Genomic DNA, 141,732 nt, shown 5'->3' with positions numbered 1-141,732 from the left:
GCCTGCCCAGAACAGAGGACCCTGACCTGAGAGGGGCCAGGGGTGTTGATGGCAACAGCACCCAGAACACACCAGCGGCGTGGCTTTGCTAATCTGGGCTGCTTCCTGCCAAAAAGCAACAGCTACAAAAGCACTGTGTTCATCATCACCACAGTGAAAATCTTCCTTTTAACTGCTCAGGCTGAGATGTCCTTGGGGGGGATGCAGGGCTGCTGGGCCATGCTCTGCTCAGACTCTGCAGGGACAGACCTGCAGCTGCTGCACTCGGCTTCAGCGTGTGTTCCCTTCAGATGATGGTGTCTTTGGGCTCTGCTATCATTCTGGAAATTTTAATGTCATGTTTCCTTCCAGTAAAACTCAGCTGGAGTGCAAGAACTCACTTCTGTTTCTCTCTTAGGAAAGGAAGGCTGCGGTGTCTGCACATCACCTAAGGGGAAGGATCTGAGGAAAAAGAGCTCAGACCCTTCAGAAATCTTTCAAAGAGAAGACCCAGCTCTCCTTTATCTCTTTTAAAATTAACACATCATACTTTGCACATGTTGAGCAACAAAGTTCCTGATATAGCTTCCAAAAACTCCCAGGCCCAGTGGGGTAGTGCCATTATTTTATAAAGAGGGTGAGAGCAGGACACTCACTCCCCTGGCCAGTGACAGCCAGCACCTCAGGGACACCCTGAATTAGAGGTTTCCACAGAGATTATGGGGTCTAACAACGACCAAAGCATGTGTCACCCGTGAATTTGTATAATTCTTCCTTAAACACAGTTACACTTTTGGCTCTGTGATGCCTCGTCCACCAGTTGCTGTTGTTTAATCAACAGCTACTACAAACATCCTACCTCACCCTTTCATTTACAGGAACCTTTGCTCTTGTAAGAATGAAGGAAACTCACAGATCTGAGCAGGACAGATTCTGATGTTTCAGTATGCAAAGACAACAGGGTAACACAGAGGCTGGTGAAATCCCAGGGGGGATTTTCAGAACTCCTACTCTCACTGCAATCCAGCACCAGCAGTCTTGAAAAATCACATCTTTATTTGTTATTTATTATATGTTTCCTATGAATAAATTTCTGTCTCAAATTACGTTTATAATAAAACACTAAAAATTCTGCGTTTGGAAAAAAAAAAAAAATCCAGATCTGTTCTTCCTTCCTGAAGATTCACTGCTTGTTCTGCAACAGGAGATGTGAATTATAGAAGTATTAATAACAGCAGTATCAGGAAATGATCATTCAGGCACCAGAAACCCATATGAGACATTATGGCTTTAAATAAATTGTTCATTGCTATGTTAATCTAATCTTGTAAATACGTGCACACTTAACTATATTGAAAATGTAAATGCTCCCAGACCTGGACTTCACATGATGAATAAACAGCTCTCCTTTTTTGCCTTGTCAGCTCTGTTGGTCTCAGAAAAACAAGATTTGATGGTCATTGAAAAAGTTGATGCCTGCACGGATTTAGCCAAAAGATTGTCACAATCACCTCAGAATCCATGTGGCTCACAGGACTGAACTTGAAGAAACCTCTTTTAACATCTGCTCATGACAGAGCAATTCCAGCTCCAGGAGTGCCTCCAGCCAGTGACTTCCCTTCCGTGGCCCTGAATTTGCATTCATTAAACCCAGAGTTTTAATGATTTATGGAGATTTATAAAAAATGGCAGTGCAGAGCTGCTGACACTCCCAAAGCTTCTGACAGGAGTATAACACATCATAAATCCATCCTGGTGTGAAATATTGAATGAAAACTGGTGCAGGCATATCTGCAAGTGTTAACATGACCCATAAAATCAGGGATTCAGACTAACTAAAATCATCAGCATGCCCCAAACCCAAGGAGATAACAAAGATAATAACAACAGTATAATAATTACAATGTTAGTAATAACACTACTAATAGAGTTACCGGTCTCCTTGTAGTTGTTTATTATTGTCACTGCCCTGATAATTCTCAGCTCCAAGGATGGAGAGAGGCAGATAGGCCCCATGCTTTGAGAAACAACCTCTGTGCTTTGGGAAACAAATTCCAGCTTCCCCTATCCCTCAGAAGAGCTACCAAGATCTTTGGGATAAGCCTTTGGGAAGGCTCTGGAGGAGCTTTTTGCCACTCACACAGCAAGGTGTGCATTGGCTCCTGCTGAGCCCCAGGGTTTGGGAAACTGCAGTTTAAACAAACATGCCCCTGGGACAGAATCTTTTTTATTTACAAGTGAATCAACAGAGATGGCAAGGCTGATTTGCAGTGCCTGACTAGCATCTCTTGAAGATTTTAGTACTAGACCTCTGTCCTGCCTTGCCACACCTCCCCCCTTGGTTACCTTATCACAGTTGTTATTAGCTCATGCAAATCCACAGCACAAGTTCCTTATCTTTACATCTTCCTCACACAAGAGCTAACCTACTTCAAGATGCTGAACAAAAAAAAAAAAAAATTGCTAAAAACTAAGTAAAAATATTACTTTGCACCTCTGAGGACAACTTCAGCCAAGGCAGAATAGATCAAAATACATGTGGAGAAGTGAGCTGAGCTGAGCTGAGCTGAGCTGAGCTGAGCTGAGCTGAGGAGCAGGATGCATCCCCCTGCAGCCAGAGCCAATGATTCACTCAGCTCTGCACCCTGGAACAGGAAATGTGGGGCCATTCCCCAGCTCGAATGGCCAGGATGCACTGCTTCACCGTTGCACTTTTTGTCCTTTGACGCTGTTTATTTAGAATAAAAACGGTTTGAAACAGGGCCTTATTCATCAGTGATGCACAGCACCAGCTAGAACAATACCCCAGCTTTGTTGTGCAGGAAATATTTGTATATAATAAAGCAATATCAGTTTGTCTACATGGAGCAAAGGTTTCCTAGTTTTCCTGGCCACAGCCTGTTGTAACAACTGGCTCTCCCACACTTAATTTTACTTTAAAGGCAGATTCAGCAGCTCCCAATTCAACCAAACCCCACAAGGACCTCATCTACCTCCAGCTCCAAGGGAAGCAAGAACAGCACAAAGAGGCAGCATCTTCCAGCTCCATCTTGGAGCCACAGAGGATGAGGAGGAGGCAGTGATATGAACAGCACATCATAACAGAGTAAGATGGGCTTTGATGAGCTGCTGGGTCTGCTTCTGCCTCAGCCTCTGCCCCAGCTCTTGGCTCCTTGCTGTCCTTGGGCACTGCTGCTCCTGCACTGCACACAGGGGATGGCAGGGCTGGGCATGGCAGCTGGATGGCAGATACCTGCCCACGGCTTTGCCCTCCTCTCTGCCTCATGCAGTGTTAGCTGGGCTTTTCCATTACCCATGTTCTCCTGTGCACTCCGGGAAATGGAGTGCTGATTGCACTTCAGGAGCTAAGCAAGCAGGGCCTGAATTATTTATCTGTGAGCCTGCAGAACCAAGCCAAATCCCCAAGTGATGTGGAACAGCTCTTGGAAGAAATGCAAAAAGGGATGAAAAGGCTGCATGGGTGGGCATGTGGAGCTGCATGGTCAGAGCCTCACACGTGCACGTCACATCTGCTGGGACTCTTCCTGCCCAGGTGGTTTATGTACTGGAGGGTGTGGAGTGCTCAGGCGTGAGTTCTGATCAAGAGACTCTTCTGTGAAAATGCTCAAGAGCCACCTCTGTGCCTCAAACCAACCACGGTGATGACGAGTCCCCAAAAAAGCAAAGAAAAGCTCCCAAACACAAATGCTAATGCAAATACAGGGGATTTAGGGTGTCCTACAGCTTTCCTGCTCAGCTCCCTCAATTCCAGAGGAGCTGTGAGTCCTCTGCAATCATTAGCTCAGTCGTATCCAGCCTACCAGGAGGTTATTGTGCCACGCAGATAGTGCCGCGATAGCCGTGTTTGTGTCCCGGCTTCAGTAATGCCCCTGCACCTGCTCCTCCACTTCCCCTTCCACACCAGCTCAGCTCCAGCAACAGCTGGAGCAAAGAGCAAACTCCTGTCGTTGCTCTCTGCCACCACAGATGCAGATGCAGCTCCTCCAGCACGGTTTCCCCCTCGGTTCGGGGCAGGGATGCATCCCAGAATTTCTCCAAGAGCCTGCCAGGGGTGCAGGGAGGCTGGGATAGCCCCGGGCGAGGGTGGGCAGCCTGAGCCTGGGGGCTGCGAGGCTGCAGGTGCGCGGGGGGCCGGGAATAGGCAGGGCTTGATGCGATGCCGAATCCCTGCTCTCTCCTCACCCCCTTCTTGTCGCTCCCCCATCCCTCTCCTCCTTCTCTTGCCCCAGACACAGAACCCTCTCCTCGCCCTTCCTCCTCTGCTGCCATCCCCATCCCTCTGCCCGCATCCCTCCCGTCCCTCCCTTCGCCCGCATCCTCTGCCTTTCCCCGCTTTCACTTCGGCCTCAGTTTCCCCGCGATTGGCCCGGCGGGCGGCGGCGGCCCCGACGATTGGAGGAGGTGTCCGTCCGTCAGGGGCCGCCCGCCCGGCCCCGGGCCCGGCCCCGGGCCCGGCCCCGGCCCCGCACCGGCCCCGGCCCCGCGCCGAGCCCGGAGCGCAGGCGGCGGAGCGCGGGCGGCGGCGGCGGCGGCAGGTACCGGGCACCGGGCACCGCAGCGGGCATCGAGCGGCTGCGGGGAGGGATGCGGCACCGGGGGATGCCCGGGAGAGCCTCGGCAGGCTCAGCAGGACCGGCCGGGCGGTGCCCGCGCGGCTGCGGGGGAGCCCGGGGGCGCGGGGATGGGCGCGGGGGATGCGGGGCTCCCGGGGGGATCGCCCGGGGCTCAGCCCCGCGCTGGGGGCTTCTGGTGGCCACGGCGAGGGGTCCGTGGTGGGAACAGCCCGGTGGATGTCACCGAAATAGCACCAGTGATTGAGGTTTTCGGCTTTGCGATGGTCTGCGAGGATGCTGCAAGGTTGGGTTGCCGCCTGGAACTGTGTTCGGACTGAATCGCTGCGGTTTGGGGTTTTCTTTGTAGCGTGACGTGTCTTGCTATAGAAAATTTAAAAGATGCTGATTTCCTTTAAAAGTAAGGAAGGGTAGTAAAGTGGCATGGCAGGATGCTTACAACAGGAAAAAAAAGAAGTTACGTTAATGATAAATTAATCCGTTTCACAGGAGCAGAACTGAAGTTAGTAGTGGGCAGGATGCTGGGTGGAATCGGAGCACTTCAGTAACTTGCCCTATATTACTTTTATAACCCATTTGTTCAGATGATACAAATCAAAAGCTGCTGTAATAAAACCATGTTTTTCAGCTCTGAGAGCCTAAAAAGCACAAATGGACCTTAATCACATGAGTTTGTTGCATTAACATTTTATTACCGTTTTATAGGCTGCTTGATTTTACCAGGCAACACACTGCAAACCTGAAGTTATCCCTGCCTGGCACCTCTTTATACATATATTTATATATATTTCTGGGCTTCTACTTCCTGTAGTGCCACTTGGTTGTAAAAACACACATTAAAATATCATTTGAGGCAGAAATGAACACAAAGGAGATCTTCAGAAAAGTGTATCAGAGTTCTTGTAAACGTGAGAAAGGATGAAGCTCTGGGGGGAGCGGGTTAGTCAAATAATGAAAAGGAAAAAAAAAATGTAGCTATTTATATGCAAAGAGGTCTGATTTGCAAACTGCCTGAAGTGGTCGGAAACTGAAGCACTCTCGGTGCACGGGGCGGGCTGGGGGGACAGATCAGAGCCACCTGCCCTGCCAGGACTCCATCGGAGCCCTGCGGTGAGTGATGAGCGTGCTCAGGTGTCACAAGTGCCACCTGAAACCCTGGGAAGTGGCAACTCCACTGATGTTCCCTGAAGTTCTCCTGCCCATGGGGCAAAGCTGCTCGGTGACAGTAGCAGAAACACGAAGTGTGACCCTGGGATGAGAGATGAGACTGGGAAGCAGTGAGTCCTGCCATATTGGGTTGGATATTCTTGGCCGGTGAAACCAGGAACTACCTGAGCAAGCACTCGCTGGAAGCCTTTACAGAGATTAGAGATTTGCAGGCAAGGGGGAAGATGGGATCAGCCACTAACAAAAGAAATACCCACCGGCTTAGGGAGATCAGCATCCAGCTGCTCGGTGCCTCATGACTGCAAACTCCTCCAGGCAATTTTAATCTTTTTTCCTGCGTGTGTCTTTGCAGCATGGAACGTGCTGGGGAGGATCCTGCCCTCTCCTATGTTGGGCTTTACACCCTGCAGTAGCAGGCAATCATGGCTCTGTTTTATGCTGCTCATTTTGCTCAGTCCACTCCAAAAAGCATCACTGAGCACTTATTTTTCTTTTCTTTATTTTAATTGGGTGTGCCAAGCCCAGAATCCTGACTTTGCACGGATGAAGGTGCTCATATGCAGGATGCCATACATTCCGCTTTACCACTTGGGCTTTTTGTCTTCCTCATGTGTTCCTTGAGGTGTTGCCTGGAAGTTGATTATTCAGAGCCTGGGACATTTGTATCTTGCATAATCACAGTGAATGGTGGAAAAGTTTTGCAAGACTGCACCCACACGACAGAGTTGGCAGCTTTTTGCTGGTGGGTTAGTGAGATGCTGGGTATGATTCCAGTGGAAAGGTTCCCCTTTGGATTTTGTGCTTAATGAATTGATGTCACTGTGTTAAGGCAACATGTAAGAGTTATCAACCACACACAGGCTGTTACAGGTGAAATGAACTGCATTGGCCTGGGTTTCTCTGGCACCCTTCAAGGGTGCTGTGCTTCCCCAGCACAGTTAAAAACTGCATTGTTTTGGCCTGGTGAGGGGCTTATCCTTGTGCAGAGAAGCAGAATTTGGGAACTGGAGCAGCCCAGAGCACGCCCCAGGCAGGATCAGGGGCTTTGTCTGCAGGGTTGGTGGCAGCGTGGCTGTCCCTGCACCTATGCCCAGCTATTCCAGCCCTCTCGGTCTGTGAGATTTCTTCTTCTGAAGCCACTCTCTTTTCCCTTTTCAAAACTGATTAATTCCTAGACCTCCCACCACAGAATTAGTTTTGTTCCATCTTGGCCCTGAGTGACCTGGTGGCGTGCGAGCGCGGACGCTGAACGGCGGGACTGGAGAACAAAGAGTTCCTGCACGCACGTTCCGGGGAAAATGCTCCCAGAGAGGTCAGAGACTTCATCTGCTTCTTGAATCCCAGACAAAAGCATCCATCCTACTTCAGTAGATGGGATAAGTGGTTGTAGACAAGTGCTCAGAGAGGGCCACTAACTTCAGTGGATTTTATGTCAGAGCTCTCTCTAGTACAGAGGAGAGCATGTGATGAGGCAGTGAAGTGTTTATTATTAGCAGAGCAGTGTTGTTCTAACCTTAAATCTCTCTTCAGGCAGAAGTACCCCTGAACCTGTTCTGCAATGTTGCTGCTGCCAAAAAGAGTGTCATTCCACCTCTCGACTGTAATTGAGCTTGAGCAGTGGACATATGTTAGCACTGGGAAATATTCTGTTTATTCTGGTTCAGCTCATTCAGCAAAGTTCTGAGCCTTTCCGGCAGCTCTTGAAATTCATAGAGCAATGAAGTCCCCTTTATTCACTTGTGCTACTCTGCTGACATATGTAGAGTTACAATAAAACTGAATTTAACTGCTATTGTTAATGGCATATTGCTGTATGGCATCAATAATCTTCAGTCACTGGAACTCCCAGAGCTTGGCTTGGTTGCTTCAAGAAAAAAATGAAATGCTAACAAACTTTGTTTAAGTGTAGCTGATGGTTTCAAGGAGTTAGGGAGTCATTTTCATGTTGAGAAAGCAAGATTAAACACTTTTTTCCCTAAAAATTATTTTGATTTTGTAATCTGGCTGAAAAAAAAAAAAATCCAAGAAAAAGTATTCCCCCTTGGCCCTGAGTTCCTGCCCTTCACCTCATAGTTGCTCTAATTTCTGGTTGTGGGATTTTGAGTCAGAGATTGAAGAGAAGTCATCCCTTTGAAAGTGTTCATAATTTCCTTTTGATGACACAAATAGGGATCTGCCCTCTTCAGAGAAATCCCCCAGTATACCACAGTCTGTCAAAATCTAGGGTATTGCATGAGGAAATGCAAATTATCTGCAAGCTGATATTCTGTTTATCTAAAATAAAATGAAATTAAATGAAGTGTGATTCCTGTTTAGGTCATCTTTAGGGGGTGGATGGGGAGTACTTGGTATCAGGAAACTTAGAGGCTGCAGATGCCATGTCAGAAGTCTTACAGCCATGTGAGCCTTTGCCAGTGCTGGACCAGATTCCCTGTGCCACATCAGATTTGTGTTGAATGGGTTAATTTTGCACCATATGGCTTTGTGCTAGATCAAATATTGTTTCTGTTGTGGTAGCCAACATGAGGCCAGAATAAGCTGGGAGTAATATCCTCGGCTAATCCAACAGAAATATGATTATGTACCTGTTCCTTCTCCAGATCATATCTGCAATAATGGGTGATTTAGCAACACAAAATAATCCTTGTGGAGACAGGGGAGAGGACTGAGGGTGGGGCATTTCTGCTGGGAATAGTCTCTGACAGCTGGGGTTGTTCAGCCTAGAGAAGCTATGGCTCTGGGGAGATTTTAAAGCCCCTTCCAGAGCCTAAGGGAAGCTGGAGAAGGAATTTTTACAGGAGCATGGAGTGATTGGACAAGTGGGAATAGCTTCAAACTGAAAGAAAGTAGTTTTAGGTTAGCTATTAGGAAGGAATTCTTCCCTGTGAGGGTGGTGAGATCCTGGCACAGGTTGCTCAGAGAAGCTGTGGCTGGCCCATCCCTGGAAGTGTCCAGAGCCAGGTTGGATGGGGTTTGGAGCAGCCTGGGATAGTGGAAGGTGTCCGTGCCCATGGCAGGAACTGGATGGTCTCTGAGCTCCCTTCCAACCCAACCCATTCTAAAATTCTGCGACTTGAGGGCCGTGGGTAACCTCAACGTGATGATCTCCTTGCAGTTGGCCACAGAGACACAATAGGAATGTCTAACTCAGATTAGGTACTTAGCTTTAAGCAAGTCATTATGAGACAAAAATTGCACTCCTAGTGCAGAATGGCTTCCTAGGGAGTCACCTGAGACTCAGAAATGGAGGTGATTTAACTTTGCATTTTGCACGCCGCAGTGACCTCCAAGTCGCTAATCTGAGGTTAACCAAAGCAGAACAGCTGGCGTTCTACTGCATTTTGAAGTATTGCACATTTCAAGCAGTGAGTTCATTTAAGTGCTGTCTGGGAGGCTCTGCTGTTCCCCTGCTTGGCAGGAATCTCAAGACTAATACCTAAGAGGATTAGGGAGCATCATTGGATGTTAAACAAGATCCAGGCTAAGCGGTGTGCACCGGTGAGCTCGCGCTCCCAGGGCTGTTTGGGGAAGCTGTAACTTGCTGATCTAGAAAAAACAAAGGGGTTTGTGGGGAAATACCCTTCCCTCAGCTGAATCCTTGGTGTGTGTGTCTCTCCTGTTCCCACCTGGCTCCGAGTTTCCACCTGCCCATCTCATGGTGTCCTGTGCTCACTGCAGTGGTGGGTGTTGCAGGAGTTGCTGATGAACAGCAAGTTTCTTTTTCTGTGACGATTTTAGCTCTTCTATTGTGCTCCACTGAGCTTTGTGTTGTCTGGTTGGACTTGAATGAGTGGGCATCCATCCACCAACACAGGGCTGAGCTGGAGAACTTGTCATAGGAAGCTCAAGCTGAAGTCTGTCCTTGGCTGGTAGAGCAGAATGACCTTGTGGTACGTGATTTTCTCCAGAAAGTCCCCACAGTGCAGAGAAAGAGGAGCTGGAAGACAATTGTGTCTCAGAAAAAAGTGAAATTCTAGGTAGTTTCATGGTAACATTCCATCTGGTTTTCTTTTTTGTTTCTACCTTTATATTTATGAAACCATAAACATAAAAAGTGTAAGTGCCTGTAAATCACGGTGTCAACATGAAATGCATCTATTCTGAAATACATCTATTCTCAACATCCTTGAGTTGTGTAACAGAGGATGTTGCATTTTTTGCATTTTAGTGCTTCTATCTTTAGAAGCACCAGAGAATCACATGTCTCATGTTCTTTATTTGGGTTTTGCTCATTTTGTTTAATTTCTTACATCATAAAGGATTTGCCTAACTGCATCTTCTGCTTGGAAACAAAGAAAAGACAGCTGTAGGAACTAACTGGTAATTCTTGGGAAGAGCTGACCAGCAGCTCATGCAGAAAGAGTGTGCTGAATATAGAGCATTCTTTAATGGGTTGTAAGAATCCAAATGATGGCAAATAACACCATGCAGGGCTAGGGGTTGGGAAAATGTATCTGGAAACACCCAGCTCCGTGGGCAGTGACAGTGATGGAAAGCACAGTGCTGTGCCAGCACGGAAACCTTCCCAGCATTGGCCAAATATATGGGTAGGAAAAAGACATTAAAGCAAGAGTGACATTAGGGAGGGGGAGTTAGGAATTAGAATAAAAGACCCTTTTGTCTGGTTAATCTGTGCCATGGCAAAAAGCACTGTCCGGGTTAAATCTGCTCCGTACATTGGCACTGCAAGTTTTTGAAGATGGTCTGAGGCAGCTGCAGCCAGTTGTATTTGCACAGATAAGCTGGGACTAGTGAATAGACACAGAAAATCTGGCTAGATTTATCTTTAAAGCATTTTCAAGCAGCTAATTGAAAATTATCCAAGCCACCTTCCTGATTTCTTGCGTATATTGCAATAATTTCCCAGTGAATAGAAAGCACTTGGAAAACATACAAAGGGTTTGTGAGTGCTGAGCTCTACTATTTGGAATTTATGTAATTATAAATATGTCTTTGCTCATGTGATAACTTGAAGTCACCTTCTGCTGCTCTCTTCCATGTTTCAGACTCCAGTAGGGTTAATCATGTAAAAGCAGGTCTCTGACATGAGGAGTGGGTCAGGATATTCCTATTGCCCTCCATTCCTAGGAAGTTCCTCCCTCATCCTCTGTCTGTCCCTGCAGCACTGGTGGTGAGCACAGCATGGTCAGCTGGCTGCTCTCTGGGTGTGATTCTCATTCCTGAAACTTTTCCTTGTGTGCAGGACCATGCTGTTCCCACAGGAATTGCTTACCAAAGGCTCCAGTCTGGTCCTCGTGCCAGTCCCACAATAGCAGCATCCTCTGTATTGCTGATCCAAAGGGATGCTTTTAAAAAGTGGGCTAAAAATATAAGGTTTACACTTGGTGTGAGCTGGGTTTACACTTGGTTTGCACTTACAATATAAGCTTTACACTTGGTGTGAGCTGGGTGAAGTTCCCCAGCTGCCAGGAAATCAGTTCAGCGTTACTCAGAACAACTCACTCATCCCATTCTTGCTTTTATCTCCCTTGCACTGAACCAGTGCCCTAAGGACAAGCCCTGTTCACAGGACTGGATTTATCTCACTTTTGGGAGGCTTCCCCACTCCTAAAGCAGCCAGTGGATTGCACTTGATCCATATGGTGTTTATCAGCCATGACAGGAGTGCTGCTAATCCTCTGAAGCCAAACTCTCTGAGGAAAATTCAGTGTGTGTTACCAAGAGAAGCTAAATGGACAAACCCAGATGAATTTATCCCTTGCTGCAGTAATATGAGCTTGGCACTTGGATGTGGACTTTCCCAGCTTCTAAGTACTTGATCAGTAAGTCCAGGCTCACTCACACATCGAGGAAAATAAAAATTGAGGAGACCCAGAGGAAAATAAAAGAGACCCATCACAGCCACCAAGCATTGCCTGGGGCTGCTTCTTTCCTGTTTGCAGTACACATCCTGATCATTTTTTTTCCCCTTACCCCTGTTCATTAGGAAATATCTCCATGTATGCAATAGAATTGAAAAAAATGCTAAGTCTACTCATAAACTGTGCTCAGCTGTGGAAAGCTGAAGTTATGTATAGATGTTATTTGCCACAATAATACCATATAAAAGTCAAAAAAGCATAATGTGAAAGGGAAGATTAACTATTATTGGGCATGTTTCAGCAAATGAGATTATTTTATATGTCAGTTATGAGTTAATTTGCAACATTAATCTCATCGCAGTCCTTGGCAGAAATACAAAATGTTTTTAATTGGTCCTGTGACTTTTTAAATGATCACCTGATGAAAAGCTTGTAAGTTTTACTGTTGATTTAATACTAAATATTATGGTGGGGGGGGGAAAGTCTTTACAGATTTCATCAGGAAATACAAATCATATGCTTTCATTGCCTTGCTCCTTCTGCTGTGTTGACTCGATAATGTTGGCACTTTGGAACCAGCTGTACAGTGGGAAAAAAAAGTAGAAATCTTGCAGCAAAATGAAGAAATCTATGGCAGAGAGATAATAGCATTGGGACTGATTCAGTGTAAGCAAGAAATCACCCGCTGAGTCATTAAAAACAGAGATGAATGGGAGGCAGTAAATGGATGGCTCAGAAGAATATGAATGATTAGGAAGTGCATGAAGTTGCTTGGATTTTTTTCCCCCTGAAGATTATATTTTGTCCTCTGAAGTGGCATATGGCTCCTGTGAAAGCTGATACCCACAGTGAACGTGTCATAGGCAGTTTATAAATACTTCAAGAGATGCCAAGCAGCTCGGGAGGCAGCACAGAGCAGGAGTGGGCTCCCTGCCCACAGCACCTGGGCACGAGTCATTAGCCCAGGCCCACTGGGACGTGTACAGGAGGGAGGTGTTGGGGCTGAGAAGGCTTCTGGGTGTGGGGAAACATCTGCTTCTTGGAGGAAAGGTTGGATGCTTTCTTGGAAATATTTCCCCCTGTTTGCTGTTAACTCGCACTAACAGTGGCAGGAGTTGAAGAGGGGATGATTGTGGTGACCTGGGTCTGATGGCCCAGGCTGCTGCCACCAAGGAAATAAAACCTTTGATGAAGAGCTGTAATCTCTTTTCTGACTCATGAAATACTAAAATATCGATATAAATTCATGAGGTATCAAAGGAGAGATCCCAGTGTTTAAAGGAGTGTTTCCTCCAGGGTGAAGCTGGGCCAGTTGGGGAGCTCAGGGATCCTGCTTGCATATCAGGTAATAGCAGAGATGTGCTTTTTCTGTCTGCTGAAATCAGTGAGAGCAAAATCAATCCCCAGCCAAGAAACCTTCTTTACAAGTGCAGTCATGTGTAACATCAGACATGAGGCTGATACAAGTCTGATAGGAGGAGGGTGCAGCTGCAGCCCTGGCTGCTGTGCAAGGAGGCGTTTGATTTACATGAGTACGAACCATTCCGCCCCTTAGAGCCTGATTCAGCGCCTCATAATCACTCCTGACTTTAACAGAGTGCTAAAGCAGGCTGATTTATTGCTTCCAATACTGCATCCAAAGATGAGACACAGATTTAGATCTGTAAGAGTCATAAGAACACTGGAGAGGCAAAAAAAGTGGAAAAAATAGAGCCTTGCACCAAGGCATCATTTTTTTTGTGCCAACACATTACAACAGTCTGTCTCTGCAGCAAAATTTCAACCCCTGCAGTCAGTTTTTGCATTTACACTTTTCAGATCACAGTTACCTGCTGTACTCAGCCAGCTAAGGTAGAAGTTACCTGGAGGAGTCCAGTGTGGAGCTGCAAAGCAGTCCCCTCCTGCCCACCAGGCTCAACCTGCCCTGCCCTTTCATCAAATCTGTGCTGGAATCTGGACCTTGAAATAGGAAATAGTCCATGAACAGTACTCCCCAGACAGGGCAATTAAGATAAAGTTATTTGCAAGTGAAAGCTGGACCTCATTTGTTTAACCTACTTTAAGGACCAGACGTGCTGTAGCTGTTGTAGTGCTCCTGACATGAATGTTAAAATTTGGTAGCACATGTGGGCTGTCCCCTGCCCTTCTGGGGTAGGAGCAGCACCTTGGTGGTGCTCTGAGCATCACTTTCTGCCAAGTCCTGCCCCAGTGCCTGCGAGACCTGCTGGTGCAGAGAAGCACATCTATTTAGCAAATGTCAATAATTTTTTTACAGCGACACAAAGGTAAGCATTAAAGTCTCCACCAAAGGCTGCAATATTCCCAGGTTACAGTCATCTGAACACAGTTCATTTTATCAGGGAAAAAAATGCCCTTTTTCCCTCTTCTATGCTGATGAGTGTCATCTCAGGGGGAGCATTTTTGTGGGAACCTCTTGAACAGATATTGGCAAAATTATTGACAAATACAGGATGCTTTGAGGATGCTCTCTAATTAAAAAGTTCTTGCTTAGCTTTTTTTTTTTTTTCATATTTAAGACCAGTATTCAAGGGAGAACCTTATTTTCATCATTTATCATTGAGCCAAGGCATTTAAGGAAAAATACTCTTGGTTGCTGGCAGGGTCAGCTGGTGCAATGCACAGGAACAGGGTGAAAGAAGGCAGTCTGCATTGGTAATCAGGTTAGAGTCAGCTGCCTCTGCCCTCCAGCCTGCTCTGAAATGGCATGTAGTCTAATTAGTTATAGAAAGGATTTTACTGAATAGTTGTAAACAGATCTGAGGGCTTGGAATAAAATCAATCTGACTGTGGAAACTTTTCAGGATAATTATAAACTGTTATTGGCAGAGTGTGAAAGAGAGACCAAAGGACTTGTAGCAGTGGGAATCTTGTAGCTGTGTGGGCTGTTCTCTGCAGGGGGAAAAAGGGGGATGGAGGCTGTGGGGGTTTCACCAGGTCTTTATCAGGGGAGGGATAAGGGGCTTCAGTCAATGGAAACACTGCCTTAGAGTTGCTTTTCTTTAAGGCTCTTGAATGTTTTGTTCTTTTCTGTAATGTTGGTGATGCCCTGACACCTGAGGTACCAACACATCCCATGGTGGAAGGCACGTGACCAGGTGAACTGCACAGAGAAATGCTTATACTAACTAAAAAATAAAAAAAAAAGGGGAAAAATAATATTTGCGGGGTTTGAGCATGGTTTCATATAAAGGCGTGTAAAAATTCTCTTTGCACAGATCAGAATGGTCTTGGCTCAGACTTTCACCATCTCCCTACTGAAGTAAGTGCTGAAAGTTGCATCTTCTGGACAGGCTGGTCCTCGCTGCCCCACAAAGCCACCCTGGCCACCAGCCCACCTCAATCTGCCGCTGGACTCCGCATTCCCGTTCATGGCAATGCCCCAGAACTCCACCAGAGAAAATGGCTTTTGTTTCACTCAGCCCCTCGACTTCTCCTGCCCGTGCCCTCGTCCCGGCGAGGCCGGCCGGGATGCAGCGAGCAGGGTGGATGGCTGCAGCACCCCCCTGAGCAATGGCACCGCATCCTCGGGGGCTCCCAGCCCCTCGGGCTCCTGCGCCCAGCCCCTCTGCACGGCCCAGGAGGAGACGCCGCTCGAGGAGGGGATCAAATACGTGTCTGCTGATGGAGAGGAACTGGCCTGCGGCTGGGGGGGCTTCACCCCCGGCTGCTTGCAGCTCTGCAACACATCCAAAGGGGTCTTGTTCTTCCTCTGCGTGGCCTCCTTCCTGCAGGGCATGACCGTCAACGGCTTCATCAACACCGTCATCACCTCCATCGAGCGCCGCTTCGACCTGCGCAGTTACCAGAGCGGGCTGATCGCCAGCTCCTACGACATCGCGGCCTGCGTCTGCCTGACCTTCGTCAGCTACTTCGGGGGCAATGGCCACAAGCCCCGCTGGCTGGGCTGGGGCGTGCTGCTCATGGGCTTGGGCTCCCTGCTCTTCGCCCTGCCCCACTTCACCACGGGGCGCTACGAGGCGCGCTCGGCCGCCCAGGTGGGCGTCTGCGGGGGGAACCAGAGCCTGGCCTGCTCCCAGGCTGCCTCCAGCCTCTCTGGCTACAGGTTTGTCTTCATGCTGGGGCAGTTCCTGCACGGGATGGGAGCCACGCCGCTCTACACGCTCGGCGTCACCTACTTAGATGAAAACGTCAAGACCAACTACTCCCCCGTGTACATTGGTGAGTGGGGCTGGGGACAGCTCCAGCCCTTATCTGCAGGGTGATGGGAGGGAGAGGTCGTGGTCCCCAGCCCAAACTGGGAGCACCTCGCCCGACACTGCTCAGCCTCTTGTTCCTGTTGAGGGGCGAGGTGGAACTCAGAGGGATGTGGCAGCTGTTGGGGAGGTTTTGGTTATTTACCAGGAGGAAAAGTGTGAGCTCGGCTGGGTGTTTTTCCTCCCGGAGTGCCTCCTGCTCCTGGTGTGGGGCCAGCCCATGTGGCATTAGCATCACTGGCAGACAGCCGTGAGGCCATAGCCCCATCTGTGCAAGGGGGCATAGAATCACAGCATGATTTGGGCAAAAGGACCTTTAAAGGTCACCTAGTCCAATGAGAAGGGACACCCTCAACTTGATCAGGGATCTCAGAGACCCATCCAGGCTGACCTTGAATGTGCCAAGGGATGGAACATCCGCCACTGGTTTGGGCAGCCTGTGCCAGTGTTTTATCACCATAATTTATATCTAATCTAAATCTTTAGATCATCATCCCTTCAGGCCTCAGCACAGCAGGGATGGTCATTGGGCTGCTCAGCTACTGCTGGTGCACAGCACAGCCAAGAGAACAGGCTCAGCTCACTCCCCTGTATCACTGGCCACTCAGCAGCTGCCAAACACTTACAGTCCTGTTGGTGAAAGTGCCAAAAGGGTGATCCTTTAGCAATTTCAAAATGTGTCAGTCTGCCCACACTTAGCAGAAGGCTGTGTAGTGTGGGAAGGAGATCACAAGGAGATCATCAGCAAGTTCATCCTTCCATGTTCCATGGTTTAAACAGCAAACTGAAATAAGTGCCACTGGTGCTGTATTTAGTGTAGATATTTTATGTTGTCAGTGGGGAGAGAATCCTGCTGCTCATTGCTGTGGCAATAATGTGGCAGTGGGATCAGCTGCATCCCTGCTGAATATGGTTTAATTCTGAACCAATTTTGCCTGCCCCACACTATAAAACTTCCCAGGTTGGGTGAAAAAACTTCCCTGGAATAGAAGCATGAGAGGAAAACTTGTTGGAACAATCTGGGTTTGTGTCTTGGTGGTTTAGGGGGAGGGACACAAGGCAGCCAGAGACTGAGCATCCTGCATCCAGGAGGGAATTGGGCTGGGGATCCCTGGCTGACGTTGTCTAACATGACTTGTTTTCCCTTTCAGCTGTTTTCTACACTGCTGCAATCCTTGGGCCTGCAGCGGGTTATCTGGTAGGAGGAATGTTTCTAAATATTTATACTGAAATTGGCAGAGAGTAAGTCGTCAAAAAAAAAAAATCTTGTTCCTTTCCCTTTCTGCTCTGTGTTTCCTTTGGGGTAGAAAAAAATAATGCCAATGATCTGGAGCAATGAGGTGGTGGCTGGGTGGAAGTGTGCCTGGGGTGTTGGGTGGTGTGTCTGCAGGCAGGGAGGCTGGAAGGGTGGTTTGGATTAGCGCTGCTGCTGAAGGGAAATTGCTGACAAACCTGTCAGCTTAAATCCTTCCTCACGCTGCACTGCCTGTGCTAATGAGGCTGCGAGCAGCAGGTGAATTTTTTGAATGAGTTCCCTGATGAGGTAGTGCTCCCAGCAGTGCTGCTCGCCCTCCCGGTCATCCCACCAGGATGCTCAGTCCCTCTTTGCTTTGTAATATTTGTGATTTGTTTGTTCTTTACAGGCTCTTTGGTAGATCACAGAATCACAGAATGCTTTGGGTTGGAAGGGACTTTAATGACCATCTGGTTCCAACCCCTCTGCCTTAGGCAGGGACACCATTTACTAGACCAGATAAATGGATTAAAAAGGGGGAATGGGTTTGCAGGGGAAGAAATGAGTTATTTCCACCAGTTTTCTTGCAAATGGTGTTTTTGGGGTGGAGCAACCTCTTTGGCAACCCTCAAAGCAGAGCTGGAAAGCAGCAGTGAGGTGAATGTGCAAACCTGAGATGAAATGAGACTGAAATGGTGTGGTTTCCTGGGCTCGTGTTGTGCTCTGGTGAGGCAGTGCTGTGAGGGATGGTGGGCATGGCATCTCCACCAGATCACTCAGTGTCCTTTGCTGTCACCCTATGACCCCCCAGCCCTGCCAGCCTCAGGGAGAGGCCCACGGAGCTGCCCCACTCTGTCTCCAACCATCTCCTCTCTCCCTTGTGTCCCTTTGCTTCGCTCCCCACAGGACCGACATGGCCCCCGAGAACACGCTGTGGGTGGGGGCATGGTGGATCGGCTTCCTGGGCGCCGGGGCTGCCTCCCTCCTCATCTCCATCCCCATCCTGGGCTACCCCCAGCGCCTCCCAGGTACGGGGCTCCTCCTGGGCTCAGGCTTTGGGGCTGGGACTGACGGGGATCCCACAGGCCTTGGGTGTCGGAATCCGTGGTATTGATGATCCCAAGATTGTAGAAAGTCTCTGTCTTTCTGCCCTGTTGCCAAAGAAGAAGTCATAATTGGTCTGTGCTGGTTCCAAGGTTGTTTATTCTGTTTATCTCTCACATGTTCTGCTGCCCTGCCCAGCTCTGTCCTGCAGGGCAGCGTGTGGGGCTCTGCCCTCAGTGGGATGTGACAAACATTCAATACCAGAAACTCCCTGGGCTGCATTTACAATAACGTGCCAATATCTGTCACCTACGTTGGACAGTGTGTCCCCAGCCTGAACCAACAGAAAAATGCCAACACCACAGTGAGACATGGAGGGCATGAAGAAGGAGAAAAAGGACAAGGCACACCCAATTTCCTCCATCTTGTCCCCTTTGGACCCCTAATCTAGAATCCTAAAATTTTACTTTTGCACCCGTGCCACACATAATTATTACTTCTATCAAACACTCAGAGCTGGTAATTCATCCTGTAAGACTGAACTCTTTTCCATGGACAGAGATCACAGACAGTGTCTCTGGGGGCTCTGTCCAGGGGGTTCCTGACCCCTGCCAGGGTCCCAGACCTGCCAGGGCAGCCAGAGGGAAGCCCTGGATTCTCACACTTGGGCTTCCATCCTCCTGCACATGTGTAGCTGGGAATGTGGGGGCAAAGGAACAGCTTCCTGTGCTTCAGTTGTAATTCCTAAATGGATTTCACCCCTTGGGCTTTCCATCTGCCTCTGTTAGTGCTTCTCCCTTGCAGCTGTTGGTGGAGGGAGTATGTCACCTTGTGTTTTCCCCCTGCAAATCCACGGCTGCAGCAGCATCCACGCCCCGTGCTTGACATCTCCTCATTCCCTTTGCCTCTCACTTGCAGGATCCCAGCGCTACATCGTCATGAGGGTGTCAGAGGCTCATCAGCTGAAGGATGGGAGCCACAGGAAAGCCTCGGATCCAGACTTTGGGAAAACGGTGAAAGATCTGCCTCGGTGAGAAAACCACCCCACACAGAGCTGAGGGAGCCCTGTGCAGAGGGGAGAGAGAGCAATGAGCCCAAGCTCAGCTTCCCCAGCCCTGGCAGCTCAAAGGTGCCCTTCTTCAAGCAGTGACACTTTCCTGCAGAGGAGGTGCCGGATCCTATCCAGGTCTGGGAGCTCTTGGCAGGGAGACTGAGCTAGAGCTGGTGCTGAGGATCACACAGGGGAGCAGGACACAAGTGGCTGGTCCCATCTGGGTTTTCAGAAGCTCGTGTCCACCTGCAGTCCTGTGCCACACACTGAGTTTTGCTGAGAGTGGCTTGATGCCAAGCTTTAGGTGATGGGAGATGCCCAGGCATTCCAGCTCCCTCCCTCTCCCCAGCAGCATTATTTCTGCCTGTCTGCTTCTGCCTGGCCTCACCTGGCCCAGTTGCATGTTTCCAACAGCTCCTCCTCCCCAGCCCCTTGGGGCTTTATTCCTTTCCTCTATTTTTACTTGGGTTAGATCCCTGGTTTGTCATTTTTAATGAGAAACAAGATGAAACAGGCCCTGTGATCCTCACAGCTCCATTCTAAACCCAGGGAACAAAATATACCACACTGTAACTTTCAGTTCCTTTTCTCTTTTATTCTTGGTTTCCTTTTTTTTTTCTTTTGCCTTCACATCTTCCAGCCACATTTTATCTATTACTACTTCTTATCTCTCCAGCAAGGCAGTGACACAGCAACTTGCTTAATCTTGAGCTGCTGCTCGGCTCTGTGATGGGAACAAAGCAGAAGCCAAAATAAAATGTGATTTTTAACCATGTATTTTTGTCATGGATTTTGAAATATTTTATGGTTTGTTTTTTTTTAATGTGTTGAGTTGTATTGAAATGGAGGGCAGGGGGAAAGGTGCTGCTTTATTTCTTGCTTGGAGTTAGCTGGCATGGAGGCTCTGGATGTTGCAGAGATACCTGGATATTGATTCCTTTTGGAGCTTGCAGTCAGTAAGGAGATCCTCCATTTTTTTTTTTTTGGGTTTTTTTTTTAATTATTTCTCCCATGCCTGTTTTTAAGGAGGAGATTCTATCCATGTGTGATGGCTGCTCCCTGCAAAGATGTTGCTAAACCCCAGGCTGCTGCCAGCAATCACTCCTGAGCATTAGCTGTGGTCTTTGTTGTGCTGGCAGAGGAGGATGGAAGCAGGTGCTCAGAACAGGAATTTTCAGAGCCAGTCAAGTGTATTGTGTCAGCTCACACCCATCTGAAATTCTTGGAGACTTCGTAGGAAGTTTACCAGGGGTTAAGGCAGTTTTATGGGGAATATTACATTGAACAGATTTCAATGCTGTTATTAAATGGCATTCTTGACTGGGTGCCATTTTCCGAGGTCATGGCTCGTTTTCCTCACGGAAATTGAATTCAAAACCTGCATTTAAATAACGATAAGTCTGTGACTAAAACCAACACAAACAGGGCAGCAGAGAGGAATGAATCTCAGTGGCTGATGCTTTTCTTGCTTGTCTGGAACAAAGCTCCCACTGTTTCTGCTGTCTGACAGCAGGAATAGAGACAATCCTCCTCCAGGAGCATCTTTCACACCTGAATCACAAATACCCAAAGGGAACTTGTATCAAGCAATTCAGACCAGTCCAGACCTCAGTGTGGTTTGAAAGCAGGAACCCAACAGACTTTTGTGGTCCCTGGTTTTGATTAATGAAAGGGAAGTGCCTTCAAAGCTTTCTGCTCTGGAAACTTGCATTAAAGAGGAGATCCCATCTGTGCAGGCAGCTCCTGGGGACACGTGGGCCAGGCTGGAGGATGAGGCCAAAGGACACTCCCTGTTCCTTTTGTGGTGGTCAGGGTACAGGCAGTAACAGTCTCACAAAGATAAGCAGAAATACTGATAAATAAAATACTGTTCCATGCCATCAGGCCCTTTCTAAATGAGGTTCATGAGTTGCTGTGTGCACAGTGCTGCCTGAGAGCAGGAGCTTACAGGAATGCAGCCCATACAGCCTAATCCTCTGCCCTGGAGACACTTCTGTATTAACTCTTGGGTTGAAAAGGCCTGATAAAACAGCATTTTCCTTTCTCTGCTTCCATATGATTGCTCTCATGGAGTAACCCCTCCTGTCAGAGCAGAGGGACCCAAAGGGAAGGCATGTAGAGCTGTACCAAGAGGAGGCTTTGTCCCTGCAAGCTGCAGGGTGGAGTTTGTGAGGATCACCCCCAGACCTGGCAAGCCCTGATCTTCAGCATGAGCAGCTGTGGTCAGTATTTCACTGATCACTCCTGATTAGGTGCAGGGTGGGACTTGGAAAAGCCATGAAATGAAACAAAGGGAGGTTGGTTTATGTTCCTGTGGGATGCACATGGTGCCCTCTGTCCTGTGGATGCTGGTGGCAGTGGGTGTCATTTTGTGCTGGAAAAGCCCCCATTCCCGTGCTGTGATATTGCAGAAATATCCATTTATCTGGGGTGTTCTGGGCACACTGTGCTCACAGGAGCAGGCTCTGATCATGCAGGTGGCACCGACCTACTCAGAGAACCATTATGTGAGAAAGAGTTCCTGTATGTGCCCGTATCAGTAAAGCCTTGGAGGGTCAGATTTTTTGGGTGGTGGGATCCTTTTCTGCAGTGCTGGGGCTCCTGAAATCCCTTTGGCTGCAACAGCTGAGCACTGCCAAGGCTATTCAGCAGTTAGGTGATTTCTGGGTGTGTTCAAAGTCCTACTGATGTAATAAAACCATTTATGCTGTCTTTGGTAAGGTTTTGTGTGCCATAGCTTCTCACAACTACATCTTCTGTCTTCAGACAGATTAAATTAAGTAAGTAAATCCTTATTCTTAGCGCTGAAAGGAGTTCCTTTGCCTATTTCTACTTGCAAGTGCAGCCTGTAACTTTTGGGCAGAGGGTACAAAGTCACACTAATGCCAGGGAGTAACTCTTCTCTGTAAAAAGGTGAAGGCACCGTCCATTTTCTCCCTCAGCTACCAGCTCTACAAGCATTTTCTCACTAAAATATTAGGCTTTATGCTTCTAAATTAAGCACAGTCAAAAAGATCTGGAAAATAAAATAGTACATTAAACTAATCCCAAGAGCTAGGCAGTGTAAAGCCCCCTGTAATCAAAGTGTAGGAATGTGTGGTATTTCTGTCTTTCAGCTTCTTTGTTCTTTTGGTATAATGAAATTCTCTAGTTCATGTGAGTAAAGTTGCATAAATCTGACTCTGAGCCTCAGCACGTCTCTCCCTTGCTTGTACCAAGGCAGCTTTTCTATGATTTCACATTTCCACCAGAGCAGGAGGTGGTGACTGTGCCTTTCTGCTCAGTGAGCATCCCATGGCATTGCTCTTGCAGGATTTGTGCCCATCCCAGAAATGGGATAACCCATGGCACTGGCCTGGGCTTGGCTAGGGGGAAGTCATGAGGCAGAATTTGAAGCTGGTTACAAAACATCCCCTGCAAAGCAATATCAGTCCTCTCAGTCCAATATCCGAGATAGTGAGAGATAATTGAGACCATTCCTTGTGCCTGAGGGCCTTTTCTGCATCTCAGGGATGGAATTGTTGCTGGATCTGCATATAAATGACACATGGCAATTTCTCAGGCATATCTGCAGCTCTTTCCTAAATCCCAGTGGGTCAAAGTTAAATGGAGTTACTAAATTTATACGTTAAGCTTCAAGTAAAACTGGGCTTAGGCTGTGGCAGAAAGATTGCTTTCTGTTTTTCAGGTGTCTTGGAGGTGTTTCCTCCATATAGAAAGGCTTGCTTGGTATTTCCCCTGAGTTCCAAACAGCTATGGTTATCAGAGGTTGTTATTGTTCTGAGAGTGTGGGTGCACAAGTAACGTGTGTATGTGAGGATGTAGCACAAATTTGCTCTTGGTTGAGGGGGGAGTCCCAAGATACCTGCCAACAGGCACTAATAAAACTTGGAAATAATGGAGATTTGGTGGGGAGTAATATCCTCTCAGTATTGCCCCAGTTAAACAAAGTACTCAGCCTGACCCTAAATGCTGGAAAATTACTGCTGAGATCATCCATGTAGAAGTTGTGGGTGCCCTTAGTGTGAGCTCCATCACACACATACACTGTGTCACTGACTGGAAAAGCTCCTTCAAACCCCAATTAGCTTCCTTTTGGTGTTTTTCCTTTCAAAGAGTTGCAGGATTGATGGGATGCTGCCTCATCTTACATGTGATCCTTCTGACTTAGAAGACCTGAAATCAAAATGTGCCTGAAATCAGTGATTCAATTCCAATATATTTGTCCTTCCCAGGTCAGTGCTGCTACTTCTGAAGAACCCCACCTTCATCTTCCTCTGCTTAGCAGGAGCAACTGAAGCCACCCTGATTGCAGGGATGTCCACGTTTGGACCCAAATTCCTGGAGTCTCAGTTTAGTTTAAGTGCCTCTGAAGCTGCCACCTTTTTTGGTAAGGAAAGCATGTTTTTGCAATGTTTTCCTATTTTGCCAACAAATAGAAGAGCACTTTTAGCTTGTTTAGAATGGAGACAGATGCTTTGCAGTTTAATTATGGACTGGTTATCCCCTTCAGCTGTTAGATGGGATCATTTCCTATCAGCACACCTACACCCTGTGCATTTCCAGAGCTGCATCTACTGACATCAGGAGGAAATGTGTCACTTCTGTAGCCATCTGTTACCCTCTAGAGGAAGGCAAAATAATTGTAACTCCTCCTAGAGCATCCCCAGGAAACACTGGCCAAAGGTTTCCTCTAGGAGGGGTGTCAGAGCTCGAGGGGATATTTTGTCAGCATCCAGAAACTGGGAAGAGCCTCACCTAAGTGCTGTAACATAAACCAAGGGATGGTGTCCAGCAAGCATCAGCACTCATGATGTGCTCCTCAAAGAGTCACTTTTAAGATCTCTGGGTAGGGAAAGCTGCCTTTACAGGCTCATGCCACATTACCTGAGCTGTTAGAGAGGACTCCCCACTACAGCAACAACCATTGAGCTCCCCCCAAGAAGCCACACAGAAAGCAAGGAGTCATTTATATGCAAAACATACTGCAATTAATGTATTTAAACCTGAAAACTCCTTGCTGACATTTCTAAACTCACTTGTGAGTTTTTTCCTCTTCTTTTTCAGGTTATCTGGTTGTGCCAGCCGGAGGGGGAGGCACATTCCTGGGAGGATTCCTCGTGAATAAATTTAAACTGCGCTGCTCAGGAATCATCAAGTTGTGTTTGTTTTGCACAGTGTCAAGTCTGCTGGCCATATTCATTTTTTTTATCCACTGCCCTAACATGCCCATGGCAGGAGTAACCCAGATGTATGATGGAAGGTAACAACAGCCACCCTGTGTGCCTGTCTGTCCTGAGGGGCTCTGCTCAGAGCAGGATAACTCAAACACACAGTGCTGGTGGCAGTCATGTGTGCATGTTTTGGGGGTGAAAGTTGGTGTCTGATCAGTCCTACAGGCAGAGGGTGAGACACAGAAAATAGATGTCCTAAGTTTTGCAGTGAGATGAAGTTTATGGAAGAGGCTCCCCAGTTAGTAAGGGAGGGAAGATCAGCAGCACCAGAGTGAGAAATACTCCACACTTCAGCTGCCTTTGCAGCAGCCCTCATCTCTATCCAGTGGGATAAACTGGACCAAAAGTGGGAATCTCCTCTCTGAATGGAAGTGTCACCCTAAGAGCCGGTCACTTAAACTCCCTTGGTGGCTGTGGGAGAGACAGCTCCAGGACATGTTTAAAATTTGGTGGGATGAAAGCCTTCCCAAACCTGGCTTTATGCTCCTTGGTGGTCCGTCACAACTCCCACTGTCCCTTCCTCTCCCCTTTTCCTCCTGTAAAGTGCTGCTCACTGACTGCTCCTGTGTTTCCCTCAGTGCTTTGCCAGGTGGGCACCTCAACCTGACAGCAGCCTGCAATGCCCAGTGTGGCTGTTTGCAGGACACCTATAGCCCTGTCTGTGGCACTGATGGCATCATGTACTACTCCCCCTGCCATGCTGGCTGCAGAAGTGTGTCTGCAAACCTCAGGAATGGCAAGAAGGTAGGTCTAAAGTCATGAGCATGTGCATGAACAGGGTGGTGGCACATCTCTGGAGTGATTTGGCTGGCTCTGCAAAAGGTTTGAGCTTTGCTGTAAATCACGTAAAACCAGCCAGGGCAGGGTGGATGCTCTCAGGTACCACGTGAGATGAAGGCAGAAGGTACTCTGAGGTCACCCTGCTTTGCTTCTCTCCTTATGTCCAATTGTCTTTGCCTCATTCTGGGTCAAACTGTGCTGAAATCCATGGAAAATCACCCAGGCAGGCAGGGAGCTTGGTAAGCCTCTGATTTCTCTCCTAGTGCTCATTTTGGGTCTTGAATGAGCATGATGCACTTCCTCATCCTTCCAGCATGTTGCTCATGGAGTCAGGCAAAGGCTTAGGGAGGGTAGAGGTGATACTCAGCTGCCTGGTACAGTTAATTTCCCTTGCTTGATTGACCTGTTTGGAAACAGAAATGTGTCAAAAAAGCAGCTTGATTTCTACTTCATTCTGGGAGTCTAACCAGCTGCTTTCTGCCCTTCCTGAATTTCTCATTTTTTAAGCTTTGACTGTCACCACGCTCTCCTCGGCAGAGCCCCCACCAGCCTTTCTTTCCCAGGTCTACCAAGAGTGTAGCTGTGTTGACAAAGGCCTCCTCTCTGGCTCTGGCAAAGCAGAGGCAGGGAAATGCACCTCCTCCTGTGCCAAAAAGCCTTTACTCCTGTGCTTCATGTTCGTGGTCATCCTCTTCACCTTCCTGAGCAGCATTCCTGCCCTGACTGCCACTCTCAGGTAAGCATTGGATGGCCTCGTCCTCTGCCAGCACTGCAAGAAGCCTCAACATCCTCCTGCCTGCTTCATCCTGCTGGATCAGGCATGGGAAGGTGTGATGGGAACCACTGAGTTAGTGGCAGCCTGGAGACATCAGGACTAGTTCCTGTCCCAGTCCAGCTGGGAAATTTCAGCATTGGGAGCTTTGTCCTCTGACGTGGGATACACACATTTACATCAGGGGTGGAGAGACATTGCACTGGGGTGATCCTAAATCTCCAGAGGGATGGAGGTCCCAGGTGTGCTGGATGCCCCAGGTGTGCTGGGCTTGAGGACCTGGAGTTGGGAAGCAGGGAGGAGGTGCAGCCTGGCAGCATTTTTAAGCAAAACCTTTTCTTCCCCAGGTGTGTCTCTGACAGGCAAAGGTCCTTTGCACTCGGGATCCAGTGGATTGTGGTACGAACCTTAGGTATGGAGCAGAGGGAATTTGCACACCACAATGGTCTGGTGGTTCTGGGAGGCGTGTGCCAAGCTGTCACCAAGAGTAAAACACACTCTGGTTGGAGAAGAAGGGAGTAGGACACACACTGCTGAAAAGGAGGATGCTTGCTTTCTTTTGCTGTCATCCAGCAATTCCTTTGCATGTGATTTGCAAACTTGATGCAAGGTCCTGTAACACGGCACTGCTGACATAGGCTCAATGTCCTACCAATGTGCCCTAATTTTAAGGAAAAGGAGCAGAGATGTTGAAGCTCCTGTGAGTGTCTTTTGGCTCTTGTGCAACATGTAGGTCAGGATGCCCAAAAGACCTGCTACACTCCCAGATCTTGAAATCCAGCATATTTTTGATACCTGGTGGTTCTGGATGCTGCAGGATGAGTTCTCTTAATCATGATATCACCAGAACTTGTTGCTTTTCTGCAAGGTGCTGCCAAACTGAAGGTGCCTTCTCTGTGCCCACAGGAGGCATCCCTGGCCCCATTGCCTTTGGCTCCATGGTTGATAAATCCTGCCTGCTCTGGCAGGACCAGTGTGGTGAGCAGGGCTCCTGCTACGTTTACCAGAACTCAGCCATGAGCCGATACACCCTCGTCGCTGGACTGGTCTACAAGGTGATGCTGCTGCTTAGCTCCACTCCCTGGTAAAGCAGCCAGGTTTTTAGGACATAACGTTTTGCTCCGGGAAAGAATTTTACAAAATTAGGTTGCCCTGATCTGGCCCACCCCCAGACAAAATTACATTTTCATACAAGAAATTTCTCAGGGAAGGCAAAAGCACCGTTTGTTTCTCATCAGGTAATGGTGCTCCAGACACCATCATTCTGTTAAATTCCCATTATTTTCTAGGATTACAACTTCTATTGCACTATATGAAATACCTCCTTCCAACAGCAACCAAAGTGATTTTTGCTGGAAATGGAGTAAAATATCCAAGTGCAGTATATTAGTGAGAGTGAGGGATGGCATTGTGGACAGGCTGTAAATAACCATTCCCCAGTCACTGCTAAAAAATAAGAGAGCTTAGAGCTGTGGGCTTTATTTATTAGCAGAAAAACATCATTTTAACTGCTTTCAAACAAGCACTTGCCCTAGACAGCAGTGTTTAGCAGCTGCTGTGATAAAGAGGTTTTCAGAAGCTTTCCAGCAAAAGGCTGAGGCAGTGTTGGCTCATGCAGCACTGTGCTCCAGGTGTCTGTGTGGGGCTGAACCTTTCCAAATTCCCATTGCTATGGGGCTGGCTAAATTCATATTTTTACCCCCTCTAGCTCTGTGTGCTGCTCTGCTTCCCAGGCTGGCCAACATCTCCTCCTCCCCAAAGCTTGGTCAGCAAAGTTCATGGCAGATGTGGGGTGGGCTCCTGGTTTTGGGGGAGAGCAGACAATAACCGGGTGTCTCCATGCCTGCAGGTCCTCGGGACAACCTTCTTTATAGTGGCCTGTTTACTCTACAAACCCCCACCTGCAGAGTCAGCTCCAGGCAGCTTGGATGCATCCGAAAATGGCACCAGTGACCTCCAGGAGCACAAGCCTTCACTGCCAGCTGAAGAGGATATATAGTGCTGCCCACATGCAAGTGACTTTTTCAGCCTCAGAAATACCATGAGATACCATTATGCAGCATCCCAAGGGGTTTTTAAATCAACAGTAATATTTTAAATTTTTATTCTTTTTTTTTAGTTGAAGATAAATAATTTAAGTAACCGCTGGTGTGCTTTGCTATTTTCTTAACAGCAGAAGCACATTTAAAGTTGTGTACTGGTGCCACGTGCAGTTATTTAATTTTATTTAAAGAAAGGGCTACTGTAGCTTTATTCTGTGTCTGTGACAAGCCAGGACCACGTTCTCCACTCGTGGAAGTAATCACTGGTAACTCCAATGGAGCATGTGGGGTTTAAACCACCAGAGGATCTGGGCTGACTGTATTGAATATCTCAATTGTAAAGCCAACTGTAGCAAACCTCCTGTTGGGATTTTCAAGCTGGGGAGGAGCACTGCCATTCTGCAGTCTGCACTGCAAAGGGGTCAGCTGGCCCTTGAACTGCTGCATGCAAAGCAGACAGCCCTGGCAGTGTCCTCCTCCTTCCCATGGCACACAGAATCAGCACACTGCTCTGTTGAGGAGCAGCTTCTCTCATTATGCAAGTTCCTCTTACTGGGAGAGGAGATTGGATTAGCAAATCCATCAGTACACTACAGGCAGCCATTCCCAGAGCTGCCAAGCACTGTACACTCACTGCCTCACTCATTGCAGGGCTTACACCGTGGTGACACTTCGGTTTTTTTATTTGTGTTGTTTAAAAGCGACGCCTTTTGTAATGTACTGTGCAAAACTTGAACTTCTTGCTGTTTGCTGGGCGTGGGAAGAGGTGAGATGCAGAGCTATGCAATGTTTATCTTGGGTTGTTCTGTAAAGACAGTGGGTTTGGGTGAACAGAAAGGTTGGAGTGAATTTAGTTTGTCTCTAGACCAGTAGCCTGAGGGATGGGTCTGCCTTGTGGGAAGGGGATGCTGGCTTGTAACTGCTTGCAAGGAGAGAGGGCAGCATTCCCAAAATGAGCTTTGAATGTGCTCTTGCAATATTGATCAGACCCTTTCTGAGGGGCAGAAGTGGAATTGGGGCTTGTGTGGGTCTGGCTTCCCTCTCAGTGCAGATGAGGCCAGGCCAGTGCTTGGTGTGCCGGCGTTTGCACAGCTACATGGTCCAGCTGCATGCCCAGGGGAGGCAGAGGGAGCCCCTGGACCCTGCCTGGTTCCATGTTCACAGGACAGACCTGCATCACTGGCACTTCCTTCGTGCCAGTTCACAATTACTTTGTAGATGTTTCTGTATCTTTTGTGCATTTATGCTTTCACAAATGGACAGAGGATGGGCATTTGCTTCCTTCATTAGCAAAGGACTGGCTCTCAGAGTGTTCCTGTTGCAGGCAGGGATGGTGCTGCTGGGAGTGTAGTTGATATTCAGGTCAGTGGAGGAAAGCAGCTTCTTCCATTCACAGATCCCCTTCCACCAAAGCCAGAGGGTGACCTCCCTGCTTCCAAAGCCCTTTTTTCCCAGCCCCTGTCGAGTGCTGGGACAGACTGTGCACCCCCTGCCCCATCCCTGGAAGTGCTCAGTGCCAGCTTGGGTGGGGTTTTGAGCAAACCTATCTATCTGAAGATGTCTCTGCCCACAGCAGGGGATTGAAACAAAATTATCTTTAACCCAAACCATTCTATGATTTTGTTTCTATCTCTAGTAACTGCTGGAAAAACTAAAAGTGATCAGGGCAAGATGCATGGTGGCTTTTGGCTGTTGTAGAAGGACAGCTGGTGCAGCTTTGATGGGGCACAGTGTGCAGGAGAACCCTGTTTTTCTAGGGGGGCAGGACTAGACCCATTGATGCAGGATTTAACCCCAACACTGCCCCAACACCTTCACCTGGGTTTGGAGCCACCTGCAAACACGAGCCTGTCTCCTGGCCGTGCCCTTCCCAGCAAGTGGAACACTTGGGGTACAAGCAGGGATCTTAGATGGGGAAATGCATGAATGTATTTTGGGAGCTTATTTTATCTATGATGTATTTATGAAAGTTTTAAGTTTTTCTTTATATATATATATATATATATATATATATATATATATATATATATATATGGATATTGCAATGCAATTTTAGTGTTTATAAAATGAGCTTTACCTGAGTGTGTTGTTTCCAGAGCTAAACAAAAGCTCCTGGGATTCTGGGCATTTATTATGTTGCTGTGGGACTGGTAATTCAAGGATTTTAGTAAACAGCAGCATGGCATCCCTGTTTAGGCTGTTTAGGTGTACAGGTCATTTAAAATATTTTGAAGTATGTTTCCCAGTCTGATATGAAGTATTATATTGCCATAAAAGCATAGAAATATAACCACTCTTTCACAGGTGCTTGTGTGTGTGTTTTTCATCACTTGTCACCCTTTCCCAGCTGCAGTTCTTGGCAGGGGCGTATCCATGGTGGCATTTGCTGCAAGGCCATCGTGGCATCTCCTAGGAGGAAGGTTAGAACTCAGGTTTGTGCTTCATTTGTAGCATTAATAAAGCCCCTCCTGGCTACAGGAGGTCCAGGTGACATCAAGGCCCTGCTGGCTTACCCTCTCCTCCTGAGACCGAGGATTGTCGCTTTTGAAGGCAAAAAGAAGTTTGTGGTTGCTGGGGAGCAAGAATCATTTCCCTTCTTCATCCACAGACCGACGCTGTTGAAGCCATGGAGTGCGTGCCAGCCCTGCAGTGGGTGAGGAAAGGTCAGAAGTTGGTGTCACCCGTGGTTTGCTCAGGGCTGGGAGTGCAAACAGACCATGCTTGGTGCCAAGCGGAGCCGCGGGAAGTGACACGAATGAGCGCCCGGAGGAGGGCAGGCAGCAGGAGCTGGATGTTATTTACTCTGAGCAGCATCCCAGGCAGTCAATGAGCCATTCCTCTCTGCTGAGGAGATTGTTTGGAAGCTTCCTGGAGGTTTTGAAATGCCAGTAAATAAAAGCTTTGAGTGACACACAGATGGTTCTGCAGAGCCTCCAAGCCTTCTGCTGCTGCCGTGGGCTCTCCTACAGCCTCGGTTCCTCCCTGTCCCAGAGCTGCATCCTTCATCTTCCCCTGCCCCATCCCTGCAGCTCTCCTGCCCTGGTGCCAGAGACAGGAATGGGAGCAAACCCCGACAATTCCCTATCCATGCTTAGCTTGATACAACACAGGAAGGAAAAAGAATCACCAGCCAAACAAACAGAAGGTGAGTGGCGTGATGTGATTTCAGCAAAAGGAAGAACACCTCTCTTTCTCCAAGGGTCAGCCCCTGCTCGTGGCCGTGGGTCAGGGCTTCGTGCAGGGCCAGCTGGCACTGGGGAAGGGCCACTAGATGGCAATGGAGCACGGTGCCATGGCCAGCAGCTCCCTGTGCTCTGACAGGTTCCTGGTGCTGGATGGAGAGGACAGAAAAATCCAGTCCCTGCGATGGAATCCAGCTTTGCAACAGCAAAACCACAAATACGTTTTATGAGATCCAAATAAGGTCCAAAATTAAAATTGTGGTATCTAGTGATACATTATTCCAGGGAAAATGTAATTTGTAAGCAGAAAGCCATGCAACAGGTGAGGGTTCAAACAGAGCAGCTGTATTATTTCTACAAAAGCTGGTAAATTCTTATTTGAAGTATTCCCTTCCCAAGCAGGGATGGAGGGCTCTGAGCTATCATTCAAAGGGAAGTTTTTATATTTTGAATTTTTTTCTTCAGATGTTATAACTGGGGTTGCTATCAGCCTGATCCTTTCACCTCACTCTGAGACACGCTGGCTGGGTTCTCCTGAAGTTAAAAGGATGTTTGGTTTGGAGCACAGGAATAACCCCAGGTGCTCTGACCCAGGTGGAACTCCATGGTAAACCTTATACTGAGTCCAGTGGTCTCTGGGTTAGGCTCATCATTAATAATTTATCTAACTTGCTTTAAAATCAAACAGAAAAAAAGAGGAGTGCTAGGTTAAGGGAAATGTGTGTGTTTTACCAGCCAGGGCAACCTCAACCCAGCAAATGTGAGGGTGGCCAGGAGGTGTGAGGGGTGGCTGTGGCTCTGCCAAGGGAGCAGAGCTGGCCTTCCATCACACAGTTACAGGGAATTTGAGGAAGAAGAATGGGCTGGTATTTTCTCTTGCTAAGTAATTTTCTCTGGAACAGAATAAACACCAGAATTTTCTTGTCTTCCCTCAAGTTTTCATATTGACCTGCAAGCAGCAATTTTAGAAGAGGAAAATGAGACATTCTGCTCCTTCTAATGAGGTGCTGCATGTCTTCTCCAGCCAGGAACCAATTTCCTAGAGATACACAGAAGAGAGAATCTCACATTAAATTCTAATTTTCAGAGGTGTTACATCTCGCCTGCTTCATTATCAAGTAACACTCTGTCAGTTAACAGAGTCCTGAGAAACCTAAAAGTGCACACAAAGGGAGGAACCCACCACAAATTCTCTTACAAACCTCTCCTAGTGAGGGGGAAGCAGAGCTGCTGTAGAATGAATATTGCAGTAGTTCAGTGAAACACTGATGCATGAGTAACTATAGAAACTGTAGCTCCAGACATGAGTGTTCAACATACTAATGTGCCCTGCTTCAAACTCATGTGAAAAATGTGATCTTTTACTATTCTGGCTTTCTGGTTTAAAAATACAAAACCTGTTCCAAGTGGAGCAATGCTCTGAAAGTTGATGAAGTCACAGATGAAGCCTTGAACCTCAGCAGGGGGAGGAATAGAAAATTCTGAGCTTCCCGAGTCCCTGTCATTGCAGATAAAATCTGCCCTGTAGTTCATAGAATCATGGAATCGTGGAGCCATGGAATGGTTTGGGTTGGAATGGATATCAAAGATCATCAATTTCACTCCTCTACCATGGGCAGGGACACCTTCCCCTATCCCAGGCTGCTCCAAGCCCTGTCCAACCTGGCCTTGGACACTGCCAGGGATGGGACAGCCACAGCTTCTCTGGGCACCCTGTGCCAATTCCAACTTGTACACTTACCACCTAAAGAGTAGCGACGAAAGTATTTTTAATAGAAAAAGTGAATTGCTTGTTGTCTCAGCATGCCTTCATTCCTAAGGAGGGATTGGCAGAGGATTTGTCTTGGGAGATGTAGACACTTCATTTTGTTTTACTCTGTAAGGAAAAAAAAAATCAGGAGGGTTGAGCTTGATGCACCAAAAAAAGGATGGATTTTTGATTTTTAAACATCAAGGGTTGTCCATCTAACTTCTCAAAAAATTGCTGCTCCCTGTGCTTCTCCTGAGGGACAACCCAACTGCTAAAGAAACCCAGTCAGGGACTCTGAGGTGTGGTTCATCTTTCTTTAACAATATCTTAAAAACTTATTTTCAGCTCTTTTTTTTTTCAATTTTCTCTTTTTAAATGTGATAATTCCCAATTCCCCACCAGCAATCTGGGAAGATCATTTGTGCAATCCTTTTAACACTTCAGTTGGATCTGCTCTAAGAATATTCCCTCATTAAGGCACTGCAGTGTCTTTCACTTTCTCTGTGCTGGGAGCTGGGCCCTCAGCAGTGTGTTACCTGCATAAATCAGATAACCAGGAGGAAAACTGATGAAGGCCCAATTTATCAGTGTTTTTCAGAGATCTCACACTTTGTAGGTCAGTGGATTTGTGAGCGTTCCTGGCACCTTATCTGCTTCTTGTCTTGCTCTACATCTTACAATGCTTTTCTCGTGGAGATAAGGCTCCTCTCATTTTCCCACAGCTCTGTTATTTTGCTCTCCTGGAGATCCCAGCAGCTCCACCTGGGCTGGCTCCTGGGAGCAACCATTTGGGTTTTAGATTCCTGGAGAATCCTGTGAGAACCCTGGGCTTGGTCAGGGGTCCCGTGTGGTGGAAAATCTCTCCTCCAACCTGAGCTTCCAAAGAAAAACTCCACAGCCTCTTGTTGTTCAGTCTCAAGGCAGTTTATTGTGAGTTATCTAAAAGATTTTCTTCTGGGGCTGCTGTGGTTTGCTCACAGCTCAGGCAGAGGCACACACACACCCTGACATCCTCTCTGACCCCGACTGCTTCTCCTCTCCCCGCCCAGGGCTGCTGCTCTCTTTTATATGATATATTATGTATTATATGTTTACAGTTTTTCCCCAATACCTACTACCTATATTACAAAGTGCTTTTCTACTCTAAACCAATCTGTGAGTGCCAACATCACCAAGAACATGGAGGTAAGGAAGAAGAAGGAGGAAGAACAGGATCAGCCCACTTTCCTCCATCTTAGAACTTCTGACCCCCATGTACAAAGTAAAAACCCCCCTGTGCAGGTGCTAAAATCCCCCTGTACAATACTAAAAAAATTTTTCCCTCTACTTTGTAACTACTTCTACTATGCTATCTAACCCTTTGTGACTGCTTGTTCCACCTTCAAAGTTGGTAACTCATTCCATGGCTCAAACTCAAAATCACAGCTGTTTGCAGCTGCCTGCCGGGGTCTCAAATGCTTCTGACCAAGGCCTGGAACCTGTAAAAATGTCTGAGAGACATTTTGAGTTCTAACAAATCCCGTGGAGGCTGGAGAACATCTGGGCGCTGGGAGCTGCCCAGAGCACACCGAGAGCTGCTGAACCTCTGCCTTCAGCCTCAGGCATTTAAAAGCTGTGGGGACAACCAGAACCCTTCCCCCTGGGCTGCTCTGCCATCCCCAGGGTGGGCACAGCTGCTCCCGGGGAATCGCCTCCCTCCCGAGCATCCCTCATCACCCAGGTGGGTGATGCTCCCTGCGAGCTGGAGGGCAAAAACCCAAGTGGCTGTACTCCGGTTTTGCTAATCTAATTAGGCAAAAGAACATCATTAATACTCTGTGTGTCTAATTGATTATCATCCCCGCTGAGCGCAAGGTTGCTCTCATTAGCGGAGTTTCGGAGCCCACAATTCCTCTTTGCCCCAAGTTGCAAATGTCTCGTGTTATCTCCAGGCAGCGTCTCCTCTCTGCCTTTGTGCTTTGCCTTTTTACAGGGCTGTTAGTGATGGGGGCAAAGGGAGGAGACGGGGGAAAACCCCCGAGTACACGACAGCAGAGGGTTTTGCACAAGGAAGGTTTGTTATCTTTTGTGCCTCATTAATAGTGAAAGGCAGAAAGATTCTTATTTTTTTTCAATCTCATAACAATAACATCATTTTTTTCCTATCCCAAAACATGACAAGATTTTACATTCTGCACAGTAAAAAAAAAAAATAACAAGGGCTTCAGCTATCTGAAAACCTGAAACTATACGACTTGTTTCCATCGGAATGAATCAGATCTCAACATTTTCATTTTGCAGGTCTTCTTTCTTTTTTTTTCCCCTTTCTTTTTTCATTCAGTTTCATAAATATCTGTATACTAGTTTTTGCTTATGCCAGGAAGTTTCAGTTCCTAAAAGTATAAATGTGAGATGATTTATGTCTCTTGCCAGATAAACACTGACCAGAGGGTTTTTCCAGGCTCCAACAGCTGATCTGGGTGTAGGAACAAAATTAAATTTAAACCATCAAATTGTTCCTTTTGCAAGCAACTAAATGCAAATTCTGGTCATGTTTTCCCTTTTACTTGTCCTATGAGAGGGATAAAAGAAGTTATAAAAATATTAAGAGCCCCAGACTTTCTTAGGGAACTTACCAAGAGGCTGTTTTTTCAGATGGCTTTCCCTTTTTCCTAGAGGGAAAACTGTTTCAAGTCTTTTTTTTCCTTAGTTGTATTTATCTGTCCCAATTTTCCCCAGCAGCAGAAAAGAGTCTACAAGTTACACATGGTCCATCTGAGCCCATCCAGGGCAAATAAAAGCCCAGGGTGAGGCCAGTGCTACAAAACCTCCCTAAATGTGGACTGGCCGTGTTTGGTCTCATTCCCCAGGATGGTGACAAATCCCCTGTGAATCTGGGTCACACCAGGACAGTGACAAAGGAGCAGCACAGACTGTGTGTGCAGTGGCTTCTGCTCAAGGACAGCCCCTCTCCAGCTGGGAAAAATAGGTTTATTCTTCAGGAATGCACATTAAAAAAAAAAAAAAATTGCAAAGCAGATTAATGCAACTAATTGAGTTTCATGGTTTCTTCCTATAGAGTCATTGTGGAATTTTATTTCTGTTTGTTCCAGGGGAGAAAAAGGCACTTCCAAGAAGCAAATAATTATATTTACAGAATTATTTTTGTTTTCATGGGCTCCTGGGGGAAAGCAGTGGGAATGAGCTGGGCCCGTTGTGGTCTGACTCACAGATAAACTGCTCAATGGACCCACTTCCCAGACTGCTGCTGCTAATTTAGGCTGGCATTTGTTGATTATTTTCCTTTCATGTTGCTCGTTTCCTCTCGCCCACACTTCTCATTCAGCAGGACAAAGCATCCAAGGGCTCAAGATGTTAAGGGAAGATCCCATCGAAAAAGCTGCCCTGTGCCAGGAGGCAGCTGCAGGTTATTAAGGTTTATTTTTGCATTTTTTTGGCTTCCCATTTCCAAAGGGACACAGCTCAGGCAAGCCAGACCCAGGGCAACAGTTTTCCTACCTGGATGAGGAGTCCTGTTAATGCAGTAGAGATGGGACAGAGGGGCAGCAGCTTTGGGAGGTGATTTATTAATCCTCCTCCTCCAAACAACTGCCCTGGAGGTCTCCCCCCTCCACAGCCACAATGCAAGGAAGTGATCCCACATTTATTAAAATAAACTCCTTTTATGTCTCTGCAGCTTGGGTAAAAGCACTCATCCCATACCTGGAATCCAGTTCTTTTAAAACACTCATTTTTGCATGTTTTCAGCCTAAAATAGGGCTTCTGTGGATTTGGGGGGTTTTACCCACATCTATGCCAGATTAGGTTTTGAAAGAAATAATATCTTAGCTTATTCCATTCAGGATCACAGCAAATCCTCTACCTCTTGAGAGATTTAGTTACCAGATTTCATAGAATTCTTATACAAATCCTGTCAGTAGATTAAAGGCAGATCTGAGCATTTTGTGCCCTCCAGAGCTGCAGGGCCAGGGTCCCTGGGTCCCCTTGTGGCCCAAAATGGGGGACAACCCTCCAGAGGCACACTGCAGAGGCTAAAAGCTCTCATCTCCTCAAAGTCCCTGAATAAAATCAGCCAGAGAGGACGTTTTTCACTGTCCCCTGGATTGTCTCAGCGTCAGGAATAATTGCTGTGACACTGGGATTTTCTGTCTGCTCTATTAAGCCAACTTGGGGACCACGGTCCCCACGAGGCCGTGGCCTCCCAAAGGTCCCCTGTCACATCTCCCAGCCCTTCTGGGGATGCCTCAGCTGCCACGGGGGGTTCCAGAGCAGCTCATGACATGTGCTCAAGCACCTGAATCCCTCCTCAAATGTCAGCCTCCTGCCAAAGTTCTGTGCTGCAAAAATTCACCTCGCTTTCCCTCTGGCATTAGGTTATATTGTGCATTGCAGGAATATGCATCCACAGGGCTAGAGAAAGAAAGAAACACTTTCAATGAAAGATCAGGTCATGAATTAAAGATAAAGGAAATGCGATTACTGCAGGCACATGCTGAGGTGGATTAAGGAGGAAGCGCTCACCGAGCGTTGCCACATTTGCTTCTGTAACATTCTGTTTATAGAGATAAAACCAAAAACAATATGTAGTTTGAAAAGAGCAACATTTAACCTCCCCCGTGCCAAGTGCTTTGATTTAGGCGTCTCATGATGTGCCAGGTGTAATTAAAACTCCTCAGCAGCTGTGGAAATTGTGGAAATCCATCCTTTCCCGCCTGCAGCCAGTGTCACTGGAAGGAGGTGGTTGAGAAGGCACCAGGGAGAGATCATTCCTGGTAACCTTTTGGCTGACAAGTGTTGATGTCAAGGGCTTCCCTTCCCTCTCTCTGCTCCACAGCATCCCCCACCTCACTGCCTGGAGCTTTTTCCCTTCTCTCACACACAGGCAAGCCGTGGGTGTCTGTGGGGAAATTCACCCTCTGCAGCCTCCTGACAATGCACAGAGCCCAGAGCTGCATCCTTCTGCAGTGCTGCTGCCTAATTAGGTATTACATACCTGGCTAATCACATTGAATGGACCCAGACTGGAAAGTATCTTGAAAAAGACAAAATAAAGTTAAATTTTGACTCAATATAACATGACAACCATGGTAGATTAGCTTAAAAGTCTGTACCAGACCCAAGTGCTGCTAAACCTTGAGAGATTCAGTTTTGAATTCAGGTAAGATCATACAAACATTGGTGCAAGCAATTAATTTTGGGAGCTTTAAGTCTGAGTCAAAACCTAAGGAGGGTGGATCTTACATCTTCTTGCTCAGCACCTGAGCAATCCAGGTGACTTCAACCCCTGCAGGGTCTTGGTGCTCAGCCCCACCTCTGGCCCACTCCTAAACTGAAATTTCTGCACAAATCTTCCCATAACTAAGAAGTTTTACTTGACATTTTAGAAAATCACTCGAGGGAGACAGAGTTAACACACATCATACCTCCCAGCCAGCAGCACATGTTTGGAAAATAGGCTTCATTTCACTAACTGGGGGTTTTTAGCACTATCCCTGCTGGAGAAGATGGCAGATAGCAAAAACACATGGTGGAACCAGGAACAGAGAGAGAAATCTTCTTATCTCATGCTTACTCATTTATAACCTTAAGTTCTTATTTATCCCATGCCCACCAGCTGCTTTTCTCCTAATTAATCCCCTTTGGAGGGTAAACCTTCCTCCCACTGCCTTCCCCACACGTGGGCTCCTCAGAGGCACTCTGAACTCTAAGCTGCAATTAGATAGTGGTCCACAAAGGCTAAATAAACAAAGAAACACCTATTTGGGGGATCCTGTAGCTGCAGGGAGCAGAGGGGACTCCCCAAATCCCGTGTGTTTTCTCCTCCTGCCTGGGACAGCATCTTGCCAGGTCTCAAAGGCATTTGTCTCACTGCCATCACACCTGGTCCTGAAAAGGTTTCTGTGTGCTGTGCTCTCCGCTGCTAATTTGGGTAATAGCATCACTGTAATTAGAAGGGGAAAAAAAACCACACAGAAAGAAAAGAAGTCCTGGGGTGTGTAGGCAAAACAATGAGGTTTGTTTGAGATTCCTCATTGCTTTCTTGATCTGATCAGGGGTTGCAGGAAATACACACACGTACATAAATTCGCTCAGTCTAGCTTTTTCCTCAGCTTGCTCTCTGCAGACAGAATGTAAAAACCATCATCATTTGATACTATAAAACGACTTGACATTTTTCATTGTGAATATCAAGATTGTTTTCTTGCCACTGCAAATCCCTGCGGATGCGTTATGCCCGGTTATCTCAGCTCAACACATTTCACAGGGGGACATGTAAGAAGAGTGGCAGGACTGACAAAAATAAAAATTCACTTCAATGGAGAAGGCAAATCTATTTCTTGTTTGGCAGGCTCTGGCAATTGGTGCTTAAACAGCTACTCATGCATTTCGGATGCACTCGCAGCACTTGGGCTGAGAAATTGCTGCCTCCCAGTCTGGAGCAGAGACAGGCACTTTGCACCACCCGTCTGATCGTGCATCATCAGAGCTAAAGCTGCACAAAAGCTGCTGCTTAAGTGCATTTCAGCCTGGGGAATTCAGAGCTGCCTTTGTAAAACATTCTACGTGGTTTGTATCCAGGTGAATTGGTTTTAGCATCACCCCTGCCCAGCACAGAGCAGAGCAGAGTGAGGGGTGGTGGAGTTCCTGCTGCCTCAAGTAAGCAAAGCAAAAATGGACATTTTGCACCATTTCTGGGTGCAAATTCCCTCCACTAGGAGTGGGGTCTGGGAGAGCTAAAACCCATTGCAGGACTCAGAATATTTTAAAGTATCTTGTTCAGGACTTCATTCTGGTGGAGACTCGCCTTCAGCAGGAAATAATAAACCTAACAAGAGCTAAGGATAAGAAGAAAGAGCTGGTGGGACAGGCTCAATGGTGGGATTTTGGTTTTGTATTCTTCCTGGACACTTCACCAGTCAACTCATCTCCTGAGCTGGCCATGATGCCCAGAGATGTGGGAGCTAAAGTTGGGGTCCCAATCCATGGCCTGATGTATCTGGGAGCCAGCTGTGGGTGGCACTGGAGTGGCAGCTACAGATACTCACCAACTGCTATCCAGAGTTATGGAAAATAGGCACAAAACCTGGCTGGCTCCCCTGGGTCTGGTGAGCAGCAGTCCCAAGGCTGAGTGACTTGCAGGAACAGAGTATGCCTCATTAGAAGAGCTCCTCATAAGTTATTCATTGTTATTTAGACTCAATACCAGACAGCAAAATTTAATCAGCCAACATTGTGAAATGGCAGTGAGGGAAAACTGGCAAGCAGCTCCACATTTCCAGAGGAATTATAGAATGGTCCCTGTGGCTTTAGGTACTCATTTTGCCATGTTTTTAGCAGTCCTGCTCTTCCTGTGTTATTCTTGCTAAGCAGAGGCTGTCTTTTTCCCTCCTCTCCATGGCAGCTGGGAAGGGTCCCTGCTCACCTGCTGTGACATGTCTTGGGGGGTGAGACCTTGTGGCTGGTGGCACATGGGCAGGAGAAGAGCAACAGAGAGTTTTTGGTAGAGGATGTTCTGTCTACACTGTGTTCACACTGAAAACCAGCTCACCCTGACCTGGAACATTTAAATAGAGAATGACTTTCAAAGTGACCGAATGACTTTCAAAGTGACCTGCCCCAAAACCACAGTTATGTGGGTTATAATGCAAGAATATTTCCAGTCTTCCCTCCTTTTGGCTATGCCAGTTCATGACAGAACTTGACTGCTATGAAGAAGATGTAGCTTTCTTTTTTTCCCATCTTTTTCTATTTGCATTTCAAGTCTGTAAATGTGTTCTTAAGGCTTCATTCACCTGACAATAAGTTTTTATTAAGATCCTCATTGACAGCTCCTCAGGTTTTTCCTTTCCCTCAGTGCTGCTGTCCTGGGTGAACCAGAGAGTCCTTTAAACTGAAATGGTGACTAATTACCATCATTGCAAAGAGATGCTAAATTTCCCACTTGTGACTTGATGGCTAATTTGGTTTGTGAGACGAGCAGAAAGGACCACTGGGCTCTTCTCACTGGAGTTTAAAAAGTGAGGTTTTAATTAAAGTTTAGAGGTACCAAAGAGGATTACCCTGCCTGCAGTGCCAGCTCTGAAGGCACAGCAGATGAATGGGCAGGGGGATCAGCACAAGATCACTGCTGAGCTGGGGCACAGAGGGAGGAGACCCCCAAGCTTCCCCCCAGAGAAAGGCTTGACAGCCACACCTTTCCTGCTGCAATCCTTGCTTGAAAAAAAACTAGGAGAAATCACAGAATAAACTCAGCTTCTGGGTTTTCTCTGGGTCTCACAGGGGGTGTAATTGCTTTGGGAAAAATTGTCTTGTGTTCAGCACAAGTGAGACCCTGAGAACCGTGTTTGAGTTTCCCATGCTGTTAATAACAATGCCTGACATTACTCCTACTGCCAGGGCTCGTTGAATCTCCACCAAAAAGAAAAGGGAAAACATTCCAATAATTGCTATCATTTGCTTGTGGCTATTTAGAACACCTTGAGGGGCAGCATGCCCTGTCAGAGAGCTTTGTGATCATTTATCCGAGTCCTCTCTTCAGCTAAAATTGGAGATATTCCTTTCTCATTTCCCTGATGCCCTTGGCAGGCAGGAAGCCATATGCTTTTTAATACCTGCTGGTAGCAGAATTTTCAAGTGCCCCAAAAGTCTGATATTTCTGTGTGCCTTTTTAAAATGGATGGATACATTAATTAATTAATTCCAGGATCCAGGAGAAGCTCCTTGATTCCCAGCTACAGTCTCAAGGTTGGTTCCCAGTATCCATGTCAAACCATGCTGCATTCTCTGTGAGACAAGGAAAAGAAGGGCAGCAAACCCCCCCGAGCCTGAAAGGCTGATGCATTAGCTTATTGCCTCTCCTACCCTCACTAATGCCATAATCTGATGGAATTAGGAGAGATGGCCCAAAAACCAGGAGAGTGGAATGGTTCCCTCCAAAGCCATAGGTACCTGTGAACTGCTAGTGCACATCTCCATTTCTGCTGGGTGTCCTGGTTGAGGGGGAGGCTGCAGCTATCCCAGCAGATGTGGAGGAGCAGGGCCATATGTTTGAGTGGTTTATGGCTCCCGGGGGGCTGCTGCAATCCCTGTCCTGTGGACAGCAGCCTTTGCTGGGAATGATAACACAGAGCGTGTCTCGACAGGAGGTGGTTTCACAGATGTAGGAACGGGGTGTTAGAGGGCTCTGTGAGCTCCTGGAAGAGGTGACAGGGTTTTCTCGCCGGTTTGGCCCATCTCCCCTTCTCCTATCAGCACTTGGAGGGGTTCCATCCTGCAGCTTCATCTGCTTGGCTTCCTCCAGCACTGCTTGTTCACAGCCAGCCTTCTGCTCTGCTTGCTGCTAACGAAGTAATCCAGCGTCTCTGCCAGCCACCTGGTGCCTTTGTTCAACGGGGAGGGAGCAGCAAACTGTTCTCATCTCATTGCTAAGCTGACAACTTTTCTCATGTGTAGAGTCATAAATATGTAGGAAATTCAGCGACCACATCAAGTGCCTGAGCCTAACTTAAACCTGACTCTCAAAGAAAGACATTTCTGCTCAGAAATTGCTCGTTCTGGACTTTGACTCTTGTGCAGTGCCTGTTCTCCCTCGATCTTTATTGTGTCCCCACCTGAGTTCTCACTAAATGAATAAATTCATACCTGTTAGTGCAAATTGGGTAGGGAACCCTGTACCAAATGGAGGAGAGATTTTGTGAATATTTAATCAAATGGAAGAACAATGAAAAGACCCAAGGCATGCAGTGTTTCAAGTAGGAGGTGATGGAAAGCAGGCATGAGAGGCTCTGCTGGGGGCTGGATTTGGCTTGGCACAGGGATTCCATGAGGGGCCTTGTGCAGTGCAGTACTCTGTGGGGAAATAAGTGGTGGAGAACAGAGCTGGACCACTCCATCCATCAGGATTCAATTTTAAGTGCTACAAGTCTTGAGTCTTGTGTTGGTTTCCCATATACCTTGTGTTATTCATGGCTTGAAGCTGTAACTATTTGGCTGAGGAAATGACTCTGGATGGGTCCTGATCTTTTTCCCAGCCTACAGATAATGGTGTTACTCCATTGTTTCCACCTGAGTAAGAGAGATCTGAATGTGAACTGTGCATTTTGCATGCTGGAGCAACATAAACTTATGGAGCTTGCCAAAGGTCACATAATGATGGAATTGGGAAATTATAAAGGTACAGGAAAAACATCAGATGATATCACAGCTACAGGGCTTCAGAGCTCTTAAAAGATTACCCCAAACCATGCCAGCACTTACTGTGTTTTGTGATTCATTGACTTTGTGGGAAAATATTTTGCTAAAAACCTGAATCAGAACGACTTTCACTAAAACACAAAGGAGTTCCAGCATTATCAGAGCTTTCCTTTTATTTCTTTCAGGAACTTCTTCAGAGTCTAAGATGGCATTTGTAGGTCTAGCTGGAATTTGGGAATTAATAAATAAAGATGAAGAAACCAAAAGGAAACGAGTTATTCACTACATTACACACCCAGGCTAGCTTTTTGTACCAGAAGTGTAAGGAAAGTGAGTGGGTATGGATTAATTAGACTTGATCTTCTGGTTGCCAAAGAAATTTAAATTTGCCATGCCATGAATTTGCCACTCTTTTTTTTCCCCCTTAGTTTTTATTTTGATCTGTCTGTAACAGAGTTTTAAATACTGACTCCAAATGTAATATGCTTCCAAAGCAGCATTAGTGCTGAGTCTAAACCAAACATTATCTGATTAAATCTTGACCCAGATGAGTTTGTCTGCTTTCTGTGCTTCTAAATACATATTTACCATATGTTGCCTCATATGCTGCTTTTGTTTTTTACTGATTCTTGGGTCCAAATGCTGTAATAATCATATGTTCCTTTTAGTCGTGAGTCAAACAAAGTTCCAAGTTTGCAACAACATTCACAAGTCTGAAAATTAAAGAGCATCAACATCAATGGTCAATCAACACCCTACTCAGGCCTGATGCTGTCACTTCTTCCCAGCTCCAGTGGCCAAAGCCTCAGTGGACGTGGATTTTTCCCTGTGCTGAGGCTGCCCAAGCACACAGCACCTTGCAGCCTCCTCAGGACCCCTTCTGTGCTGCAAACTCCTGTACTGGTTAAATTTATCTCATTTTTAAATGAGCAGTCCATGGCTCCAAGCAGTCCTTGCTGCCTCTGGGAGGAGGTGATGCCTGCTCCTGCCCTGGATATCTCCACACTGAGGTTTCATCTCTTTCAGCCATGGGAAGGGCAGGACAGAGCTGAGCAGCTTTGGAGTGCCCAGGTCAGGAGACCCCCATGGGCACCCAACACTCTCCAGCTGGGCAGTCTCAACACCACAAGTCTTTTAGCAGCTGCTGAGCCTCCAGCTCACACTTGAGCTGTCAAATGATTCAACACAGAAATGTGTCAGATTGGAGGCTTTGGTCAGACCTGGCTGGTCCCTGGCTCCACTTCTGCAGCATCCTGCAAGGAAAATGTGTTTTGTCTGCTGGGGAGAGCTGTGCTCTTCCACCTCTTCTTCATTCTTCACCCCTGCACATTCCCATGCAGCTTCTCTTTTTTGTCCAAATTTCCAGAGCAATCATGAGGAGGCTGCATGGGTCCCATTTCTAGTCTGCTGTGTAAAAATATCTTACATTTTGGGCTGGGCTGCATGTTTATACAGAGTATTCAGACTTCTTCATCGACTTGAATCAAATTTGACAGTGACTACAAAACCTCTGAGTATCTAGAGAATCTAAATCTTTTTTAATGTGTTGAAGTATTTGCACTGTTCAAATGAAAGTGAACACAAATGCTGGTTTAATATTTATGCCTGTTTTTTCATGGATTTTATTTGCAGGGTTCTGTGACAGCAACATAAATGTAAGTTATTGCTGATTCATATTCACACTTAATTCCTCTCTCCCAAGCCTCTTTATACTTGTGCTACTTATTCCTGCTCGAGCTCTTCCTTTTTTTACCTGTTTCCTAGCAAATTATAGTTAGAGGTGAAGCATTTTCTAGTTCAAGCCAATTTCTAGAATTATCCAAGCATTTAATTTAAAGGAAAAGTGTGAAATTATAGCAAAGTACTTTGAAAATTTTTAATCCTTAGCTAAGAAGCTTCCTTGGAGCTTCTGGGATGCACATCCCCTCATCACAGGCTGAACTGGGAGCCCACAACAAAACCCTTGAGCCAAAATTCCCCAGCTTCAGCCCTGTGGTTGTGCTGTAGCAGACTCAGAATGGATTTTGGTTGCTGCAAAGCTGGTCCCATTAAGCACACCTACGAGGAAGCCTCCCAAGGGAGTGGGATCTGTCTGAACAGCAGAAGTTGATGTGTTTAAACATTTAACATCAAACACCCTCTCACCCCACTCTCAGAATTTATTATAAACCTCAGGGTTTGTGTCTTCTTTCTGTGGAGGAAAATCCTCCGTGGGCAGAAGTGGGGAAGGAAAGTGAAGGCTGCTCTTTTTGTGGGCTCAAATCCACATGTGCTGGCCAAAGCCCATTATGTGTATTGTTTACACATATTCTGCATCCACAATCTGCCTTATTGCACTGCAGGTGCTCAGCCTGGCTCCAGGTGTGCAGTTCTGAGCAATAATAGCAGGTTTGCTGCAGCTTCACTGCAACCTGGACCACCAGCCTGCTCCTTGATTTATTCCAAAATAAAAGCATTTCTCTGGATATCATCACACAAATTGAATTTCATTAATCTGTGACAGGTTAGAAATCACACCAGTGAATGGGGTTTGCTCTTGGAGTAATGGGAAAACCACTTAATGTCATTTAAGCCACTTGGGACCAAACCTCACTGTCATGACACCCTGGAGGACAAAGCTACAAGCTGCAGGAACCAGGGGGCTTCAAGGGAGGTTTGTTTGAGAAGTTTGCTCAGTGCCAAAACCAAGCATGAGGATTTGCTGCTATTTTATAGGTTGGCAAAAAGATCCACATAAACACAAGCTGTAATAAGTAGCTTGAGGCGGTAAGACACGAGTGCATCGAGTTAGAGGGAGGGAGTGGATTTTGGCCCTGTTGTTTCTCCACTCCATTTTATTTAGGTGTATAGAATCATAGAATCATTAATGCTGGTAAAGACCTCCAGGATAGTCAAAACCAATCTTAATGGAAATATGAAAACACATTGGTGGTAATATCTGAGCCCAGCATGTTATTTAGCTCCTAGTCAGCTGGGATGTGGCAAAAATCAGAAACTCCTGAATTCTGGTGCAGTCAGGAAGGCAGGATCAGACTCAGATGTGGAGCTCTGCCACTGATTCCAGATTCTGGGCAGAAAAGGAGCTCACTGAGGCTGTGTCTCCGTCCTCTCTCCACAAACTGGCAACATTCAAACCTAATTTGCCTTGTAATGATCCTCATCTAATGTTTTTCCAGAAACAACAGTGAAACGTGTGATTTCATAAAGAGAAAATCAAAGATGCTCACAGGGTGTTCCTGTTATTATCGGCACATTCTGGGCTCTGTCTGTGGGATCAAATAAAGCAATGCAAATGCTGATGATTGTTGTTGTCACTTGCAGCTCCTCTCCAGCACAACCTGCCCGTGATCAATACCAGAGCTGCTGCTGAGCCCAGGCCAGCCCATCCTCTGGGACAGCAGGACAAGGTGTAGCAGCAGGTCTGGATCTGCTCCTGCTTCCTCCTGCTGGTGAAACGCAGCACAGGAGCGACCCTGCACACTGCTGTGCTTTGATTTTCAGTGCTGGGCATCGAGTTGAGCAGAGAATGGGGGACAGGAGCACTGTGTGCACCTCGTTTTTGGGGAGAATCCCCTCCTGATGCAGCTGTAGGTGGCTAAAGCAAGAGCACTTCTGCTATTCTTAACCCAGAACCATGACTTCAGATCTCCAGGCACATTGGGTGATAGTTATTTTATTTATTTTTACTTTTATTTATTTATTTGTTTCCATCTTTATCAGCTCCCTGGAGCCAGCAGGACCACTCCCTGTGGCTCTCTGGTGTGTGAGCAGTTGAAGCCCATCTGTGAGGATATCCTGGCTGGAAGGGTCACCTCCAGCAGCAGCTGCTGTTTGCCGTGGAGCTGAGCAGAGCAGCTCCCTACCAGGCAGGAGAGGAACAAAAGTGTTTTCTCCATGAAATAACTGTCTCCTGGAGGAGTTATAATAGTAGGCTATCACCTGGTGAGGCTGGTGGGAAGATGGGCAGAGCCCTGTCAGTGAAGAGTGATTCACTGGATAACTGTTTTACAGGAGAACTCCAGCACTAATCACAACTTCTCGGCTGCTAATGGCTGAGAAGAGTTAAATGAAGAATAAAAATAGCTTCATGTCTTCTGAGTCCTCCATGAGCATGGCACTTGTGAGGAAGTCTGCAATTAGGCAAACTGAGAATCTAAAGACAAATGGATTTGACTTCTCTCCTTGCCTTTTAGCACTTGAAGAAGAAATTCAGCCTGTCAGGAGCTGAACATGAGACTATTGCAGCTCTCCTGGCTCAGGAGCATCACCTTTTCCCAGATCCTGTGATTCGGTTCAAAAGTCAGACAGGATCAGGAGTTATCCCTGTTTCCAGCTCTCTTCTCCCTTTCTTTGAGGCTGAGCCAGCCACAGAGCTGAGAGCTGCTGTGGCTCCAGCAGGGATGTGCTGAGTGCCCTGGGCAGCTGTGACAGGACCCTGCACTTGGGTTTGCTCTGGGTTGGTTGGTGGGTGAGGGTGAGATTGTCACATTTTCTGTCTCTATTTGCTGTCGAAATCTGCTCTAAACCAATTTTGCTTAAATTTGCAAAATTGCTTCTTCACATCATCCCTTTTACATCTTGAAGCAAGTGTGCATTTGATCAAAATCTTTCTTTTTATACTTCCAGCTCAGGCTGTGACATGTCACGCAGCTAATTCAATACCTACACATGCCCTTTTATTCCAATAAAAGATGAACAGATAAAGTGATCTCCTCATACTGCAACACAAGACGGATTTTATTTCTTGCAAGTTTGCCCTTTTTCAAGCATATCTCAGATCTCTTTATATGGCAGACTATCAATTTCTCCTTCTAGCTGGCATATTAGGCTCATAATAAAATATGTTTGCGTACTTATCAAGGGAAGCAGAGAGTTTCACAGAGGACAGGGGTGTATTTCTGAGCTCCTTGGAGAGGCTGCTGGGAAGTGAAGATCTCCATTAAGGTGCAGATACAAGCAGGTGGGAACTACACATCTTCCTAATGCATCCAAAGCTTAGTCCTCACAGAGATGAATTTAGGACTTGCTGCTAGCTCAGCTCATTTGCCAGTGGTTCCAGAAGCTCATCAGTGCTGGTAATTTGTTATTCTCCCTGTTATGATCCACTGAGGTGCCTCAGGTGCTTCTCTTTCTCCAGGGAGACACTCAAATGAGACACCCCCTGAGACAATCTTGTTTGGGGACAGCAGGTGAAGAACTCCACAAGGCTTTAAAAATTACTTTAAAAATCTTTAAAAATAACTCCTGGCATTTATGGTCAAAATCCCACATTTTTTTATATGCCCCATATTGTTATAGGCCCCAAACATTTGAAAATAATATCCAAGCATTGCCCTTGCTGTGCAAATTAAGCTGTAGAGGTGACAGAAAATGCTGCCTGAGGCTTCTGCCCTCTAAAAGTATTACTTATGCAAAAAAAATCCAGGCAGATCCTGCCACCCCGACTTCAGCCTGACTTTTGGCTTTTAATTCTTGAATTTCATAGCTCTGTTTCTCCTTGTGCCTCCCTTGCAGAGGAATATTTCTCCTTGCACTGAGATCAACCTGCTCATCTTGCCAGCATAGCTGCAGGTAAAACAAGGGCTTTAAGTGTCTCTCTGAACCTCACACAGTGTCAGAGCCAAGCTGACCCATGGCTGAAAAATTTGCTGAAGGATCAGAGCAAATTCTGGAGAATGAAGTCATGTAAAGAAATAATTTTTAAAATTGAATTCTGGACAGAGTTCCACTGCCTGCCAGTTTATCTCACAGCTGCTTCTGTGGAAGTTTCTGTCATTGTTACTCCTCTTTGTCACCTGGTGAAATATGATTTCCTTTGATGACAGGGTCATTACTGAGGAAGAAGGACTCCATCTAATTTTTCTAACCTATTTCACATCCTTGTCACCAGCGTGGCTTTGCTGATGTTTAGCAATTTCTTGTATGAATGCATCTTTCTACCCAAATCATTCTCCAGACTTTTTTCCTCGGGCATTCAGACCTGGATTCAAGGCTGGGTGGGCAACTTTTTCTGTTATGCTGTAAAATCATTTACTGCACTAAACATGAACTTGTTTTGGCTTCAACATCTGCACACATGGGCTTTGTAAACAAAAGAGCAAAACTGTAGCCTGAGCTAAGGGAAAGAGAAGGCTCTGGAGTGAACTAAATGTGGTTTTCCAGTACCTGAGGGAGCAACAAAGAAATGGAGAGAGGCTGTGCAAGAGCATGGGGGGGCTGAACAAGGGGGAATGGCTTCAAACTGACAGAGAATGTGCAGAGATTAAATATTAGGAACAAATTCCTCCCTGTGAGGATGCTGAGGCCCTGGCACAGGTTGCTCAGAGAAGCTGTGGCTGCCCCTGGATCCCTGGAAGTGTCCAAGGCCAGGCTGGAGGGGGCTGGGAGCAGCCTGGGACAGGGGAAGGTGTCCCTGCCCATGGCAGGGGGTTGGGACATGACCTTTCAGGTCCTTTCCAGCCCAAACCATTCTATGATTCTGATTCAGTTTCTCGAGGAGCAGTTGCCAACTCTAGCAAACACACCACAGGATCACCCCTTTGCTTTGGCATAAGGCTTTGGCATGATATTCACAGGTTAGGCAAGACAAGAGGCAGAGCAGTCTCTAGAAGCAAAATGAAGTCTCTAGAAGCAAAAATCAAAAGATGCTGCAAGAGCAGACATTGTTTTCTGTAAGATGAAAAAATCCAGCTTATTTTTTAACAGTGAAACAGTTGGAAATATTTTCCCTTGGCGTCAGAACAGTTTGTCTGTGATTTATGAGAATCTTTATAATGATAGCTATTGTCCAGAGAGTTCCCTTTCTCAGTAAACATCTTTTCACTAAATCAACCAAAGATTTATTTCCCACAATCTGGGCCCTTTTTTCCTTTTTTTCTCCCTACATTTCTTCAGAACCTGCAGTTCCCCAAACACCTCTGATGAGACTTATGGGAAAAAAGATGTCAGGTACTGAATGCAGCTCCCTCTCTAACACAGGATGAAAGGAAATGAACTTCCCTGGCCTTTTTTTTTTTTTTTTTTTGTAGATATATTTTTCTTTATCCCCTGCATCATTTGGTTGTATACAGTTTAATTTAGAGCAGTCCCAGGGATGCTGCACACTACAGAGCCTCTGGAGTTGGGCTTTTACCTGATTATGGGACCCTTTTCCCCTGGGTTGCATGCAATAACTTCTGAGCCATAACAGAAGGAGGAAAAGAAAATCCCTCTCCAGGGACTCTCTGCTCACTCTGTCAGGGTTTTTGTCCTCTCTGGTTCAAGATGCTTGAACAGAGAAATTGTCTGGGTAAATCTGGCCAAGTGGAGGAAGGAAACCAGCACAGCCTGAGGTGTGAGATGTGGCTGGGAGGTGTTGGGGTGGGCACAGGGAGGCAGCTGGTGCCTCTGCAGAGCTGCTGGGGTCAGCAGGACTGCTCCTGCCTCAGAAACAAAGCACCCAGGCAAGCCCACAAAGCAATCCCTGGCCACAGGAGTGTGAATAAACCTTTGCAAGTCTCACATTCACCATCAGAGCAGCAGGTCCTACAGAGATACCAGGGCTGGGCTTCTCCAGGCTGAGCTCAGGCTGTGCCCAGGCAGCTGCAGGGCAGGGAAGGAGCTCAGCAGCTTCAGCAGAGCCTCTTGCTCTTCCTCCTGGTGATGATGAGGAGGAATCTTGTCATACCCTCCAAGGCTGCAGAGAAGTGTCAGCACTCTCTGCTCACACAGGGACAGGGATGCCAGACTGGGTCCAGGAGCAGCCCAGGCTCAGGGTGTCAGGGCTTGAAAAAATAGAAGGATGTGGGCTTTTAAAGGGAAGAACAGCAGGAACGAGCCAGATTACACAGAACCAATAACAAGCATCTCCACAGGTCACAGCATGCTTTGGAAGACACAAAGTGCCAAGGTTTTGAGTTTGAAATGTCAAAGCCAGTGCAGGGAGTCCCAGGAAAGTTTCCACTGGGAACATTTCTGGTGCTGAGCCTGCTGCATCCCTCAGTGCTGGTCTCCCTGGAAAAGGAAAGGGATTTTCTGGGTGCCAGGGACCAGGGTGAAGGGTGTCTGAACACATCTTGTTGTTTGGTGACATAGAGCCAAGGAAAAAGCTCTTTCCAGCCCGTGGCATTTCCAGCATTTAACAAAAAAGCTCACACCAGGAAAGAGCACAAACCATGCCCGGTGCTTTTTGTGTTTCCTGAAATCCAAGGCATTTAATCAGGATCTGTGAGCACTTGAAACACATGGGAAGGTCACTGGGAAAAGACAGTAAAGAGCATTTGGCTGCCAGGAAGTTTTGCTGTGCTGCTTTTTCCTTTGCATTTTACAATTGCCAGGCCCACTGAAATTTTGGAAAACAGCATCGCCGATTTGGTTTGATGGAGGAGGGCTGAGGGAATGAGGTTGATCTGCGAATTGAGACTTCCTGAAAGATGCTCGTGTGGTGTGTGAGGAGGGACTGGGCTGGAGCTGGAGTGCTGCTGGCAGCCAGGGCTGTGCTCCGAGCCAGCACCGCTGCGTGGAGCTGTTGGAAGCGCAGCTGGCAGAGCTGCCAGGGCTGCAAAATCAGATTAAACCCCTGGGGAGCAGAGGAACAGCCCATCTGCATTGCCCTGCTTGGGGCTAGGATGGAGGGTCCCAGCCACAACCAGTGCAAACTTTCCATTTCGACTCCTTTGTGCCTTTTTTATGTGTTTGTTCTTGGAATAAACCCCAGGATTTCCAAAGAGAAACCCTGTGTGCAGCACGACTGTCTGTGTGGAGAGCACCTGTACTGCATACATAAAGACAAAATGCCGTGAGGAATCAGATTTGGGCTTGTTGCAGTACCAGCCCAGGGGACCCCAAACTCCTTTATCTCTAAGCTGAAGAATTTGATATTTCCTCTGTGTGTCCAGCTAATGCATCACTCTCTGTTGTTTGAGACAAATACTACCGGGTCTGCCAGCCAGTAGATTCTTTATCTTAGGAGGAGTTTTGCCTGAGCAAAGGACTGAATTTGACCATGTAGCACACACAATACAGGACCTGTAAAAGGTGCCTGGACACTTTATTTCCCAGTCTTTCGTTCCCAGAGACTGATCCTTCTTCAGAGTGGTTTCCTTACCAATAGCACCATACACATCACAGTGTGATCTGGGTTGTGGGCTGCCTTTTTCTTCTTTAAAGCTGCCCAGGAACACACATGCTGAGGTGTGTGATCATTGCTCTGCTCTGGGCACGTCTGTCCACTTTGCCAGCCCACACACCGACGTGCTCACACTGCAGAGCCTCAGCGGGTGAATCTGCCATGAAAACCAGAGTCAATAAATTTCCTGTGTATCAACTGGTTTGATTTAAAATACTCTTCTGAAAACAGTTCAGCCAAAGGCAGTAAATATTGTTTATTGCTCAGCCAAACCAACACTTTATTTTGCAATAAGTTGAGTGTAGGAGTGCCTGTAAGTAATGATCCAGTCAATATTGCCACCAACAACGCTGATCGATGTCTCATTTTCTACCATCCCTTTCTCCCTCACTTCCTCACTTTTCAGGCACAGCATGACCCCAAAAAATCCCTGTACACTCCAGGATTTTACCTTCCCAACCCATCTTAGACACTCCTGACTTTTAGGGGAGAGTCTGTCTATAGTGAGCCCACTGGGCAGTGATTTTAAAGGCTTCCATCAGTCCAGCATCCCCTGCCTCACACACCTGCTCTAACAGGGCTTTGGGGCTGGGTGCTCCATGGCAAAAAGGTTGATGCTGTCTCTATGCACCAACCCCTTTGCTGCTTCCTGTGCCCTTCAGAAAAATCCTTCTGTTGAAATCGGGCAGGAATAAGATTAACACGAAAAATTCCTGGTGACTGGAATCACCTGGAAGAAGAGAAGATGAAAAATACTTGAGTCTCCATAAAAGGGGAGTGAAGCTCCACATCTGAGGCACAGTGGGACCCTCGGCTCGAAGTCCAGGCAGTTTAAATAGACGAGGTCTTTGGGTGACATTTTCCTGCAAGATTTTAAGTAAATGCCTTGCTGTAACATTTGAGATCAGGCGTTTCTTGGATTCCATGATACTTTTCCTTTTTTAAGCCGCAGACACACACACACAAAATATATTAAAACGAGCCCAGATTAGCTGAAAGGTCGGCTGGTTCCGAAACAAACAGTGGGGATTTGTGGTGGAGGCTTTGGAGCACCAGGAGGAAGCGGTTCATCCCTGCCTCTGCTTTGGCTGGGAGGGAAAAGTGGATTAAAACCCTGCTGGTAGCAGGAGAGAAAGTGAGAAGAGATGCTTTTGTTATTCGTTTTGTAGAAAGGGAATTCACAAATCCCCCAGGGCATGCGCTGGCAGCAGGGAGAGACTAGAGAGGCAGGAAAGGGATAGATGTGGGATGGAAAGGGGTGGATTTTTTGGGTGGCTTCCTTGGGCAGGCCCAGCTTGGAGAGCAGGGCAGGGTCCCAGGCTGGACCAGCCGCAGGTGCCCAGCTCTGTAAAAGCGAGGTCAGAGCAGAAGGGAGAACCTGCCTGCCTGGGCAAAAACTTTCTGGAAAGGAGGAGAGGTTGATCCCTGCCTGAGGAATGCGAGGCTGCATCCCAGGAGAAAAACTCTGTGCTCAACACACTGTCTGTGAGAAACAGAGTTGTCTGCTGGAGAGACAGAGTCCTTCACATGTGGCTGAGGCAGGTCTGGCAAGGAATTCTTAGAATTTACTAATTTAATTGGCTCATAGAAATGTGCTGCTGTGCCGGAACTCCCAGCCCGGTTCAGGGGCTCCGTGTGGTGGAAAAGTCTTTCCTCCAACCCATGCTTCCAAAGAAAACTCCACAGCCTCTTGTTGTTTGGTCTCAAGGCAGTTTATTGCAAGTTATCTAAAAGATTTTCTCCTCGGGCTGCTGTGGTTTGCTCACAGCTCAGGCAGAGGCACACACACACCCTGACATCCTCTCTGTCCCCTAATTTCTTCTTTTCTCCCTCCACCCAGGGCTGCTGCTGTTTTTTATATGGTACATTACGTGTTACATGTTTACAGCTTTTCCCCAGTACCTACTATCTATGTTACAAGGTGCTTTTCTACTCTAAACCAATCTGTGAGTGCCAACACCACCAAGAACATGGAGGTGAGGAAGAAGAAGGAGGAAGAACAGGATCGGCCTCCATTCCTCCATCTGAAAACCTCTGACCCCCATGTACAAAGTAAAACCCCCCCTGTACAGGTGCTAAAGCTAAACCTCCCCTGTACGATGCTAAAAAGTTTTCCCCTCTACTTTGTAACTACATCTACTATACTATCTAACCCTTTGTGACTGCTTGTTCCACCTTCAAAGTTGGTAACTCATTCCATGGCTCAAACTCAAAATCACAGCTGTTTGCAGCTGCCTGCCGGGGTCTAAAATACTTCTGACCAAGGCCTGGAACCTCCAAAAATTCCATGAGGGACATTTTGAGTTCCAACACTGCTGAGGCCTTTCCTGATGGGAGCACTCAGCCCATTTTTGGGGTGGTCCCCACCAACTTTTGAGGTAGTACCTTCCCCGTGCACTTTTAGGAAAGGAGAGATTTGGCTGGCACAAGCTGCACCAGCCTGTTGAAGTGTTGACTGTAGATCAACAACTACATTATTTCCAGGTACCTGCTATTTCAGTTTGCAATTAGAAGTATTTTTAAATGATATCTCTTGATACTCCCTGCCAGTACTTGGCATGGAGGGAAAGCAGAGGAGGCAGCACACGGAGCACTCAGGAAGAGCTGCTGGGGCAATTGTCTCCTCGTCAGCCATGCCTGAGCATTGCCTGTGTGCAGAAAGATGAGGCAGCAAAACCCAAACCAGAGCATTTCTGCAGACAGCTATTGATATAAACGTGCACATCCACACTGCAAAATTAGACCAGCAGATGGGTATCTTGTTTGTGGGAATAGCAACAGCTTTTCACAAGGCCAAAACGAAGTTACAGCACCAGAAGGGACAATAACTCTTCGTTACAGATAAAGATCCCAAAGGAACTCACTTGCTGCATCTGTGGGAGAGCTGCTTTAGTCCATAACTGTGGGTTTGTGCTTAAATCATGGGGCCCTGAGCTCCCCCCAGCTTGGGGGTGGAGGGCTGGGGACAGTGGGTAGCCAGGAGAAGGTTTGAATCCCAGCTGCAGATCTCCTTTACACATCAGTACATACCACCAATTTACCTCATATTCCACTCTCCTTTTCCAGAATAAATACTCTTGATCCATCCCAAGACCTTGTCCAAGGGTCAGGAGCAATTGGGGAGATTAATTGGGAACAGCAACTCTGACAGACTCCTCTCAGCTAATAGAAATTTCATAACAGAAGAGCTTAAATGGAAGGAACATTGGTGTTAAGAGATTATTAGTCATTCTCTAAACTAGAGTGGGATGAGTGCCGGAAAATATTTCTCTCCAAATTGGTATGAATAACATGACTAAACAAATCTGATTTTGGTTAGTCTTCCGTGGTGTTCTTATTGGATGGATGTAAGAGGAACAACACTGGCTGGGGAAAGTTTGCTGCTTGTATTAAAGAGATTATTTGATTAACTGAAGAATTAAAAAAATCTTTCATCAGCTGGGTAAGCAGCCTGGGTGAACACAAAACCCACTGGCTGTTGGAAACAAGGTACTCAGCATCTGTTAATGAACAGGAAAAATTATGGCTGTCTTTGGATAAAACAGTGATGCCCTGAGTGGGATTTTCCTCCATCTTCTCTCTTAATTTATAAAGATTTTTCTGTCAAAGGCAACTGAGTGGACAAACAGCTCACCAGAGGTTTACAGGGTGGCTGAAATGGTAACCCCATGACAGACCACTCATCCTTGGGGAACCTTTCCCTGTGGAGGATCCATTTGTCACCTTCAGCATCACCACGACACCCCCACAGCCCCTGTCCTTGCAACAGGGAAGCTCACAGAGGAACCCACATCCCCAAACATGAAAATATTAAGGGAAAAGTCAGTGATAGGGACCAAAGCAAAGCAGCTGTGCCATGGCAGTGAAGGTGCCCCAAGCAGGCCAGGGCACAGGTAGGTATTTATAGGTGAATTTTCCACTTCATTTCCATGCATTTATTCTAGCAGCAGCAAGAGCTGAGTGGGTATTTGGGAATCAGCAGTCCCTACAGATGTACAGGAGTGTCAGAGCACCCCTGATACCTCTGCTCCCCCTGTGGGGGATGAAAGAGGGGTCTCAGCCCCACCAGCAGCCCCTCACCAGCCCTCAGCTTCCAGCTGTGCCTCTGTGCCCGACTGAGTGAGGGGTGGAGAAGGTGTGGGGAGTCTCAGTGGGGAGTGCCTGTGCAGCCCAGCCCGGGACCTCCTCCCTGCAGGGGCCGCGCTTTGGGGACCGAGGGGCTGCAAATCCCTCTCGGCGGCAGGGCCGGGGCCGGGGTGGTCTGTGGGGTGGGTTTGGTGACCGGGGGGGCGGGCGGGTGTGTGTGTCCCTGTCCCGGTGTGTGCGTCCCTGTCCCAGTGTGTGCGTCCCTGTCCCGGTGTGTATGTGTGTGTGTCCCGGTGTGTGTGTGTCCCTGTCCCGGTGTGTGTGTGTCCCTGTCCCAGTGTGTGTGTGTGTGTGTGTCCCGGTGTGTGTGTGTCCCTGTCCCGGTGTGTGTGTGTCCCTGTCCCGGTGTGTATCCCGGTGCCCCGGTGTGTCCCGGTGTGTCTCTTGGTGTCCCAGTGTGTGTGTCCGTGTCCCGGTGTGTCTCAGTGTACCGGTGTCTCCCAGTATCCCCGTATCTCTCGGTGTCCAGGTGTATGTGTCTGTGTCCCGGTGTCTCTGGGCGTCCCGCGGTGTGTCTGTGTCCCGATGTCTGTCGGTGTCCCGGTGTCTCTTGGTGTCCCGGTATCTCTCGGTGTCCCGCTGTGTCCCGGTGTCCCGGTGTCCCAGTGTCCCGGTGCCCTGGTGTGTCCCTGTGTGTCCCAGTGTCCTGGTGTGTCCCGGTGTGTCGGTGTCCCGGTGTCCGGGTGTCCCGGTGTCCCGGTGTCCCGGTGTGTCCCGGTGTCCCGGTGTCCCGGTGTGTCCCGGTGTCCCAGTGTCCCGGTGTCCCGGTGTGTCCCGGTGTCCCGGTATGTCCCGGTGTCCTGGTGTGTCCCGGTGTATGTGTCTGTGTCCCGGTGTCCGGGTGTCCCGGTGTCCCGGTGTCCCGGTGTCCCGGTGTCCCGGTGTGTCCCGGTGTCCCGGTGTGTCCCGGTGTGTCCTGGTGTGTCCCGGTGTCCCGGTGTCCCGGTGTGTCCCGGTGTCCCAGTGTCCCGGTGTCCCGGTGTGTCCCGGTGTACCGGGGTGTCCCGGTGTATGTGTCTGTGTCCTGGTGTCCCGGTGTCCCGGTGTGTCCTGGTGTCCCGGTGTCCCGGTGTGTCCCGGTGTCCCGGTGTGTCCCGGTGTGTCTGTGTCCCGGTGTCCCGGTGTCCCGGTGTGTCCCGGTGTCCCGGTGTGTCCCGCTGTCCCGCTGTCCCGCTGTCCCGCTGTCCCGCTGTCCCGCTGTCCCGCCGCGGCGCGGGGCTCGGCGCAGCGCACGCATCGCTGTGCGGGGGAGCAGGGGAGGAGGGATGGATGCGATGCGGGGCCGCTCGCTCCGAGCGGGGGGCGCGTCTCGCACTCGCACAGGCGCGGCAGCCCCGGGACCGCCGGCTCCTCCCGCCGCATTAAAAGCGGCCAAGTTCCCCGCCGGGGGCAGCGGCGGCTCCGGGCGGCGCCGGGGATGCACCCGAACGCCACGGCCCCGGCCGTGCCCGCCGGGCCGCTGCCGCCGCAGCCCAGCGGCTATGCCAACGCGTCCAACCGCTCCGACCTGCTGCCCAAAGTGCCCGACGAGGAGGACCTGGACGTCAACACCGACATCTACTCCAAAGTGATGGTGACCGTCATCTACTCGGCTCTGTTCTTGGTGGGCACCGTGGGCAACTCCATCACGGCGTACACGCTGGTGAGGAAGAAATCGCTGCAGAACCTGCAGAGCACCGTGCACTACCACCTGGCCAGCCTCGCCTTCTCCGACCTCCTCATCTTCCTCCTCTGCATGCCCATCGAGCTCTACAACTTCATCTGGGTCCATCACCCCTGGGCTTTCGGGGGCGCCGTTTGCAAGGGCTACTACTTCCTCCGGGACGCCTGCACCTATGCCACGGCACTCAACATCGCCAGCCTCAGCGTGGAGCGCTACATGGCCATCTGCCACCCCTTCAAAGCCAAGAGCATCATGTCCCGCAGCCGCACCAAGAAGTTCATCAGCTGCATCTGGATCGCCTCCTTCCTGCTCGCCATCCCCATGGTCTTCACCATGGGGCAGATCTACGGCAAGGACCAGGATCCCGACTCCCTCATCTGCACCGCCATCGTGGACACCTCCACGCTGAAGACGGTCATCCAGGTGAGGGGCCGGGGCACCGGGCAGCCGCCTCCTCCCCCGGCTGGCCAAACTTTGCGGAGCCGGGCGGGGCAGGACGGGGAGGCTGGAGCGGGGTCCGGCTCGGGAATGGGATGTCCCGGGCAGCCCTGACGGGATGCACCGGCCCAGGGTGCGCTCAGGAGGGATTTGTGGGAGTCTCGGCTCCGCTTGCTGTGCCCCTCCTCACACTGAGGAGAGAGACCTTGCAGCGCGGAAAATCCTGCTCCGTGGTTAATCGGGTCCATTCCCGTGCCCGGAGCTTCCCCTGTCCCGGTCCGGAGCTCCCGGTGGCCGATCGTGGCCAGAAACCCCCAAATCTCCACCCTTTCCCTGCATTTTCTGCATCTCCCCCCCCTTCTGCTGGAAAACAGCCAGTAAGTTTAGGCGAAACAAAACCATCTCTCCCCCTCTCCCAGTTCTTTGTGTTGATCCAGAGCCCTTTTCTTCAGCGTAGTGACAGCTCCTAATTTCAGAAAGTTTTGGACACAGGGTATAACATAGGCTTTTGAAAAGGAGCTGCATCGTGGAAGCCAGAGGCTGCTATTTTTGCTTTTTTGGGGAAATCCGTAGCTGGTTTTAGCAGCCCCTCCTGACTTCAGCACTCTCCACACAGTGCTAAATCCAACACGCCCGTGCGTGGAATGGATTTCAGCATCAACACTTGCCGTGCTCCAGTGCTCTGGCGGGTTGAGGCATTTGTTTACTGGAGCATTGAGCTTGAAAAAATGTAAGAGACAGGGAAGGAGGGACAGAAGAGAGCAAGACACCAATCTCCATAGTCCCTTAGCTGCCAGGCTTGCGTGTGATAGCTGCTCAATTTTTTATTTGGAACATGAATTTCAGGGGGGTTAATCAGCGGGCAGTTGGAATTTAAAGCTGCATGTGTACTGAAGTCCCTGGGATGTTGCCACACTTGAAGGGATGGAACTTAAATGGAAATTAATCCGAACCATTCCTTCCCACTAAAAGCAGGTGAGGGTATGTGCATTTAGATTTAAGATCAGAGTCAGTAAATGTTTAGACAAAACTCTGCCAGTTTCCCCTCTGTACTGTTCAAGTAAACCAAAATCAAGCCCTGATAGAAGCCCTGGATTTCCTCTGCATTTTATCATGATCCCTAACTTTCATCTGAGGTGGTGAGGGCTGCATTTCTCCTGTAGATGCCTGGAAGGTTTTGTCAGCGGCAGCCCAGTGTACTTAACCCAAATTCTCTGCTCTCTGAGGAGACTGAGCCATCTGATTTGAGAACAATGGGACTGAAATGCATTATTTCCACTCATCTTCCTTCTAGGATTAAACTGATGCTCGTTGTTACCATGGTAGGGCTAAAAACCAGAGGATTATTTCTCATCCATATCTTTGGAGATTACACTTTAAACAATTCTCAGTGTACCTTAGAGTCTTGCAATTATTCAGGCTATACCTTACCCCATTAGCCAAGTCAGGGGTAGGAAGACATGAATGTATTATGCATATGTGAAGTTCACCTGTGGGTTTTTCCTCATATATATTTAATTAACTAGTGGATTAATTTAAAAGTTAAAAAAGAGAGGCAGCTGTTGGGGGAGAAGGAAGAACCAAACCCCAAACTGTGCCGATCTGTTCCTTCTCCAGTGATCTGGCTGCAGAAGTGCCTTTGCCAAGATGAGAAGGTTGTTTCATGGTTTCACTCCATTCCTCTGAGCACAGGGAAGCATCACACAACGCGAGGCAGGGCCCTGGACAGGGGAGGGCTCTGGAGTGAATAAGCCAAGCAGCTGCAAGTCAGGTTGGAAGTGCGTTAATGGAAACCAGCGCACAGCGTGCGAGCCGGCGCTCCCACGGCCTAAGCTGTGCAGAGGTTTAAAAAAAGACAAATGATGGAAGATCCGGGAGAGAAAGGGCAGTGCTGATGTGCAGCGTGACGTGCAGAGGTCTTGCTGGGTGGCAATCTGGAGCCCTGGTCTTTTGTGGTGGGTTCAAGCTGCTTTAGAGCATCTCTGCATCTCTTTGCATTCATTTGCTGTCTTTAAATTAAGGAGAGCAGTGATGCACTTGCTCGAGCTGGCAGCTCACTTGTAATAAATCACTCAACATATTTCACTCCTATTCCTGTTTGGCAAACTGTCTAAAGCAAACTGGCTTTTTTTTTTTTTTGGAAGCCATTAGTTCTCCAAGTGGTTTTATTTGTTGACTGATTGAAAGAAGTTCAAGTTTTGTCCCAGAACAGGGCATTTAACCATTTCTACCCTGAGAGATCAGTGTGAGCGATGGTTTTACTGGGATCATTACAGGAGAATGATCCTCTCTGAACTGGAACAAGCTTCCTGGAAAAAGCATTTCACAGAATCACAGAATATTCTGAGTTGTAAGGGTCTACTTGATTCTAGTAATTTAACATCTCTGATTTTGAAAACATTCCCCTGTATTTGCTCTGAGTAATCAAATTTTAGTGAACATTCCTGAGTGGAATTAGACTGAATGTGAACAACCAGGATTCCTTGTAAGAATAATGAAAAAGTAATTATTGAAACGACACTCAGGAAATTTGGTTCTTGCACATATTAACTTGCACCACTTAAGCTCCACAACAAGTGTAAGAGGTAATCACTGATATTCTTCTAGCAATTACAAATTGTTCAGGGCAGCACATAATCAGGAAGAGCAGCAGGTGAGACATTCTGCAGGGTGACACTGTCCCCACGATCCCCACCCCAGGCACATCTCACCTCTTGCCATCGAGGCATAAGCCCTGTGTGGCATCTAATATGGAATTCTTAGAACTACCTCCCAGCTTTGCTCGTCACTGTCCTTGCAGCTGCTTTAATCAGCCCATGGATCTGGTTTATTATACATTCTCCATTGCCAAGTTTTCACATTGCTCCTGCCAGTCATAGATGTCTGTTTGGATTTTGGCATCCAGTGGGATCTGGTAGCAGGAGCAAGTCCATTATTGCCACATTATTTAGGTCTAGTAAACTCTTTAGCTGGCATACATCCTCTGAAAAGCACTGTTGCCAGTTTTTAGGTTCTTTTCCCATATAGATTAAACACTTTAAAGCCATAGAAGTAAATTCATGTTTTCCTGGCGCTTCAGCTGGAGGAGGTTTTAAACTCGTTGTGGCAGCAATAGATATGAGAGTTCTGGGGTGGGAAGAGAGGTTTTCCCTGTTCACTTATGAGTCTGTGCCCATGGGGGTGGCTCTGGAACCAACTTCCTCAAAACAGGATCCCACAGAGTGTCCTGATCTACCATGTGCAGCCCTGTGTGCCATTAACATGGCAGAGCCTCAGCCCTGATTTTCAAAAAGTTCTGAATTTTACTGGCCAGATGCAGTGCAAATTGATTTTCCTTCATACCTGTTTTCTGGAGAGGTTCACAGCAGAACCTGGGGAAGAGGGGAAGCTGAAGGAAATACAGTCCTGGTGCACTGTCAGTCCCCGTACACACACACAGCTCCTCGAGCTAAAACCCCAGGATTTCATCTGGGCCTGGACTGGGCACATGTGCCAGTGGAGCTGGGTGTGGGCACCCCAAAATTCACAGGGGAAGATGTTTTCCCACTGGTGTGGCACAGCCTGTGCTTGGATGCTGCAAAAATGTCCCCCAAGTCACAGCAAGTGCCTGCAGAGTGTCTGACACATGCAAATGTTTGATTTGCACGGACAGCTGGTGTGATCCCATTTATTAAACACGTGGCAGCAGGCCCTGCTCCTCCAGGCACTGCCACAGCTCCAGCAGCTCCAAGTTGCTCATTTGTTAGGGCAGCACTTGGGGAGCTCCTCTGGACCTCCTCACCCTTTGGAAGGATCTCTGTTCCGCTGTGGATCTGCTCTGCCCCAGCCCAGCCTGCCTGCCTGCAGCTCACCCATCCCTCCAGAGCCCTCGTTTGTTGTGTTTTATGAAGCCTGCTCACAGTTTGGATGATTTGTAGAGTAAATAACTCTGCACACAAAGCAGCTCTTCGCCCAAGTGGCTCCTCAGCTTTATTTCTGTCTACATTTCTTCATGCAATGCCTTTGAAGGGACCTGCCAAAGAGCCTCAGGTGTGAAGGGAAAGGAAAGGAAGGACCAGGAGTCTTGACATCCATTACCATACTCTCTACACACTCTTCTGAGGTGATGTATTTGATTTCCATTTGTCTGAGAGGCTCACAGAGTTATTAATTCCATGTATGATGTTGCAAACGCTCCCTTACACTTTCCCCTGGTGAGGAGCACCTTGGCAGGGTGGTGGGATGTGCTCACTGCTCTGGTGCTGTGGAAGGCAGGGCTCTGCCCACCCTCAGATCTGTGATGCCAAATAAATAAACATGACAAGCATTTCTCCATATTACATGAAAATAGCAAGCCATAAGCCAAGAGTGAATTCTCTCTCCTGTTTGCTGGCAAATCCTATCCAGGATTAGTCAATAGTCCAGGAATCCTGTGTTTATACTGGTATTGACTAGAGGAATTGAAGTTGATTTCTCTTCCTCAAGTCACAGCTGAAATCCTGCTATGGCTTTTAATTTAGAACAGTGCTGTTCTAAATCACTACCCCAGAGAAGTCCTGGGTGCCACTCACCCCTCACAAATGGCACCTTTGTGGCAGGACTGTGTCCCATCAGATCATGGTGCTGCCACAGCCCCAGGCAGATAAGAAAATGCAGATATTGGTGTGTAAATGTGCCTGGATCCATCCCCACAGTGGTGGAGAGGGACCCCCACCCCAGCAGCAATCCCATCTGTTGTGCTGGGAGCATCCCTAAAAAGCTGCCTTTTTTTCATGGGCTATTCAGGGAACCCAGGGCTTTAACTCAGCATATGCACGACAGCCCAGCCTGCCTAATCCCAGCCCGTTTACACTCTGCTCTGTCTCGCAGCTAGATCTAATTTAAATAAGCTCTTGTGTTCATTGCTTTACATAACCACTTTGCCTGCTGTGTTTTGCCAGTTCTTACATAATTTCTTCTCTTTTTCCCCCCTCAATTGATTTTAATTCCCTTGATTTGTTTTTCCCTCCCCCTTCCCAAGATGTCAGCTGGAGAGATAATAAAAAAATGAGGAAATGTGGCCGATCAATTTAGCTCTGAGGTTTTCCTCTCACCAGCAGCTTGTGAAGGCAGAAGACATGAAGGCAATTTCGTAGTTGCTCATCCCAGAGAAAAAAAAAATCCCAAAACCTTCATCTGCCTTTAATCTTTCAGATCATTTAAAACAGCTATTTAATTGTCATCTCCCTGCTTCCCCCCTCCTTCCCCTTAAAGACTTTCACTCTTGTCTCTGTGCAGCATCTGCTCAACACTCACAGATGGCTTTTTTTTGCTTCCTGACGTTTAGAAACGCTTCTGTGTCCTGCCCGAGGCTGGCAGGATGTGCAGCATCCCCCTGTGGGACACAGGGGTGCCTGGGTGGGGAATTTGGGCTTCCATGGGGTCCCCATTGCTTTCTCCCTGCTGTGAAATTGTCCCTTGCTGAGGGCCATGGGACAGAGTGAGCAAAGGGGACTGGAGGGGCTGGCAGTGTGCTGGGGTCCTGGGCTGACCAGGTGGGAGCTCTGAGCCTTAAGGCAGAGAGCATTAAATGCCAAACCCATCAGCCCCAGAGCTGGCACCCTCCTTTCCCTCACGCTGAGCAGATGAATCTGGGTTTTTACATTCCCAGTCTGTCTGGTTGCTCTCTGCCCTCCAGGACAGGCCACTCTCACCTGCAATGCCCAGCTCACTCATCGTGCTCCAGTGACATCTCCCCCACATTTCCTTCCCATGGACACCTTTTCTTCCATCCAATTGCAAAGTCTCTTAGGTGTGGGATTAAAAAACCCCCAGACATAGGATAATGATGATAAAGCAGTTGAGCTGATGACTTATTAGAAAAAAAAGTACTTGGGTTTAGAAATGGTGGAGTACTAACCCTGCCTGGGAGCACATTTCTGAGCTGAAGTTCATTCTCAGTGTTTTTCTGCACTCACTTGTTTTCTGTGGATGGGAGGAAAATATGAGTGAGACAAGTTTGAATGCCATTATTTGAGTGCCTTGTCTGAAGAGGTCCATCCTCCTCCTCCCTCCCTGGGGTACCAGAAACTCATCACCAGCCTGCTCCTGGCAGGACAGGGGTGCTGTGGCAGGCTGTGCTGTGTGACTCTCAGTCTTTGGGGAGGATGCATCTGCTGGGCTGGAGGAGCTGCTCACCTGCAGGTGGTTTCAGCGTGTGAGGCTGGCTCCTCATCTCCTGTGGCTGTTTCACTTCAATAATTCTCAGTGCAGAGTGCACTGCTGGGCACAGCTCCGTGGGGGCTTTCCCAGGGAGAGAAAGATAAAATGGACAAGGTCTTTGTAGCTGAACCTTTTCCTCTGAGGAAAAGTTCAGTGAGGTTTCTCTGAAGCTTTTGTGTTCTCGTGGGCTAGAGGCAATTGTTAGCTGAAGACAGGAATCAAAGAGATGAGATTTTCCTAGCAGAAATAAAGAAAAAAAAAAAAAAAACAATGAAAAAACGTAAACTTTCATAAAGCCTAATATTTGAAAGGGGAGAAAAAACATCTATTTTATGCAAAATCCTTATGAAAAAGCTGGGAGTAGCTCTGAACTGAAGAGTCATGGGCAGAGCAGGAGGCATGTTCAGAATCCCTAAATCAGGGAGGCAGGGGAGGGGCAGCTGTGCCAGGGCAGTGCCCGTGGCTGTGCTGGCACCTGTAGGGAGCAGCCCCTTGCTGCCAAGGCTCATCCAGGCATGTCCCTGCTGCCTTCCCACCCTGGGCAGCTCTGCCCTGCTGCCAGGCTCAGCCTGGGGTGCTCCTGCTGCCCTGGTCTGCTCTCAGGGCTTTGGGAGGTGTTAGGCAGCCAGGAGCAGCAGTCTCACCCCTTAACCATCCCATTTTCATCCTCCTCCAACCTTGAAAAAAGGGGTTTATCACCTTACCAACTTCACCCACACCTGGGAGCAGGGACCTGCTGCAGACCTGCCAGATGCTCAGCAGACCCCTACTTTTGATCAGGACTCCAAGGAGCTAATTAATACAGTCATTGCAAAGCCACATCCTATTAATTTTAACTTAATCAAGAACAAAGGATGTCTGTGCAGCTGAACTGATCAAATGTGGTCTTAATATGTGGCAGGACTTTTGTACCACCTTGTTCCCTTGGATAATTTGTTTAATAAGTCCATAACTGTTTGAGTATGTTCAATAAGAAATTAATCCACTTTCCTCTCCTATTCAATGATTTTTTTTCAAATCCATCTTATAAAAATGCAGCTCACACAGCTGCTGGCAAAGTTTAACTCATTACTGGCATCACTATTGATTCCTTCTGCAAAGACCTTACCTTTTATTCCCATGGGGGTAATTTATACAGTTTAATATACTCATTTAATTCAAAAAAAAGAAACTCAATCCTTTGAGTTTCCCACATTTCATTTTTTATTGCTGTCAGTCATGGGCTTGTGACACTGTCATACTTGTTCCTTAAATCCAAGTGTGTCAAGTTTGATAAAGCATTGTAGGCAGAAGGATAGGTTTAGACTAATAAAGAGATTATTTGACCTCAAGGTACAATGATGGGGAGCTGTGTATGCCCCTAACACTTAATAGACTGCACTTACTAAGCCAAGGAGCAAACTCTGCCTCAGGCTTGTCTCCCTGACAGCTTGCAGGTTTTTCCTAGCTAATGTAGGATAGAAAATCCCTTGAAAGGGAAACAAGAAAGGGCAGGAATTTGATCAGTAAGTGTCTCAGAGTGCAGCAGTCCAGGAGCTGGGCACATGGCCAGCCTGGCACTCTGAACACAGCCTGGAGACCAAACCATGCCAGGAAAAAAACCCTGTAATACCTGAGGCTCCACGAGGCTGAGAGGAGCTGCAGCAGAGAAAACCACTGAGGAAAAGCAGTAATAAAGTAGCCAAGAAGTTCACTTCTCCTTTGGGATAAGTCCTTTTTTTCCTCCCTTGAAAGTCTAATTGAATTTTCTTTACTCCCATCCCCAGCAGCCCAAGGGGAGGCTCCAGCTCAGCCTCCTGCCTGCTCAGCCTTTATGGAGAAAATACACAGAGTGTGGGGAAGCAAAAGTGTCTACAGCATTTCCAGCACTCATAGAGCTTGGGCTGACACCCTTAACCTCAGAAAACAGGTTAATTTTCCCCAAAAAAAGAGTTTCTGTGGGCAGTGAGATGGAACTTTGCACCACTTTTGTCTTCAGCAAGCCATGCAGATGAAGAGAGCTGCCCTGCCCACTGTTAGCAGCTCTCACCCCTGGGGCTGCAGTCAACAGGGGGACAGTGTTTGACTTAAATATGGCCTTTAATTTATTTATAAATGCATATCCACCACTCAGTATCATATTTAATGCAAATAACATTCACGTGAAATCCCCACTGAGAGGCACATTATGAAGATTAACAGCCTGGCTTTGCTATTACTCTGGCCTATCCACTGTGGATTTGTGCCCTGTGCTTTGTAGGCAAGTGCTGGCAATATTTGAATCCAGAAATCTATATCTAAACCTGCTGTTTTGCAAAAAATCAGTGCCCAAGAGCCTGCTTGTGATTCCATAGACAAAGAAAAGGGCTGGAGGCATGAAAACCTCTGGAAAATGCTGACATCCAGGTGGATAAGCACCTAGAAAAGATATTTTTTCTGGCCACACAATAGGGCATTGGAGAGGGGTGGTATTTTGTTTAACCATATAACCCACTTTTATTTTAAACAGGCTGTCAGGTAAATTAACCTTGCCAAGTTTAAGATGATATTGAATAAATATATTCTCATGCCCTGGAATTATCTGGAGCTGCCTTATTCCTTTGGATCTCTTCTGGTGAATTTGTCAGGTGTAATGCCACGGGCCCAGCACCTCGTTATGGAATTTTTGAGGAGGGTTTGTGTTTGTTTTGGGTCTGTTCCTCCCTCTGTTCACCACTCACAGAGGAGAAATGTGACCAAGATCATGCTGTGAATGTGGCCAAAGCTGTTTGTTACCCCACCAGAGTGATGCCACTTGTCCCCTGTGCCACCACAGAGGCTCTGCCACTGTCACTGCTGCACTTGCTGCTTGCTGAGAGCTTTTCTCCTGTGGCAGAGGGGAAGGGAAACCTCTCCCCTCCTTTCTCCAAGGGGGAGTCAAGCCCTGATGAGGCTCCCAAGGGCAGGGGCTGCTCGAGGGCAGCCTTGGAGGATCAGAATGGAACAACCAGCCCAGCTTTAACTGGACAGAGATCAGTGCAACGGCAGCATGGCCAGAAACACTGCCTGAGCTGACAGCTGTTTTCCAAGAGCATCCTGGAGCCAAGGAAATACCATTTATTCTTTAGTATCTAGCAAGAAAGGGAGTTTGTTTGAAGACAGAGCACTAGCAGCTGCAATAGACATTTTTCTGAGTCAAAGGAAACAGCAGAAGCCTATTAGATCTTGTGTCACTGCTGAATACTCTGCTTGGGAGCAGCAAAAAGCTCAAGGATTTTCCAAATGAGCTCCATTATGGGTGCATTTTCCCTCAGCTCATCACAAGCCAAAGTACGGGGGTGTCACCAACTGTGTGTCCCAGGGCAGTGCTTCCAGTGAGAACAAAACCACAATTAACCAAAGAAAAGAGCTTTTCTAAGAGGCCAGGGCAGAGAGGGTATAAGAACAGCAGAACAGAGAGGCTGTGGCTCCCAGCACCCACTGCCCAAGCTCAGCCCCCAGCCACAAACCCTCCCTGCTGCTCCCAGATCCCAGATCCCACTGGTGCTTCCCACAATGTCCTGTCTCAGCAGGATTTCAGCTTTTTGAGTCCCTGCCCCTCCATTCCCCCTCTGTGGGGTGGTTCCCACTGCACGAGGGGCAGGCTGGCAGCTCAGCAGATGTTTGGAAGGAAATGTTTCACGTTAAAAACAGGGATGGGGCTTGAGGCTAGAGCTGTGCCTGAGGGAGCTGCTCTGCTTTTTTCTAAGGAAGAACAGACCTCTTGCTCAGTGATATCAATGTGAGGGGTCCTGCAGGAAAAGAGAGGGAAGATGAAGCATCCCAGGAGCCATTTAGTTTTGAGAATGAGATGCCAGCTGCATTACTGCTTTGCAATTCTGTCTCTTCCCAGCAAATGAGTCTCCCACCCCTGTCCCTGCCTATCCCAAGCTCCTCTAAAAAAGGGCTAGAGATGTGATCTGCAGGGAATGGCTTTATCAGAGGGGGATGAGGCAGGTCTTTCCTCTTTCCCTTTCATGATTGCCTTTATCTTCTCTCTTGCCCCTGTTACCAATGGAGCTACGGCAGGAAATACTGTTACAAATACAGTGAACACCAGAAATAAAGCTTGCTGGCGTCTTCCTTACTTTAAGAAGAGTGTTTGGGAAAGGAAAAATCACTGGTCGTACCCCAGAGGTTTTCTCACATCATGTAGTGCTGTGCTAAACTTCATCCCTTAAATATTGCCCAGGCAAAAGCTGCTCTTAAGGGCCCTCAGGAGCTGCCCCCTCATTTTCAGCTTATATCTCTGTGCTCTTGCATAAACCACCTTCAAATAATGTTTCTGCTTTCTGCTTCAAAGGTTGCTATTTTTCCCCATGAAATAATGGAAAAAAAATTTTAAACTCATCAACTATTTAGGGGAAAAATGCAATTTACTCACTTTCAATTAAAAGAAAACACCCAAAGCAATAAAAAAACCATTGGCAGCCTGTGAGAAGTAGAAGCAGAGAGGCAAGGGCAAAAACAGGGCAAGAAATGACAGTTTTATAAACCTCCTGCTGGGAAGGGATAGAAGAGGTCTTTGTGCCTGCAAAACAAAACTGTTTTTTCTGCAAAGCAGCTATTGACTGGGGCTCTACAACTGCAGCTGGAGCTGCACGCAGCAGCCACACGCCTGCAAACACCCTGACTTCCTCCCCACTGAATTCAGAAGAGACAGCCAATGCTTTCCCTTGGTGCTCCAGATGGGAGCCGTGCTCTCAAATCCAATTAAAAACCCTTAAAACATTCCAGGTGATTTTTCAGGAGAAGGAGTTAACTCGGGTGATTTGCCAGGCTCCCTTTTTTCCCCCCATTTTCTTTAATTTCATGGGGCTGCAGCAGCGTGGCTGTGCCAGGTGCCCTTTGCTGGGGCTGCAGTGCCTGATTTTCCACGTGGGTTTGCACCAACACCTTTCCTGAGGCTCATGGCAGCAGAGAGGAGTTTGCTGCAAAGGCCACGTGCATCGATCGGGCTGTGGAGATTATCCTGACTTGTGACCTGTGGGTACTGCTGAGACAAGATTCAAGCACAGCTGAAAATCTTCTGGGCATTAATTCCATTCCAGCACTGGGCTTCTTTCCTCTTTAGGAGGCTGGTCCACACCTCAGTTCCTTACATTTTGGAAGGTCAGCCTCTGCTCCCTGGCAGTGAGTGATAGGACGAGGTGAAACAGCCTCAAATTGCACCAGGGGAGGGTCAGCTTGGATGCCAGGAAAAATTTCCATGCTGAGTGGCTAGGCAATGATGATTCTATGAAAACCTTAACAGCTAGCAGATTTCCCTCTATTTCTGTCCTACAAATTTCACAAATTTCCAAGCACACTTGGAAAATCTGCTCGTGCCCTTTGGAGCCATCACGTGGACCAACCCCATCCTCCTCTCCAGATCCAGCACCCTCCAGCCTGTGGCTGGAGCCTCTCAGATCAGCACCTCAGCAGCAGGGAAACCACTCAGGTGGAGAAAGTCTTTCTGCCTGGCTGCCTTCGCTTAAAAACAGACAGCAGTCCCAAACTGGGGGTTGAGGTGGGGAAAAGCTGCTTTTCTTCCTCCCAGCTGGGTGATCCCAACACTTGGGAATCTCCCAGGAATGGGTTTGGCAATCAAAGACCTCTTCACCAGTGGTGAATCATAGAATCACAGGATGGTTTTAGTTGCAAGGGACCTAAAGACCATCTCATTCCAACCCCCTGCTGGGGACAGGGACACATTCCACTAGACCAAGTCACTCCAAACCCTGTCCAACCTGGCCTTGGGTGCTGCTGTGCCCAGCATCCCAAGAGGCTGATTGGGAGAAAATTCCCCAATCCTTTCTGAGAATGAACTTGATGAAAATTATTACCAGCAAACATCAAGAAAAAAGCCTTGAAAAATTACTTTCCAGGCTGTGGCAGTGGTTGTTTTGACAGAGTTTTGATGCCTTCATTCAATATTCCATTGAAGCTTTGCTGGAGATAAGTGATCTCATAGAAAACAGGGCTTTTGTGTCTGGTCACAAAGAATGATTTGCAAAGACTGCTGAGGGAGTAGAGTACTTATCCAGAGAGACAAGAATTTCAGTTGAAAATAATCATGGCTTTTTCATTTATAATTCTAGCTGCAACTTGTCAGAAACCTGCCTCCATCCAAGATGATTGGGCTGGAAATGGGGCAAACCAGTGATAAAATATGGACTGGTTACCCCTAATAAAACAGCTTATTCCAAGACTTACTCACAAAATGCTTCCAGCTTCTCCTCCTGCTCACAACATGGTGTGCAACAAAACCTGGGATGTTTTTAGGAGCACATGGTTGAGGCAGTAATGTGGATGGGAAGTGGAGCTGCTGCCCTGCCAGCCTCTCACAGCTGTTGGGTGAAGTTTTTTGCTTAAGTTGTTTTAAGGTGAACGAGACAAACTTGCCTGGAGCACCAGCACCAAGCCCAGCAAAAAGTGGACTGATTAAATAAACAGAGCTCTCCCTGTTATTAGTGCTGTTTAGATAACTTTGAAATGCTTATTTTTCAAAGTAAATGAATTACATAACTCTTTTCCCTATTTTTGGCTCAAGAAGGAGTCAGTGAATTTTCTGTTTCAGAGTAGAACATTTGTGCTTTTCCCCATGATTCAGGGAAGAGTTTTTAGTCTGAAACTGGTGTGTGGATGATTCACAGTGACACATTTTGTGTTGGCAGCAGGCCCCGCCTTGAAAATCTCAATGCACCGTGTGGTCTGGGCTGTGTCTCCCCAAAATTTGGGCTTGAAGATGAACTGAGTCTGGGGGAACCAGGCTGAACCCTGGACAACACCAGAGTGCAAGCTGGCATCAGAGTTGTTCTGTGACAGCCTTGCTTGTCAGAACAGATCCTTACACTTGTGAAAAGTTTCATGAGTTATTTTACTTCCAGTTTTCCCTTTCTTTTGTTCTACTTTCCATCATGGTTTACACGTTCTCCTCCATTTTTGATGCTTTCTGGGCATCTTTAGGTTTGTAGCTCTGAGGCACTTTTTTCTTCTTTCTGTTTAAAGTAAAACAGGCAGGGTTGGAGTATGGACTGAGTCTGCTTCCCAGAAGGCTGTCCTTGTGCACTGAAAGGAAAATAATTCCCCACCCTAACTGTCCCTGGCTTCCATCACTGAAAGTGAGAAGAGATGGAATGGTGCAAAAAGTGTTGTGGAAACTGTGCTGTGTAACTCTCCCTTTAGTGTGTGATCCATCAAAATAATTACATGTGGCTCAGGAGCCTCAGACTGCTGCAACAATGGCATTCTCCTGCAGCTTTTCTATTTCCATCTAATTAAAATGTTATTGTTTCCTTCATGTTAGTTTGCACTTTAAATAAGGAGATAAGAGATTGGCTGATTGGTAACTTATTCTCTGTGTGAGTAAAGATCAGCACTAATCACCCTGTCACACTTGTGCTTTTCTTTATGCATCTCAGACATCAAATTGCAAAAGAAGGGGAGAAAGAGGCTGGGGTTTGATGACACTGATGTATTTCCTCTGCTGGGTGTCAGGAAGGGAAGGTGACATATCCTTGCCCACTGCTTGGGTAGTCTGTCTGCATGAGGTGTATTTTGAGGAGTGGAGGAATGTTCATCCCAAAACACAGCTCTGCTTTGGAATTTAATGTGCTTCCATCTCCTCTTGCCTTTAATTTTTGCCGTGTTTTATCACCTCCTCATTGTGTCAAGAGAGGGCAGGCAGGAGAGCAAGGCTCGGCATGTGTGGAAACATCAATACTGGAAACATAAATTGAAATCATCTCCATTAAAACATGGTGCAGCTCAGCAGCACCTCAGAGCATTGGTTTGCTCCCCAAACTGCCAGGATGCAGCTGGGACCATCCCCACCAGCCTGGGGAGGCTCAGCAGCTCAGGCTCCACCAGCCCTCCCCACTCTGGCCACAAAGTCCCTCGGGCAAGTGGTGATGCTCGAGGAGCTTTGGGCACATGAGGTGTGAGACCCAGCCCAGCTGGGGATGGAGGGGGGTTGAGCTGGGATCTGCCTCTTGCCCTGTTTTTTTTTAAAGATTTAAAGTTCCTTTAAAAGTTTTCTATACCTTCTGATGTTTATATATTTCTACTGGAGCTCTCACGTGCTGTTTGTGTACATAATGATTGTTTTGCATTCTTTGTGGGAGGGGAGAATTGATGGACTGTTGCTTTGACTAGTGTGGTTGGAGAGGTGGCAATTCCATCCTCCAATCCAGTCACTTTTGAAATTCTATATATTGTGAGGTCAGAAATAAAAGTTACTTCCTTTTGCTCTTTTGATCTTAGTGTGAGTGTGTGAGTTATTTTGTGTCGTAGTGCGACAATCTGCCCATTTAAAACCTGCCCTGCTCCAAGGGTTTCTGCAGCCCTGGAGCACGTGTGCTTTTGGAGGGTATTTTTAGCAAACTTCAGCTTACTGAGGGTCACAGAGAAGCAGAGCATCAGCATCTGGAGGAGCTGTCATTCCACTTCCAGTCTTGCAGGAGTAACACATTGACTTATTTATGAGAGCAGTCAGCTCCCCTCTCCCTGCGTGTAACAATCTACTTCACCTCTCCCAGCTCAGAGAAATAATTTTATTGTCAACCATTCTGTACCTTAAAACGAGTTAAGCAAGCTTTGAGGGAAATGGAAATGTTTCCGGATTTTATTTTATTTTTTCATTCTTTCTAGAACAACCCACTCTTTCACTGCCTAACCCAGCAAGCAGTAATCACTGCTCTGGCCAAAGGAGGAGGAGGAAATTACTTATTTTACAAGACAACATCCAAATACTTTGTACCCAGTAGGGGAAGCCTAATCTGTTGGTTGGAAAATGCCTGTGTCAAGAATGACTAATCTGAGACCAAATGATACCTGGAAAATGAAGATATTCAGTGCTCCCTGCAGAGAAAGATCCATCAAAATGAAAGGACAGGCTGTTTCCTCCTGCTTTGTTTCATCCAGATGAACTTTCTTCATTTCTACACTCTTTTTTTTCTGGATGGGGACAGGAGAGGCAAAATACTCTGGTGGTTCATGCTCGAAAACAAAGTTTTCAACCCCTGCACCTAAACACTGGGCTCACAAAAGCCCTGATGATTTTGGAGAAATCTTGACCTTCTCTGCTGTGGCAGGAACCCAGAGAAATGTTGGGTAAGCAGGCTGCAGATGAGATCAGAGCAGGTGGAGGATCCCCAAGGGCACGCTGCTCCCAGAGCTCATGGGCTGCAGTCTTTAGTTCTCCTTCCTCCTCCCTTTCCACTGGAGATGTTCTTCCTGCACGTGGGAGAATGGTGGGATTTGTGGTTTCATGGTGAAGTAATTTGTTTTCAAAGGAGAAAAAGGAGTTCGGGTCAAACCAAGAAGAATTAATTAAGAAATATATCAGGGATGAGTTAAACAAAGCAATTAACTTGGGGTTGACCTACAGCACTTTGTGTGCAAATTAAGCTTCTAGTTTGAGCTGAGCTGGATCACTTTGCTTCCTTTTAGACTTACAACCCATCTTTTTCTTCTTTCTTATTTAGCTTAGGACAATTCTGAAATAAAGCAGGAGATCAGCATGTTTTCTTATTTAATAATTTGAAACAAAATGTGTTAGTGCTTTTAGGGAGAAAACAAGTGTTGATTTGAAAACACTGAAATAGTTCAACATTTCCCCATTTTTTACCAGTACTGTATATTGAATTATGACATGTAGCTTTTGGTTTCCTTCCAAAAATTCATTTTGCATAAAATTCACCACTCTCTAAAGGAGATTATTTGTCCATAACTGCTGCTTTCCTAAGCAAGGGCTGTGTCCTGTGCCCTCAGGTTTGTAACTCCCCACCTGCCTCAGCCTTCATGGGGTGAGTGGTTGAGCTGCTGGAGCTTGAGCCAGGGACCTCCAGAAGTACAAGCTCAGGGTTCTACCCTCAATTTAGAGGTTCATTCTACAGAGGGGTCCAAAAACCCACTGCAAAATATGTTAGAGCAGCTCTAAGTTACAGCAGATACTCAAAGCTCATAACACAGGTACAGGAGGGTTTTAGGGCCACAAGATCTGTTTTCACTTTTTCATTTTATTAGTTTTTTTTTTCTAATTGCCTTTAGTCAAGGCGATTAGAACTGCTTCAGCTCTTAGAAACCTCTTACAGGACAAAAACATTTTTCAGTTGTTTTTATAACTTGTGTTCTCTCAAGTCCCTGTTCTTTTCACTGCCTTACAACAGGATGTCATAACTCCTTAAATGCACAAAGATCTTAAATTCTCCAAACAGATCTTCCTGGTAATATTTTTGTACAGCTTTCACTGTGTCACTGTGATGAGTCAAAGCACATCTGATTTGGCTTCATCACTCCCTGAGCCAGGTTGTACTTCTTTTAGGCATTTTAATTAATGCATAATAAATAAGTAAACTGGTACTTCAATTGTCCCCTAGAAGTTAGGCACAATATTCTTGGCATTCTCTCTTGATTAATTTTGTTTAAAGTACCTGTCTTCAATGTGTCTTTTTTTTTTTTTTATTTATTTTGCTTTTGCTCCTTTACTGCTAAAGATCAAATGTTTTTCCTTGCATGTTTCAGGTATAGACCAGAGAAGTCCTGGGGGAAGAATCTTTAATAAGGTCTCTAATTTGTTCTAAATACATTAATCCAAATAACACTCAAGTGGCTGGTGTCTCTCCTTCATTGTGTTTGCTTTGTGCTTGCTTTTTATTTTGGTTCTCAGGTTGTAAGGTTGGATGTATCATTGAAGATCAGACCAATCCCTTATTTTCATCTGTAGGATCTCTGCTTTACCAAAGGCTGTGCAGAAAAGCAGAATTTCTGAAAGTCTATGCAGCAGCAGAGAGATCCTCACCTGTGAAGTTTTGACACACTCAAATTAGGTTTGAACTCTACCTTTAGAATTAAAGCTGATCCATGCATTATTTATACAAACAACCTTTTTTTCATGAAAAAACATAAAATAATTACACTGAAACAGGATTTTTGCAGAGCAAACAGCATTGATCTTGTTGTCTGCTTGTAACAAGTGCAGCTGCAGTGACCTGCATGTATTTGGATGCCCACAATTTTGGCTGAGTGAACCTGCACTTCTCAGCTCCCTTGGTTAAGCTGTGAACCTGAAAATGTGGTCAAAGTTGCCACAGACCTGTCACTGCAGCATTTTTTCCAAATGAAGCAGTGCCAGGAAATAGGAGGTGAAATGATTGAGAGCTGTAGGCAATGGAGCAGGAGGCAGCAGTGTGTGCTATCCATCCCCACAGGAAAACACCTGCAGCAGTGATGGAGTGATGCTCAGCAATTCCCCTGGGCTGGCTGAGTCCTGCCTTTGGTCACTGTCCTTGTCCCCATCACTCACCTGCTGATTGTAAACAGCAGCTCAGCAGGGAGCTGAGGTTTGGCAATCTTTAATTTCTTTTTAAACAATATCCAGTGATGCCTCTCTGAGCTGGTAACTCACAGCCTGAATGGAGGGAACGACTCACACGGTGCCCAGGAAATCTGGGGGTGCCCCAGAAATCTGGGGGTGCCCCATTCCTGGAAGTGCTCACGACCAGGTTGGACTGACCTTGGAGCAACCTGATCTAATTGAATTTTCATTCCACCCCCACCATGGCACGGCGTGGCATGAGATGAGTTTTAAAGTCCCTTCCAACCCAAACCAATCTTTTTGTGAGTTTGTCATTCCCACCAGATTAACCTGCAGTGCTTTACCTTTCCCAGCATTTAACTGCAGTATACATGAAGGAAGCAGCATTTGTCTCCTTGCTAACATCTACTTTTGAAACCAATTAAAAGACAGGAGACAATTAGAAGGAAAATGTGCCATGACTCTTCATTCTTTGCCCATGGTGTCACCCTTGCTGAGTGCTGCTTGCCCAAGTCTTTGTGAGTCATTGCTACACAAGAGAGCTGAGACTTCAGTGTGAAACCAGCACTTTTGCTCTTGCACACCCTTATTTAATATCCCTCCTCCTCCTTCAGCACTTCAAGTGCCAGCAGAATAATTGACAACTGGATTTTTTAATTTCTATGACTTGGTTTCTGAATTGGCAGCACAGGGCAACAGGAGTCACTCCTCCAAAATATTGCAAATTCCTTTAAACAGCCATAACAAGGCCCAGTTCTCTATGCATTGGTGTAAGTGCAAATCTTTGTCCTGAAATCCAAATTTTGCTTCATTCATTTATAATATTCATGCAGTCAGTCTGCCAGCAATATTGCCAGTCAAGGCAATATTGCACAGGATTTAGATTGAGGTGTGGAAAGTCACTTTCCTAGGTCACTTGGAGGCTTCTTTTATAAATAAACCTTGCTAGAAACCAGAGAAAGTCACTGTAGAAATACTTAGGAAGAAGAGGTTTAGGCCATTAATTTTCTGCTTCCATCTATTTACCTGAAGAACAGGAATAATAAAAACTTTCTTGTACCCAGAAGGGAATGGGTGGTTTTGCTTAATGAATCACTTAATATCTTTGTCCATAAAATGATGCATAAATTCATCACAGTTCCACCACTTCAGCACTGTGTATGATCCTCTCTCTCCATGAAAATTCATTGCAGTACCTGAATGCTGAGTGCTAATGAGAATTCTCTGCACTTAAAGGGTGGAAATTAAAATAGGGCAATTACCAAAGTATCTTCCATTAGATGGAATCATTTATGAGAACTTGTCACTTAAAAGACTCTCAGATTTTACTGAACAAAAATCAAGAAGTTTCAGGCCATTGTCACATCTTTTTTTTCTGCCAGAGTGACACAGGATCATCTCTTCTCCATTGCCATGAGTTATTTGGGAGAACAAAGTCCAGGTTTTCTTATTAGTCTTCTCTAACCATTGTGGAGTCTCTGCAAACAATTCAGAGCTGAATGTCTTAATTTTACCAGTTCTGATGCTCATTCTTCTCATGTCTGGTCCTTCATGGAAAGTGAATCTGGAAGGGCTTTGCTGTCCTGGATTAAACATAGTCCTAGGTACTGACCAGAGGGAACATCGCCCCACCAAATAATAACATTTTTTAGGTTTTTTGGCAGAAACAGACCTGAAATTTTCATCCCTGATATTCTATGGTCCATCTCACATTTTCAAAGGTTGGAATTTCTGATGCTACACTCAGATCCCAACTGAAAGGAGCTTTACTGCAAACAATTCCTTTTCAAATGAAAGAGGAAAATAATATCAGAAGCGAGCCGGTCACCCATTGTGAACTATTATTTTGCAGGTAGAGAAAATATCTTTTATTAAAATACTGAACTGAAATGAAAAGCAAACGGATGAAGTAAAGATCTGGGTGAGCTCCTGGGAAAGCAGTCCTTTCTTTGATCTCAGGTAGGAGCAGACACACCTCAGTTATGGATCAGAAAATCAATCTCTCAGTGGAATTGTGGTGCAAAGATGCCCACAGAAGAAGCCAAGGACACCCCTGGCAGCAGCAGAGGTACATTTGAGCTACATATTCATTGTCCCTGGGGTGAGGGTGAGATGGGGGTATCTAACATGACATAAAAGCAGTGTCAAAGTCCATCTTGTGTTGGTTAAAGCACTGGCAGTGGCTCATCTCAGAAGTAAATGTTTATGCTTAAAATAAATTCCTTGGTTTAAGCACAGAAAGGGTCACATTGTATCTTGATTTTTTTTTATTAGCCTTTTGCAAATATAAATTATTTTAAGAAATGGGTAGTAAGACTGCTGCTTCTCTGTCCTTGCCTTATTGTTGAAAGAAGAAAAAAGACTGGAGAAACTAATTACATTTGAAGTGTACCTGATATAAAAAAAAAATTGAAGAAATCATCAGTCATTGAAAAGAGGAGAATGTTTCATTATGAAGCCAATTTGCCTTTTATTGTGACTGATGTGTGCAGGTGTTTGCCTGCTCTGTGCCTCAGAGGGTTCTCAGAGCCTTCTGCTCAACATCTGAGCTGATCCTGCCTCTCTTCCCATCCCACACTGACCCATGTTTTTACAATAAAATGGACCATCTTTAGAACACTTTGAAACAGAAATAAACCACCAGAGAGTCCCCTACCAACACGGGCAGGGGCTGGAGCATCTCAGCTCTTCTGCTTCTCACCCGGGTTTCTGCTCAGGGAAGGGGAAGGGAGCTTGGCACATCACCCCTGCGAGCTGCCAGTCCCAGCACAGCTTTCTCCTCTCTCTGAGACTGTGTCAGAGCCTGAATGGATGTGGGGCTGCAGGGGAGCAGCGAGAGAACACCTTGCTGTCACTGCCAGAGGGGACAGGGATGCTCCCGTGGCCTGGAGCCTGCTGCCTTCCCCTGGCATAGCTGTGCTGAGGGCTGGCACGCTGCCACCTGGGCAGGGACGGCTCAGCGAGCTCCCAGGGTCACACAGGCAGCACCAAAAAGGCTCTTTCCCCCCAGGCCTGGCATTATTTCAGCAGGTATCTCCCCCACACCAAGCTGGGCTTTGTCCTGTCACCCTGTTCTTTTGAGAGCTTTAAAGTTCTTTTAAAGTTTCGATGCCTTCTGATATTTACGTATTTTTACTGAGTTTTCTCACACTATTCATATAAACAGTGATTGTTTTGCATGCTTCTTTGTAGGTAGAAAGAATTAATAGACTGTTAATTTAACCAGTGTGGTTGGAGAGGTGGCAGTTTCACTCTCCAATCCACTGTCGCTTCTACTATTGTAAATATAGTAGAGTCAGAAAATAAAGTTTACTTTTTTAAGTTCTTCTTCTTTCCTTTTACATCTAGCCTGCTTCTGTGAGTTTTGTGTCATAGTGTACATTGTCCTCTGCATGGCCATGCTCAGGGGGAGTGTATCATTATCACTGCTAGAAATGAAAGGATGGGACTATTTTCAAGCTAAGAATGATTTATTGCTCACACAAACATCAGTCTCAGAAGCCCTGAGATCTATTGAGAGCAGGCAGTCGGCCCTAGCTCAAGTGTAGTCACAAGTTTATTCATTTCAAGGTAATACAGAACTTTCTAACCCAATGGACAGTTGCCACAGGGTTTATTTTGCTTTTCTAACCTATCACCTTTACTTACTTCTACTGCACTGAGGGTACTTTTATCTAATGGACTTCTAACTCAGGTGCACACATTATTGCAACTTCTAAACTCTTCAATAATTTCATGTATTTCGCTATAGGACACGTGATGGCACAACGCGAGCCACTGCTATTTGTAAGGTAAAGAAGGGTTTCTTTTTTGACTCTAACTTCTATACTTTTTTAAAGGTGACAGTGGATTGGAGAGTGAATGTGCCACCTCTCTGAAGACATTGGATAAACTACTATTATATTAAGTTTCTCCACCCTTATGAAGGAATGTATAGCAATATGTTGTTTATAGAAAATTGTGTGAGAAAGTTTTTTAACAGAATGTAAACTTAGATGGCTTTAGAAAATCTTAAGAATCAGGGTGACACGTGCAACCACACCTCTACATTACAACCCTTCCCCATAGTGAGGGGGCCTCTCACTTACTTAGGGCATATTCTCACCTACAACTAGAATAAAAGTTTATTATTTTTCTGTTTAATATCAGTGTATCAATCAATCACGATCAATCCAAGCTTCTTCTAAGGCTGCAGCTCAAACCCTTCAGTGTCTGGGGAAGTTTCTGCCCTGGTTCCCACACTGCTGGGTTGGTGTGGCTGTGAAAGCCCAAATTCTCTGCCTGCCCAGAGCGGTGCCAGCAGCTGCCCCTGCCGTGGGCTGCCCTTGCTGTGCCCCCGTGCCAGGCTGGACGTGGCACACGCCAGCACAGCAGCAGTGCTGGGCAGCAGCTTTTTGGGAGGAGATGGAAGGGAAAGGATCAAAGGATGATTTCGCTGCCAGGTTTCATTCAGCAGCATCAAACATCAAACGTGGATGTGTCGGTTGGCTCTTAGGTAGCAGAGGCTTGCAGTGCTTCAGAGAAAATGTGCCTCATTTCATTCCTTCAGCTCGCTCTGGAGCTGGTTTTTAGTAGTGAATTAAAAATATTTAAAAATTCAAGGCTAAATAGTCGGTTCTTGGCTATGAATATTTATGGAAGCATTGGACTTGCAAATCAAAGGTAATTTAAATGTCAAAACTGGTGTAAAGTTTCTCCTTTGGAGGATAAGTCAGAAAATTAAACTTGATTGCAAGCCATAACATTTGGAAATTAGCATCTTAGGGTATCAGTGATAAACACTTCTGTACATCCCCTTTTTAAGCGATACATTTTTAAAATATGAGAATTAATTTTAATAAAAAAATAGTCCCTTAATTAACAGTGAGGTAATTAACAGGGAAATCCTGGTTGCATTCATGACACTGTGACTGCTTCATCTTGCTAAATCACTTCCTCTTTTGCAAGGAATCTGCCTGCACAACTCTTTGGACAGGAATGGTTCCTACCTGAGACAATCTTGTGTCTGGGCAGCCTGCCTTAGGGATAAAAGCAGCAATTTTTGCACTGAAATTTTTATGCTTCAAAAAGGAAATTATTTTGGTTAATGCATAGCACAGGCCAGTGTAAGTAAGTGCCAGCAACAGCAGCTGCAACATCTCTGTGAGCAGAGGGGGATGTGACCAACAGCCACACTCAGAGCCCTGGGCAGCACCAGGACCAGCACTGGGGGCTGGGATTCAGCTCCTGATTCCTGCATTGCACAAGTCAGGACACTGGAAGCTGCTACCTGCTCCAGGGCAGCATTCTCAGCCACTCCTCCCTGGAGCTCTGTGGTTTTGAGAAAGGTAAAGCTGAAAAACAGCCCGCCTGATGAGAGCCTGTGAATTGTGCTGCAGGAGTTAGAGCTGCCATGGGGGAATGGTGAGAGACTCTTCTAAACCTGCAATCAGAATCTTGGTTTGAGGAATAGCAATTTATGCCTTTGCTCCATACAGAGTCCAAAAAAATAGTTAGCCATCGGATTTTTAGCCAACCTCAAATGCTGGCTACAGCCAGGTGGGTGCCTCAACCTTTTGAGGTAAGGTCCAGAGGAATTTATAACAGCAAAGAATCCGTTCCACAGGCAAAACATCTTTCTCATGCCAGTCATTAGCTGGCTGGATTATGCTTTAGAGGAAAGCAGGTTACATAAAGTCTGTACTCAGTAATGACTCCTCAGCAGAAACAAATCTGACATTTGGCCTATTAGCCTCATTTGCAGTCTGCTCCAATAGCATTTGGTCTCACATGTTCATTTTGTACTTTAATTCGGAAAAAAGAAAATCAATTTTGAGAAATGGGAAAGCCTTCAGGGCTTGCCTGTGCTGTGGTTCACAGGAGAGAGCTGTGACCTCCTCCATCTGTTCTGCCTTGGGTCCATTTTCTGAAAGACCACATGGATTTGGGGTTACGGGGTCTTCCAGCTGCCCAGTCAGGTTTGGACCCACAGCTCATTAGGACTTGACCTGCTCAATGCAGTGGCTTTTAATTGGCCAACAGAGACATTGTCACCAGGGAAAGATGGCTCATACCTGCTTTCCTCCCTACCTGTGCTAGATTTAGGATTTCTCCCTCTGCATGTCACTTGATCCGACGTGTCCTTCCATGCTGTCCCCACCATTTGAGTATTCCCCTGCTGATTTATCTTCGTGGCTCTGTGAGGGAGCAGGGCAGCAGCCTGAAACCAGGAGATCTTCTGAGCTCCTTGGAGATGCCAGATCTCTCTGCAGCCCCTTCTTTGTCTCCTCTCCCTGGCAAAATGGCTTTTCTCCAAAAACCTGCCCCCCACACACACCTCCTCAGGATGACACCTGTAATTCTACTGTAAGAGCAGCAGAGTGCATAGTATTACTGTAAAAATATTAAATAGGCCCTTTCAAGTAGTCTGAAAGCCTGTGCATGAATAATCACCCTGGTCTCTCCTCAGGAGCTCATGGCTTTCCATGCAGTAATGTTTCCAGACCCCAGGTGATGTCTCCACAGCAGCCCTGAGTGCCCATTGCAGCACGGGTGGATCCATGTGGAGGGTGGTACTGGCTGTGGGTGGTGGAGATGTCCAGGATGACTTGTGTGCACTGGGGACCCTCTCAGAGCAGCTATTTTCCCTGAAAACCCCAAAACTGCAGTGCCAAGATACACAAACCATTGCTCACCGTCTGTGGCTGCAGTACCCATCTTGTTGTCCATCTTGCAGAGAAAATGACCTGTCCCAAAGCTTCAGGGATGGAAATTGCTCAAATGGAAATGGACAATTTCATCCAGTTCTTAAGCCTCCTCTGAAAAAAAAAAAAAAGGGCTTTAAATGTCTCTGGCTATGAAGCTTTTATTTGCATTCCTTTCCACATTCATCCGAGCCATTTGTATTTCATCCTTACAACACAGAAGGAAAAAAAGGAAAAAGAAAGTGATAGACACATTGATTGGTAGTGAATGGGCTTTTTTTCCACCCTCTGGATTTATTCCTTTTTCTCCTCCAGCTCCTGACATCTTCAGTTCTCCAACTCTCTTTTTCTGTAAATATCCTTAACAATGAATGGACTCAGGAAATGTTCTCAGGAACACACAGTTCCGTGGAGAAACCAACAGCCACACTCAGATCACATAGGCTGGGCTGAGAAAGCACCTTAAAAAGAATCTAATTAGAGCTCCTTCCCAGAATGAGAGGCTGTTTCATCTCCTGGGGATGCTGGGGCCAGAAGCAGGACCAAGCAGCAGCCACCAAATTCAGCAGGAGCCCTGGGAAGTCAGAGGGACACAATTTCCTTCTGACCTCCCTGCCTTGCCCCAGGAATGCTCCCAGGATTTGACCACGGTGTGCACAAATTTTCTGCTGGTCTGTTTTTCCCATTACAGCCATGGCAAGTACCCTGCAGGAAAAGGAGCTCATTCCAGCAGCTCCCAGAGTCAGCAGGAACAGACCTGGGGAACAATATAATGACAAGTCTGTTGATTTAAGTGGCATGACCAGAGCAGAATTACTGACACACTCCCAGGAGCACCAGAGGACCAAGGTGCTCCCATTTCACATTGTATTCTTATTTTTTCCCCTACTGGCATTCATCTTAAAACCTGGGGGGTGCAATGTAATAATTGGGTGATGCAGAGCTAATGTGTGATAAAGACAAATCTGGTTTTGTGTTCAGTTTATGTCTTGCCCACAGCAAGAGTGAAAAAAACCAAAAGGATTTGGCCACTATAAAGGAGGCGCTCCATGAAATACAAATGTGCTTCCTGACTTCCAAAATAGGAAAAAAAAAAAAAAAAAAAAAAGCGAGGAAGTGACTGAAATTGTGTTGGGTTAAGTAAGATCACAAAGAACATGAGACCTCCATGAATAGTGCCTTGATGATAAATCAGTAAGAGAAGTCTATATACAAAATGTGATTTGTGATTTGCCTTGCTCAAGTGCAACAAAGAGAGAGAATTTCATTCTTCCTCAAGACACTGCCTAGTCAATACTTTTCCTTGGTAGCTCATCCAATCACCCTGATTATGGGATGTCGGAATCTGAGGTATTGGTGATTCTGAGATTGTTGAAAGTCTCTGTATTTCTGCCCCCTGCCAAAGCAGAAGCCATAATTGGTCTGTGCTGGTTTCCAGGTTGTTTATTCTGTTTATCTCTAACATGTTCTGCTGCCCTGCCCAGCTCTGTCCTGCAGGGCAGCGTGTGGGGCTCTGCCCTCAGTGGGATGTGACAAACATTAAATACCAGAAACTCCCTGGGCTGCATTTACAAGAACGTGCCAATATCTGTCACCTACGTTGGACAGTGTGTCCCCAGCCTGAACCAACAGAAAAATGCCAACACCACAGTGAGACATGGAGGGCATGAAGAAGGAGAAAAAGGACAAGGCACACCCAATTTCCTCCATCTTGTGCCCTTTGGACCCCTAACCTAGAATCCTAAAATTTTAATTTTGCACCCGTGCCACACTTAATTATTACTTCTATCAAACACTCAGAGCTTGTAATTCATCCTGAAAGATTGAAAACTCTTTTCCATGGACAGAGATCACAGCCAGTGTCTCTGGGGGCTCTGTCCAGGGGGTTCCTGACCCCTGCCAGGGTCCCAGACCTGCCAGGGCAGCCAGAGGGAAGCTCTGGACTCCCACACTGGGATGCTCTGAGGAGTGGTGGGGGAGGGAATCGGGAGAGGTGAGAGCTGCTTGACCTCTCCTCTTGGCAGAACTTCTTGAAGGAGAGCTGGAGATCTCTCCAGCCCACTTCAGAGTCTGATGAGGAGAGGAAAAGGCAGGTACTGCCTCCTGGGAAGGACTGCCATGGAAATAGGTATGTCAAGAGGGTCCTACAGCATTTCCTGAGAGAAAGCTCAAAGCTCACTCTGCTAAATGCCACCACTGTCCCCAAGTTCTTTACGTCAGCCAGAAGAGGTGCTGGTGGCTGCCCAAGCTGTGGAGCACTACTTTAGGCTGCAATTAATTTGTGCAAACTGGGAAAAATAAAAAAAGGGAAAGAAAAGGAAAAAAAAAAAAAAACACCAAAGGAAACAAAAATGCACACTGCTACAGCTTAATAAAGCAGCTTGGGGAGGAACTGTAGCATTTTCTCTGCAAACTGAGGTATGTTCCAAACTTCAGCTTTTAAGTTCAGACCCCCAGAGAGATTGTTAGATTTTAATTGCTACCTTAATCAACATTTATTAGTGCTAACCAAAGCTCCTCATGGATTTAAAATTCAACCCAATTGTCAACTACTAATTACTTTAAGCAGACAAGCTGTTATTTTACCAGCTGTATTAATGAGACTTTTCAGCATATGTGAAATATTACAAAAAGCTTCAGAATAAAATGATCCTGAAATGTAATTCAACAGATAAATTTTTTTTTTGTCATGACATTACTTGTCTCTCAGACACTATAGCATCTCTTACCCTCCTCTACCTCCACCTCACCTGGCAGAAATGCAAAACCAGAATTGGGTCTAGTGTATTTTTTCAATAGGAGAATGATTTTTTTTCTTTCCATTTGTTTGGGTTTTTGTTTAACCTAACTTTCCTTTGAATTGTTCTGAATTTGGTCTAACATGTTTTTCAATAGGAGAATGATTTGTTCTTCCCATTTCTTTGGGTTTTTCTTTAAATTAACTTTCCTTTGGATCCTCCTGCAGTGAGTACCTCATGCATCAGGCTGAAGGCTGCAGTCCTTGGCTGGTTTATAACAAAGTCTTTATCTTAAATCTTCAGCACCATCCTGGGGAATGGAGCTGATTTAATAATTACCCTGTGCTCTAATGAATTTCTGCTCTCCTGTCAGCCAGCTGCTGGTTGCATCCTCATTTTTTCCCCACTGTAGCTTTGCCCACCCAGCCCCTGTGCCCAGAGAGGGACCTGGGACACGGGTGGCAGAGGGGAGCCCAGCACTGAGTGCTCCACACTCATTTACACACTCATTCCAAGTGTCAAACTGGAGCCTGACAGCACCACGTGAGCCAAACAGACCCACACTTTTCTCTGTCATGATCCACCTACCAGGAGAGTGTGGGAAGGAAGGAAGAAAGAAAGCATTGCTTGATTCAACTGTTTGCTGCTCTTCACAGTCAGAAATCTTGGCTTGTTTTGCTCCCGTGCTCGTGTCTTTGGCTTTGTTCCCCTGCTGGAGCAGAACTGTTCAGTCAGAACCCTGAAACAGCCACTGCGAGTGACTTCACACCCATGTGGGAAAAAGGCATCCATTTTGATGATGGGGGATGAAATGACTCAGTATTGCCAGAACAAGAAAAGTTTGGGGGATAATTGGCTGTCACCAGGGTTTGAATATTTTTCTTGATGTTGTCTTTGAGTAAATATCCAAGCATAACAGTCTCATTCATGACAACAGCCATCTCAAGCATGAACCACAGAAGAAAGGAATAGCAGGCACAGGTTAGAGCAGCAAGGATCTGGATATCTGAATGCTGGCTCACAAAATCAGCTGCTGTGAGTTAGTTATGTGGTGATGGTGCCCTCAGACACACGAGCAGCCTGTGCTGTCCTTAAGGCTGTGGTGGCTGCTCCTCCTGCAGCATCCCAGGCTGCAGAAGCCACACAGGAGTGTCAGATGTGCTGAGCACATGCAGTTGTGGTGAAGAACACAGGAAAGAGGCTGATTTCCTGGGGTTTGACAAGGACATCGTCAGCCATACCCAACATCTGCATCAGGCTGCTCCACAGGCAGCACCGTGGAGACACTTTCTTTGGATGAATGTCCACCCTGTGAGCCCCCACAACTTGTGCAACCCAGTAGGAAAGAAGAACCAAAACAGACTAAGCAGAAAATGACTGCAAAATCTGGATTAGGATTACTGAGCTGTCAGGAGCATTAGGCACCATATGAACATTTATTAAATTCTTTAGAGGGCTGACAAGTAGCAGAGCTGGAGAAACTCAAATATCTTATGAAAGGCAATGGGCAATATCCCTTTGGCAAAAACAGGCAGGAACCAAAATACCAGCAGATAGTGAGAACTGAAATCCAACTGCACTGGTAAATTATTTAAAGTGTATTTCCAGTCTGTCATTTGAAGTTGAAGTATTATTTCCCCTTCAGTAGAACATAGCTGCTGGGTAGGGTGAGGGAGAAATAGTACCAAAGACCTGTGTGTTCAAAGGGAAAAGCATGAACATTATCCACTGAGTTTTTGTTCAACCAAAAATATTGTCCTAAATAATGCAATGGATCTGAGGAGCAAAACTGAGGCCAGCAAACTGACATCATATGAATTGACTTTATTCCTGTTTGCAAGGAAAAATTGATAAATTGAATTAATTTACCTTGTAGCTTACTGTACTAGTCACGGGAAATGAAGAAGGAAGGAGCAGAGCTTGGTGATCCTTGTGGGTTCCTTCCAGCTCAGAATTTTCTGTGATTTCCTGAAGGAGGAAGTGGGGAGGATTTGAAGATTTGGGTTAATGATGATGTGATGGAGGACCATCACTGCTGCTCTGTCACTTCTTCTGTTCTCCCTTACCAGGTACAGGAAGGCAGCAACTGCCCCATACCAAACCCCTTCCTTTTTAAATTCCACATATCCCTCTTAAATAGGTGGCAGGATGCCCTAAATTAACTGAAATAAGATGCAAAAGGGTCCAAATTCATCATCTTCATCAAGCTCAATCCTATAGAGTACTTGGGCTATTTGGTTTTCAGTTTTTTTCTGTTGGTGTTGGGTTTTTTTAATTACTCCTCAATTTTTCTAAATAAACATTTTTCCTTCCATTTTGTTAAGAGAAAAAGCTGAGTATCCATTATATACAAGGCATTTCCAGTGCACAGTGGTAAACTTTAGAACCTTCCAGTTTGTCTATTCTCAACTCCGTTATTCCAGAGTTTCCTGAATTTCACAGCTTTTCTTTCTCTTTGAAAAGTGGAATCAGCAGAGCCATTCAAGTTTGAGTTTGATGGGCAAAGACCAGGAAAAGAGGAATTTTTCTCTTAAAGACAGTTATAATGGAGTAGGTTCTCTGCCATTTAAGGAGGTATTGAAAAGCTCTGAGGTCCCCAGGGAGTTCAATATTTAGGTATTACCCTTGTGTGCAATTAGGAATAATAAGATTTATATGTAACAGTTATGGATTAATAATATATTTTGCTGTTACTTAAATAAATAAATCTGAAAATAGTTCAGGTCACAGCATTGTAACCATGCATACAAATGAGGTTAAATGATCCTTCAGATCATGCTCAGGAATGCCACCATTATTCAGTGCTCTGACATCTTTCCAACTCATCACGAGCAAGAGACCCATTTAAGTTGTTCTGCATAAGATGTTGTTTTTTATGTACAAATGTTTCCTCCAAGGAGGGAAGTTTATGAATGGGAATGTTTTTGCCATAGATATGATGGATGTTTTTTGTCAGTATGCAATTTATTTCCATCTGTTCTGTATCTGATTAACTCCTGCAGAGTATGTGATTAACTCAGCTTCTCAACATCATTAGCTGCTCTGCATTCCCATTATAGTTCATCAGTGTGGGACCACACACAGGTTCAAAAATGGTACATGTTGGTTATTCTTAAAACCTTAATCCACACTGCCTGGTTAGTCTCTGTGATGGCCACAGGTCTAGGGAGAGAAGCCAGGAAAGCATCACTACTGTGGAGCAGACACAAAATGCTAATGAAAACAGAGTTTAAGCAGATCCTCTTTCTGAACTCAATGCTAGAGCCAAATTAAGCTCTTTGGAAGAGTTCATGGCTGGTGTTATCCAGCTGGAGACAGCTCTGGAGGCATCCAGCCAGCTCAGAGAGAGGAGAGAACCACTGCCTTGGGCATGGCCATGTCCTCGTGCTGTGCAGCAGCTTGTAGGTACTTGCACCTTGCAGATCTCCAAGCACAGCACAGACTGCACTCTGCCTCCCCAAGCCTTGAAGTAACAGGGATTTTCTTCTGGAATAAACATTTACCAGTACAAAACCTGAGACTCCTCCACAGCATCGAGCAGCCAGAGCTCAAGAACAAGTCTTTTGCATTACCCTCCGAGTTGTCTTTCGAGGGGCTTTCCCTCAGTGAGTAAAGCAAATAAATGGATGTAACAGGAAATAAGCAAATAAATGGATGTCAGGAAGAGATGCTCACCTGTCCTTGCTGTGCAATTAATGGAGCTCCAGCCTCACTGACACCAGTGGCTGCAGGGCAGCAGCAGCACGGGCACAGGAGCCAGTCCAGGGACTCAAGGACTCAGAAGTTCCACCTGATAATTTATCTTCAGACTTAGCTGTTCTCTTTCTTCACCTCAGCAGTCTCCTGTTCCCAGACCACATCCAGAGCAGAGATAAAGCTGGGGCTCCTGCAGAGGTGTGAAATACAGAGTTTTGGCCAATTCCAGCTCCTGTGGCTGATGCCAGCTGAGGTTAACAAAACCTGTGAGTTTATTTAATCAGCAATGGATTGGACAGGATGAGCCTGTGTTCCAATTACCTTTGGGATTTTTTCCCCAGTTTTTCCCCAATTTTCCAATTTTCTTTGGGATTTTTTCCCCCTGGGTGAAAAAACCTCTGGATGTCCTGCTCATATCTGTGTTCATGCTCACACTCTCATCACTGCCCCAGCTCCTGAGGTCCAGCTGCTTGTCACTGCCATCCACCCCAGTGTCCCCACACAGCTGTGTCCTGGCTTCAGGCTTTGCCTCTGTGACTGAGAGCTGATCACACATTTTGACATCAGTACCTGTGACTGGGAGCAACATTTTACATCATCGTAACCTTTCTTTGAAATGCCTGGGCTCGAGATTCAGCGCTTCTGAAAAGGTCTCCCTGAGGCACAGGGAAGGAGCTCCTCAGTCTCTCTGAGCTCCTGCAGCTCCAGGGGGAGAACAGGGGGGCTCTTTGGGGTGAGATCAGAGCAATTCACAGAGCCACACTCTGTTACCTTGGATAAAGTGTGTGGAATGTGTACCCACCTCCAGCTGGGCAGAAGAGGCACAGGGTACACCAGGATGTAACAACCAGAGGCTTTCTTGCCAATTCTCAGGGTGCTTCAAAGAGAAAAATAATAGTTGGGTTTTAATATCTTGTCTTTGATTATTCATGAAGCTAATGATGGGATATTATATCCTGGACCTACACAGATATTTGCATCCTGTCCCTCCTGAGGAGGAAAGGGGAGGGTTATTTCACACGGCTGAGCTCAGTGGGGTTTGTGTCACTCTGGGGCTGTGAGGGGACCCTGCAGGGATGCAGGATTCCACCACACCCTCGTGCACCCACCAGAAGTGTCTGCACAGGGCACAGAGTGCCACCCACCCGGGTCAGCAGCCAGTCTCTGTCCGGGGGTGGCAGCTGTGCCACCCCTGCCACGCTGTCACCGCTGCTGCCCGAAATGAAGAGTGACAGGCAAACCTGCCCGAGATAAAGCTGGCAGCCTGTAAAGGTTGAGCTCCTGCTCAAATGCACTGGTAGAGCTCCAGAAACACACACAGGCTTTGGCACTTGGCCAAATATTCCCATGTACCCAGGATCTGTGCCCCCATACCAGGACGCCCTCATCCAAGGTGGGGATGCCAGTGCTGATCCCCTCAACAAATTCTGGAAGAGATAAATTCCCTCACTAGGCTGTAGTTGTCCAGCTTCCACGCTTCCCCCTGTGCCAGTTACTGGCTCCAAAAGCAGGGGTTATTTTCTAATATCACTCACAAACACTATCCTCTCCTGCTCTGTTATAGCTAAGGAGTGGCATTTACCTGACAATCCTGAGATACTTGGCATGGAAAGCTGGAGAGCTAATCTAAAGGTGGGGTTGATTAAATGGTAATTTATCTATTGTGGGGGAGAAAAAACCTGTGGATATTTTTTTTTTCAACAGACATATCCTGTGAACATAAAACACAAGTGCCATTGCCAAATGCTCCCTTTGGCATCCCAACACGATGTACCTTCCCCTTCCCTGCTTTGTCTTGCACAGATTGCTGTATCCTGGAATGCAGTACTGTGCTTATTAACGGCTGAAATTATCCACTGGCTGGTTAAAAAAATGCTAATTCTGGCTACTGAGTGAGATAACCAGTAATTTTGTAAAGTACATTTAGTCAAATAAGATTTTTTGGCAGCCAAATGTTGTTGTAGCAGAATGTGCTTCCCTGATTGACATATGCTAACAATACTGCCTCCATAGTCAGGGGGAGGATAATTTACTTTCCATTTCCATTGGAAATGAGGTGAACCAGAATGTGGTAGATTGTTAAAATGTGGCTCTGTGGTTTAATAGATTTGCTCAAAACCACAAATCAAACGATGCTCTGTATCCTCAGTCTTCTCCCTCGTCACTTCCAGGAAACCAGCATGGACACATCTCCTCCTGAGTCAGTTTTCAGCTCCTTTGGGGTTTCTCACCATTTCCCCAGGTACGAGTCTCTGCACTGAGAATCCTCCCCAGCAGAAAACAGGAAGGCTGCAGCCATCTCACAGCATCCCCCAGGTGTGCACAGGGAAATCAGCTATGACAGAACCTTAGTGGGTACAAACGAGGTTTTCCCAGCTCGTCATCATCCACACTTCTCTGCATTTTAATTGTCCTTCCCACAGCCCTGAAAGGAAAGGGAGAAAAATCATTCTGGGCATCCCAGGTCACTGCTGGAACGGGCTGTGTCCCTGGAGAGGCTGAGCTGACAGAGACCAAGGATCTGCCCCTGCTGTCACCTCATTTATCAGGCTACAAGGGAACATCTCTGATCCTGACACAAAATCCTGTCATAACCCGGGGTTAAAATTATCTCTTAATCTCAGCTGCCCCCATGTCCACTCCAGGGGCTTGCTCCTGCTGGCAGAGCACCCCAGCTGCTGCTCCATGGGATGCACCACACTGTGCTGCTGCTGTGACCAGCATTGCATGCTCCATTGGCTTTGGGGGATTTTATTTACTTATCTGGAAAAAAGCCATGAGGGAAAACACAAGACCCGTGTTCAAAAATCTTTCTTTTCTCAGTATTGAAACATTTTCTATTTTCTCATCAAAAGTCTTTCAATTAAAATGTTGTGAGTAGTTCTGATTCTTGGCTGTTTTTATCATATATATTTACAGTGTTGAATTTGCCACTGTATCTCCAGGAGAACCTTTAGCGTAATGTTTTTACTTTTAACCATGAGTTCTCCAAGACCTCACTCATTTTTTCTGTGCTGTCCAAAATTGTGTGCTGATGGACCATGGGAACAGTCAGCTGCAGGTGGCTCAGGTTTTTCTGGGCGCAAAGGTGACCCACAAACAAGTGTAATTCCCATAAATTTTACCCTCTTTGCCTTCAGCTATATCTAACAAAAAATGTCTTTGCTTGTAGGAGGGATCCAAACCCCATCTTTTTCCAAAGTGACCTTTGAATCTGTGTTCCTCCAACAGTCACCTTGGAGCACAAAAGAATAAATCTTTAATAAACCCTCTGATTTACAGGGCTTTGTTGAAGCCCTCTGGGGAGTTCCTTGTGGAGATCTGTGCTCATCTTCTCCATCACAGCTGCCTGTAGTGGTAACCCAGGGAAACCACACAGTCAAATCATCTGAGGGACGACTTGGCAAAAGTGAACCATGGCAGCAGGAAGCTCAGCAGAGCCAGGGGAGCAGTTCTCCACGCAAAAGATTTAGGAAGAGTCACAAACTTGAGAACTGGGTTCTGCTTTTTGTCCCTTGGTTTTGCTGTTCCTTCCCCCGTGTCTCTCCCACATTCTTGTTTGGAAGGAAGAAGCAAACTCACAAGGCTGAATTCTCTGTCTCACACAAAGTTTGATTTTTATCGAGCTAACTGTGAGGCTGATAACTGCACCATTTTCCCTTCTAGAAGTTTGATTTAATTCCCACAAATTTCCATTTATCTTCTCATGAACATATGAGGCCTTGTCCTCAGCTTTGCTCCATCTCCTTTTTCCTGCAAAACCCTGAATAATTGCAATGATTCCTATTTTCTATTGAAATCACCTTTGGCAGTGGATAGCCAAGAGAAAGGTGGATGAAGATTATCATCAGACAGCCAGGAAGGCTCAGTGCTGGGGCAGGGCAGGACCCCTTGATGGGGCTTGGGAGGTCATTGTCACCACCCTGGGGACAAGGAAGGTGTGACATGGGTGGGTCACAGAGGTGTCTCTGCCTCATCCTGGCATCCATCAGGTGAACAGACACCTCAGTGGTGCCTGTGGGGGTTCAGGGTCTCAGCAGAGGTTTCTGCTGGAGCTCAGCCTCAGGTGACACCTGTGCTGTCATTGTCCTGCTCAGCACAGCCAGAGAAGAGTGACTTGGGTCGGGCTGTCACTGCTCAGGCAGTGCTGGGAGGGAAGGTTTGCAGACAAAACACAATCTGGTCCTGAGGACTAATCCCATCCCACAGATGCTGCCAGCCTGGTGCTTGAGCAGCATTTGGGTTTGCACTGATTCCAGCAGCATGGAACTGGGTTACTGTTCCATTCTGTCCTGCCACAGGCAAACACTGCAATATTGGATCTTTTTTAATTTTATTTTTTTTTAATAAGGATTTAGCACACAGTCATGAGATTTGTTGTGTTGTATTTGTTTGGGTTTTTTTAGCCTAGAGGGCAACCAAGGCTGAGGTTTTCCATGCACAGCTTTGGGCTCCTGCACTGAGCTCATCCTGCCCATTGTGGTGCTGGGCTCTGGTGGGTTCACTTTGGTGCAAACACATCACAGAACAATCACAGAATCACAGAATAATGAGGTTGGAAGAGACCTCTAAGATCATCAAGTCCAACCTATGCCCTAACACCACAACTAGACCATAGCACCAAGTGCCAAGTCCAGTCTTTTTTTAAACATATCCAGAAATGGTGATTCCACCACCTCCCTAGGAAGACAATTCCAGTATTTCATTATTCTTTCAGTGAAAAATTCTTTCCTAATATCCAACCTAAACCTTTCCTGACATAGCTGAGGCTGTGTCCTCTTGTTCTGCCAGTTGCTGCCCAATGGAAGAGATCAACCCCATCTGTCTGCAACCTCCCTTCAGGAGCTGTAGAGAGCAATAAGGTCACCTCTGAGCCTCCTCTTCTCCAGGCTAAACAACCCCAACTCCCTGAAATCAGTTTTGAAGGAGAGGAGAATCAGACTGAACCGTGCTTGGTGAGAGCAGAGATGAGGGCAGACCCCTGTGCATCCGAATAACCCCAAACACAGGATCAGTGTAAATCCAGCATCACACAGACTGTGCTTTCCATGGTGAGCCAACATAAATCTGAGACTTTCAGGTCAAAAATGAGCCTGCACAGTCTCTAAGCCTTCCTTCCTGGGGCCAGAGTAGTCTGTAAAGATTTATAAAGCTCCAAAGGCTCCCATGGGTGTTCACTGACAGCTGTATCCACTTTAGCCCACTGATGTTGGAGAAAATGTAAAAAAATCCCATTAAACACCTCAGTCTTTCTGCTCCTGAACTGTCAAATTTGTAATCCTGGGATCCCAGACCAAATCCTCTTGAGCACGTGGGAAATTTTCCACTGACTTTGAGAAGTTGTTGGAGGCACCAGCTCCAGCAGTGTGCAAAGTCACCTGAAAATGAGGTGTTGCTGCACTGATGTGTACAGTGTGCTGGGCTCCCAGCAAGAAGCTCGACAGAAAAATAGGGAATGCAAAGGGTTTGCTTTAGAAAAATTGGCTTTTCTAGCCCTTATGTACTTTGGGACATTGTGTTTGCAAATAATTCATAATTTTTTCAACAAATTAAAACATTCTGCTACTGGGGGAAAGATTGATTTTTTTTAATGTATGAGAGTTTTCCTACAAATCAAAACAGGAAAAAATCTTTAAATGCAGCCTTTGATGGAAACTATGTAATATTCCCACTTTTACCATAACAATTCCTAAAAAGGAAAGTCAATGCTATTCTAGCCAATTTCTTAAGCTCTTTAAAAGACTTCACAATGCAACTATGGAATGAATCAAAGCTTTTAAGAAAGCTTGGAAAAGACTTTTAGAGTTCTGCAAAATTATATAAAGCAAGTGTAATTTACAGCTAGGGCAAAATTTTAGAATGAAAACCAATAAATCCTGAATCACAGGTGATAGAGTGAAACATTTCCAGAGTTAAGTGGTGCATTTTGCTGATGTGCAGACATTGTTCAGCAGTGGGGAAGAAGAAGGGCATTCTGCAGCTAAAGCCACAGCAATTGGAGTGAGGAGCCACAGGGCTCATGTCTTAGTCTGATCTGGTAAATCTGAGCAATCATTTCACCCCTGTGTGCTCCAGCTCAGCCCAGCTACATTGCAGAGGTTAAATAGTTGGTCCTTACTGCTTAATGATCTGTCTTAGCCCATGGTGGCAACTCCAAAAGATAACTCTTCTTTGTATACAGGAGGCTGTGAAATCTTTTAGAGGCACAGAAAACTGCTTTATACTTAATAAAAGAGGCCATTAGCAACTTGTAGTGTTGGGGTGTATCTAGGAATTCACTCAGCCCACAGAGGAGCTCTGTTATTATTGCCAGCATAAACGGGAGAGGATGTTCTCACCATGTGGGAGACAGACAAAACCCAGCTGGTGCTTCTGATTAACACGCTGAGCTCTGGAGCACAAAGTTGTCTGGAGACTTGATCCATCCAAAGAAAACCTGGGCAGCAGCCACAGAGCCTGTCTTCACCAAGAAAGGAATTTCTGCTTCACATCTATGGACAAAGCAAGTGAAGTGTTTCTGATGAGGCTCTGCTTCCGTGTGCTTATGTGCTGCTCATTTCTTGTTTGGATGTCCTGCAGCATCCTGGGCGTGTGGTTGGGTGATTCCCATTCACCTCCAGCATTTCTGAATCCCTCCAGAGCACAGAGCCCACAAACCTGCACCAGACACAGGGTGTACAGAGAACCTTGTCCACCGTGGTGATGGTCCAGCAGGGGTGGGTGGGTGGAGAGGGGATATCTCCCTCCCAGCAGATGGAGCACCTGTCTCTAGATGAGGTTTTGCAATCTGCAGAGGGACCTGGGGTTGGCTTGGAGTGCAGGGTTGTTGTGTGTCCTACATCACTGAGGTGAAAGATAAGTCCCTGTCTGGGGAAAAAGACAGACTGAGCCCTCCCACTGAGCAAATTCCCTCTTGAGTTTCATAGTTTCATCGTTTTGTCTTTTTTTTTTTTATTTTTTTTTTTTTTACTTCTAATGCAATTGCTTTCACAGCCATTTGCAGCACGGTTTAATTCCTGTCAATATTGTGAAATTCTAAACACTTGAAGGGCTTTTGATTTGTTCCACACTCAGCTGAGTGACTTGCTGAGTCTCCTCCTGTGCCATCCAGCAGAGAGGATGAGCTCTTGGGCTAAGCAGAGCAGCCCCCATCCCACCATGGCAGCCTTGCAGATGTGCAGGCAAACCCTACACGTGCCTCTGTTTCCCTGGGCTGCCCTTTGCCAAGCTCAGTTCTGCTGGGGTTTCTAAACAGCCCAAAAGCTTTCCTGCATTTGACATGAACTGTGACTCCTACTTGATTCAATCACTGCTTAATTTGATCTTTCATTTAATTTTATCAAAATGGTAGTAATCAAATAATTTGTACTAAAAACATTACAATTTCCACTTGTTTATTCTGATCAATTTTAATCCTTTAAGGCACAAGGTTTATTTAACATAGTTATGAAGTAACAAAACGCTGTCATTAAATCTACAAGGAAAGGACACAAGACAAAAAAAGATAGTTAAAAAGATGCCAAGGAGTGCTCATAATACAGGAAAAGGACAATAACACAATGTTATTTAGAGGTCACGCTATGCATGATGACAGCTAAGCAGCATCCTGCTGGTTGTGAGATGAAAAGATCAATGGTGTGTTTCATTTCTGGCAATGAACTGCACCGAAAATGGAAAAAGAATATCATTAGATGTGAATGATTTTGCCTTTTTTAGGTGTTGACCGACATGAATGAACCTGCGTCAGCAGCGTTTGAGTTCTTCCTCTGTACAACAAACCTTCAAAACCAGCTGAGTAAGAGGAGGGAAAGCTTTCCACTGCAGGCTGTTCCTCTGTTGCTTTGAGAAATAAAACCCAGCCTCCTGCTCCGCTGCTCCTATCCCTGATTGTGCCCCATCTCTCCCCTGCAGGTCAACACCTTCATCTCCTTCGTGTTCCCCATGGTCGTCATTTCCGTGCTCAACACCATCATCGCCAACCAGCTGCTGGTGATGTTCAAGCAGGCGGCCCAGGAGAACCAGGTGTGCACCATTGGTGGGCAGCAGACCATGCTCAGCATGTCCATGGAGCCCAGCAGAGTGCAAGCCCTGAAGCACGGCGTCCGGGTCCTGCGTGAGTATCGCCTTCCCTCGCTGTGCCCCGGCCTGGAGGTGGCCAAATAAATGCAATTGAAGAGTAACAGGTGGAAACTGGAAAACCTTCTGCCCTCTCCTTTTGTCTTTGCTTGTTGGTTTGCAAAGCTAACGAGCAGACCTGCTCGCTCTGGAAAAGCAAAACCAACCCAGCATTTTAGTGATTTAGTCGACAGCAATTTAAGCCTTGCTTGTGTTGTTTCATTGCTTCTCTTTTTCTGCAGAGCTCTGGTTCAAACAGAGCTTAAATAAAAGATTCTGCACTCAGGAACTGAGCTGTACTGCAGAGTAGTGGATGGTGTTGATTAAATAAGCTGAGGAAAAGACCAAAGAACCTGGTAGCTTAACCTTAGAGAGGATAAAGCAAAAGGTGCTCAAAAATAGTACCCAAAATAGCTAACAAAGTGTGCCCATAATGGTTTGAAACATGAGATGGGGAGAATTTGTTAGCAGAAATCTTTCTGATGTTCTGGTGCCTTTAGAAGGGTTTGGGTTGGCAGGGAACCTGAAGTTCACCTAGTCCCAAACCCTTGCCATGGGCAGGGACACCTTTCACTATCCCAGGGTGCTCCAAGCCCTGTCCAACCTGTCCTTGGACACTTCCAGGGATGGGGCATCTTGGTATTTGAAAGGCTTTGGCTCAAACCAGGTTTCCAGTGAGAGAAATCCCTAGAGAAGGCACCAGGAGCCTCCAGGACATTTTTCCAGCTGTTTTTCACATGGAATGCATCCCATGCAGCACTCCTTGCCTGTGCCATAGGTGAGCCACGTGGGCATCCCAGCTTCCAAGTGGGACATGCCTACTGAGAAAAAGGAAAGAAAAATACAGGGTACATTAAATTCCCCACAATTACCTTGTTAGACTGTGTTTGTTTACTGTCCCTGCACCCCAATGAACTGTTATCCAGGGCTGGGTGAGGAGGGAGCCTTGCTTCCCCATGAAGCCTACAAGGACTCTGCTCCTTGCTGTCTTTTTCTGGTTTTTAACATTTCTGCCTGCTGCCATGAAGTGAGAAGCTGCCATTTGTCACTTGTACTACACCACCTCACACACCTCTCCCTCTCTCCTTTTAGTATTGTATCCTCTTTGATCATTGAGAGAGCTCTTCATGAATAATAGCAGAGAAACCTAAATTTGCATCTGGCATTCCTCAGCACTGGAGGAAGTGCACCCCTCACCCACAGGTCCACATCTCCTCCAAGCATCTGAAAAACAACCCTTCACTTTCTGAACAATAAGCATAATTTTCTTTTTCATCTTCTTCTGCTTCCTCTTTTTCTTCTCCAGGCAATTTTTTGTGTTTGCTGTCTACCGCAAAAGCTGAGAATGTTTGGCAAAAGTGAGGGTTTCATCTGGAGCCTGAGGTGGTTCAAAAGTGGGTCAGATGTGGCACCATGGGGCCCAATCATGCAGGGATGCCCAGATATTCCAGGCATCTCCTCAGGGCCACCCCAGCAGCTGCACTGAGCTGCCCTCCCTGTTGGGAGGCAATGAGAGGGCAGCTGTTTGTTGCATTACTGTGCTAAGGAAGATTCAGAAAATAAAAAAAAATCCTGCCTCATTTTTGTCAGTGATTCACTCCACCATGCAGAAATGCTCTCTTTATCTAGCAAATGGGAGTGAAATCCTGTGCATTTCAGTTTTTCAGATGCACTTCATTACTGGAGGTGCTTGATTCACACTTACTTTTGTCACCTGTTCCTTATGACTTGCATTTTAATAACCCAAGTCTGAGCTGTCTGAAAAGTAGCAAAAAATACACAAGGATTCACATGACTTATTCTAGCATCCATGACAGCCAAAATCATGAACAGAGTCTGGGCTCATTTGTGGAAGAGGGTGGGAAAAGAAAAATGACATTTGTCCCCTCTTAAAAAACTGCTGGCAGAGTATCAGAGCTTCATGGGGGTAAAAGTATTTTCCATTCCCAAAAGTGAACTTTACCCTGAGGTACAGGGAAGGCTGATTTAGGTCTAAGGGTGAAATGTTTCAGAACTAGTAAAAGGAGTGCATAGAAAACAGTTTTTTTGTCATTCATGGTGTGCAGAGCTGTTGGATAAGATCAGAGTAGAAAAAAACTTCCTTGCTCCAAATGTACTGGGATTAAGTATTTGTTTACATTGAAATAAGGGCTAAAAGTGGCCAGGCTAACAGCGCCATTCAAAACATCCACAACAGTGTTTTCCTCCCTTTTGGTAGCATTTGTGTATTTTCTTGGCTCTGTCTGACTGAGGTCATGTACAAAATAATGAGGCTGATCAGGATCAAGGAATGTGTCAGGCCTGTTGCCTGGGAGCCAACTCATTAAATCAGTGAGCATGAGATTCCTGATTGTAATTCCCTCTCTGCTGTCAGAGTTCACCAGGTGTGAGGATTCAAATTCAGAGGGCTCCAGGCACTTGCAGCTTCCCAGCTTTTCTACTGAGGATATCAAGGCAACCAGTTCTGTTGTTAAAAATACTTTCCACCAAGAGATTCCATACCCTCCTTCACCCATCCAATTCCTTCCATTAAACCACCTCCAATTCACATTTCTGCTCCTTGGCTATGTTGGATCTCTGGAATGCTGAGCCTCCCAAAGCTGTGTGATGCTTCACAGAAAAGTGAAATTTTCTAATTGCACAGCCTGATATGTCAATCACTTGATAAAATTCTAAATAACCTTAAATACTCACATGCACACACACACACCAGAACAATGAATGATGGAATGGTTTAGGTTGGAAGGGACCTTAAAACTCATCTCATTCCAACACCTTCCATGGGCAGGGACACCTTCCACTGTCCCAGATTGCTCCAAGCCCCATCCAGCCTGGCCTTGGACACTTCCAGGGATGGAGCAGCCACAGCTTCTCTGGGCACCCTGTGCCAGGGCCTCAGCACTCTCACAGGGAAGAATTTCTTCTTAATATCCAGTCTAACCCTTCCTTCTTTCATTTTAAAGCCATTCCCCTTGAACTGTAACTCCAGTCCTTGTCCCAAGTCCCTCTCCAGCCTTCTTGGAGCTCCTTCAGGCTGCAGCAAGTTCTTCCTGGAGCCTTCTCCAGGCTGAACAACCCCAATTCTCTCTGCTGCTCAAAAAATCAGGGTGTATTCGAGCTTGGCTCAGGATGAAAGCTCTGTTCAGCCAAAATATCTTCTGGAAAGGGGGCAGTTTTGTGGCATGGACTGATACCCCACCAACACACCTGCCTGCAGCCCTCAGCAGCTCCTGGCTGCCTGTCAGACCAGCTCCCACGTGGATGGAAGGAAGGCAGGAGTTACTGAATGGCACAGCTGAGCTCTGATAACAACATTGAGACAAATTGATGGACATCAAGAGGAGGCTTTGCAAGGGGACGTTGGCTAAGCCTATTAAAATGTAATGAGTTCCAGGTAGCGTTTGCTCTGTTACTGAAGCTGCTTAGTGAAAGCAATTATAAAGCACTTAAAGGTTTAAGCAATTAAAAGAATATCCTTCAGTCTCCCACAGCTGGCTGGGTGATGCTTCAGTAAAATGCCTCTTAGCAGATAAAGTCAAGATGCATTTTTTACTGAACGGCTGTGAATTTTTAAATTATGATTTTGGGGCCTCTGTATCTCGTCAAGTAATATAAGACAAAGGCCAAGAATTAATGATGCATCCACATATTTCATTAATTTGTGCATTAATAATTCCCCTTCTGAAAAGATACTTTGAGGAGTCCATTTGTTTCTCCTTACCAATGCTCCAAGTCTGAATTATTCATTTCAGGAGGAGAATATTGCCATGAGATTTAGTTTAACCAGCCTACAGACAGAAATAGCTCATACTTTGCAGCCACAATACACAGAAGAGCACCAGTCTTAAGCTCCTTAAATAGTTGTATTTCATAATTCCTATATTCTAAGGAAAGCAGATTTATTTGTTCATGAATCATTTCTTTTCAAGAAAGGAATAAAATTAATGGCACTTTGTATCTCTAATAAAAAGTCTGAGCAACTCCAAGTGGAGTTCAGCGAAGCCCCTGTGGCATTAAGCTTGAGTGGAAGCTGATCTTAACAGCTGAAGTGTCACACTGAAATTTGGGAGGATAAATTACCTATTTAACAGTTGTATATATTTCCCAGAGATGTTTGCAGTTGTAGGTTTACTTTGCAGCTTGCCAAGTGAGATAAAACAAGCAGAATCAGAGTGCTCTGACATCCTCCAAGGAGCAAAAACCAGGGGTGGCTGCACCTCCTGGGGCAGGGGATCTCTTTTTTCCCCTCTCCCAAGATGTGTCCCTTTGCTGGCACCACAGCTTGGCCTGGCACAGCATTGCTGCAGGAATTGCAGGTTCTTGTGGCTGCATCTCTGCAGAAAACTCCAGCTTTGGCCATGCCCTGGAAGCAGATTTTCCAGGTGTTAAGCCGTGACAATGCGAGTGTTTAAAAAGTTAACTAATGTGATTCTAAACATGAAGTTTGGCCAGGGGTTTAGTCACTGCAGAAGCATGCAGTGAATACAGCTCCAGGGTCCCTTTGATGAGCAGAAACTGTTCTGGGAGGAACAAAGGATATGTGAAACTCAAAACTGGAGAGGAAAGAAGAAAAGGCTGCAGGGGAAGCCAGTTCAGGTTGCACCTGATCTCACCAAATAGAAAGAGACTTGAACCTGGTGAGGATAAAATGGGATTCCTTCTCTACCTTTCAAAGGGGAAATTCTTTTCCTTTCTTCTTCTCTTTCAAATATCCAGACATCTCCTGGGGAAATGGCATGAATGAAGTTTAAATGGAATCAAGCAACCTCTTCTCTAATTTCCAAAAGAATAATTACCTCAGAAGGAAACCTGGGAAGAGACCCCAGTATACCCTGGGACAGCAGTGATGTGCTGCTTGCTAGTGCCTGTTCTTGGGCCAGCTTTAATCTGTATTTTCTGCCTTGCTCCTTATGGATGGAACTGGTGCCAGGGGATGATATAACCACTGGCGTGAGCTGGGGCAGCAATTCACATCTATTTTCAAATCTGTCTCTGAAGCCATTAAAAATCAGAGAATATAGTCTGAGTGAAATATGTTGATTTTGAATGCCAAAAGATTTTTCCATTCACTGTGCTATCTCACTTTCACTAATAAAGAAGAATGTAGGGTTTCTTCAATCATACATTCAGGAGAATTAGGAGATTGTATCCAGCAAATGTTGAGTGTTTTCAGTGGTGTTTAAAGGAGCTGAGGACTTCTCAAGTTCACTGTTACTCACAGTTTCTTCTTTGCTCTCCTGAGTACTCCTGGTTCCTGCTGGTGGTCCCCAAACCCTGCTGATTGTTACCGACTTTTATGGAAATCCCTTATTCCACAGCCTTATGACCCAAATACCAGCATAAGTAGTTTTAATTTTACTGGGCTCCTGCAATCCCTACATTGGGGCCTGCTGATATAAATATTGCCAACAGCCTGTCAGGTAGAACATCATGTTAATATAAACAGCACCTCGAGGTTTAACGAGGCAGTGCCAGCTGTGCCTGCTTTGGCCCAGCTTTCACCACCTCTCATATCAAGCAGCACTTTGGGAGAGGTTCTCTTGTAATGTCATCAACTAAATAAGTATATAAAACCCAGGAGGTTGGGATATACAAGGATTGTTTCTCCAAAAACCACTCTGACACAGGCCTGATAACTTTTGTACACCTCATTAGTGCCAGCTGGTGGGTGTGCACCCCTTGGGCAGCATTGGGGATGAGTCTGAAACACAGAAAAGGCTGAGAGCTGTTGTTCAGGGGGGGCAATGCCTCCCCAAACAGCTCCTGCCTCTGCTCAGGAATTCCACCGTGCTGCTCCACATCTCTATGTGGCTCAGCTCCCCTTCAAATGCAGGGAAAAAGAAATAAATTAGCTGAAATAGTCTGGACAAAACTATCAAGGGAAGGTGGATCTGAGCCTCTCTGGAGGCCTAGCAGCAGCAGGAGTGGTTATAGGAAGGGACAGCATCCCTCTTCTGCCTCTGCTAGAGGAAGAGGACAGGACAGGGGATGCCCTCGCCGAGGGCCACCCTGGGGCTGCAGGGCTGTGACTCAGCATCCCAGAGGGGCTGGAGGAGATGAAGAGAGGAGGAGGAGGAGGAGGAGGAGGAGGAGGAGGAGGACACCAGCCCAGCTGAGCTCTGTGCTGCAGCAGCTCCCGGGTGAGTCAGTGGCCGTGGCTCCTCAGCCATCGCTGTCCCGGGCTCTGAGTCACTCCCAACCTCACATGGCCCCACCAAGGCATGGGGGCTGGAAACCCTCCTGAGCATCACTCCTGAGCTCAGCCACACCAGCCAAACCATGGGCTTCCCTCTCATGGTGCCCTGCCCCGAGCACAGGCTAGCCCCAAGGAGCTCCTGGAGCAGGGCAGGTTCCCAGCCTCAGCCCAGGATACACACAAGGCAAAATAAAATACCCAGTGTGATTTAATAGAATTTAACTTCAGGATTGCTGCCATGTCCAATTTAGTCTGAGAGTTGAGACTGGCACAGTTTAAGTCTCCTCACAATGAAAAAGATGTCAGTCAGAATTGATGTTTCTCTCTGCAGGACTTCCTGAAGGAAAAACAAACCAGGGCTCATCCTCTGCCACTCCTCCATCCTCTCCCCTTCTTCCTTGGCATGCAGTTCAAACAGGCAGAGAAAAGAGCCATTATAAGACAAAATAGAAAGACACAGGATGTAATAATTCATGATTTAGTACACATTTAAATTGGGAGTTTGATTTAGAAGGGAAAGGAAGGCATACATTGGCGGAAGGATCCTTCCCTGCCACCCCTGGCACACTGGGGTCACCTTGCTGGGGTCCCACATCCACTCCCCAGCCTTGAGGTTTGGCACCTCATTTGCTCAGTTATGGGAAATATCAGAAGCTCACTGAGTAGCACTGCTCCTATTAGAACCTTATTGAATTAATTAGAAGTGAGGGATGTGTCTGGTTTATTTTTAGTTCAAAAAATAAAGGCAGGAAACCTCCAACCTCACAAACACCATCCTGGACAGTGATCCCATCACATATTGAGTCAAACCCTTCCCCTGCAGTGCTCAGCTCCAGCAGGCTGACCTGCTCCTTATTACTCCACCAAAGGAACCCATGTGTCAAGCTTTTGATGATGAAGAACACATCCTAGGAGCTCATAACAACAATAAAAAAATCATTTTGGCAGACTGTTTGCCCAGGATTTGTTTTACAGCTCAACCATTTTGACAGGCAGAACAAAACAGCAGGAAAAGGAACCAGGTATCTGGAAGAAAAGGGAATTTTCATTCGGTATTAGGTGAAAGTTAACACAGTCTCGTGTTTCATATTCCTCCCAGGGGAAAGGACTCAGGAGGGCAGGATTGCCATCCTAAATCTGCTTGATCCCTTGTATGGTAAAATGAAAACATACGGATTAAGGGTGACAAATTCAGGTCGGGATCTCCTAATCTGTGCAGCACAGAACTGCACAGTGTGTCACCCAGCTGGGACTTCCAAATCAGACCATAAGTGTCTCCAGTGCACTTCACATGTTTAATAGAGATTTAATTGCGGAGTGATTGCATGTGATATTACAGAATTATCACAGATTACTTAATTGTTGATGTTAAGCAGATACTTCTCTCAATATGTGTTTTTGTTACTATAGATCCATATTATTTGGCACAGCATTGCCTGAGCAGCAGAAGCAGAGATCATTTACCAGGAGAAAACCACTTTCATTTAACGTGTTGGTAAATTTAACAAGCAGATGTGTGAGATTCTTATAATTGGCTGTCGAAAGAATCTGGATCCTGCCGTTCCTAAAGAGCTGCACACAGGGGTGAGCAGCTGAGGAGTGCCAGCGTGTGGAGGTTTCTGCAAGAATGGTGATGTGCCTGAATGAACCTGTGTTTGGAGCCATTTGGGAAGCTGCTTTTGCAGCCTGAAAATGCAGCTAATCCTGTGCAGGAGAGCAGATGGGCTGGAGCTGGGATGTTGGCTCGTTCCCGTTGGCTGAGGATGCCGGAGGAGAGGCTGGAGAGTTTGGCTTCTCCTGCAGCTCCTGGGAGGGAAATGCTGGAGAATCAAGGGGGAGACTGCTCCATCCCAAAGGCCCATCTGACAGAGAAATGCATTTCTGGAGGTGGCCAAAAGCAGGTGCTCAGAGATGTGAAGGGACAAGGCAGGCAGCGACACTCCCACTGAGCTCCCAGGGATGTCCCCACTCTCCTGTGCCACACACCGTGCAGGGGCTCTCCTGCCAAAGTCCCATCAAAGCTCCTCAGGGAAGGATCAGACACAGGTCAGATTCATTCTCTTGATGGCATCTGAAGGGCTTCAGGCTGTCTGGTGATGAGTTACATCTGTGATCACTGTGGCCAGAGAGCAGCCAAAAAACAGTTTGAAAAAATGAATTCACTTGGACAAGAGAATAAAAACAGACCCTCTAGCCTTCTCTCCAAAACATGTCCCTTCAGTTGCTTAAATCTTTATTGGCTAAATGGCTTTTGCAGCATTCTTGGAAGATGCTGTCATGCATCATGGAATAGAACCTTCTCCACTGTTAGCTGTGTGTTTAATGGGAGAGGGAGCTCATGGAGTTGGAGTAGGGTATGAGTAGGGAGCTGGACACCAGGGATTATTTAATTTCTGCTCTCCTGTGCCTCTTAGCTAAGCATCAGTGATGGGGACATGCAGCCACAGCTAGACTTATTCCTCCTGGACTGCATTATCCAAGGGAACACATCTTCTTGAGCTACAACATGGTCCCTCTGGGATGGGTTTGGGACATAGCCACATAAATATTTTCAACCCCAAGGCAGCAAAGCCTCCAGCCTTTGGCTCCACATGCCAAATACACATTGCACTTGTGGTACCTCACTCTGGAGCAGAGCTTTGCTGCCTCCCAGCCCCTTACAGGTCACATAAAGGACAAGAGTGATGTGTCCCTTGTTGTCTGTGGAGCAAATCTGGGACCAAAAATTAACTTAGTTATTTTATTTAGTCTTTATTTTCTTCTTGCCTTTTTATTGTGTTATGTTTTAACTGAGATTTCTTTATTTCCTGCTAGGATTCTGCTAGAATACTGCTGTTCCATACAGAAGTTGAAACGTATATTACAGAATGCAACAAAATTTTCTCTTGATTGCCTGATATATCTACTTTTTAGTCCAGACTGATAAATGCACTCTATCAACAGCACTTTTATGCCTCAGAGTTGTTGCATTTTATTTTCCATTGTCTGACATCCCTCAGAATCTGGAAAGGAAAGAAGCAATAGTGTCTTTCTCTGCTTATCCCTTAATTGATCATTTTTATTATGACAAAATCCAGACCCAAACACGTTGTAATCTCAGGTATGGCACAAATGTAGAACAAAAGGATGAGCCCTTCCCCTAGAAAGAGCAATTTAATGATGCTCAGCACTGTGGGGCCCATGGCCAGTGGCTCCACATAACAAACTAATGGGATTAGATTGGCCTGGCTCCCTGTCTACCTGGATGAAAAACATACAGCAGCTGTGAATGCCATGGACAAAATACCCCGTGCCACAAGGGCGTGAAACACAGATGCAAACAGAGTTTCCTTCGAGCCAGGTCTGTGCCAGGCATGGCCAGTCCTTCATCTGTACCTTCTGCTGTTCCTCATGTCCCTGCCCCAGTGCTTAGTGCTGCTCCCCATTACTTCTGTTTTGCTTGTTTTTGCAGACATTTGCAGGCTGGTTGTCCCTCAGGGTTATTAATCCTTTGCACTACAGCACTGCAAGAACAAGTGGGGCTGCAGGAAAACGGTTACAGAAATTAAACCCCAGCAGGCACGTCCCTTTTTCGGCCTGCTGGAGAATTGCTCACAAAGTTGTTATGGACAAATTCAATTGGGGAGGCTAATTATAGATAAATCAATTAACAAGAATTTATTAAGCAAGCTGTATCAAGCAAAAGAACAGCGCTGGGCGGCCGGGGAGCCTCTGCTCTGCCATGGTGCACCTTCCCCCTTTGACCTTTTTGTTTTTATAGTCCCATTTTTTTTCCAGTTGACATATTTTCTCTCTATGAACTCTACGCCGGTGCAATTGGTTGCTGGGGGTCTTTTTTTCTGCCCTTGGTGGTCGTAGGGATGAAGGCTCCTCGTCTTCCTTGCAGATTGTCCTTGGCCTAAAAGTTGTATATAATTAGTCACACAGTCTTCTATGCTAGTTGCATTCCGTACTCAGTCCAAATTCTTATCTCCTTCAATGCTCGTTTTGATGAACAAAGACCTTTTTATTTATTACAAAGTTAAGTTTTTTCCTGCCTTGCAGGTGCTGTGGTGATTGCCTTCGTGGTCTGCTGGCTCCCTTACCACATACGGCGCCTCATGTTCTGCTATGTCCCCTCCAGCCACTGGACAGAGTGAGTGACAACGTGGGGACACGTCCCCCTGTGCCAGGACAGGCTGGGGGCTCAGGCTGGGGCTGGGGATGCCAGGGCACCCACAGACGTGGAGGTGGAGCTGGGGATCTGGGGACAAAGGTGTTCTCCAACCGAGGGGTTCAAGTCCCAAAACCTAATTGCTGTTTTGGTTGATTTTTCTTTTGAATGTCTCAGTGTTTGCCAGGCAAATTAAGAGTTTTTGTTTTTCCTAAATCCCTCAGGAAGCATTATTTTGAACCAAAAGGCATCATCAGCCCCTCCTCCTCCTCCTCCTGAGGGCTGCAACCACAGGCTTCAGTCTGGCAGCCCTTGATGAAATGACATTTGGACGGAGGGGGTTGGTACATCCAGAGTGGATTTCAGAGATATTGATCCCCAGCCCTAAGATGCAGCACCTCTGTCTGCACACAATTTACCTCCACGAGGCCACATTTCCTCTCTGACAGGGGAGATGACACAGGTGGGGGAATAGCTGTGCTCCTTACTGAGCCTGGGCCAGGTTATGTACTGGGTTCTGCAGGGAATGGATCAAAATGAAATGCCAGCAGTTGCTGCTGATTGGGAAATGCCAGATTGCCAGAGAATTCTGGGATAATTGCACAGACACACATGTACTGCTCACAGATGTGCAAAGGCACCCCCTGCTCCTTTCTGAGGCTCCAGGCCAGGCTCTTCAGCACAGCATCCACAAAACTAATTATTATTTTTAATTATGTCATTAAGAGCTAATGCTGTCTGGGGACACGCACCGAGGAAGCCTGAGATGCCAAGGGATGCTCTCTTGTGTCTCCTCCCATGGTGTTACATCCCTGATCTCCCTGACACCGGGCCTGTTTCTTTCAAGGGAAAGGAAAACAAAATCTACAATACCAAGAGGCAGAACAACAATAAAAACCTAAAATTCTATCAACTCCAAACACAAAATGTAATAAATTAGGATATGGCAGTCTACTGAATGGGACTGTGGACCCAGCCACAGTAAAATCCAAAATCTATCTTCAGTCATGAAAATAGAGCTCTAGGCACACACTGGGACAAAATCTTGATTCTCCTTTGCTTTACTATATGAAAGGCACTTAAGGCACTGTTCAATTATGTAAAGACTGCATTCAGTTTGAGCAAGAGGGATAGGGAAATCTGTCTGCAGTTAGTGGGTATTTATGCATTGTGGCTCCATTCACATAATATTTTCTTCTTCTTTTTAAAACCATGAGTGATTTTAGGAAAATACTGAATTTTCAGTATGATAGTGAACTATCAGTCTGGTGGCTAATCAACAGTTTGCAGCAGCTTGGCATGTTCATTTATAAACATATGTGCCTTGCCCCTGAAGAAGAGACATTTTTCCAATATTAATTCTTCACAACTACACAGAGAAACTCTGCCTGCAAGAACTGGATGGGCCATGCAGTCCTTGGCAGTGCTGAGGGGGTGGAAGGGATGGCAACATAGTCCAGCACTCTTCTATTTATCTTTTGTTAGACACTGCTCAGACTAGAAAAAAGGTCTGCAATTTTCAACAAGATAAATGATTCTGAGGAACATCTTCCTGAAAATGAGACCCGTGGTGTTTATAAATGCTTTACTAGCTCAGGGCTGTTGTTCTCAGTTGGCCCAAGGAAAGATCTATGCAAAAGCATAAAATATAATAAAACATTTTCAACCAGCTGTAGTTGAAAACATTAAATTGTGGTGGTTAGGATGTGTTTCAGAAGTGTGCTGTCATCAGCTTGCCCCCAGAACAGGAAATGCTGTCCCACACTATGGACAAATCCCAACCCAGGGACCCATTGAATGAGCTGCTGCTGCTCTCACTGCCAGAGGGAGGAGAGAGCTGCATCTGTTCCTGGACTTTGGCTCTTCTGCAACCTCTGTAGATCAGAACTGCAGCCAAAAAAGTCAAGCTAATGTGTATGTATGACACAGAAGTGAATTTCCATCTGGCCTCTCAGTTTCCAGAATGACTACTTCCAAAGAAAAATGAATGCATGAGGTAAATGTCTTGTCTGGATCCAGGGCTTAAATAAGTCACTAACTGCTGGTGAGTGGGGCAATATCTTCACAAAGTCATCTGGTCCAAGTTTGACCAGTTCCAGATGGAGATGTAGATGGGCTGTGGTGGCTCAGGCACCTCTGGTAAGCTCATGTTTGCAGCCTAGAAAGGTTAGCTGGGAAGCAGCTCCTGTTTTTCTCACCCTTGTGACTTTGAGTTCTTCACACTCAGATTTTTATCTTTCATCTGTTCTTCCAGTTTCCTGTACAACTTCTACCACTACTTCTACATGCTGACAAATGTCCTCTTCTACGTCAGCTCAGCAATCAACCCCATCCTCTACAACCTGGTGTCGGCAAATTTCCGCCAGATCTTCCTCTCCACACTCACCATCCTGTGCCTGCCATGGAGGAAGAAGAAGAAACGACTGGCCTTCACCAGGAAATCCAACAGCATCTCCAGCAACCACACCTTTTCCAGCCAGGTCACAAGGGAAACTACGTACTGAAGCCAAAGGAGGAGGAGGAGGAACGCAATTCATCGTGGAGTCAAAACTTGAGAGAGGCCTCTGTGACTTTCATGCATGGTCTCCAAATTCACATAACACAAATGTGTTTAGCAAAGTCATTTTTGTTGGAAAAAATAGGCTTTGTTCTGCCAGTAACTTTGAGGTTATTTTCAAGCATTGGCCTTGCCTCTTGTGAGTAATGTCTACATGTATTGTAACTTCAGTCTGGCATAAATCCAGATGTGGTGTTAACTGGGAAGCCAAAGTGTGTTCAACTTAGGCAAAACTGTTCTGCATTTCATCCTGTTCTCAGTGCAGAGATGCCGTGTCCACATCCAAGGGTTTGAGATCACGTCTCCTGGTGGCACCAAGCAGAGAGTTTGATGAGGAGAAAGAAGCTTTGAACAGAAAGGGATGTTCTTGGAGAATGGATATGCTCATCTGTGGGATGTTCAATGAGTGAGGAGTGAAAACTCAGGGAGCCAGGTGGTTATTTTAGAAATATATCTCCATTGTGAGGAATATGACCGAGGTGCTCAAGAGAGCCGCTCTGGCTCCTTGAAATTAAATAAGAACAGATGATGCCTTACCTAGGCTGGGGTGGCTGTGGCCTGGGGAGTGGGGTCACCTTTGGCTTTAGGGCATCCACAGTGCCTGGCTTTGGTACCACTGCACCCGTAGCAGCAGAGTCTCTGGCAAAGTCAAGGATGCAGAGGCTTTGCCCAGATGGAGCACTGAAAATGAACAGAAATCTAAAATCTTCCTTTTGCCATACAGCCAAATCCTATTTTTTACCAGGGAGAACAGTTTGCTGGCCTGCATTAAGAGATGAGAAAACTCTGAGCTCATGAGGGCTCCAGGCTGCTGAGATAAGAGCAATCTGCCTCAGTTCTGTGGGACCTTCAGATTTTTCCCATTCTTATTCCAGTTTTACTTCTTTCCGTGCCATTTTCACAAGGCTGACATCTCATATTTAGCAGTTGTAGGCAGCAGGTCCCCTTGTTCTACCTTTTCTTGTATTACTTTTTGCTACCAGAACTGTTGGCACACCCATCTGTACCCCCAATATTCAGATAGTTAAAATGCAGAGCATAAGAAAGTCTAAACTGGGGAGTCTTCACTTTAAACCCACTTTGTTTTAACAAGCCAGAGGAACAGAAACAAGACCTGAAAATTCTCTTTGAAATTTCCCAGCTGGTAAGGAGAGGTAGCATGAGCTTTTCCCCCATATGGTTCCATCTCTAACAGCCCCTTATATGATACAACAAATTGCTCCAGTCTTTAGTACTGAAGTAACAGGGCTCTGGGACAAGCTAAAGGGCTTTTTCCCCCAGATGGTGACCTGCAAAAACCTGGAAGTGACCAATCACCCTGTGCTGGTGGTGACCTGGTGTCCCTTTTCACCCCACATGTCATCAGGAGAGCAGGACTTGCCTCTGAAAGGTGACAAAGTCAGCTCAGTTTGGCTTTCTTGGCTTTGCCCATCCCGTGTCACCCTTCAGCTGATGAGCACCTGTGGTCCCTAACTGAAGCCACAGTGCTGGAGGTGTGGGCTGGCCCAAGTGAGGGTCACACAGTGATGGAGACCAGTTACTGAAGCACTGGTGACATCTCCTGCTACGGATGTTGCATCACAGAATCACAGAACAGGTCAAGTTGGAAGGGACTCACAAGAACCTTTGAGTCCAACTCGCTGGACTTGTGGTTTAGGTCCTGTTGGGCTCAGCACAAACAGGAAACACCAGTTTGGGGGCATTTGCTGTGAGTTGTTGGTGATGAGTGACTAGTTTTGGGGCATTTAGAGCCTGTACCCAGCTGGCCACCATGGCAGCCCATCAGCCACACCTGCCAGGGATGGGAGGTGAAACCCTGCAATAGAAAGGGCTCCAAATAAAAGTCAGAGGGGCTTCAGTTCCTTCTGATTCAGCCAAACTGCAAGCTCTGTTCTGTCATGCCTTCCTGTGATTTCTTGCCCTGGTTGTACCAAGCAGAGAGCAGAGATTATATTTGACCAAGCACTTTTGTTGCTCATGGACTTTTGACTCCTCTTTGACAGGGAGTGGCACACAAATAAATAAATTGAAACAAAGAGGAATAAGGGAGGCTGATCTCTTCAGAAGGAAAGCTGTGAGAAAACAGCAAGTATTTTGTGTGTATGGTGTGTGTGAAATGGCTTGGGCAGGTTGGAAGAAGAAGGCCTGCTCATCCTGCCTAGTGGCAAAATCCAGGTACCATGAATGGGAGAGGGGAAAGATCTGCCTCAAGAGAAAGAGGAGTCTTGATGTCACACATTTAACATTGACCTTCCAGGCCAGACACTTCAAATGTTTCTTGGTGACCCAATTTTTTTTACTTCACCTCCAAATACAGTCAGCAGCTGGGAGGAGCTTTCTGAGACCTCGCAGGGAAGCTGTATCTGCATTACTTTGACTTTCATTACAATTTAACACCCTGCATGTCTCATTTGCTTTTGAAATATTAAACATTACTACTACACTTGTTCAACACCAACCTGCTGAAATGTGCTTGATTATCTTGGAGAAACACTGTACAAAAATTGCTCTTTCACATAAGATGCTTAGTTTAGATTTTCACTACTGAGATACACTGGCAGCTTACAGAATATTTGATCACAGCTCGGAGAAACTGGTGGGTTTATTTTGGCTTGACATGACAGTGGGAAAAAGCTGGAGTAAAAGTGAACTTATCATAAACTCCTTCCACAGTGTTTGTTGGGCCACTGAAGTGCTGAAGAGCTGGGGGGGTTTGTGGGATTTACCCAAGTGGTTTGCTGACTACTACAGCTCTTTTAACAGGAAAGCAGATCTGGGTCCACGGCCTTAATTTGAGATTGCAGCTCAAAGCTACCTCTTCCACTGGCCAAATCTGACAATCTTGAGCTGAGCAGTGTAAGTTACAGCTGGTTTCATCCTCTCTTCCCTCCTCACCTAATTTTGCTATATTCAGCTTAGAGGTGTGGTTCCCTTGAGCTCAAAGAAGTGAGGATAGCTGACTGCAAACCCCCATGGTTTCATGATTTCCAGAGAATCACTGGACAGTTTGTATTGGAAGAGGCCTTAAAGACCACCCAGCTCCAAATCCCTGCCATGGGCAGGGACATTTTCCCTAGACTAGGTTGCTCCAAGCCCTGTCCAGCCTGGCCTTGTAAAGGAAAGCTGATACAGTAAAGAAGAAAAAAATATGCCCCATATTTACCAGAGAAATGGTTCTTTAGATGCCTTTTAACAATGACTGAACTGCTAACCTGACAAGGTTTTTAAATTTAATCTGGTGTGAATGGCTTTAGGCATTAGACAGAACAAAAACTCCCATCCATTGTGTCCCTGCCTTGGCTGCACTCTTCACTGAAGCAGAGGGGAGCGTTGGGGCCTCTGCTCATCTATGCAAATTCCCTGTGTTTGGAACTGTTTGTTTTGACTAAAAAAAGAATAAAATCTGTGGAACCCGCAGATGTGAAGTGCTGCCAGATGGATTCTGAGAAATTCTATTCTGAAGAGAGTCTGTCAAGTGACCTCTTCAAACGTTATTTTGAGGTTTTGTTTCTCTTCGGAGTGCCCTTGCCAGAGCCATCAGTTTAGCAGAGTGTGAAATCAGGTTGAAAAAGTCATTTTGCTATTCAGAAATTTCCCCCAGACAGGGCTGTCTCACCACAGGCCCAGTCCATCAGTGCTGGAATGCTCTGCTGAGCTTGTCTTTTTTTGTCAGGTGCATGAGACCTCACTTCAGCGAGCTTTTCAGGAGAAAACTCCATGGAAAATCAGCGAGGAGGGTTAGCAGGGCACATGCTGTAAGCATGACAATAGCAGGACCTCTGCATTTCCAGCACCCAGCCTTCAGTGCAGCAGCCCCTGGCTGTGCTGCAGCTGCAGACAGCTCGTGCTGCAGCTTTGAACTCACCACCTGTGCAGCTGCACGGCTGCTGCACTTGGCCAGGGCCAGCAAACACCCACAGCACGTGGGAGCTGTGTCTGCTGGAGCTCTGCCTGGTTCTTCACATCCCAGCTCAACCACTCCTCCTGTTCTCAGTCTGGATTTGCTTAAAAAATAGAAATTGCTGATCCAAAATTTCATGATGCTGCGTCCTGGCTTTGTGATCCAGAGTCCTTCCCCAGCTGTGCCACCTGATAGTCCTGCACATATTGTATTTGTGGCAAATATTTTTGAAGTGCACCTTTTTATTTTTATTTTTATTTTATTCTGAGATACAATATGTTGATGTGCTTTATTTTTTTTGTGGCCTGTTGCTCAATGGGGAAAAAATGAATGTTAAAAGTGTGTCAGTGTCTATTTTGTGATATTTTCTGTGACAAAGGGAAAGAAGAGGGTGTGGAATTCTCCTGTATGGCAATGGGAAACACTTTCAATGTAACATGCTATTATTGATACTGTATTTACTGATCAAAGTGTACTGAAATGGTTATTTCCTGATATAGCCTTTGTACTGTATGGTATTTTATTTTGTCATTTATTGATCCTAAGAAATAAATATCCAAATTTAAGGCTTGGGCTGCTTTTGCTTGAAGTGGCAGATGTGCCTTTATCACACAGCTGGTTATCTGCACAGGCACCCTGGCTGGGGTCTAAACTGGTGGAATCCCCTTGGCCTTGAACTGGGATTTGCAGGTCCTCTGCAGAAGGGCCCTGAGAGCTCCTGTCCCTGCACTCTGAGCTCAAACAGCATCCAAACATCAGCTTCTGCTTCTGGCTTCAGCTCAGCAAACAAATAGAGGGACTAGTTAGGTTTGAAGGACACTTCCAGCAGTGATGTTTGCCCTGAAAATCCTTCCTGAGATCTGTGGAAAGCATCAGATCTGTGCTGTCCTACTCTGCTGTTGGGCAGAGAAATTGTGAGCATCAGCCCAGCAGGACTTGGAGCACGTGGAGTGCAGGAGCCTGAAGTGTGGAATGAGACCTGAGCTCCCAGGCTGAGCTGCTCCAAGTGCTGAGATCCCAGGGCCACTGCAGGGGTCTGAGCTCCTGCCTTGCCTGTCTTCCCTGCTTGCTTTTCCCTGTTGCAGGGCAGATGTGACAGATGTTGTATCTTGGCCATTATTCTGCAGCAGCTTTGCCCAGAAAACTCAGCAGTTTGTGGGTTTATTGCACCAGGAGCTGTGGGGGCACAGAGAAGGAACCAGCCCTCACCCCAAAGAGGATGGAAAAGAAGCAGCTTTACTGAGTTTTAACAGTGAGATTTCTCCTCCTATCCTCCCATCTTTAGCATGGTCCTCTTCCTCCCTGGCATTTATTTTTCTAACACAAATGTAATTTTGTGGGGACAGAATGCTTGGGTATAACCCACGATATTAAAGTGTCCTTACACTAAATGAGCAAAAATCAGTCACCTTCATCCTCCCTGCAGCTCCTGGTTAATGTTCTGTTGTGCAATAGCTGAGCTGAGCCATAAAATCTTCATAGTTTTTAACCATTCAACCATTTTGTTTTGATTTCTGATAGAGTGGAAGGTTGCTTGGAGAGCAGCAAGAGAATAAAATTTAAATATTTGGAATCATTCATGCCTGGAAAATCCATCTTCCAAAACCTAGCTCAAAAAGGCTTTTTGGTGCTGCTTCCAGATGAGAAGAGCAGGAGCCTCTATCAAGAATCAAAATAATTTATTTTATGGATCCTTTTATTTCATATTCAGCCCTGCTCTGCTCAAAGGTGTATTTTCAGCCCACAGCTCATGTCTCCAGCAGTGGAAATCCACAGCACATGCAGCATCCTTGTTTCTTGGCTGCAGGAGATTTCTGCTGGGCACGGCGTTCCCAGTGGAGCCTCCATGGTTTGTGCAGAAATCCAGCCCGTGTTCAACCTGGGGTGACAAATGTTGCTGTCTGCTTGTGACTTGTTTAGCTCAGGGCTGGCTCCTTAAAAAAGCCAAATCCTGGGAAGCTGAGCTTCCTAAGCCACTCTCCCCCCTGCTGTCACGCAATCGTGCACCACGTCCCACCCTGCAAATGTGAAGGAAAATAGATGTGGAGAGTCAAATAATTCTTTTTTCCTTTTAGAAAGGCACAAGGACTGTGCCTTGAGCCATGAGGGATGCTTTCAGCTTGGCCCTTATTTCTCATTTCAATTATAAAAGCAATTTCCATAGTTCACGACAGGAAAATTTCAGGCACCTTTCGGAAAAAAAATGTTATGTTTTAGTAAATGGCTTCATAAAACTTAATAAACATCCATGCAGAAGTTAATTTATTTAAAATATCTTTAAATCCTGCTCTGCCTTATTGAATTTGTTTGAACGGTAGATCAGGCTGGAGTATATTCATGGGGGCATTTAAGCAATAAGGCAGCACATCACAGTTATTATTCCAGGACTCCTGTGTGTTGGGAAGAAGAAACAGAACCTGAAGTGGTTTTGGGCACTCAAGTGCAAAACCCCTGCAGAAGCACAGGCTCAGGCATAGTCTGAGTGCTGCAGGGTGGCCAAACCAAGCTGCTGGGGCTGTTTTCTGGGAGCAAAAACCTGCCAGGGGAGCCCAGAGCAGCCAGCCCAGCACCCATGGGCTGCCAGCCCCGTCCTGGGCTCGCTCAGCCATGGAATCACAGATCCATGGAATCACAGCAGGGTTTGTGTTGGAAAGAACATAAAAGCTCATCTTATTCCAACCCCCTGCCATGGCAGGGACACCTTCCACTATCCCAAGTTGCTCCAAGCCCCATCCAACCTGGCCTTGGACAATTCCAAGGATGGGGCAGACACAGCTTCACTGGACAACCTGTGCCAGGGCCTCAGCACCCTCAGAGAATTTCTTCCTAACATCTCATCTAAATAGAGAAGCAGCAAAGTTAGTTAAACACCATATGACTGGTGATACAAACCAGCCAAGCCAGCCAGGAGTCTCAAGAAGGAGAAAGAGAAAGGTCAAATATTTGCAGTGAGTGTATAAGGGCATATGTGGGTGCTGCAGCCACACCTGGGATGATGTTTTGCCCAGGGTTGTTGAGCCTGGAGAACTTAGGACCCATTTCAGTACTTAAGGAGGCTTCAAGAGAACTGGAGAGAGTAAAAGCTCCAGTTTCTACAAGACCCTGGAGTGAGAGGACAATGGGGAATAGCTTTAAGCTGAAGGAGTGTAGATTTAGATCTTGCCAGCACCCCAAAATTTCTCAAACATAACAGAGATGTTGTAGACATTGTTACCAAGACTTAACAGCATTAGGACACTTCCAACAGCCCACCCCACTCCCTCCCTTTGTAACTGCAATGGAACTCTTGTTTTAGGGATGGACTTCAGGCACAGGAACTTCTGGGATTCACCCAAGGGCTGCAGTGAAATCTCATAGACCAGAGCCTCAAACCCCAGTGTTCCCAGCAGCCAGCTCAGCTTCACCTTTCCCTTCACTCAGCATCAGCAGGTAGCTCATGAGCTATATTAAGCCTCCATTCCAAGACATATATTAACAAAACATGCCAGCATTCAGCCATCAAAACTCAGCTTCTCACTGGTTGTCAGCAACAGCAACAACCTTGTCACAGCCCTTGGCAGCTCTCAGACAACGCTGTTATCCTTGGGGTCTGCTCCCTGCAGACTGCAGAAGGTGAAGCATTGCTTCCTGAATTTAAAAAATACCCAAACAGCAGCAAACTCCATTAACTGGGAGTGACCTCAGCAGTGCCACAGGGAGCTGTAACGAAATCTGTGGCACCTGACATTTTCAATGTTTTAGTTCTTCTGTCCAAGTGGAAAGCAGCGACGACTGCCAACAGCATTATTAGTACAGCTCCCACACAGAGCATGAATCCTTACAAAGTTTCACATTACTGCAATAAATCATTTTTTTGTCTTCCTTCAGACTGGCAATTGGAATAAGATCGATTTGTCTTTACCATTAACACAAGCATGAAATACCATTTTTTGTGACCAGTCCAGGAAAACACCTGATGTCGTGGCTGGTGCTTTCTGACTCAGAACTTGAGACTTAATCCCTCTCCTTCCTCCTGGCTTGAGCCAGAGCAGAGCAAGCAAATGGTGCAGGGATTTTAAAGCTGGTCATCAGTGAAACCAAGCAAGGCAGCCAGATTGGTTAATCCTCTTGCCCAAAGAAGGGAGCACCCTCTGGGAGGCTGATCTAGGAAAACACGTAAGCACGTGTTGAGATGAAAGAAAATACAAATTTGTGGAGCATTTCTGAGCCTTGATGAATGCTTACCTGCACAACTGGTATAAACCTGTTTGCATCTGGAAAGAAACACAGTTTGTGTTTGTAAGTGACCCAATCTAACTCCGTTTCTCTTTTCTGAGGCTTTCTTTTTGATAAATATCATTTAGCAGGGGAAAATGATGGTCTTCGTTCTGTTCACAACTCCGGTCTTAAATGCCAGAGGTGATGACCAGATTAAAACAGAAATCAGAGCTCATAGATTGTGTCTGGGAGAAATAAAGACTTTGGTGCTGATTTTTATTGGATAGAGGACAATATCTCTTGCTTTTTGTATATATTACAGGGATGAGGGGGGAGAGCTTTTATCATAGCATGGCTCAGTGCTTTTTAATATGTTCTTCATCATTTGGAGCTCACTGGCATTCATTTGCAGGTTTCACTTTGTATCTTAAAAAGTTTTTATGGAATTTTGGAGACAGGGAAAAATACATTCTGCCATGCTGCCAGTCTCACTCCAAGGATACACCCTTACAATCAGCTCCTCATGACTAAATCAGAGAATGGTTGGGGTTGGAAGGGACCTTAAAAATCATCTCATTCCAATCCCCTGCCATGGACAGGGACACCTTCCACTAAATCAGGTTGCTCCAAGCCCTGTCCAACCTGGCTGTGAAGAACATCACCACGAAGAGTCTTGAAGAGCAATGTCTTTGTCTTAGAATGGCTGACTGGCAAAAACTCCTCTCCCCTTGCCCCGGGGTGATATGATCTCTGGGAGATCAGCCACGTTGTTATCCTCTGATCCCTGGGGAAGATTCTTCTGGGAGAACATTTCATCACTAAGCTTAATGAAGAGTCAGTGTGTGAGTGGCAGCTTTACACTTGTGGTGAACAGGAAAGCCAAAGCTACACATAGATGAACATTAAAATAAAAATTGGGAAGGGCTATTTCTGCTCCACTCCTCAGAAAATGCAAAATTAATGAATCTCTGTATAGGGAGATATAGGCAGAAAATGTTCCTGCAGAGAGGGGATCTCACTTTGGTTTCCCCCAGCCCAAAAATTCTTACTTTTCAAAGCTCAGCTTTCAGGATTGTGCCATATCAACTTAAAGCGTAGGATAAAAGGTACAAAGGATTTCAAATGTCTTCAGAAAGTGTGGGCACCATCAGTGCACAATGATAATTCAATTTGCTCTCTTAACATCACATCATCAAAAGGATTCGCAGATTTTCCCAGGGAAAATACAGTCGTGTCAGTAACAACAATGTGCAACAACAACAACAACAACAACAACAACAACAACAACAAAAAATGGAAAATGGAAGAGGAGAAAAAAAAAAAGAGAATACATTCTGCTCCTTTCTGATTTTTGCATTTTAAAAGATCAGTCAAAAGCTTTTCTCTTCCACCAAAATCTCACTTCCACTTGTTTACAAGAATTCACCCCCCTGTGCTATTTATTTTCCTGGGAGATCAGCTCCAGGGCTCAGGATCTGCCTGTGTTTCATATCCATCTCTCCAGAAGGCACCACAGGGTTTGAAGATTGGTTGTCTTCATCAGGAGGAAAAACCTGTTCTCTGTAAGAAGGGACCATGAGTCACAGCATGACTTTGATGAAACCAACTGACTTCCTTAGAGGTTGGCCTCAGAGTGCTGGAGAATTAGGAGCTGTAGACTCAAATGAAATAATGAATCAGAGGATGTGATGGGAAAGGTGTTTCGTTGGAATGAAAATCTTTAAAACAGAGGGTAAGACATGTTTATTTGAAATTGAGCTTTTTTCTTGCGATGCACAAATCACATTTCTAAGGAAGGTTTTTACTTCCACAGAGAAATACAGAATAAGACTGTGATAAAAATGAGGGGAAACAGGGCTGGTCAGAGGATCACCCACTGTAGTGGGATGAAGCAAAGGGACAACCCTGTCAACCTGCTCAGCAAATCATCCCCTCACCAAGCATCAGAGTAAAGCAGAGAAGCAAAGAGTTAACTTTGCTCACATCTCCCAGCAAATGCCTGTTCCCACAATCCCTGGCTCTTTTTGGCCAGAGTTCTGTATTTTTTAGCTGTTCTCAACTCTCTTGTAGAGCAATTATTCCTAAGTGCAACTGAGGACATTTTCCCTTCTGCTCAGATGAAATTTTCTTCAATTCAGTTTGGTGGAAGCTCCTCAGAGCACCTAAGAAAAGCTCCTGTCTTTAGAGTTTTCCTTGTAGCTACCCAACAAAACACTTGGTGTTTTAGCAGAGGGGGAGAAAGGGGATCAGAGCTGCAGAGGCTGAGGAAGGGGACACTCACCTGGCTTGTTGGAGAGAGGGAGAGAGTTAAACACCCAAATCTGGGAAGGTTTTCAGGATTTCCTGCTGCCAAACACAGCTCCACAGCACGTTAATCTTCATCTTTACCCTTCCCACATTTTTATTTTCAATCACAGATGTTTTCAAAGTCATCCCTACTCTACAGATATTAAATTTGGAAGAAATGTTCAGTCACGGACCCTCAAAATGAGGGTGTGTTTGTTTTGATTGATTTCATCTCCAGTGCAAATATTCATATATTTACAACCAACTCCTTTTATTTAGGATTAACAAGTACGAGTTTCACTTGAGCAAACTGTGGTTTCACCTCATGAATGTTTAAATTGAGAATAATTTGTGTTTCTGTTCATATCAAAGTATCTGCTTTATAAAATAGCTTGGGTCAACTCTACATTTTTACTGTGTATGAGCAGAAATATTTCTGGCTTATTGTTGTTGTGGATAGCCTTGCTCCTTGCTATGTTTTATTTAGTAAGACTGTAACTTTAATAAGATTTTAATACTGATATTTAAATGACACAAATTTCAAATAAATCTGCTCACTGATCAAGGCATAAAAGAGAAAATATTTTGATAAATTGAATATTGCCTTCTATCTACTGTCCTCCCAGCAATAATGACTTGCAGTCTGAAATACAATTCAACTCTGGCCATAAATATTCATAGCTAAAGTCTAATGTTCCAAAAGTCAAACACTGAGACCTCGTCATAACCAGATGTACCCAGAAAAACCTTGATGCAGAAAAGTGGATTTCATCCCCAGCAAATCATGAGCTGTGACGGGAACAATGCCGAGTTGTGATGTGCAATATTTCCATAGGTACAGAGAAATCAAATCCAAGTCAGGCAAAACTGGGATTGCACACCCAGATATGGGCTATGAGACACTGCAGCCACATCTGGATCTCACCTGAAGGAAAACTCTCCAGGAAGAAGAGACCAGCTCCTTTCTAAGCATCACTTTGAGAAGGCCAGTTCTAGTTCTGGGTCATCAGGTGCATGAACATTTCCTCCCTCCCAATTTCTTCTCTCTGCTCCCATTCCCTTGGCTGGGGATCAGGTTTCCTTTTAAGCCACACCAGGAGCTTGCCAGCCCCAGGAAGCAGGTGGGGACCAGGACACCTCTTGATTTATTAAAAAAATCTGGATATTGATCTAGTACCGATATCCAACTGTGACAGACAAAAACTCTCTAACAGTTTAAAGTTAGAAAGTGTATGTTTATTTGACACTGGGCAGCGTGCGGGATAACTCCCAAATACACACCACACCTTCCAGGGGATTACAGAGTCTTTTTATCCATACAAGTATTGAATACACAAAATACAAATCCATATTCATCATTTTGGTACATCCCATCCCTCACTTCATATGCTAATCACTCCAAAAGCCATTCAGCATGCATAGTTTGTTCCTTGAAATGGGTCGGTGTCCCTTTCATGGGGAGGGGTCCCAAAATGAGGAAGTAAATGAAGTCTTCCTCGTTCTGACCTTTCTACCTTTTCAATGCAGATATGACAAATGAACTCTTGGTAGAACTCCCATTCCTTGTCTTCAATTGGTTTCAGAACAGAGGAGCCCCACAATTGTCTTATATTCCTAAAAGCTATTTGTCAGTTTGTGTATTCTTCATTATAAACCCAGCTAACTAAACATTGTGCTGACAAGCAATCATTAGTTAACTACTAACTCCTAACTTTATCAAGGCCTACTCATTTATTTTAATTAAGTCTAGTAAGGCTTATTTCTAGCAAAAATCTTAGCTCCTCTAAAATCTCTAAATTCCTTAAAATTTACGTTTCACTCTGACCAAGCCTCCCACCCTGAGAGGCAGAGCCAGAGGCACTTTGGGCTTTTTGCTCAGAGTTTGTGCACACAATGGTACAGGCAGGGGAGAGGAAGAAGGGGTGTCTCATAAACCCCATGACAAATGGGAAGACAAGAGTAACTCAATTACTCTGCCCAATAATGTTACCAAAAAGGATGAAGAACTTAAGCAGATAATTGTTTATCCTTTGTTTTCATCGTTGATTCAAAAGTAATAGAATTACTTATGCAGGTGATGTCTCAGCTCTGATTCACAGGGGGGAGACAGCACTTCTTGTGCCTTGTGAGCTGTTAATTCAACATGACAGGCTTGACCTGAGGACACCAATAATGTTGTCATCTCAGTTGTCTGATGGCACAAAGCTGAACTGATCCATTCTGTCTCAAAGGCTCAGGGAATTCTGTGAATTTGGTGGAAGTGGAAATCTCTGGGGTGACAGCTGTGTACAAGGAGAGCTTCTGTCATTTTTCCTCCCCATAACTCATAGCCATGATCCTCTTACCCTTTGGTTTCACCACCCAAGTCTTTCCTATATTTTAGCTGCAGTGAGGGAAGGGATGTCAGCAGGGAACTCACCTGCAGAGTGGAGTTTGGAATACAGGAAGACATCGTGGCTGTGGCTGTGCTGTTCCCTGCTCTGCCTCTGTCTCCTGCTGTCAGCAGAGCGAAAATGTTTCCTTTCTCCCCTAATTTTCCCTGTCACTCTGTGAGAAAATCCTCACTCCTGCTTTCCAGGGGCTCGTTCCCATAGGAGGAGGGTGGGCTTGTGCCAGGGAGCCTCCTCTGTGAGCAGCCCTGGTTTAAACACTGCCCCACAGCCCTGGCAGGTCCCTCTGTGCCCAGGCTGCAGCCCAAGCACAGCCCCTATGGGAGCTGCTGCCAGAGGCTGATGTTGTGGCACCTGGGACGTGCTGAGGAGGGACAGATCCTCCCAACACTGTGCAGAGCTGCCAGGCTGCTGTTAAAGCACCTGCACACCTCAGGAACAACATCAGCCAAAAGCTGGGGAATGGAGCACAGCAGAGGAAATGATTCCCAAACAGAGATCAGACACAAAATACCAGCTAGGAGCCAGAGCTGTGGGATGCCTCTTCTCACAGCCTCCTCCACTCGTGCTGACAGAAATAAACCTGCTCAGCTGTCACTTTGGAGCTGGAGATGGGCCATGGGGAGGCAGGACGTGTGGGGGTGGATGAGGGGGAAGGATTTTTTTCTCTGTGAAAACATCCAGTTTCACCACTGACAAGTCTGACAGGTGGAAACCAATTAAAAAAAAAAATCCTACTCGCAAGTGCCTGGCATCTTTGGAGAAGTTCCTGAGTTTTGCCCACTCCCCTGTAGTAACTGCTGGGTGATGACACAGGGGCACTGCCCTCCCTCTGAAACAGGGCTGGGCTGAGGTCTTTGACTGATAAGGGGTAATAGGGTACATCCCTTGATTGCAGGTTTTTTTGGGCTCACACATGAACCACTCTGTTTGGAGCAATGCTGCAGAAATGTTGACTGCAACCTTTTGCTCCCATTTTCCCATGAGAGACTGACAAATTGTCTCAGGAAGGCATCAGCTATTTCAGTTTGATGCTTGGCAAAGCAAGGACAAGGATTAGCCTATCTTCAACATTCCATTTTCTATTACATACTCAAAAGGATCTAAATGAAAGTATCTGTAAGGCAGGTCCTGCCAATTCATCAGCACTTGGGCTTGACACGAGCAGAAAATTGGTTCTTCCCCTCCTAGGGTCAAGTCTGAATTTAAACACATCTATTCCTGGGAATCTGCATCAGAGATGCTAAACACCTCATAACAGAAAAAGCAGGATGGCAAAAGAATGTTATTGTTCAGCTACGTTTGCAAAATTCCTGTGCAAAATAAACGTGCATTAAATGACTGCTGCAGCATCTCTGAATTGCAGGCACTTCAATGTTTTAAAATTCCCTCATGAGCTTTGCTCTGCCAGCTACTAAGCAAGTTTCCCCCTGTACCCTGAAGAAAGTAAGTGTGGAGAGCTGCCAACACTTTGTGGGGTAAAGCTTTTCCCGAGAGAAGCTTTTCCAGAAAAATCAGCTTGCTTTTTGTCACTTCAGAAAAGCCCCAGGAGATCTGAGCCCTGCAGGCCCAGACAGAAGCAGTCTGGGTTTAATGTTCCAAAAACACATCAGACACCAAAAGCATCAGCTCCTCCTCAGCTCTGCAGCTTTGGGAAACATCACCACAGGCTTCCTGCTTGTGCTGCATTTCCAAGCCAGGCTGTGCAGTGAAACCCAACAACCATCCACCCTTTTGCCAGGGATTCTCCTCACAAACAGGGGAACACTTCATAAAGGACATCTGGGTAACCTCAGCAAACATGGTCAAGTGTCCACAGCAGTGCAAAGGGTTTGGGTTTTTCAGAAATTATCAAGTCAGTTCTTGGATTTCTCCTGACTTTAGGACAGGTAGGACAGCAGCATTTTGTGTCAGCGGCAACAACTCTTTCTTAAATTAAAGTATTGAGTTTAAAGTACTAAATTAGCTGTGGAGATCCTCCAAAGAGCAACCACAGCAAGCAGTCCGTGGCTTTCCCTGGCTGACAGCAGAGATCTCACCTCAGTGCTGCAGCCTCAGCTCCAGCAGAGTCTCTCTCCCTCCAATGCTCTTGTCACAAGCTCCTTTTTCTGTAGTGTTTGTTCACCTCTCAGGATGCTGCCCACCCGTGTGAATCCATTACAGATCTCATGCTTTGGAGCCTTTTAAAATGTTTCCCCTTTCCTTCTCTTCAAGGAACCACTGTGGCCTGCTGAGCAAAGCCAACATCCACCAGCAGCCAGAGCTGCACAGCTGCATAACCCAGCTCAGAGCAGAGCAAGGATCATTAGCACAAGCTGCCTTCATCACCAGTCATTACATGAGGGCACTTGGGACTGCCTGGAAAATCACACAGCAAGGCACCATAACCCCAGTTCACCCATTCCTGCCCCAGAAAAAGTATCTGTGGGGTGATGACTGACACAAGCTCTAACTTGCCAATGTTTCTTACCCTGCACTTACGAATTTTCATCCCAACACCTTCCTCACAGGACTTCCTGAGAGCCAGGCAGATTTCATTGAATGTGACAGGAGATAACAGTGCCTTATAATAATTGTGCTTTTTTCCATTGGGAAAACTATATAATGCAGCAGCCTCCAGCTGGCTGATGGGCAAAGGGACACCTGCCTAAGCCACAGGCTGTGACGAGGGCAGGAGAGCTCTGCCTGCCCTCATTCCATCCCATGCAAAGAGGAACAACCAGGAGATGGGAGCTGATGTCCAAAGCATCTCATGACTCACTTGGTCCCCTCATGGGCAGCACAGAGGAGATTAAATGGGAGCACAAACACACTGGAATGCACCTCCCTTCTGAGGGACATCCTGCTAAGAGAAGGAATTAATGAAATGGTTTGCCTTACCATGTTATTCTAATTTATTCCTGGAGACAGGCAGTTAAGTACTGAGTAAGTCCAACAAGGGAATCTTCTTCCATGGGCAAGAAAATCTTGCCTTCATTTGTGAGACTCAAAGGAATTAACACTCCAAAACCAAAGGGAAGATTTCTGCCTAGATCTGTCTCTCTCACATGGACATCACCACCATGTGTTAAAAGGACAGGAGATGCAGCAGGCTGGACTCTGGAAGTGTTGAGAGCAGAGGAACAGGACCCACACGTGTCCAAGGTCTGTTGTCCCATGTGCTGGTCAGGCTCTTGGCTGCACAGTGGCTCCCAGCAGTGGCTGTGATTCAAGCAGCAAGGAAAAAACTGGCTGCACATTTGCTAGCAGAAAATCAGGAAATTTGGTGAACATTAGAGCCAGAGCAGGAAGCAAAATTGCTCCAAATTCTGCTTTTTACATAAAAGCACCAGTATAGAAATATCAGTATCCTTAAAGGAATGCTCACATATTTAATTTCTTCCTTTCAGCCCCATCATTTTCCAGTGACTTTCAGTTTGCTCCACTTGTAGTATTTTTTCTCCAACAATAATGAAATTTATGCTATTTTCACCAACCCTCAATTCCCTGCACATGCTAAGTAACACTCTTGGCAACAGATACAGGGAGTGTGCTGCTGTCACTTGAAAGCAAGAATTAATTAATGTGCCTACAGCCATCCCTCAGGTGTAGTCCTTGGCTGAGCACAGCCAAAATGAGGCAGTGGAAGGATCACATCTGGAAAAGGGAACATGGATATCGCTCCTACAACCTCGAGCACCAATATTCTCCAAAAAGAACATGCAGCACTTCCATGCACACACACTGGAACATGCCCCACATGTAGAAGCACAGGCATGAATTTTGTGAGATCGTGGGAAGGATTACTCAAAAACCCCCATGGATTCTTGCAAAGGCACATGGCAGATTGTTCTTTCTGATTTGTTGCCCAGCTCAGAGTTTTGGTCTTTTTGCTTTTCCCACTTTCTTTGGTTGATATGGTGGAATTTCACCTTGGTCTCAGGAAGGGCTAATGAGCTATGATGCTTTTTCCTCTTAGCAGCTCTCTGCTCCAGCCTGACAACAATAAGGTGGAGCACAAGAGATGTAAAAATTTCCGATTTTAGGAAGATTTCAGATTTGCAGCTGATTCTCGGTGCACCGATCTAGCAAACATTTTATGATGCTGCATGTGAAGGACATTGTGTGAAATTGTTGTACTACATTTAATTAGCTCTCTGTCTCCTTTTCAGGTCTGCTACACATATATTTCCTTTCTTCCTGTTCAATTAATCTGCACTGACAACTTGTGTTTTCATTTAGCAGTGTAGCTGACTCTGTAGCTGGTTGTTTACTTAGGAAAGTAGAATTGAAGCAATTTGTACAGGGAAAAAAAACCCTTTGGTCCTACAATATGCATTTCTAGTTGTTGTCATAGGCACAGACTCTTTCTCCTTCACCCTGTAAATCCCAAACAGCTGAAATTCCCTGACTGCACTGTGAGAAGCAGGGCTGCAACCCAGTTCAGGTCTGTGCCATTCCTTCCTCCTTGGCAGCATTTTAAAATCTGGAGGAGCCAATGTCCACAGCCTTCTATCAAAGTCGTACACCTGCCCACCTTTGGATAGAGAACGTGTTCTGATTCATTTGCAACTCAATGGCATATGCAGCAGAGCTGTGTTAATCCAACTGTTTGGACACTGTATCCTGGTTTGGATTAGCAGAAATTCCTATTCCTGTGTTGGAATGATAATATTCTCAACGCTTGTTTTTTAGTGGTGTTTTTCACTAATCTGGAAGACACCTTGGCAGAAGCAAAAGCAGACACAAATATAAGCATTAACATAAACATAGCACATCCACAAAGTGATGCAGAAACTATTGGCAGCAGAAGGATCAGAGGGGCCACAATCCAAAGAGCATCACTCAAGAGGGGTTGGGAGCAGCAGGAAGGTGGCTGATGAGATGATGTGTGCTATGCAATCAAGGACAATCACACACTAATTTTCACCTTCACAGGCAATTACTGGTTAGCAAAGCATATCCCAGTGGCTTTTCTTATAGCCCTTGAAGCAGCCCAACCTGCAATCATCAGCACTGGATGATGGTGACATTGGAAATAGAAATATATTGTCTCATAAACTGATGGCAAGGAAATCTATGCAGATTTGTTTTTCCAGTGAAGCAGAGATTTGGTTCTCTTCAAGCTCCCAGTTATTGAAAAAAATAATTTGATGGGACTTTGCCTACTCCTTCCTTCTCTGAATTCTGCTAGGATTTTCTTGGGATGTAGATTCAACAGCCAAAGCAGCTCTCAGAGAGATCAGATGTAAAGCCAGGCTTCAAATGCTGGAATTTATACACAGGGGAAGTATTTATAATTTATACACAGGGGAAGTATTTATAGCTACTTCTGCCAGAATCTGTGAACAAACTCTGAGTATTTGTTGGTGAGGAAGAGAAGTGAATCAAGGTAGCAGTACATGAAATTGCATTAACACTCTCTCTTCTTTACCAACAAGAATTAAAGCTTGGGGCCAGAGGTTTATTCTTCACCTGATTTTATTATCTGGCCTGGATTTAATAGTGAGCATCTGTTATCAGCTCTGTTCATTCTCTTCATCAGGCTCCAGACACACACACAAAAGCTCCTCCTGCTATTCCAGCTGTCTCCAAAACACCAATGCACCAATTTTCAGGGATCCTGGGATGCCAGAGGGAAGCTTAAATGGAGGTGGACAAAAACATCCAGCCAGTTAAAAACCTGCCACATTAGAGTCACATAAATAAATGTTGATGTGGCTGGAAGGAGAGTGTGTCCTAACATCAGAACAGCAAGGGTTAGAAAAACAAGAGGAAAGGATCTGTTACTGAAAAGCCAGCCTGGGGAAGTGATCACCTTCTCTGTCTGTAAGTCTGTTCTTTTCATTGCTTATTTATTCCTCAGCTCCATTATGTACTTCCCTCCCCATCCCTGGCAGTGTCCAAGGCCAGGTTGGATGGGGCTTGGAGTAACCTGGGATAGTGGAAGGTGTCCCTGCCCATGGCAGACAAATTTTAAGATCCCTTCCAACCCAACCCATTCTTTGAATCTCTGAATAGTGCTGCTGCTGACACACAACCAAATTGTTTGGAGGTTTTCCCTCTCTGTTCCCTCACAACCCACTTTCTGAAGTTCCCATTGAAGGCTGGGACCAAATGATAGTGAAAATGTGATTTTGTAATATGAAATTTCATAATGTGCTCCTTCCAAGCACATTAATTCAGACATGGCAGCCTCAAAACAGCACCACTGCCACAAGTTTGTACTGAAAACTGAGGCCAAACACTCAAAGAGCCTTTATTTATGATTCCCAGCTACTATGAGTAAGCACAGGCTAAACTCCACATCCAGACTCGAAGGGAAGCATTTGGAATACATAAATACCCCTGGTCAGTGGTACAAATGTGCCTGGAAGAGACCAGCTTGTAAATCTGGGCCAGAGCCAGCTGAATTCAAAGGATGATTTTCTATCATCTCTGATAGGCTTTGGGATCAGGCCCAGCTTGCCTTAAATCAGGCATCTGGCACTTAAATAAACTAAAAGGTTTCTTAGTTTGTGGTTTTCAGCCAGGCTAGCAGCAATATGTTGTGCAAAAAGAAAGCTCTCATGTAATATTCCTTCCTGGCTATAGCTTTTGTCCTAGGATGACAAATTGTTTCCAAATAGATTCACATAATATAATTCTATTATGGATGCTCTGTGCATGTTTCATGATGGGTCCTTCTATTTCTATAAATCCCTTCTGGAAGCTTATTTTCTATTAAGTATATTGATTTATATGTGTCAGAAGCCATATGCTTAAAGGAAAGGGACAAACTAAGTTCACTTTTTTTTTTTTTTTAAAGGAAAGAGAAGCAGGAAATAACAGAGAATAACTGTAGTATGTGAGGGTAATTATCTGCTGAAAGAGATAAAGCCTGTTCCTAAACAAGATCAGGTATAGATGGGGACAGATCACCACAGCATGAAATTAGCCCTTGTTTTTTTTTTCTACAGAAATGTCCTGTCAGAGGTTTGTCTATTCAGTTGAAATCTGAATCCCTGAGAGAAGTGATCAAGTACTTTCATGACCTGATGGGCACAGATGGAGTTTTCAGCTTGGCCATGCAGGAGGAAGTTGTGCCACGATGTCCGTGGCCTTGGCTGCTGTGACAATCAGAGACTCCAAAGTGTTGGAGGGATCCTGTCAACCCCCTGACTCTGCTCTGTCACCATGCTCTGACAGCCCCTAGAGGTGGTAATTTCAGGTCTTTGACACATTGCACCTTCAAACATCCTTCAGCTGCTGATCCATGAGGAGCAAAAGGGACAATTTTGGTACAGGAAGGACCAAACCTTTTACTGCCACAGGACTCTCAGCTTGATTTGTGCATCACTGACCTGCACTTTCCCTTTTCTTATGCCTAGAAATAAATGCATGCATGAAACCCCTGGCACTCAATACCTAGAGGATCTGGTTTTGGCCAAGAATTTTCTGCAAGGAATCCCATTTGTTAAATTCTCTGAATCCTAATTAGAGAAGGCAGCCCCTAACATTTATTGGTTTTCACTTATATCTTTGGCTTTCACAGCCTCTTCATTCCCAATGGCCCAAATACTTTCTGTCATGTCTTGCTGTGATAAAACCTCTCTTAGTGTCATTAATCTCTCATGTGGAATCATGTGAGCTTGCCAAAGCCTGTTTCAAGAGCCTTTGCAATTAATTCTCCCATTGCCGAGGGTTGGACTCAATGACCTTAGAGGTATTTACCAACCTTAATGATTCTACAACCTGATCTTATAGATCTGATCTTATAGACCTGATCTTATAGATCAGGCTTTAAATATGAGAGCTAATGTCAAGATTACATTCATCTGCACAGGGACTTCCTGCAAATTTTATTTATTTACCTTAGGTCTGTGACTGCCAGCTACTGTTATATCAAAAGCACCCATAGCTACTTCAGCTTTTATTATATTGATTAAACAACATGGACACAAAGCAAAAATTGATTTCTGAGCACAGTGAAAAGCTCTTCCTTCAGCTCAGGAATATTCTGAAAGGCTGCAGGCTGGCCCAGGCTGTGTTAGGGCTGCCCTTTGCAGTTTCTATCCTCTCCCAGGCTTGTCTCCCTGTGTTTCTGCCTCTCCCAGATTTGCAGTGACATCCCCAGCAGGAGCTGCTGAAGCCTTGAGCTCTCTGCCAATCATTTGCTGCTTCTGATGAGAATTGGATGCTCTGGGCAATCCCAGGGGAGGGTGGAGGGCAGGGAAGCAATTAGCAAACCACAATCCACCCACTGCAGGGATGAAACCATTTGCTCCCAGCAGCGGTGGGGGCAGCTGGAAGGAGGAGTTTCTTGGATTAGGATGCCTCTTACTGCTCTCTTTTGGAAGAAGGACTGGAGGGCAAAGATGAATTGGGATATAGCTGTGATTTCAATGTTTTTCAGTCTCTCCAGGCTCTCTTTTCAATGATGGCGGGATGAAAGACATACAGCAAGGGCAGAAATGTGAGAAATTCTATTAATGAGAGAAGAGCTCAAGCCAAAGCATTCTTTGGAACAAATGAAATCTCTCTGAGTCGTAGCTCTTCTCAGCATCTTTCTTTGTTTGATAGTTTGGCTAATGGCCATGTCTCCTGGATGTCTTTCTCCTTCCCTGCTCCTGGGGAAGGTGTTTTATTCCAGCAGTGGGCAGTTTTCTGAGGTCTGGATTGGTTCTGTTCAGTGCACAACTGGAGTCTGCCTCTGAGGTGGAAGCAGAGACTGAAATGCACCCAAGCCATGGACATGTGATATTTCTGTCCTGTCACATCCCATTAATGAGAAAAGCTGACAAAACATTGATGTTATACTAGAAGTTCTTTCTGCCAAGTTTTATTTAGTTTGCTGTAGCACCTTTAGACAGCAGCCAAGCCAGCATCCCTCTGGGTTTGATGCTGCTCTAACTTGGACACCCCTTCTCTACATTTGGTTTCCACTCTGGCCAAACTCCAGAGATTTTGGAGCATCAGATCAAAAATTTCATTTTGGGCTCATCACTGTGACAGTGGGTGAGTTTACTCCTTTCATGGCTTGAAGATAAGCAATTTTTTTTTTCTCAAGTATCAGCATAACTTTTATTGAGTCTTTGCAAGCAAGATTCCATTGTTTAGTCAGAGTTATTGTTGCTAGAAAATGAATGGTTGTGAGGGCTGTCAGGGACTGGAACTTTCCCTGGATTTGAATTGAATGATAAATCTAAATTAACTCTGCTATAGAAATGAAGGGGAGGCAGCAGCTGTCATAAATCTGTGTCTTTGTGGGAAGAAAAGTGGAGCTTCCTGCTGATGTGCAGGTGGTAGCTCTGGGTCTCAGTTTGCCAAAGGGAGTTACACCAAGGTTCAATGAATCAAACATCTGTAACTGCATTGGGAGAGACTAAAAGCCCTCTACTACAATTAAAAAAAAAAAAAAAAAAAAAAAGAGTCAAATTTTTTCTACCTTGCTGTTTCCTCTGGCTGAGTATGGCCTTATTCTTAGGAGAAACAGCAGGATCAAAGATGACCCTTGGAGCATGATTGGAACAATTTCTAACACTTTGTGCATCATTTTGCACTGCTTTATCTCTCAGCAGATCCAGAGCAGATGTGGGAATTTCCCCTAGATGTGTGCCACAACAGTAATGACTTGCAGTGTCCTGCAAGATAGGGAGCAGAAAATTGCCAAAACCTGGAAATATATTACAGTGAGCACCCAGGGTCATGCCAAACCTGTCCCAACTGTGCACTGCTGAGAAACACAGACTCTACAATTCTAAATTCACTGGGGTACATGAGAAGACAGAAGCCAAGGCAAACTATTCAAATTTTCACATAGAGTTGTCTCCACTGAAGTTTTTCCCTAGAGGAGAAAGGGTGTGGGATTGGAAGAGCTATGGCCAGAGCTGGGATCTAGATGAGCCATGTCACGTGTCAGTGGTTTTTACCACAGCTACAACATAAAAAGTTCATCATCTTCTCCTGCCTGCAAAGTGAGTTTGTCGTTTCCTCTGCTTAGAAAGGGGAAAAAAAAAAAAAGATAGAAAGATGGAAATGCTGTTCTTCTCTTGTAGCCCATCTCCTAAAACATCACATCAGATGTGATAGCTGTGAGTGAAAGTGGGTCACTCAGGCACAGCAAGTGACTTTAATTAACTTCTTGGCAGGATCCAGGAAGGCATTGTGTTCACACCTCTAATTTCATCCTTTTTGGGTGGCTGCATACAGCCACAGGATCCCCCTTTCTCCCTGTCCTCTGCTGGCATGCTCAGTGCCCCCTCTGACCCATCAGCCCATTTTAATATAGAAAATACAAGGAGAAAAGCTCATTGGGCTGAGTGCCAGGGGCTGGATTGGTGGTATTTTTGGGATGCCCCTCTGCAGCCTTTGTTCCCTCACTGATCTCCTCAGAGATGGTGAAGAGAGGCCAGGGTGGTGCTGAAACAAGCAGCCACCACTGCCCTGCACGTTGGGCTGGGAGATTTTGGTGCAGGATGAGAGCTTTTGAGCCAGCCCTCTGCAAAATTTGGCAAGATGATGCCTCCTGCTCTGAAGCCCTGAGCTTGGTGCCTCCTCCATCAGGCTGGGTCAGATTAAGCCCAGCAGCAGGACAGTGCATTACACAGCATCCTGGGGTATTAACCTGAGTTTGTACTCGGTCTGTGTGCATCATATGATAATGGCTCCCTGTCAGCAGAGCTTGTTGGGAAAAGGAAGACAATTAATACAGACATAATGGAAACAGAGAGAGTGGGAATAATTACATTTCCTAGTTCTTGTTAGAGGCCTAGTGTGGCTCAGGGAGTGGCCTGAACACAGCAAGAAAGGAACAATTAAGGGAATCCAGAAGTGGGGGAAAAGAAATATTCCCACAGAAATTAAGAACCAAACAGACAGCTCCTCTTCTTTTTTTTTTTTTTTCTTCTTTCCTGAAACTCTATGCCCCCAAATAAATAACTACTCATGGAAATCTCTTTGGAAACAGGCTAATTTAAAATTTCTGTCCCTGATAACAGACAAGCATTTGTTGGGTTTATAGGAAGAACAAGGTGTTTCTTGGGAATGGTCTAAAGTTCCAGGCACCTTATTTCTGTCTTCCAGGCTTCTCATCAGAGGAATCAAACTCGATTTAGCACTGATTACTGTCTATGAGTCACCTGTAATTTAGCCATCACTGATTTAGAGAGGTATCAGGCATAACTGGATGTGGAGTAGAAGCCAATGTACAACTGAGATTTTTCTATCAAAGACAATAACTTCTAATACACAAAACAGGCCACAGCTGATTTAAAAATGATCACATTCTTGGAGAAGTAGTGAAAAACTTGTCAAACTCTATCTTCTGCTGATTTATTTTTAGCAGGTGTATATTATATATACAGAAGTCCCTGGAGGAACAGATTAAATAGAACAGGTTTTTAGGATGCCACCTGACAAGTGAGTCTAGTGGTCAAGATATTGGACTGGGAGTGAGAAGAATATGCTTTAGTTCCTGCTCTGCAGGACCTTTAATACCATATTTATTCTTCTGATGCCCCCAAAATAAATAAAATAAGAAAAAAAATCTTAGTATCGTTGCCCAACCAGAGGCTACTGCAGTGATAAATGCATTTGTGCCTCTAAGGCACCCAAGCAGTGCCATGGCTGCAGCCTCCTTGGAACCAAGGCAGCTGCTCCACGCCCACCACTCACCTCGGGTCACCAAGTCAATCCAGACCCTCTAACTGGAAGTGACAGTCACAGGATAAATTGCTGGGCTCTGAGAGAAATGGCTCTGTCATGTGTTTCTGACCCTGTCACCTGCCCTCTGCCCACAAATCCATTTATTCCACCCTTCCCCATCTTTGCAAGCTCCAACCTGCCAGCATTTGACAACTGGATCCTGGCTTTGATGAGAAATCTATAGGAAATTCTTTGGGATATCTGCAAGGTGAGCACTATTTTAATTCACCAGTGCTGGGCACAGGGTGGGAAGTGCCTCCCATTTTCTCTTTAAATTATTGCTTTGCATTTGTTGATTTCCCATCCCTGGAAGTGTTCAAAACCAGGTTGGATGGGGCTTGGAGCAACCTGGTCTAGAGCAAAGTATCCCTGCCCATGGCAGGAGGATGGAATGAGATCAGGTTTAAAGTCCTTTCCAACCCAAACCAGTCTGTGATTCTGTGATTTAAAGTATATTCAAAGAAAAACCCTGCAGTCACCAGCAACCAATTTAATTTCCCGTGTCAGGGAATAAGTTACCACACATTACCAATAAATAGAGGGAGAATGTAATAATTCTAGAGAGAAAAGTTGTTCCAAAGGGACTCAAGTGGACTGGAATGGAATAATACAGCACAAACAAAATCCCTCATCACCAGCTACTTGTAGCAAGCACAGCATCAGCCACATGACCCCAGGGCAGTCCTGTCAGGATCAATGACATCTTTAATTAATCCAGCCAAACAAAGGAAAGAAATCTCCATGTTCAATATCTTCCCTGTACTTTGTACATGTCACAAAGATGAACTCTGGGGCAGGCAGTGGAATTAAAGCATTTTGGTACCCAGGCATCCATCAGCACTCCCTGAACTTCCAGATGGGAAACAGTTGCCTGCACCACAGAAGGATCTGAGATTTTTAACTCCTGGTCTTTTAGAAGCTTGATTAGTCACCAAGATTTTATCAGCCCTTTGTAGGGGCTGACCATCAAAATTGTGGTGTCAAACTCTCTTATGAGGATATTTGCTAGTGTTCATGCAGTACCTGCCCTCTGCTTCAGTTCCTCTGGAGAAATCTGAGAAAATATATTAATCTCTCAGTCTCTAGACCTCAGCTGTTATTTTAAATTACCTCCTTTTCTTTGCACATGGAAGGTTTGAGAGTGAAGCCGCCCAAGGCCACAATTTAATTTGGGTGAATCACACACCTAAACAGACCTGAGAAACCAGAGTATTGGCAACACCAGCAGCCCAGAGACAGCCCTGCACACCATTGCATGGACCGAGGTAGACCAGATTGTTATTAAACATAATCTCAGCACAGCTAATATTTTAGAAACTGTAAGTTTATTAGACTCAATATTGACATCCCCATCTCCAGCAGTTGACAGAACAAGCACAAATTCATCTTCTGGCTGACTGGGCAACCCTCTGCTCCTCTCACATTGACAGACTCAGCTGAAGCACATTTGCAGTTTTCTTGGCAGATAAGTCAAGGATTTTTTTGCCATCTGAGCTGTCTCAGGCCAAGCTAATTCACTGCCTGGTCCACCCAGCCCCAGCTCAGGACACGGGGCACACAGGGTGACACAGGACATCTCAGAGCCAGCTGACCCCGTGACACTGCCAGAAGGGAGCTGTGGCTCTGGTCCTGTCCAGCTGTGGCACTGAGAACGTGCAGATCTGTGTTTGTGTGTGTGGTGGAATCCAATCCAAACAAACTCCTCAGAAAACAGAGCACTACATTGGAGCTGATGGGATGGTGAGGAAATTCTGTCCACTTGAAAGACAAAGGTAAGAGTATAGAAAGCATTTTCTCTACTGATTCAGCCTCCCCAGATGCCTTTCCTATTACTCAGGGGAGTTTTTTAATACTATATTTAGAGTTGTTGATTATTCCTAAGGATTTTCTGCTTGAGCATGAAGGCTGGGGATGGACTCAGTGCTCCTGGACCATGAAGTTCAGGAATGGTGCCATCAAGAGTTTTCAGACAGCTCAGGTGGCTCCAGGTAACACATCAGTTCCCTGGAGTACGCAGAAATTCTGAGTCTGAGAAGCTGAAGGATCTTCTCTGCTTTTAAACACGAATTTTGCCACAAGAAGCGCCCTGAGCTTGATCTAAAGCACAGTTTAACAAACTGTACCACAATAAACCTCTTGCTACTGACACTTCTTCTTGTTTTCGTATTGCACAGGGTCACTGGAGGGAGCAGGGCTCTCTCAGACTCTCTGGGTTCCTGTGATTCCTCAAGAGCAGGCAGAAAAGCAGATCTCCCTGCAGGGAGCACCCACAGGAGGTCCAGACAAGGATTTTCTCATCAAGGGAACTGCCTGCTGTGCTTCTGCAATGTTCACTGAAAACCTGTGCATATTCCTCATAAATTCATACCAAAGAAGATCCAAGGCAGACATCAACTACTTCTCATTCTAATGGAAAAAAACTCTAAAAAGCTGTGAATAGCAGTTGATCACACAAGTGAAAAGGGCAGCAATTCAATTAGCCAACCCATTAATTATTAACACAGTATTTGTTTCATCACTTTCCTGAGGAAAAACATAAAGCTCTAACATAAAAATCAAAATGGATGATAAAAGCAATCCCTAAGTGTGTATTTATCAACTCTCACTTTCAAATTTGCATAGAGCTGCCACCTGTAAGAAAAAAAATCCTATTTGAATCTCATCTCAATCAAACCCACGCAATGAGCAGAGGGATCCCCATCCTGCTGAATGTGGGTGTCTGGCAGCCACGTCAGCTGGTTCCCAACACCTGCTGGTGATTCCAGCAGCTTCATCTGCAGAATTTTTGGCTGACTGCTTGACTGGGTTTTGTTATCTTGTCAACTTGTCATCCCTGTGAGATGGGGACAGTCCAACCTGCCACCCCCATCTGTCAGAGGCTCCAAGGCTTGGCTGCCCATTCTTCTGCTTCTCAGGGCACAAATTTGTGTAATTTGGTCAATTTGCACCTTTCCTGCATTCCCTGGGTCCCACTGTGACAGTCACTGCACATTTGCTGAGAGGCAGGACCTGCTGGAAACACGCTGAAACCTGAAGCTAGAGGGTAGAATGAATTCTTCCTAAAGAGTTATGGAAGTAATTTTGTGAACAGACAAGGTGGGGAAACAGGTTCTGCACTCTCACTTTCACAGAATCACAGAATGGATGGGTTGGAAGGGACCATAAAGCCCATCCAGTGCCACCCCTGCCATGGCAGGGACACCTTCCACCATCCCAGGGTGCTCCAAGCCCTGTCCAACCTGGCCTTGGGCATTTCCAAGGATGGGGCAGCCACAGCTTCTCTGGGCACCTGTGCCTGGGCCTCACCACCCTCACAAGGAAGAATTTCTTCGTAATATTTAATCTAAACCTTCTTCTCTTTAAAGCCATTCTCCCTGGTCTGTCACTATTTTATAGTTTAAGGTTTAAACTTTAACCTGACCCATTTCTTGAATTCCAGCTCCGGGTCTTCCCTGAAACTAATTTTCTGAGTTGTGGCTGTGATGGGACAACTTAAAAATCACCCCTTTGTTGTCAGCATCACCATTTTGATCCCATTCTGTTGCCTCTCCCCAGCTGGAACAACATTCAGCCCTGCAGCTCATCTCACTGGAACTCCGTGGAGCAAGCAAGGCACTAACCAAGCTGAGAGCAGCCAGAGTCTGCCCTTCAGAAGGGGCTGGAATGCAAAGGGGAGAGCAGAGGGTCTCCAGGGAGTTTAAAGTGTCTGTCAAACACCCACCAAAGTTAAGTGGGCTGTGGAAAATTCAATCGGGAGGCACTACCCCAGACTGAATTCATTTGTTGGTGTGTAATGTTAATGAACCTGGGCTGCTCTGGCTGGAAACAGAGCCTGAGTGTGCATTATTTGGAGTGCATGCATTATTTGGAGTGCCTGCATTAGCCACCACTAGTGCCTTAATTAGTTTTTCAGAGACTGTGTCTGAATGGAAAGATTATGGAATAATAAGTGATAATGGCCTCTTATTGTATTTGCTGCTCTCTCTCCTAATTTATGGGACATTAAAGGAATGGTAAAGAGAAATAACTTTTTTTCATCAGAGTTATCCATGTTGTGAGCAAAAATGAAGCATACAACATGTATGTATTTCACAAATTACCTGAAGCTCTCGGATGCAGAGAAGTTCAGCCTTGATGGAATTCCCTTTTCAAGGGACAATCTACCTGCCAAAAAACAGACATTTTTTTATAAAGCCCTTGGAATCTGCCAGCTCCCTGTAATCCACTTGACTGGTGCTCCAGCTCTCTTTAAAGAGCAGATCTGCATGCAAGCTGCATGCCAGGACAAAGGAAACAGTGCAGTTCCAAGAACTGAAATCCTTCAAGGCTTTCTGGCAATGCACTGAGGTTCATGAAAAGACTTGGACCTGGAGAAACAGGGCAGGATTTAATGAGGAAAAGGGGCTGATTGATGGGAACACAAAACAGGCCAGGATGCTAGATAAAGACAATGTCAGATTTCCTGGAGAGAAGGAGGACAGCTCTTGAAAGATGTTTTTTTTTAATTTCTTAACAAAGGCTTTTGCATTTTGTGAAGGCAGATTATGGAGCAGTGCTGACAAAAGTAGAGACAAGGATCTACCTGGAACAGGAGACCCAAACTCTCACCCCAGGGCAATCTCCTGACCAAGCCTCAAAGCCTCAGCCCTTCTTCCCTCATTCCATCATTTTTATCCCAGGCCAGGAGAGATCTCCCTGATCCTGATGCCAATCCCAGGGCAGCAGTGGCCATTTCCATTTGCACAGACCTCTCTTCAGATCCTTGAGGACATTCTCATGCTGGAAATATGTGGAATCCAGGCCCATTCCCTCTGGTATGTGACAGCTGGCCTGTTCTCATCATTTCCTTCACTCTCAAATATAACCTCTTTTACCTTCACTCCCTTTGCTGTCATTTCTTTATAATTGATGAAAAAAATTGATTTTTGGACTTATTTTTACAAAAAACAATTTACATTTTTGTGTTCCACATAGTTGTGCCTCAGTGTAATTGTGCAAGGCTTGATTTTGCCTCTGAGAGAGCCATTTGCACACACAGACTCCCTCCCTTAGGGATTTTCCTTTGCTTTATTGCTTAGAATGAAATGCAAACACTCCAGTCCCTGCATGGTTCTGCATTTCATTGTGTCTCATTTCCATACTTCCAGTTTCCTAGCAAGTCACACTCCATGATTTATAGCAAAAGGAAAATAAGAGACCAATCTGTCAGCTCTGTCATTGAAAACCTGACACATTAGAATGTCTAAAGAATTGCCCCTAATCAAACAATTAGTGAAATTGCAGTGTATTTAATTATTGGTAAACCTACCACATACTCTTAGCACAGAGCAATAAGAAACCCATTCAGAAATTATTTTCCTTTGGAAAGCTGCTTTCTTGTGTCAGGATAATATTTGCTATATTCAAACTTCTCACCCTGAATTAGTAGAGTCTTTAACATAGACAAGGATTACTGCATTGTTTGCAAACTTATATATTCAAATGCTGATGCCATGATGATGCAAAAAGTATTTTCTTCAAAGTCTGGAGTATAATTTAAACACTGAGGGTGATTAAAATCCTTCAAGGCCGTTCTGAAGATCACAAAGGGACAGTGAAGGGTGGCATAGATGCTTTTTCATTTCAACAAGAAATTTAATTCTACAGATCTATAAAACCAATCTCTGACAAAAGCTTTACACAAACTGTTTTTTTCTGCTCCTTTAAAGGTTCCAAAGAACCAGCTTTTCCCACCAACATCATTTCTGGCCAGCCTTGGCTCACTGTCCTGTCACAAACATCTTTAAAGAAGAGAGGGGATGCACAGCACTGGCCTCAAGAGGAAAAGCCATCTGCAGCTGTAGCTGTCAGCAGGATGCAGAGCATCCTGAAAACTCCTGGCTATCAAGAGCTCCAAGATGAATCACAGCCCCCTGGAACTGCAGAGAGGGAGAGGGAAGCCATCACATCTAAGCCTGTTGCAGCCTTGCAGCCTTGCTCTCATGGTTAGGGAAGAAGCCTTTTAATCAGCTCAAGGGAGGTGTCCAGACAGCAGCTCCTGAGCCTCCCACTCCTCATTCCTGACTGTAATAGAGGAGGGGAGAAGAAAGGCTGGAAACAGGAGATTTAATGAAAAACCCTTCTTAAATTGGAGTGATCACAGATTGAGATTTATTTTAAAGCCTTTATTGAGGTTTTTCCCACTTCAAGCCATCAAGTAAATGCCAGTGAGAAGGATCAGATGCTTCTCTCCCAGAGTGGAAGGACTGAGAGAGAGATTTAGAGCTTATTCATACCCAGCTACAGAACCTCCTGTGCTGCAATTTTTCATCTTCTTTTGCCACACAGTAGGGAATTGCTGGCAGAGGAGTAGTGGAATTACCCAGAGCTCTCTTTGAGGGAGACCAGGGTGGGCAATCTCTGCCATCTCTGACACATGATGCACACTTGTCCCAGAGGAACAAAATTCAGCACCTAAAACCTGAGGTCAGACACTGCAATAGAGTAAATAAAATCCTGTTATCTTCAGATTGGTCCTGGGTATCCTCCTAGTCATGTATCAGTCAGAAAAAATAGGTCAACAGCAAGGAAAAAGGTGATATTTAGTGTCTGGGATGCACCTGGAAGTAAAAAAAGAGGACTTTATTCCATTCTAGCTTTAAGATCAACAGGGCTGTAATGTGTTACTCTGACTATAAAGTAGTCTTTGGTCAGACCTTTTGTATTATTTCATGTAATAACATGGTGGTGCCCAAAGGACATTTCATCCCTCAGGATCCTGTCTCTTAGACCCTTCAGCAATATTTCTTTCCCAGTAAACAAACTTCTTTTTCCAAAAACTGACTGCTATGCCTTTTTGGTGTGCAATGCTGGGAAGGAAGGAAACATCTGGAAATTTCATTTAACAAACTTAAGAAGTAAGGTTGGTTTTTGGGGCTGCATATTCCACTGGAACACCTCCAACTCCTTACTCAAAGCTCTTTTGATCTCCTCAGGGGAAGCATTATAGCAATACTGATGCCCTGATGGATTAGACAATTTGTTAATAATTAATGACATTTTCCCTGAGCAGCTTGGTCAGCATCCCACTGAACAGCACAAAACAAATGAGGTAACAACAAAGTAGTTAACCAGGAGGGAAAACAGGGCAAGAGCTCTGAGTCTTCTTTAATTTTGCCATGCACCTTTCAAATCCTGGTGTGGGCAGACTGCAAGGGAAGGGAAGGGAAGGGAAGGGAAGGGAAGGGAAGGGAAGGGAAGGGAAGGGAAG

General features: G+C 46.0%; 2 protein-coding genes across 3 annotated transcripts; both read left to right on the top strand.

Moving 5' to 3' along the window:
• Positions 1-4,439: 4,439 nt before the first annotated feature.
• Positions 4,440-30,867, top strand: SLCO4A1 (solute carrier organic anion transporter family member 4A1). 2 transcript variants are annotated; one of them, XM_021553570.4, is made up of 12 exons: positions 4,440-4,535; positions 14,797-15,760; positions 16,947-17,037; positions 17,936-18,057; positions 18,992-19,103; positions 23,360-23,514; positions 24,192-24,387; positions 24,937-25,102; positions 25,702-25,874; positions 26,258-26,322; positions 26,817-26,965; positions 27,760-30,867. In XM_021553570.4, the coding sequence occupies exons 2-12, from the start codon at positions 14,950-14,952 to the stop codon at positions 27,907-27,909; spliced, it is 2,190 nt and encodes a 729-aa protein (XP_021409245.3). In that variant the 5' UTR covers positions 4,440-4,535; positions 14,797-14,949; the 3' UTR covers positions 27,910-30,867. The 2 variants fall into 2 exon arrangements, with proteins under 2 accessions (XP_021409245.3, XP_085414372.1); XM_085558246.1 differs by lacking the exon at positions 4,440-4,535 and having other exon boundaries at positions 4,692-15,760.
• A 26,757-nt stretch (positions 30,868-57,624) lies between these two features.
• Positions 57,625-114,516, top strand: NTSR1 (neurotensin receptor 1). Its single transcript, XM_021553529.4, has 4 exons — positions 57,625-58,416; positions 96,936-97,137; positions 107,380-107,470; positions 109,743-114,516. The coding sequence occupies exons 1-4, from the start codon at positions 57,748-57,750 to the stop codon at positions 109,990-109,992; spliced, it is 1,212 nt and encodes a 403-aa protein (XP_021409204.1). The 5' UTR covers positions 57,625-57,747; the 3' UTR covers positions 109,993-114,516.
• Positions 114,517-141,732: the final 27,216 nt, after the last annotated feature.

This window comes from Lonchura striata, chromosome 20 (assembly GCF_050655825.1).
Source record: "Lonchura striata isolate lonStrDom1 chromosome 20, ASM5065582v1, whole genome shotgun sequence".
Taxonomy (NCBI): Eukaryota; Metazoa; Chordata; class Aves; order Passeriformes; family Estrildidae; genus Lonchura; species Lonchura striata.
The sequence above is the reverse complement of the archived record's forward strand: the minus strand, read 5'-3'. Positions and strand labels throughout refer to the sequence as shown.

Bases quoted from the DNA above. Each gene is read 5' to 3' on its own strand.
- SLCO4A1 (XM_021553570.4), top strand. From the start codon at position 14,950: ATGGCAATGCCCCAGAACTCCACCAGAGAAAATGGCTTTTGTTTCACT. The intron at 18,058-18,991 runs GTACGGGGCTCC...TCTCACTTGCAG, and splicing joins CTACCCCCAGCGCCTCCCAG to GATCCCAGCGCTACATCGTC. The intron at 25,103-25,701 runs GTAGGTCTAAAG...TTTCTTTCCCAG, and splicing joins ACCTCAGGAATGGCAAGAAG to GTCTACCAAGAGTGTAGCTG.
- NTSR1 (XM_021553529.4), top strand. From the start codon at position 57,748: ATGCACCCGAACGCCACGGCCCCGGCCGTGCCCGCCGGGCCGCTGCCG. The intron at 97,138-107,379 runs GTGAGTATCGCC...CCTGCCTTGCAG, and splicing joins GCACGGCGTCCGGGTCCTGC to GTGCTGTGGTGATTGCCTTC. The intron at 107,471-109,742 runs GTGAGTGACAAC...CTGTTCTTCCAG, and splicing joins CCCTCCAGCCACTGGACAGA to TTTCCTGTACAACTTCTACC.